Below are 144179 nucleotides of genomic sequence, written 5' to 3' on the forward strand. Positions count from 1 at the left end.
TTTTTGAATGACTAAATATGAATGGCAATAAACAGATAATTCTGAGAATGAAGTAGGCCTAGGCTACAACGTAGACTACACATCTGAGTGCGTCTCTTGATTATAACAATGAAACAATGTCGCTTTCTTCGGTTTAACAGTAAAGGAAGACACACACCAAACAATAACCCCAGGTCGTGCACAGCAGCGCTTTATATTCACACACAATTAAATGTCCCAAACAATCCCAAGCGTTGCAATTCCCCCTTTCATTCAGTCCCGAAAATAAACCTACAAGTCCAAACTAAACGAAAGATGTCCTGTATTTAGCCAGGACCGCGCACAAGAGTCAATAATCCAATCCAGGAAAACTAAAGGGCCGCTGCCGACAAAACGTCCCGCAGCAATCAAAAAATATAATGCTCAGAAAAAAGGGAAAATGCGATTTCTGTCTCTCTGCTAGACCAAGCAATATGAAAACACAGAAAAGCAATCGATCTCACCAAATCTGGTGAATGCACCAGCAGTCCCCGAAGGCTTTTTCTCTTCGTGCGTCCTCTGTTTGGTAACGCAACGGTCCAAACTGCGCACAGCGTTTAACTAATGTGAAAGTACGTTTCCTTGGTATTGTTGTTAGTTTCAAACTCGAAGGAAAACATTTACAAACACTCGTTGCCGCAGCACTGAGTAGGCTAGGCCTACTGGCGCCACAGATTCAAAATCTCACACGCACTTGCTACCCTCTTCAGACCGCCCCCATCATAGCGCATTCGGGTAAGGTGCGCGGGTGCGCGTGCATATAAAAAAAATACATAGAAATAAGTAGGCTACATATACATACAATGATATTACATGAGAACAGAGTTATTATATGCAATTAAACAATGTAATATTTAAGAAATGGCACATAAACCAATGTGGCAGTGTATTGTGCGACATTTTGGGAAGCCAGGACTATGCACAAATTAAAACGAGTTTCTGGAGTGAAACTTTGAATTTAGTCAGACCTGTGTGATAGAAGAATATGGCAAGGCTCTATTTCTAGCTCATATCGAGAAGAACGCACGATGGAAATAACTGTGGACTAACTGTGGATAACTTGTAGCCTATAGAACATAAAGGTAAGAGTTCATTGTCCTATACGTTTAGCTATGTTGGAATGTAGGCTAATTTGTGGTTTTGTCGTATGAAAGTTTATACGACTGAAACACGTTTGCTTCGATGTTCGTTTGCAAAAATATAAAACACATCTCATGCTAGATGAAGTTCATCGCGGGATGTGAGCCTGGGTCACCTGCATGACAGTCACATTGTCCCTGCTATTGAAATCATACTACAAATAGCGTCACATCACTCTAACTGTAAACAGTGGTAGACGGAGTTTTTAGGAAATAGACCAAAGTCTGGATTTGTTAATGTATTGTATGGTCGGACTAATGAGATGTCGGACCAATGGGCTTCTTTTTTTCGGACCAATGGGATGTCGGACTAATGGGATCTCTGGTCAATGGTTCATTTTCGGACTAATGAGATGTCGGACTTATGGGATGTCGGACCAATGATACGGAACCATTGAACAAATCGCACAGTGTAGCCTATGCCCAGCTTAAGAGGTTCATAAAAATCAAACCAACACCTTCTTCAGCCAAGACAATTGTTAATTTTTTCTAACTTCAGACATGTGCTGTGGGGATATTAAAATGGACAGGTCAGATCTACCATTCACATGATCTACAAAGTGGCATGCTATTGCAGGAAAAAGGATATTTTGGATTTGCATTTCATCTTGTCCGTGGAAAAAGGCAATAAAAGTGGCATTTTTAGGAAAAAACTTCATTTTGGCCAACTTTGAAGGCTCATAGCCTCGAAATACGAAAACTTACGATCTACATTTTTTTCAACATGTTCTCTTACTCATGGACTATATATATGTAGAGTTTTAAAAATGTGAGTGCTAGCCATTCATGACCATAAGAGAACAAAAACAGTTTTTTTTTCCATTGCTTTAAAAGAAAAATATGGGTTTGTTTCGATGAATAAGTCTCCAATGGTGGGAAGGACTGTAATTCCTGTGTGATTTTGGACAACAACACAGGGTACTGCCCAAGTGTTAGAAAATAATATGATAGCCTTAAGAGAGGAGAGGGTTTTTTTTAAAAAAGTGGTGCTCATTAAATACAGGAATTTTCAGCCTTTTTTTAGGACACGTCTGTCCACATTTGAAGAGCCATATCTCAGAAACTAAACAAGATACCAAGCTAAAATGTTGGTTTTCTTCTAATGAGACAAGGAGGAACCGTTGGACCAAAAATCAGGAAAAACTGAGGACCTGTGGGGTGTCCTACGAAGCTCGATTAGTGGCTTAGCGAGGTATGTTGCGCTCAAAACCAGGGTATGCTGTCATACGAAAGTGGATTTGTTTTAGCGTCGCTGTATTACCATGGTATCTTATGCTCGCAACCAAACCTGCTCGGGAGCGGGTTATGTGCTTAGTTATAGCAGAGCTATTTAGGGAGAGCCGGTCCACTTCCTATTAACTCCACTGTACCGGATTGTTCCTGCAATCTGTTGAAATTCCGCTAGGGGCGTTGCCGAGCAAGTGATAAATGAATTGTGGTCTATGGGGCTAAGCGGCTAGAACTCGTTTTTTTCACAGTTGACAACTTCATTTCTTAATGTACATTGTCGTAGTAGCTACCTGAGTATGGGTTTTCCACTGGAAATGAAATAAAAAGTCACTCATGTCCTTTCTGCTTTTCATAGGATGGGCCGTTTTCCCTGTAACATGCTAGCATTTAGCCAGCATTTAGCTCATCGATGCTCGCGACAATCGCGACCGATTACGACCGTCGTGAAGCTGAACCTTCTTTTAGGTCTATGGCCGTAAAGTGGTTCGCTTGTGTCACGTGACATGAAAACTTTGAAAGGGTTTTTAGGAATAACAACACATATAGAAAATTGCATTGGTCAGCTAATTGTCAAGTCAAGTTATCCTGCATCGCATGCATTAATGCAATTTCAGGAGAAAAAATTATATAAAGACAAATGTGGTACTGGGGGGTTCAGCTCCATTGCCACCCATTCATTCATCACTTGCTCGCGATCGCCCTCTAGTTGCAGTACCATGCGGAAGTATTTCGCTAGTGGTCCTTCTCCCCTTATTAGACATTCTCTGGTTATAGCTCAAATCGTGAAATATCACCGCCCTCTGACCAATTCTAACCAATCCATTATCTTGAACAACGAAGTTCTCTCACATGTGCTAATCTGTCATACTTTGAACAGGTTCGGCCCCGCCTCTGCAAACATTTGGAATCTCGAAGGCGCTTTTAAGTATGTTGTGCGTGCAAATATATCACTACTATGGACATGCATGCCATACAATATCTGATGACCATCGACTTTTTGATGTTATAGGTTAGACACTAAAAAAGACCACCCTAGATTTCGCTACCGCTCATAAATGCGGAAGTAATCGTTTTTAAACCTAGGCTGTCTTGTGCATCTCCACGTTTCCCGATTGGTCAAAATCACCCCAACCACGAGAACGCACAGATCTGAGCTGAAAGCCTAGTTTGACAAATTTATCACATACCTGCTGTCGTAGGATCACTTAACTTAATATCCGAGTTAAGGCTTTGTGCAGCCTCGATATGTCTAGATAACCTAGATTTGTCTAACTTGCTTCGTAGGACACCCCACAGGGGCCTATTGCACAAAACTAGGATAAGGGATTAACCCGGGATATCTTGGTTATCCTGGCTCAATTTATCCGTGGTCCAGTTGCACAAAAGCGGGATAGGGGGCAGCAGGATATGTTATGGTATAAGTTACCATGGCGATTTATTCTGTGGAGCTAGCCTGCTCCTGACCAGGCTCACAGCCAAGATAAGTTGATTCTAATGGTAATTACATAATCTGATTGGTTCAGCTAGCTGTCATTCAAATGAAACCTCCACATGATTTTTTTTAAAGAGCTGTAGATTCCATTTATATATTATTTGCAACATGCATTTACTCGCAAAACACAGCAGAATGTCTGCCTAATACCATATGGATGTCATTTAAATTATGGTGGCCTTATAATTAATAACATAGCCTACTCGTTGTTTGCTTCTTTTTTGACAGATGTTTGATGCTGCTGTAGTAGTTGATTGGAAGTGGAGGGGACATTTTTCGAAGGTGTTTTGAACTAATTCGGCTTTTAAGACAAATTAAGTCAAGTCAAGGCTATCACTTTTCATAGCCTTGACTTGGTTTCTTCTGTGAAACCAAGTCAAGGCTATGTTCATCCAGGATAACCCAGTAAGCCTGTCTAAATCCCCTATCTTGGTTTTGTGAAATACCCCCCTGATATGGAATTGCCCTACTATCAATCAGTATGTATTAATGTATTAAAGGTTGGGTACGGAATTAGCAAAACGGACGGCAGAGTTTGAACATATACAACCTCAAGTCCCGCCCTCCATGCACGAGCGACAATTCAAATGCGCAGCGCGAGAGCGAGCCAGGCTAAATGAAATGCCATCCTGGCGTCTACAGCACTATGAGCTCTAGTCTCCATACAATCACTCACATCAACTTCCCCAATTACATTAGGCTATTCACCTCCAAAGGGTTGTAGTACATATGGTTCAGTAGCCATAGGTGTGTATATTTGAACAGAATCTGGTTTGTTCTTACCAGGGCGATTATCTCCTGAAATATCCGAGTTTAGTGCTGCCCCGTTGGTTCGCCTATTCCACCGTAGCTCCAAGCTGTTAAGTTTCGATTTCATGTTTACAGCACTCTTCGTGTCATGGTAAAATGTAATTTTTGCTACATAGCTTATTTATTGCGTGGGTGATTGAGTTTCCGTAGGTATCCGCTGCCTTAGTTAGTTTGTATAGAAATGAAGTGACACAACAAGAGGGGAACATGGACGTGCAGCAGGAGGCAGTTGGTTTCGTTTCAGCACTGACTCGCGGTCACCAGCTTTCGAAAGGGTCGCGCGCGGTGGGGAGGGGGAGTAGGAAGAGGAGTAAGACGTTAGATTGACGATCGAGCTGTGAAATGATGGTATGGGGTGAGGAATTCTATTGGCTGGAGTTTTTCGAGCCCTGCCCGTTCCGCAGATGATTGACGTGTTTAATTTCCATTTCAGTGCTTCCAACTTAGTGGCTATAAGTGGGTTAGGAATAGGATTTCAAGTGATTTTGCAAAAATGGCCAAAAAAGCTCATTCCATACCCTACCTTTAATGAATAAATAAATAAATGTATGTCTGTCTACTCTCAATACATGCCATGTAACACTGTCATGAATTACATGAATATTTCCAGTAAGCCTAAGCCTAATCAATTTAATTAGAATGATTTGATCAAATCGGGTTATCACAGCATGAATTAATTTTGTAAACTGAAATAGTTTTCATTCATGTGCAATGCAGACAATAAAATCAAATAAATCCAGCCATTTATATAATTATACAATATATTGTTTTGCTTCACATCCTCATCCACAAGTAATCAGTCTCTGGCCAAGAAATTGTGAAAATATCACCTGGGGAACCCTGAACTGATCCCACCTCGAGGGGCAGGTTGACATGTGGTTCGTGGTCATACATTTTCCATTGCCAGGACAAAAGGAGTTCCCTTAAAGGGACTTTGTGTGTGTGTGTGTGTGTGTGTGTGTGTGTGTGTGTGTGTGTGTGTGTGCGTGTGTGTGTGTGTCAGAGAGAGGACATTTTGTCGACACCCAAGCACAGTCACAGTTAGGCGAAAGTGAAGAGAAGAGAATTTACCTTGAAATGCCAAACAATGGTCACTCAAGGCCCTTTTCCACCGACAGAGAACCGTCTCCGTTCCCGTTCGCGAACTAACATTTGAACCGTTTGTTGCGTTTCCACCAAACAAAAGCCGGTTCGGAACGTGGCACCTTGGTTCGGAAGTCGAACCAAAAAATACTTGTTTTTTCCTGCGAACCGGAGTGGGCGTGTCATTGCGCCATTCAGAGAGGAGATGGCTAAAAGCATGACTTTTCCGTCCATATCAACTGTTGAGTAAACAAAGCGATCCAACTAGCATTGCACTGTAGACGTTGAATAGCATTTTAAACAGCTAGTATCTGCCGTTTTTATGGGACAACTGGTCATATCATTCTCCCGTTTATGCATCTCATTAACTTTTGCTTTTGCATGCACCACCCATTGTTGATGACGCATCTTTGGTTCGGTTCAGAACTGGTGTAGGCTAAATGCGGGCTGGTTCACTTGAGCACTACGGTTCAAAGAATTCTAAACGGCACTAGTTCACATCAGGTTCGTTTTCGGTGGAAAGAGAGTCATCATTGTCCATGGTGTTTTGTAATTGGTTTGCACATTTGTTGAGAGTCCACTTCCTTTTTTTCCTGCTGCTTAAGCAACACACTGCCACACCAGAGTGTATGTTCAGGGTCAAAGTGTCACTGGGGGCACAGGCACGCTGCAAAACACATAGCACGTTCAGTTCGGAAGAATTGCATAAAAAAGATGACAGTTTGCTTCATCTGTATCCTACCTCATTCTGAAAACAGAGAGATGTCTGTTTTCTGTCCACTGTAAGATATAAATTCATGTTTACTACAACTCTATAAAACCTACATGAAAAAACATATTTTCCAGAAACTAAACAACACCTTTACCCTAAAGCAGGGTTCGAATTACGTGCACTGTAAAATCTAATAGCTTTCTTTACTTAAATGTTTACTAAGTATAATTTAGTTTTTGTGTTTTGTTGATTTTGTTTATTGTGCCTAAAATGAGTGTAATTTAATGTTGAGGTGGAAAGGTACAAATTATCATTTAAATGAATGATACTAAAATTGCTAAAGTTTTGCTACACTGTGAAGTAAGAGTGGAATTACACTTGCTGCAGACAACGCGTTCGTGTGCGCATCATGGCTGCCTCGCGTATTTTGCGGTCGTTTGGTGCGTCGGTCGTGCACGTCGCCGCAAGCGAACATGACTGAACAGACAGAAATTTCACATGCATGTTCGTCTATTAATTCACAGGACATTCAATCTTTTTACTAACACAACTGTTATGTATCTGAGTCATACCAAAACCATGCATATTACCATCCTACTTCACTTCCAATACCCTTCAAGAGGTGATAACTGGGGAGTCCTGAAGCACAGCATAACATAAATTCCAAATGCAATCTTTTTTGCTAAACACTGGAAGCAAACTTGATGTCCATTTTGGTCTAATATACTTAATGATGGCCTATAATGCGTATTGAAAGAGGAACAAAACATGTACAGTACATGTGTTACATGTGTTGTCACATACACCTATTCCTGTTAAAAGATCAAACCCAAAGTCCTTATAGGTGGTATGTTAAGCGTTGATCTCTCATTGATGCTTGTTATAAGGATCCATATCATTCCACCATCAAGGAACTACTATGGATGATTTATGTATGTAGGCTATGTGTGTGTGCATGTGTTTGGTGCTCTAACTATGATGATACGATAAGTAGAAACAGTGGTTCTATAAATCTACAAGATCATGACACAAAGCTCTAGACAGCAGCAGCTGCTATAGATCACTTTGTGTCTAGTGTGAGAATGACTTGACAGTTATGTGATATGTCTGTCACTTAATCTGTTGCTAAGCACCAATGCCAAGTAAGTAATTTGGAATTCTGGACAAGGGGACACTATTCTCAAAACTGTTCAATCGCCACAAACTCCAGTAGTCCACAGACCTTTGTCAGCTCTGTCTGTAATCTGTGCCCTTTGTCTCCCTCTGGTGGTAGGACGTGGCCACCACCCAATGCATATACCACAAGTGCAAGCTGAGAATTTTGCCGCGATTTTCATCAAAACAATACAGTATGTACAAAATACCGTACATTTGTTGACTTTGATGAAGTACGCAAACTTTCTGTATAATCTGGAGTATCATGACAAAAGTCTGGAAATGGTCCACCCAAAGCCCGCTCAGGTGAAAAAAAGAGCATGAATAAAACAACTTGTTTTAAAATAGCCATTTTTTTATTTAAATAAATAGGCCTAGTCAGAATTTACATTTTGATGAAGCACTAAAATGTATTTTAACATTACCAGACACATAGACTGAAAGACAAAGACGTCAACAAGTGCAAAAATACATATAAACATCATATAAAATATTTAAAAATGTATTCACATTGACCGTATACAGTACTGCAGTTTGCATAATCATCTCATAATCTAATAACAATGAAAAAAGACATTCTATTGATTAAAAAGTGTATTGCTTCTATTTAAAGTAGGGCTGTGAAGCACTTTTAAAAAACATTTAATTAATTGCCAGCTTGATTAATTATTTGGAATGTTATCATGAGACAATCATATAGCATGTGTATTAGTCACATGATGTGACACATAGCCTATCCGACAACCAAAACTATTCAACAATTTGGCTTGCAATGAATTAATCAGTTGAAATTTAATTTTTGTTAATTGTACTCTCCTAATCTACAGCTATATTTACCAAATAAAATTGTCAATAACATTTCTGATTAAACATTAAAAAAAACATTCATATGTTGAAATTGGTATACAGAGACAGTTAAGTACCCCTGAAAAAAAATGAAAAAAAACATTGTGCAAAATATAACTTCTTCCATTAATAACTTCCACATTCCGACTTTTGATTCTCATCTGAATACAGAAATAGTGCTTCATCATCTGTATCCCAGCACCTCTCTCTGCACCCAGTTATCACTGGCTGACCATCAGAGACCTCAATGCCAAGAGTCTGACTTGGACTGAGCAGCATGCGTCCTTCTCCTTCCCAGGTTTCTTCCTCCACGTCGCTGTGATGGTCATCAGTTGTCTGCAGTCGTGGTCTCCGGGGTACTAGTGGTGCTGATGTTGGCAGCTGACCTCGGCTGGATGCTGCAAACATGAGAAGGGACATGAGGGGCGAAGAGAGGAAGGTTAGGGGATTAAGGGACGTACAGTAGGTGCTCTAACTATTCTTGATGTGTGTAATCTTCATGAACGGGTGTTGTATCGCATACTTTTAATCTTTAAAAGATATAAGTGTAGTGATCAAGTGATGAGCCTTGATCAGCTGAGTGAACTAAATGAGGTGACACATAGCTGGGCAGACATTTTTTTAAGTGCTTACCTTCTTTCCAGTTTTTCCAGTGATTTTGCTGCAGGATCAACACACAGCGTTTTTCCTTTTTGGAAATGAATGCTGTGAAATGAACAAAAAAAGATAAGTTACCGCCACAGGAAAATATATACAACTTTTTCAGAGATTGATTTCAATAAGAACAGTAAATTCATCATGTTTAGTATGAAAGTATGTTCTAGCGGTTTACTATGAGTAACAGTGAGCAATAGGCTAATCACTCATGTAAGCTACCTGTGTAAACATTTAGGCCTGTCACGTAAACTATATGCCCCAAAGGACCATGGCATCAGTTACTTTTTACAGGTGGTCATTTATTTTTAGAGCTCTTTTTATGTTCACTATTTGAATTTGTATTTGAATGCTTCTGACATTGCAAAGAAATGCAAAACTATAGAAGAATTAATATTTTGGGACATATGCCTACCATAAGACATTACTATAGGACCACACACACAGACACTCACACTCTCATTCTCTCTCTCACACACTCTCTCTCTCTCTCACACACACACACTCTCTCTCTCTCTCTCTCTCTCTCTCTCTCTCTCTCTCTCTCTCTCTCTCTCTCTCTCTCTCTCTCTCTCTCTCTCTCTCTCTCTCTCACTCTCTCTCACACACACACACACACACACACACACACACACACACACACACACACACACACACACACATGGTTAGAATATAATAGAGGTATTACAGAACATCACAGAAGTATTTCACCATACAACTGCTTTAAAGTTTTTTTTTTTCCATAAGAGTTACTCTACAGGCTTTTACAGTAGGCCTACATGGGCTATTGCATCTTTGAAGAGATAACTGCGACATAAGAGCAAAAGGCTCTTAAACTCACATGACTTCTTCTTTCTTGCAGAAGGGTCCAGCTGGGAAACGCTCAATCCTCTTGACCATCTTTGCCTTAATCTTAGCGCATGTATCCTCTGGCGCATTTTGAATACATCGGCAACGGGGTTTTATGGTAGCTGAAACGACACACAAAAGACAAAAATGATGTCTCTGGTGGACCTTAAATGACATGTTATATTTCTAAAGAAAAAATACTCTTTTTTTGCATTTCAGCCTGCTTCAAGACAGTCAATAATAGTAGCCTACCAACCACACGATACACAGCATTGCGTTATACTGCTACCTCTATCCAGCCTACTGCAGACTACAATTCATCGACCAACATTGATTGATTTTGAATTTATGTGACCCACATAACCTGTAGGCTATAGGATGAATTGGATGTAGCCTACTCACCGGATTCTATTCCCAGGACCGCTAAGGCGACAAGGAGAAAAAATGACAATGTCGCATTCATGATTCGTCCGTCAAACGGTAAGAGCTAACGACTTTAAATTCGTAGGCTACTGTTTTCTTTCTCTCCCGAATCCCGATTGTAGGAGTTTGAGTCTACCGCCGTGAAATAGAGACAACCCATTTAAAGGCTAAGGATGCGTGGGCGGCTCGACTATTCCAGCGAATTTCGTCGTGCATAGACTTCCTGTCAGATCAGTCATCTGCAAGTCTGGTCAGGCAAATTATTTAGAATATTATCATAATTCGTGTTGGCAAAAAAGCAAGCATTTATTATGCTATGCTGAGTTTTATTTCGGTTGCATGTTAGTTTTGGCATAGTGTTCGCCAAATAACCCCCCTTAATTTCACCCTTTAGGCTAAATGCCTAGTTTTGACCTTAAACCCCTTTCATAATTAAGCAGGCTATTTTTACAGTTTTTTCCAGTCGCTAACACTAACAAGCGTTTGTCCAAACAGTTGTCACATTTTCATAATGCACACATCACAACACCAAGCAGTTTGAATAGCATTGTGTAATCCTACTGTCGTCTACCTTACAGCATCGGAACCTACAGATATCTTTGCATTTATAGCCTATACGCAGGGATGATGCCAAAAACCTTTCTTAGTACCGGTGGATACAGCATATTGTCAAACGCCTCATTGAGCTATCCACCAGAACACTCATTGTCATGCAAGTGACAATGCAAATGACAAAATTCATATTTCAACTATCTTGGTCATACAAGTTATGTTTATGATGTTAATTTGTGCTAACTAATGTCATTTCTTACAGTTTTTTACGATTGTTTACACACTAAAATATTTTTTCTCACACAATTAGCAAGATTTTACTCCAAGGAGCAAAACACCTCCACAGATTTGCACAACATTACACACAATGTCTGCTTCACCCTTTTTGCAAAACATTACACACAGTGATTTGTAAAACTCTACACACATTTCCACACCTTAGACACAGATAAGGATTGTGAGGTTACTTCCTTGTCATTACAAAGCCCTGGATCGCCAATGACTACACTAATGAACGAATCGGATAATCACATCCACCAGGTGTGTAAGCACACATGTGCAAAATTGAAAACGCAGCACTCAGGTGTGCTATACAGCCTGGTTGCTTTTGCAGTAGTTGCTCTTCAGAGTCAAAGTGTATGTACTTTATGCAGTAGTTTTTGTTTGTCTACAGATTTTATTTGTTCAATTGATTTCATTTTTGGTTGATTACTGTAACTGATTATGGTTAGAAATACTGTAAGTATTGCAAGAAATACTTGAAATATTCAGTCTACAGCAGTCTTCAGTGTTGTACAGTGCAAGTGCAAGTTTATAGACCTATTTATGTACACTTTCCCTATGTCGAACTAATCATGAAGAATGTTGTGGGTTTATCACTATTTTTTGAACATCTAAATGATCCCTTACATAACAATGTCTGGGCAAAAATCTAGCACATGCTATTTCCTAATTTTTCTTTTTACAAATGCGTTTTGCATTTATCACTGCAGTGTGAAACTGGCTGCAATAGTGTCTGATCATTGAGGACTGTGTTTGTTAAATGACAACTAATAGCATTTTTACAAATATGTGTATATGTTTTGACTGAAGGGTGTATGTTTTGACTGAAGTGTGTTTGTTTTGACTGAAGTGTTTCATTTAGCAAAGAATCTAGGAATTATGCAAACTGAGTGTGGCATTTGGATACCTGTGCTTAAATTTTGTTAAAAGAACTCGGTTTGAAAAATTGTGTGTAAGCAATTGAAAAAAACTGTAATACATTTGCCTCTCCAAAATGCCACATTCCTGACCTAGGCCTATATATTTCTTTTTAAAGGATCACATATTAGTCTTTACTGAAATTCGATTTTAAGTTACAACATAACAAAGTGACAGTGACACTAAAGGCTATGTGTGATTTATGTTGATACATCACCCCATCAGGTAGATCCAAAACACACTACTAGTCCGGTACCCTTCACCATAGCTTGAGATTGGCATGGTGTTTTTTCCAGTTGGCCTATTTAGCCTGTTTGGTTTGCATTGAGCTCAATGAGCATCAAACAGGCTAATAGTCCCAAGGACTCTGATGAAGATGTTTATACATTGAAACGTTAGTCAATGAACATGAGTAGATTATTGTTTGAGTTCCTGTTGAGTTATACTGCATGATGGGAAACAATGGGAATCTACTGTAGCTGCAGTCTTAAATAAATAGTGACCTTGTAAGATCCCTAGTCATTGCAAAAATCATAGACCTCTGTGACTTAAAGCTTGACGACTTGTCTAGATGTGAGAGGAACTCACACTGAGACTGTATCTTTCAAAAATCTTTTCCAAATCATTGCAAAGTCTTCTGGTGTAAGGATGGCATAAGGGTGTTTTCACACCTGGTCCTTTTCAGCATTCTAAACAAACTCAGACGACTGCATTTTCAGTGCATAAATAAATCAAACTAACTAACTCTGACCCCTATAAAGGGAACCGTGCCAAGACCCCCTCGGGAGGTAGTCGAGAGTGAGGAGGGAATTGGGGGAAAAAAGATATAAATTAGATAGACAGATAGATATAGCCTACTTTACTGATCCCCAAGGGGAAATTCAAGAACACTTTCTTAGGAAATTTCACAATCTCTTGCATCACCCCTGCTTTACAACACCTCAGAGAGAGTCAGAGAGAGAGACCGTGATAGGGAATGTGTGGCATGCTTATTACTCACTACAAATCGACCCCACCGGCTTGCCAAGAGTAACTTCCTCTACTGTGGGCGTTGTGGTAGTTCGGCGAAAAGATAGATAAGCAGAAGAGAAATGAACACTTCAGGATGTCAGGATATGCACATCTGTATAGGCAAATCTCACAAACTCATTTTGTCAACTTGGGGTGTGATGTCGTGTGTCACATACTGTAGCACAAGTCCTCTTTTATATTTTTTTTATTTTAGATTTTTGTCTTTAAAGGTGGATTTTTTTAATTTTTTTTTTACAAAATGTGATCACTTTGTAATGCCAAGATGTACGCTGGATTTACTTGATTTTATCAAGTGCAGCCGTTAGCACATGAATGAAATGTGTAGGTTTACAAAGTTGATTCATGCTGTGATAACCCAATTTGATCAAGACAACGTTTTAAGCTTTAAGTTAAGTTTATATGAAGTATTTAAATACTTTCAACGCCACTGTGTTATTTAGACAGCAAGTATGGCATTTAGATGTACTTGCAACATCAATGTTAAACGTGTTTGATGCTTTTGCTTAAGTTTCGAGAAAGAGTTCAGAACATACTTCCCCAGCTGCCTTCCCAAAGTGGCCACTACCTCCTGTGCTGGCTTAGAGGTGAGACTAAATGAATGAAGGGATTTGTCAATTAATAGCTTGAGCTACAATAGTCTTAAGGTTTTTTGTGTCTTCATTCTTTTTTAAAAAGAAAATGATTACAGTAATGACCGTTCCTGCTTTCCCACAGATCTGAGATTTCTCCTGATAGACCAAGCACACTAACCTGAAACCCTTTACAGGTGTGTATTTTGACCACAATTAAAGGGAAACTATGCAAGTTTGGCGATTTCATCGAGAGAACTCTGGATTTCCAGGGTACAGGAAGGAGGGGGTGCTCACCAAATAGGAAGACAGGCTATCCTGAAGAGAAGGATGTTAGGACCACACAACCCACACAGGTGAACAGTACTGGAAGCACACACAGTGAACCCACACATGCACTACAAACTGGAGAGTCCCACCAACACCAGGTGACCAGCCTCACCTGCAACAACCCCTAGCCCTGTTGATGCATCTACTCCTGCAAAACAAAGGACAACAAAAAGTAAAAACAAGAACAGGAATCACACCAGTAGGCTCGGATGATCCACATGCTGACCCTAATAGGCCCGATTGACTTTCCCGTTACCACAATGAATGCAAAAACATACAAGATATTCACACACTAAGGGAGTGGATGGCCATCCAAACGAGTAGGCCTAGGTACACAGTGGACAGGCCTAACTATGCCTGCGTAATGTGTGCGTACTTCAAGCATGAGAAAACCACAATGGCAATAGACGTGCAAATTGATAAGAAAACACAGACAGAGGCAAAACAGCAGCAAGCAAAGCATGGCGACCTTGGTGATCAGCACCGTACAACCACAGTGAAAGGTTAGGGACCACTGGAGGACGATCACCAAACAATAAACTTTCATATGGAGGGAATATATTTCTTGGCGGAAGAATGATTGTCTATGAATACATTGTTACATTTTTTGTTGCTGTGCCTTTGTTTCATGAAATCTTGCTAGATCGAAGTAGTAGCCTAACTCCACTTTGCGTCGTGCGAACAACGCCCCTTGCTCTAATGTTCTGTATAAACCACGGCCTCTTGGGGCTTATTGCTTAAATAAATTACACTATTGCATTATATACCATATTGCATATAAATACTATTGCACTATAAAGTTCCAAGTGTGCTGTGACAGTTCCCTTTTGTTGAATTGAACTTATTCCGTCAGTGAGCACCTCACAAGTGTGTGTTCACATTCTATTCAACCTGCTTTGAGAAGAGCCATTCTTTGTTCCCACCCATGAGTGCATTAGGTATTGAGCACGCACAAAGTATCAGTTGTTTCAATGGCCTATGTTGTCTCATTCATTGAATGTGAATCTTGAAGTCCTTATCATCTTTCTTTAACATTGATTTTGCAATGCTAAGTACATCTGAATGCCTGATGTTGTCACTCTCAGCACATGCATCCACTTGTATAATACTGGACTAATTCTAACCATTTCATTCATGTGCAACCGATGTACACAATAAAATCAAGTAAATCCAATATGGCTTTTTTCAATGGTGTGTGTGTGTGTGTGTGTGTGTGTGTGTGTGTGTGTGTGTGTGTGTGTGTGTGTGTGTGTGTGTGTGTGTGTGTGTGTGTGTGTGTGTGTGTGAGAGTGAGTGTGTGTGTGTGTGTGAGTGTGTGCGCGTGTGTGTGGGAGTGTGCGTGTGTGTGCGTGTGTATATGTGTTTCTGTGTGTCCGTGTGCGTCTGCGTGTTTCTCTGTGTGCGTCTGCGTGTGTGGAAATGCCTGTGTGTGTGTGTGTGTGTGTGTGCCTATGTGTCTGTGCATGTGTGAGTGCGCATATACTCCCCAAAGGCACACTTCCAAGTCTCTTCCAGACTTTTTTTTTTTCCCTTTCCCGGGGTCTTGGCCAAGAAAGATAAACTCTGATGATTAACGTCCTTTGTGCACTTTTCCTGTGTATTTCATTTATATGTCATTTACACTGAATAAAAATAATCCCTGCAATTATTTGATTTCATCATGTACATCAGTTGCACATGAATCAAATGTCTAGGTTTACAAAATTGATTCATGCTGTGATAAAGCAATTTGATCAAGTAATTTCAGTGAAATTGATTAAGTTGTTAGCAGTGTCCTCCCAAATTCATTCAAGGAGTAGGGTAGCGGAGAAGGTAGCAGGCTATGAATCTGAGATCGGTTGAATCCCAGCAGAAGTGATGTCTTTTTTTTTTTGCATGCGGAAATAAAATGTTGTGAAAGCATGTGCGAACAACTCTCTTTTCTTTGATGACGTTGCCTACAACTGGTAAATACACATATTGACAGGGTACATGGGTGTTAATAGTAGCCTAATGTTGATTAGACACCGGGTGTAAATAGTGTTATTGATTATAGACACTATTTACACCTGGGTGTAAATGTAAATAGTAATGTTGATTATTTACACCCGGGTGTAAATAGCCACATTTTACTCCCGGGTGTAAATATTGTAACGTTCCGTGTCAATGACGAGACAGTTTATCACAAACCGGTACTTTTGATAATGGCTGTTGTCGGCCACAGCCACGCCACAAGAACTCTTGACATATACAGAATGCAGGAGCCCAACGTCACACACGTCTCCTCATAATCTCCACACTGATTCCCCCCAAAACACACACATCACACCCCGGAAGGGGGTGGCACCCCAACCATTGGCCCAGGTAACAGAGCCTATCAGAACATCTAACACATTAACTGTGCCCACATACTTTTTAAGAACTTAGACACGCTACAATATCATCACTTCATAATGTCTGCCTTTTTAAAATTCCCTAAGGAAACTCCCCATAGGACTTTTCCAAAGGCCAGACTTTTGCATTCCTTTGAAGCAGATATCTCAGTGTTCTTGCAAATGTTGATGGGAACACAATAAAATGGTGACACCAAGGCTATACCCACTTGCCTTACTGGTTCAGTACTCACTGTAGGTGCTTCACATTGATCTAACATGATTCTGTTGGATGAATTCATTACTGTGGCAAAATATGGCAGTTCAACGTAATAACATCGTGTTTGAAAGAAAAACATGAGTTTGTTTGAATTGCATCTACACGTTTCTTCTATTGGGAATAGCTGTCTTCCTGCTCTTGGCGAATGGGACAGCTTAGCTTTCTTACCTAATATGAAACAGATTGTTCCAGGATTATGTTTCAGGCAGCCCAAGTTGCTTGGGAGTTGTCTTTTGTTAGGTTCGTATTGATAGTGGCTTCCAGTCGCAAAATATACAATGCTCAGTATCTGGGGGGAGCAAGCGAGGGGGGGGCGAATGGGCTGATGATAGAGGATAGTTTCCAGAAACAGGAGGGCTACCTCTTAAAAATGAATTGGGATGTCTGACGTTTTGAGTATGTGCATAAATGCTCAGCATACCTTTACATGTAAAGGCTATACAATATTTCTGGAGGGAGAGCTGAAAGCTATAATGGCTATGATACAGTATATGTCTATGGGAGTGTCCTGGTGACTGACATGTTGCTGTGTGGGCAACCTCTGACCCTCTGTGCTAGTCGCATCTCTGAAGACCTGCAGTCAGCCATGTGGTTGAGCCAAACATAATAGTGAGTGCAATTACCTGGCTCTGCATACATTGGCTTGTGTGTGTGTGTGTGTGTGTGTGCGTGTGTGTGTGTGTGTGTGTGCGTGTGCGTGTGCGTGTGCGTGCGCACACACATTTGTGAGAATGCTTGCTTGTGCATGTGTTAATAGTGTGTATGTGTCTGTGTTTGACTGTGTATTTGCGTGTAAGTGTGTATGTGTATCTGTTCATGTGTGTGTGTGTGTGTGTGTGTGTGTGTGTGTGTGTGTGTTTGTTGCGGTATGCTGCTTAGTTGAACCTGGGCCAAAACAGGTAAATTCCAGAGAGCACTTCAGCAGACATTTGAATCGTAATGTAAGACCAGATTTTCACATTCCTTTGAAGCAGATTAGAATTGAATGCCTTTTGGTGTTAATGTACATCTATGCGAGACTTGATAGCTCGCTATTGTTTCAGCTGGCTGTGGCCGGCACCCCACCAAGCAGCCATCACCACTTCCTCCATCTATACAGTCAAATTGACAACTTCTGAAATACTTGTAAATTGTATGTTGGGAATGTAATACATCCATGTTTGGTCTTCAATTAATACTTGTAATGTGGGCAACTGCCTGATCATGGTTTCATTGCAATCTAATGTTTTTATACATAGTTGTAAAATAATAACTACACGGGAGAACTTTAGGTGATTGACACACCCACACCACACCCACTCTCAGGTAAAGACTCGGGGGTGGTGGGATGAATGAAAAGAGAAGCTCTTCAATTCATTCGCTCTCTTTTTCTTCTGATTCTCTTGGCTATACTTTCTTCTTCTTTGCTCTGCTCTTGGCAAGAGGTCACGCTGACCTCTCGGCCTTTCTCTCTCTCTCTCCCCCATTCCTCTCTCCCTTCTCTCTCTCTCTCTCCCTCCCTTTCTCTCTCTATCTTTTGGTTTCTTTATGGTTTGTTATTTTCATTATTCGATACATTGTTTTATCTGGTGTATGTAGCATTGTAACTTGGTAACTTGTTAAGGTTTAAGTCCAAGTTTATTGTTTTGAGGTTAAGTTTACTTTCTCCTTTGTTCCTTTGTTTAAGGATAATTACTGATATTACTTTACTTTTACATTCAAAGCCTCAATGCCTAATAAATGGTTAATTTTCCTCGCGCAGTTTGCATATCTCTAAAGTCTAGTGTGCCATGCCATTCTCTGCCATAGTTGAACAAACTAGTTATTTAGTAATTTATTAGAGGTACAATATTCTTATCTTATGGAGTCAGATAAATCGTGTTTTTTCTCCTAATAACATTGCCATTTAACTCCACATGACTACTGATCCATTGTTCTTCACGCATGTAAAGGGAAAACGTCCAATGTGTTTGTGTAGCGCGTTTGGGACCTGTTTTTTTCACCTTTTACAGTAACAATTAATCATAATCATTTATGTGTAACCAGGTGGTGAAAAGAAGGGGTTGTGTTTTGCTCAAAGCTACACTGATCCAGGGGCGCTGTGGCGCAGCAGGCTACAGCCCGTACCATGTATGGGTCCGAGTGCCCATGGGGACCCAGGTTAGAATCCGGCCTGCGGTCATATCCCAATCCCACCCCATCTCTCTCACCCAATTCTTTACTGTCAACCTCTTCACTGTCCTTTAGAAACTAATAAAGGCAAAAAGGCCAAAACATTTTTTAAAAAATTAATAAATAAAAATAAAAAAAGCTACATTGATTTATGTAATTGTAAGAATATAGTCTGATAAAATGGACAACTGTGACTTTTCCTTTTTTACAGAGTACACTAAATTATACACAGTATATATTTTAAAATGTTACCGTAAAACTGAAGTGTGGACCATTACACTGAATGACTGCCAGTAGCGTAGACACCGGGACACCGAAACACCAGGGGCCTCATTTATAAAACTTTTTTACGCACAGATTTGATCTAAGACCGTGCGTACGCTCAAATCCATGCCAACGCTCAGATTTATAAAGACCGTCTTTGACGTGGAAAAGTGCTTATCTCCACGTCAGGTTCCAACCTGACGTACGACCATTTCCTTGTGGTAGTGCCAGGGTACTGCAAGTAATCTGAGGTCCAAATGCGATGAATTCTCAAAATTCCAAGAAGACCAACGATCTCATGTAGTTCTCTACCATATGCATGATCAATATCAGCAGAAGTTGTAAGTAGTAAGTATAGAAGTTAAAGTTTTAACTAATTCTTAAAGGTTGGAAAAGGAAAGTGAAACAATCCTATAATATTGTAGTGGAGGCTAAAAGTGGAGGCTAAAAGTAAGTAAACGCAGTTTATTCACCCCAGGCATTTCAAAAATAGAGTTTATCAACCTCTCCAAAGACGTATTCACCTATTTCAACTTTTAACATTGAAAAAGCACACTGTATTATCTGCATTCACAATATGAACACTCATCAACACTCTAAGAACCATTTAATCCACCAATCTTGAATTTCCCCTTGGGGATGAATAAAGTATCTATCTATCTATCTATCTATCTATCTACCTATCTAGCCTATCTATCTATCTATCTATCTATCTATTTTATAAACACTTGATAATATCCTCTACGATAATCAAACATATTCTGAATGCGTTATGAAACGGCGCATTACCGTGATCACAGAATTCATGGGTTACCCACTTCTTATTTTACTACTACACCCGTGCCATGCCTAGGCTATATCTTACTGTATCTATTTCATAGCATTCAAAAAAGCAGGCAGGCCATAGAGTCATCTATATGTAATGTTCCCATCGATATTGACCATAAAGTGTCCATTTACGCTTGTTTAGAAGAGGGAAATACGACTTGCGTTCGTGATATTCCAAGCTCCACAACAGAAAGATAATATTATAATGTAGGCTATACATGGACAGGTATTTCTCAGCACCTATACATCGCAAATAGACATAATCTATAGATAGATAGATAGATTATATCTATCTATAGATTATGTCTATTTGCGATGTATAGGTAGATAGATAGATAGATAGATAGATAGATAGATATTTTATTGATCCCCAAGGGAAATTCAAGAATTTGGTGTTAACATTCCATTCTCACGGTATTTGCATTGTTGCCTTTATCAAACGCTAAACGCACGCACAGGCGCATTACCGTGATCACAGAATTCATGGGTTACCCACTTTATATAAAAATATATAAAGGTAAATAGACATAATCTATCCTCTGAAAAGCAGAGTTTTGCATCTTCATAATTGCGGCCGAGTTGCAAGGAGTTATAGCACGCGTCTGATTGCATAGCCTGTGTCTGATGGCAGTGCCCAAGACCAGATGGCAATACGTGGATAATAACAATTAGGATAATGCAGGCTAAAATATAAAAATATATAAAGGTAGGCCTAAAGGTCACTGGACATTCTTGAAAGTAAACAGTCGCTGACATCGATATTGCTTGAATCCCGACGCGCAGAATGAATGAAGAATGACCGGTGAACTACTTATACTATTCGCTATACAGTAAAAACATAGCCTATCCATAAACGTTCGGTCTACATGACATACAGTATCTCACTTATAATGTAATTCGCCGTAGGCTACATGGGCAGTATCTAACCCTGGGTTATATTGGAAACGCCATACTGTACCATAACGTATAGGCCTAAATTAGTATGATGTACTGTAGGTATTTCCGTCACAAGGAAGCCTACTATGTTCTATTACCAAAGTAAACCTACTACATTTGCCACACATTGCCTACTACATTACTGCAAGCAGAAGGAATAAAAGCAAGCAGAGGACAATGGACATGGATGCATATTTCTTTCCAGAAAGCGCTGCTTGGAAAATGATAATTAGTTATTCGAACTAACAGCGCATAAACATAGGTTAACATCAGATGGCATAGGCTAGGCCTTTACAGTTTTCAATATATGTATTTTAGGTACAACTCAGCCATTGATTGCATTAAAGCCTATGCTAATGATATTGATGAGGGGGCGTGTACAAGGCGGAGACCTAAAATCACCCGGCTGCGCACAAATTCACGTTCATTTGCGATTTATAATGGCCACATCTGCAAGAGTGGCGTACGCACGTTTTTTTGTGCGTACGTTCGTTTCTCTGAATCACACGTACGATCATATCAGAAATGATCTAAGATCAAATGAACGATGGTTTCTACGCGATACTTTTATAAATGAGGCCCCAGGACACATGATTTGGCAGGTAGCCTACAGTATGTAGCCCCATAGACTTTTGTGAAAACATTTTGTTTGGTCCCGGGCAATTTAACACTGAATCAACTGAATCCACACGTTTTAAACACACAACAATCATGTTCATCTTATAGCGTGCTAAATGACTGATATAACAGATATAGGGAGTACAGAGATGAGACGACCTGCATTCAGAAAATTGCCAACCGCCAATACAATATCATCACTTGTATGATAGTCAGGAATACCATAGAAGGATGCAAAATGGATTGCACAAGAATTTGTTCTAGGCCATGGGAAATTTCTCCTTGCCAGAACACTCACCTCCAAAAAAATTGGTTTTGGGTTAGTGTTGGCCTTCTTTTGATTTTGGCATGCCACATTTGGGCCATTTAATGGTCCGTACATCCACCCTAAATGTGAGCCATGATGATGTTGTTATCTGGGGTATACCTCCAATATCCTAGGGTGTTTGTTGGAGTCCAGTGCCTCTTACAATAGCACCAGCGCTCAATAAATCTCGGTAAAGACAGCTGTCATGTCTCATTAGCTTTTGTGGTTTTAGTAGCAGTGGAATACAGCGGTGCACCATGCAATGAGTGAACATGATGGCCAGATGTCTTCAGAGACATGGTTGTTGTGACTAGCACTACCACCCATGTGTTTCAGCCTCTTGTTACAACTTGCGCATGCTTCCCATGTCCAAGGCTGTGTGGCTTTGAGTGCCATTTGGGAGTGGAATGGAATGAGAAAAAAGATCATGTTGCTCTTTTCTTGAAAATGCGGTGACAATGTTGGAGAATCCCCTTATAATGAAGTTGGACTCATTGAAGAGTGTAATTATTCACTGTTTGTGAGTTATTACTATTTAAATTTTCAACTCCATTGATCTGAGGCAATTGATCATTGCTGGGCGTGGTGTTACATGCAGTATCAAATGTTGTGCAAATTCACTTTGTAGCATAAATGCATGCTCATCAGAAAAATCTTAAGCAATATCAGGCAGAAACATAGATGCTGAGCTAAACGGGAAAAAAAAACAAAAAAGAAAACAATACACACAGTTGCATAAGTCACCAAAGCCTTTATAGGTTCAGGCCCAAAGCACGTGCAGGAAGCTACGTAAACAGCCATTGCATGCGTGTGCTTCAGTATACAAGCATTGGTTTGACCCCAAACTTCTCATGAACTTGGCTAAAACATGTTCGTATTTTGATTTAATTTTTATTGTTATTTTATTTTGTTTTCAGGATTACTCTGTACTGATTACTTAATCTGTTAACTTTCCCTACTGATATGCAGTAAAAATTACTATTCACAAAAATATGCGTGTGATGTGTATACACAGCAAATATGTACACGTGTAAATGCACAGACACAGCCACTCACACACATGCTGGGATGCACGCACACTCACACGCACACACGTGCGCACGCACACACACACACACACACACACACACACACACACACACACACATACGGTCAAGTAGTTCATCTGAAGCTTTTAGTCATGCTGTTTGACATCTACACCCACTATCACAGTTAGGGCTGCTCGATTATGGCAAAAAACACATTAGTCACTATTGAGATCAGGATTATTGCAAAAAGTGCAAAACACACACACAAACACAAACACACACACACACACACACACACACACACACACACACACACACACACACACACACACACACACACACACACACACACACACACACACACACACACACACACACACACACACTTCATTTTTATGTTTTGTGTGCAGCAGGCTTGGGGGACTCAACCAGCAGAGTCCAGATTTTGTTTCCCACACACACAGACACACACACACACACACACACACACACACACACACACACACCCTTTTCACTCTCTCTGCTTGAGTGCTTGAGATACACTGCAAGATTACTCACAATACATTTATCAAAATGACAAGGTAAAAGAAGAAAAGAAAAAACGCACACACACACACACACACACACACACACACACACACACACACACACACACACAAACACACACACACACATACACACGTGTCTGCACGCACACACACACAAACATTAATACCATGCCATGTAAAACTTTTTAGTCAAGAGTATATCTGGTTAAAAACCAAGAACAGTTCCACAGAAGGAAAACAGCTGTGCTGCATGTGAAAAAGTAATAGAGGTCCTTATGGGGAGTCCCAGCTAATGCACTTGAGCCAGAGTATCCAATCCCTTGCCATAAACATGGAGGCGATATGCCCGTAACAGTGTTTGGTCCCATGCCAAATCGGTGTCGAGAAGCCACTGGTTGTAAACGTCATGACCTCAGTTCCGTGGAAGACGCAATGAGCCTATTTCACAAGATGTCGCCACTGTGTAAACTATAACTTCCTCTGGAACAGCTCAGTCTATAGGAAAGACAGAAACAGGAAGATGTTTTACCCTGCCAATTAAGGCATCATTAACATCAACTAGGCCAGGCACCTGGGGCCTCATTTATAAAGACTGCTACGCACAAAAAATTTGCGTGAACGGGGCTGAAATGTGCGTACGCACCTTTCACCGTCAACGTCGGGATTTATAAAGAAAATCTATGCGTGAAAAGATGCGCAATTCTACGCATCCTTTGGACCGTCCGTAAAGCTTACGCAAAGTTTTTCATGCATGAAAATAAGCGACATCTAATGGTGACATCACAAAATAAAGCTCAGAGGGCATTAAAAAGTATCTCAACACTTCAATATTTCATTATGTTACTACCTTCGTGATCACTATCATTTATTCATATCACAGGCTATGAGATTTGTAGCCAAGACAGCCAACAAATAGGCCCAAGTTAACACTAAACTGCAAACGTTTTCACGTTTTCAGTAAGTCACGTTTAATATTGATATTGATGTTCCTTAATAATAGTAATATAGCCTAAATGCCTCTCCCGACAGTGCGAGGCTACTTGCGCTGCTAGTCTAGACTAGAAAAGTACTCCGAGAGCGCCGATATCTTGCCAACAAACAGCCAAGCATAACAAACCGAAAACATAACCTCCTTGGCCGAGGTAACAGTTCATGTTCATAGTGTCCCTAACGCGAAATTCATTCGAATTAATGCAAATTGGTTTCTGTTGACTTCGGCTGACATTGACACCCACGGATGTGTACGGAGATATTGCTTTCGTGAACCAAATATAAGCGCCTATAGTAGGCCTAATAAGAGGCCATAAAACCTTTTCCATAATTGTCTCTTAGGTTGTATTCTATTAACGCCTACCGTTCAAGCATATACACTCACCTTACGTCTTTTCTCTCATTTGGGCCACAAATTACTAGGCTGCAAGATATTCCGAGACAACCAGAAACTCATCTGACATAAAATAATGTCCCACGCATTATTATTAGCCATACGAGTATTTGTTTATTAATACTTGCACTTTATGCTATGGTGCACAGTAGCCTATGATGAGCCCAGGATACGGTTATTAATTTATTTTGAAACAGAATTATATCACTCGGTAAACCTATACTTATTTCACAGTAGGCTACACTTGTCAAACGTGATATTGCTGTCAGCCAACTTTCACGTCCTTCTTCAGATTGATGTGACGTCTCTATCATGTCAACGATAGCCAATAAAATGATCGGTATAAATGCTAGAATATTCATGAATCGTTTTGCATGAACCTTTTATGGGATATTGTGGGACGACAATGGGAGGAGTGTGGTGCTCGTGCACGCACGCACAATTCAACTCAGGTTGGTATTTATAAACAGCCGCCTGCGTAAACTTGTGCGCCGCACGGTTTTATAAATCAGAATATTTTTTTTGCGTACGCAAATTGCTAGGTTTGTGCGTACGCAATGTTTTAGGGTGGAATCTACGCACACTTTTATAAATGAGGCCCCTGGACACTGCTCAGTTCCGTGGAAGACGCAATGAGCCTATTTCACAAGATGTCGCCACGGTGTAAACTAACTTCCTCTGGAACAGCTCAGTCTATAGGAAAGAAAGAAACAGGAAGATGTTTTACTCATTAACATCAACTAGGCCAGGCACCTGGACACTGTGAAATTGGCTCATAGTTCATCGGATGTGACATGCTTGTAATAATGATTTTGGCACATTTATTTAAAGAAAATCCTCTTGGTCATTGGTTTTCCAAAATCATATACGTCCAAGGAAAAACACCACTACACCACAACCAATATAGATAGACATCAGATAGTTTATTGGTGGTTTATTACGCATAATAAAAGCTGTTTGCACATGTATGTTATTTGCAAATCTACTTCCTTTTGATTTGGTTTTCAACAGAGCTAGGCTTACATGGTGGTGTTTTGGGAGTTATTAGTTCAAACACCTCCATCTAATGGTCAAATGGTAATACAACAACCGTTGTTGCCTGTGGGTGATTTTTCCATCTTGACTGTCTGACCTCCTAAAGTTGCATCTGTAAGACGGGGGAGACGACCTCACAGCTGGATGCTCTTTTGTGGTCAGGTTACCTGTTTGCATTTTTACTGTCTCCATTCATTGTCTCGAGATCACCATATGGCCAAGGCTCCCAGCCCCATGCCAGGCACACCTCCACTCCCCCCTCTCCACGCCTCTGATGAACTAATGTTGGAGACTAAAATGTATCTGTTTCATGACAAATGATAATGTATCTATGTTTGGTATCATTTTCAATGTCTTAGTGCGAGAAGTAAGAGGGTCTCAGTTGTACAATTGTAAAATAAATATGTTTTCTGGTGATCTAGGCGAAAATGGCCTGATGACAAACTTTCCATTTTGAAGTTTTGAACCCCACACATACAGTATGTTCTACCTAACACATGGAAATCTAACAGGAAGTAACATGATTTTGTTTTTCAAACAAAAGCTATCAAAATGCCACAATTATTCACCACATATTTACTCTCAGTCCCTAATGTACAAACACTCACAGAGTGTGACACCATCCGTCTCATATAGGCCTGAATAAATATACTCTATATAGGTATAGGCCCTTTCAATCGGATGTCCAGAACTGATGCAGATACTTTGAAATGAAAAGGAAAAGGACTTCAGCAAAAGTCTACAAAAAGTCTGACTTGTCTTTGGTCCCCAAATTACTAACTCAATGTTGTTTTCTGTGCCTCCAGAAATGCCTTACACCGTGTCCTAATTGTAAGCGACTGCGCGACTGTCGGATAGTTTGTGTCCACATTGTATCCGTTAACAGTCTTTAATGAACCTTTGTTACGTTGTGAAGAAGTTAATGTCAAGGTGACGCGACACGACTAAAATAGAAACGGACAGCGCGACAAAACAGGGTTGAAGAAGTCGCGTTCGGTCGCATCGCATTCAGTCAGGACATTCCAATTGAAAATACAGGGATGGAACTGATTTTGTCGCACACATTCGGTCGCGTCGCTTGCAGTTAGGACACGGTGTTAGGACCACACATGTTTGTTGCTGCAGTTGAAATGGTCTATAGGCCTATGGATATACACGCACAAATGCCCCCCAACCCACACGCATACAGATACACAGACACACACACACATGGTTTCAATATTGCTTACATATTTACTATTCTACTTCTCTCTGAAGATGACTTTCACTCTTGTATGGAAATATAGAAGCCAATGAAAGACAGAAGAGCTTCAGGTTTTAACAGTGTGTATGATGTATCCAAAATGCCATATGATCAATTAAGTCTTTATAATGTGACGTGAATGTTTGCCTCATGTGTTTATGATATTATGAATGCTGTGTGTCATTTTGCTGGAGTTTAGATCCGGTGGAGCTATTTATTCATTTCTGATTGGGCGAGAGGCATTCCATGAGTCATCACAAGTGGGGGTGTCCCGGCACAACCCCACTTCAGCGTATTTACTGCTAGTGATCACAAATAAAAGCTCAAACTCTCTATTTTGTTTCAACGTTAACAGAAGGGACGTTACCCAGCATCACTTAAGGCCCTTTTCCACCGACAGAGAACTGGCTCCGTTCCCGTTTGCGAACCAAAATTTTAACCGTTCGTTGCGTTTCCACCAAACAAAAGCTGGTTCGGAACGTGGCACCTTGGTTCGGAAGTCGAAAAAAAAAATACTTGTTTTTTCCTGCGAACCGGAGTGGGCGTGTCATTGCGCCATTCAGAGAGGAGAAGGCTAAAAGCATGAGTTTTCCGTCCATATCAATTGTTGCCATGAGTAAAGAAAGCGATCCAACTAGCATTGCACTGTAGACGTTGAATAGCATTTTAAACAGCTAGTTTCTGCCGGTTTTATGGGACAACTGGTCATATCATTCTCCCGTTTATGCATCTCATTAACTTTTTCTTTTGCATGCACCACCCATTGTTGATGACGCATCTTTGGTTCGGTTCAGAACTGGTGTAAATGCGGGCTGGTTCACTTGATAGCACCAAGGTTCAAAGAATTCTGAATGGCACCAGTTCAACACCAGGTTCGTTTTGGGTGGAGCAGTTCCATTGAACTCTTGGACCCATGCAGCAATAGCTCCACTGAACGCTTGGATAGGGTGACTAGACGTCCCTGGTTTCAGGGGACAGTTCCCGTTTTTGGTTGCCTGCCCCCGGGGAAATACAGAGAATCTCCCTTCCCTGTTTTTTGAAGATAAAACTTGTGTGTCTTTCAATCAGATTGACACTGAAAACTGAAAGTCCCGGGGTTTTTTTGGGATTATGTCTCCAGTTTTGGTCTCGGACATCTGGTCACAAAACTCTTGGGCCCATGCAGCGACAGCTCCACTGAGCCCTGAGACCCACGCGACAATGGCTCCGCTGAACCTCTGAGACCCATACAGCGACAGCTCCACTGAGCTCCTACGAGCTCTGGCTGCCACAATGATGGAATCACATCACATACTCAGCCGGCAGCACATGTACGGATGCAGACACAGGAACGTGCCCCTACTTGCTCTGATCCCTCACAGCCTGCTCATGATCCGGAATGCAGAACTTCTACCTTAAAGTTATGCAGCAGACACACATTTACAGTAATCAGTGACAGATTCCATTCCAGGCTCACTAATTCAGGTCATTGGTATTTGCCCATTGATATACTGTATTGCCAAAAGTATTGGGTCACCTGCCTTGACCCCCATATGAACTTCAGTCACATCCTATTCTTAAATGACGAGACTGGCTCTTAGTCTGTGCTCTAATTCATCAGGACTCTGTGTAGGCCAGTTAAGTTCGTCCACACCAAACTCTGCCATCCATGTCTTTATGGACCTTACGTTGTGCACTGGTGCGCAGTCATGTTGGAACAGGAAGGGGGCATCCCCAAGCTGGGCTTGGTCTCTTAATTCCAGTGAAAGGAACTCTGAATGCTTCAGCATAACCAAGAGATTTTGGACAATTCCATGCTCCCAACTTTGTGGGAACCGTTTGGGGATGGCCCTTCCTGTTCCAACATGATTGTGCACCAGTGTAGGATAGGATTTTACTTCTATAATTTTGTCAGTTAGAAAGAGCTCCTCAAGAGCTTTCAGGTGATATATGTAACTCAATTTTGACCAAAATGTCACTTACGCCCCTTTGCTTCTCAGCCCTCGATACATGGTCTCATCAAACAAATTGTCCAAATCAGTGATGCTAACTTGAATTATTAATTGGGCCTCTCCTCCACTCTTCTAAGTCATCTTCCTGTTGATTTCCCCGATGTCTAAACAATACTTACCATACCGTTTTCAGGACCAAAAATGCCCAACCAATAGAGTCCGATATACACCCCCCCCCCCCCCCCCCCCCCCCCCCCCCCCGTAGAGTAATTAACATCCAAATAGTTAACACACACACTTTAAAAAAAAATCCTTTAAGTCAATCACAAAGCAGCACAAAGTCACATCCAGGATGATGTGACACATACAGTACTGTGCGTTTCAGGGCAAAAAACAAGGGCAACTCCAAGTTACTGACTCAGAGAAAACTTGTCTGTGCTGTAGCATTTGAGAAGGCCAAATTACTGTGATGCTTTCAGATCCATTAAAAAGCCTTGAGATTATTTAATAGATACACTGACTTTCCTTGCATTTCAGCCGTAATTCTGTAAATCATTATATTTCTACTTTCTAGAATTCAATACTTATTTATGCAATTGAGAATTATAAGTGAAACTGATTAAACTTATCTGTGAGACCACATATCTGGTTTCCAGCAGAGCAGTGGTGCTTTAAGTGCTATACCCAAGAAAAAAAAGAGGAATGTGTTTGAGGAATTCATCTCATTTTACTACACGTTCTACAGGTTTCTCTTACAGGTTTTACAAAGGCAAAGATATGTTTCCTTGTTCCTTGAACATGTTCTTGTAAGTGACGCCGTGGTTCAGAATTGGTAATAGACCTGCATACTTCAAAATAGCAGCACCCACAAACACTGACAGCTGTCACTTGCGCCACAGTTTCCAAGGAGAAAAAAAATTAGATCTCTACAAAATAACATATCTTTGCCATAGATTTGCATGTCTCAGAGAGACAGGTGACACCGCTTGTGCTTCTGAGAGATGTATGCATCCACAACAGCAAAAGGAGTACAGTTTGGAAACACCAATACAACAGTATGGCATTGCTGTATTCACACAAATATAGGCTACTCAAGTCTTTAAGGTGATGAAACATGCGGCAACTTTTAGAGTTGCACCTTGCATCATCACCTTTAACCCTCATGTTGTCCTAAAATCTTACGACGTTCGTTGTCCTTGGGGTCAATTTGACCCCAGCTACAAAAAACTCTCAAAAATGATTAAAATTATTTTTTTACCCAATTTTTTTTTGTGGTAGGTACTTAACAAGAGTGTAATAACCACTATCAAAAGCCCTACAAAACAATCCCACCCCCCCACACCCCTTTATGAACCCTGGAACCCTGACTGGCAATATGGCCAATCCAGTGTCAACAGCCCAAAGGCTGACTTTTTGGACTTTTTCAGACCTGCCAAAATAACTTATATGTAATATGTACTTGTATATGAAATAATGATAATAGCTACATGTTCTCATACTATTACAATAATAATATCCATAATTTGTCAAATATTCATTTTCATCATGTTTCATAAAAATGGGGTCAAATTGACCCCAATACCACCAACGTAACTATTTTTTTTACAGGACATTGGAAACATATTTTTGTGCAAATTTCATGTTTACTCTGTTGTACCCTTCAAATAAGGAAAAGTCATGAAACTTGAAGCAAAACAAAAAAAGTGAACCATATATTTTATGATGTTAAACACTGCTTGGGGTCAAATTGACCCCAAGGACAACATAAGGGTTAAGGCCCATTCACACCAAGAACGATAACGATAACGATGACTATAAACAAATATCGTTCTTGTTAGTATATGAATGACAACGTTCACACATAAACTATAACGATAACGACATGAAGAATGAAGAATCATTGTTGATCACTTTCAGAGCGATTTTGAGAAAGATAAAAAGCTATAAGCCAATCAGAACCCATAACATTCTAGCCATCACATTCATTAACCCTTTCATGCACGCATTATGAAAAAAAGTGTCTAGATTTTTTTAGTATTGATTTTAGTACTCTATATGAGCCCAATATTGAAAATCAGTTGGAATTTTTTAAAAATATGCTTTTATATAGAAGTTATGTTATTGTCCACGTATGTGGACAGTGCGCAACAAAGGGGTAAAAAAGGATAAAATGTAATGACAGACAATGTGGAAACTATGGCCCTCTACTTCCTCCATACTACCCACCCAGCCCTCTACTACCCCCATACTACCCACCCACCTCTCTACTACCTCCATACTACCCGCCCAACCCCTCTACTACCCCCATTATTGCTCACCGACCCTCACCCACCCCTCTACTACCCCCATATTACCCACCTCTACTACCACCACTACCCAACCACCCCTCTACTACATCCATACTACCCACCCCTCTACTACTAATCCACCCACACCTCTAGTACTCTCATACCCACCCCTCTACTACCCACCCAACCCTCTATTACCCCCATATTACCATACCACCTTGGCATTACCACATGTAATTAGGTCATTACTTATAAATATGTTTACCAAATGTTTGTTTCTTTGTAATTTAAAGCAATTAAAATCATATTTGAAAAAAAAAAAAAAAAAAAAAAGTCCTAGTTACAAAATCTAATTTTTGGCCATTTAACTCCTCTGTTGCGCAACGTCCACATACGTGGACAGTTGCTTTTTAGGGTCTACAAACTCCATTTTACATCCGATTTAATTTCTGAAAACATAGAGTTGTTCAACACACTCTCCTGTACAGCATAATATTTTTTTTTACATGATTTTGCCTTCTTGAGTACTAGCTTTTTACAGATATGCCTGGAGCATTCAGCATATGGCCATTACTGTCACTCATGTTGAATTGATGATGTCATCAAGCAGTCAATATTCCAAATATAAGATGATACATATTGTTAATATATTGCCAAGGACCTACTAAAACTGCCCTGAAGTGGATTGGTGTATATCAACATGATAAATAAGTAGAAAACAGAGTTAAAGTTACTGTCCATGCATGTGGACGTTGCGCATGAAAGGGTTAACATGAGGAGAGACTTTTCTTATCATTGGCCAGTGTGGACGCTTTTATCGTTATGGTTATAGTTATCGTTATCGTTCTTGGTGTGAATTGCCCTTTACAGTGGGTATGCAAAACTTTAGCAATAGGCATTAAAAGGGCACTCAGTGAGTGTTTGCATTCGCCAATGGTAACATTGCTCTGGTTAATGCTAGGCTACGTATGCTATGCTAGTGTAGTTCGTAAAATCTGCTAAAATTGTGCGTCTTTGAACTTCGGACTATCCTCTTGTAAGACACACACACACACACACACACACACACACACACACACACACACACACACACACACACACACACACACACACACACACACACACACACACACACACACACACCTCCCTTTTTGAGCCAAAGGCAAACAAGCTATACAGTCAACATCACTTATGCCCTGTTCCACGAATCTCTTTGGCGTCTTGGTGCAGGTCATTAACAGGTCATGGCTGACCATCATAACTGAAAAAACGTGTGCCCAGGAGCAGCAAACACATAACAACATCAAGCATGTATTCTCTTATAAACATATTTGACATTACTTAAAAACATGACAGTCACTTATGGATGGGTTCCTGGTCCATCTTGGCCATGATCTTGCTCAGTTTGCTTTGGGTGAGGGTGTGGACAGGCTTCATCTTACTTGCACTGAGGGTCTCATATGGCTTTGACTTCATTTGGGCCAAGGCTTCAAGGACACTAGGTTTGATATGAGCTGTTAGGGAAGAATAGCACCAAAAGTCATTTCAAACATTCACTTGTAATATTATTAACACCACTGTGCAACATCACTGTACATAATATGAATATGTCTGGGGTAGAGTCCAGATTTGTTCATTTGCTTCCTAAGTAGTGTGTTTTAGATGACAGTATCGCAATTATTGGTGATTTCTCTGTTATTCTGGGTTTCCACTACCATAGGCATACAAGGTTTCACATTGTAGTGGATAGTAGAACAGTACAGTACAACAATGCAATACAGTACAATACATTTCAACAGTTTGAGTAACACTATAACCATAAGGTTTTATTTCATTGAGACATAGTTAATCAAGGGGGAAAATGTGTTTAACTTGTTTACTATTATTTTCTGCAATTTCAGCTCAGTTATAACTTGAAGGGGATTTCTTCTTGATCTTGATTCTTCTAGTCATAATATTTTGTTTTTACTTAAAGCGTAAGTTTGGCGGAAAATGAAAATAAAGCTATTTTCTGAATGAAAATACATCAACTAAGCCGTGGAGGAAGTAATTTTCGCTCATCACGCAGTACAGAGCTAGCACTGGCAGGACCTACAGCCCAAAATCGCAAACAGTGGGTCAGCATTGGGCTTTCAGCCATGCGCTTTCAAAATCGCATTTTTAAACCAGTAACATTGCTCAAAACAGCGGCAAACCTCGTCAGTAGCTTGCTCTAGGTGTCTACACATAAAACGAAGCACCAATCAGTCTGTAAACTTTGGAATAGTCTGTATACACGTGGAATCAATTCGAGACCGCAACACCGTCTGAATCACAGAAATGTCTCGCGAGATCTCACACGAGAGCTTGTGGACTTTCCTTCGTGAGGAACTGGAAGGTGTTAGTGTTCATAACAGTCTTCTTTTATAAACGTCGGGTTCGTGAGCCAAGTTGTTGGTGGTTCGTTTTATGTGTAGACACCTAGAGCAAGCTTCTGACGAGGTTTGGCGCTGTTTTGAGCAATGTTAGTGGTTTAAAAATGCGATTTTGACTACCCGTAGGAATAGCTCCCGTGCTTCCGTGTGAGATCTCGCGAGACATTTCTGTGATTCAGACGGTGTTGCGGTCTCGAATTGATTCCACGTGTATACAGACTATTCCAACGTTTACAGACTGATTGGTGCTTCGTTTTATGTGTAGACACCTAGAGCAAGCTACTGACGAGGTTTGCCGCTGTTTTGAGCAATGTTACTGGTTTAAAAATGCGATTTTGAAAGCGCATGGCTGAAAGCCCAATGCTGACCCACTGTTTGCGATTTTGGGCTGTAGGTCCTGTCAGTGCTAGCTCTGTAGGCCTACTGCGTGATGAGCGAAAATTACTTCCTCCACGGCTTAGTTGATGTATTTTCATTCAGAAAATAGCTTTATTTTCATTTTCCGCCAAACTTACGCTTTAAGTGAGGGTCTTAAAGGTTGTCGTTTTACCTGCACTGACGGTTTCATAGGGTTTTGGTTTCGCTAGGGTGATGCTCTGATACACGACATTCTTGTCTTGCTCTTGCTCGGGTAAGCTTGCATCATGGCTGGCCACTTGTGCACCCCTCTCTGCTCTTCCCAGGCCTGCCCTTAAGTAGACCATGGCGGCGTTGTTGGCCTCCTCAGTGGTCTTCAGCTCCTCCAGTGACTGGACTTTCTCCGAGTTTCCGGCTTCCTTCAGGTTGTCGATCAGGAAGTCCAAATGGAGCAGTGTGGAGAGGGAGTCACTCTTGAGGGCGATCCTCTCCAGGGTGAGGATGCTCTGGTAGGCCTCCTCCATCAGCTGCACCTTCTCCTCTTGCAGGGCTTCCAACTCGCCCTCGACTTGGTTCTTCAGCTCCACCTTCTCCTGATATTCCTCCTCATATTTTGTTTTGAGCTCCTCATTGACTTTAATCACCTTCCTTGTCTTCTGGACGTACATCTTAGCCTCCTTTGTGTGCTTAGTGTAGTGGCATTTGCCAGTACACACAGTGCAATACTTCTTCTTCATGGCTTTGCACCATTTTAATTTTTCTGAACAATTTGGGAAGTGGCAATTCTCCTGACACGTATCGCATGAGGTTACTTTTTTGGATTTTTTCGGATTTGGCCCAGTGTTGACCTTCTCTCTGTACGGCTCATCGACTTCAAATTGTAACTTCTCGCATGATTCCAGATCTTGACGGTTTTGTTCCATGGCTGCATTGATTTGTGCGATTTCACCTTCCTTAAGGTTAATAGCATTGATCCGTTCTTCCAGGTTGCCGATGCAAATCTCTAGTTGCTTCCGCTCTCTCAGAACACCCCTTGTGGACCGCAAATTTTTCTTGTCAGTTGTCTTCAAAAAGTTGAAGAATTTTTCAACACTCTGCATGCCCATGTTCCAGGCTGATTTGTGAAGGCTTTCAAAATCCTTGTTCAAATCAGGTTGGCAGTTATCAAACAAGAAGTGGATAGGCTGGTTGTATTCGCTTTTGGCACAAAGAATATTCCCTTCAGAAATGGCAGCCAGTACATTTTTGGGGGACTTCCCATCTGCATGTGTGACAAAAAGCACTATGTTTTTCTCCAAGTCTTTCCCAAACAGTGACAGAATTGCGTCGAAGATGTAGCGCTGAGAGGCTGTGAGTCGGTTCTGAGTGGATCGCACCACAAGCCCAATGGCGTCGATGCCGCGGACCTCATCCTCAGATCTGAACAGCTTGTTCAGATTCTCAGCTATCAGTAGGTCATATTCCATCCCTCTTGTATAAGCATACCCAGGGGTATCAATGATGGTGAGGCAGATTGGGTTCTCCTCCACAAAGACCTCATAAACAGTGATGTTGGTTGTTTTGGTTTCAGACAGTTTCACCTCTACCTCCTCTGTGATATCGAACCAGACTTTATCCTCCCACTTAATGCCCAGGAGGTAGTTGACCAAAGTGTTGATGATGCTGGTTTTCCCTGTACCAGTCTCCCCCACCAGCAGAATGGTTTTGTTCATTTTCCTCGGGTCTCTCTCGCCAAATGTCCATCTTCGGATCATTGGATTCTCATTCACGTATCTCTTCTCTGTTGGCAGTCGGTAGGCAATTGGGGGTCCAAGTCTGATCTGAATTTTCTTTTGCACCAAAAACCGCAATGGGGATGAAGTACCACTTGTTCTGTAAAACAGTTCACACAGTGGCTGCTAATAATGTAGGGACAATAGCATGTCCGGTTTAAAAGGTTAAATGGCACAAAAATGTTTATCCGGGCAAGTTATATAATGTAACAATATAATTTATGGAACAGAATACTCACACATAGGCCATGTTGATGCCTTCTCTTTGTTAGATGACAGTATGTGGTGTTGCCAATATCCTGTTAGAATGATAAGAAAATTATTGAATGATGCATTCAGGATCACTCTTCAAGTGTAAATCACTTTAATTACAGAGTGCCTCGTGTATTCTTAAGATTGTTTCATTGAGGGCTTGCATCACGGTTTACTATTAACTCTTTCCTCTTTGCTTCAGGCAGTTTTTCTTACAGAAAGGCATGTTGAAATGAAGTTTTGCATAGAATGGGCAAGTATAGCTCACAATAAAAACTCTTTTAAAGAGTTTGGTAAAACATTTTTTTTTTCAGAAATCAGTCACAGGTACAACTTTGGTCCACACTAAAATCTAGTATAATTTTGGACAGAGAGTGAGAGGGGATATAATTAGAGGAGGGGAGGAGGATGGTGAGATGAAGAAGTAAGACCATACCAGGAGATGCCTGTACAACACAACATTGTGATGTGGATGAAATCTTCTGGCCAGACATAGAATAAAGGCGAGATGTACTGTAGCATATTTATTTGTATCAATGTGTACAGTAGCTGGTGCTTTGTGTGCTTATTCACACGATGATTGTGTTAACCAAAGATTCTAGAGCTTCGCAATACAATCTATAAACTGTTTTGACACAAAAACAAGATTTTTAAAAGAGTTTAAGGAGTTTTTCAAATCATTTTAAATGTTTTGCTGATTTGTTGCAAGGTTTTGGGAATAGAGAGTAGGGTTTGAGACCTATAGGTAATTATTTAATTTAAAAAACACTAAATAATAAGGTTCATATAGACAATATGCCTACAGTGTTGCTAAGAGTGAGTTAAAGTCAGAAATTGAAATAAGAAATTCTAAAAAAGTTCATAACTAGTTGGTTTTGATGAACCAGAAGATTTGAATTAAGATAAAATACAACAACAACGACAGTGTAACATCCTTACACTAACCGAAACTGCAGTGCCATTTTAAAAAGGTAAAATAAACATTTTGAACTCACTTGTAGTTGGTGTTCGACACTGAATCTCAGCTTGAAAATGGAAACCAGGTCAAAGCACAGCCTTATATACTTGGGGGAAATATAACACACACATGCTTCCTTGTTGTAAAAGGTTATAATTAGGTCATCTAACAACAATGCCGTCTAAGCCGTGGCCTTGATCTACTGAAAGGTATGACAAACTCTCAGACACCTATAGCTTCTGGCATTTTTTCCCCTGCTGCTATATTACAGTATGTCTGTCATATGCATTTCCCATGCAAGGACTCACCCATATTGTATTATTGGGGCCACAAAAACAAACAAAAAAACATGATATGCCCTCCAAAAAGGAGATATTTAGTGTAATTACCATCCAACAGCACACATAATCAGTTGCTTGTATTGCCTATTACTTTGTAATGTGATCACTTACAGAGGTGTAAAAGTTCAGCTTCAGAAAGTAAGTCATGCCACATTTTTATTCCAACCATTCATTTAAATAATCTGATTCTAATTAGCACATTTTTTTAAGCCAGGTAGATTAGTTAATTAGTGAAATCACCTGTGTTAAGCACACAGAATCAACACCTGGCAGGACTTGCACTTTCTGAAGTTGGACTTTTACATCTCTGCTTGTTTACTGTAAACAAAAGAACTTAAATATTTTGTTCTTCTTCTTATCTTTCTTTCTTTACTCTTCTACCTCTTTTATGACTCCACGTAAGCGCTTAATGCTCTTGATAGTGACATGCACCATTCCAAAGAGGACACCTCTGTCCTGATCTTGTGTTGTGCAGGTGTACAAATATTTGCAATAAATCAGGCTTCCCTTCTGTTTTCATTTATTCATCCTTCCTTCCTTACTGTAGATTGAACATCCCTCTCGTTGCAGGCTAAACACAACATTTGTGGCATGGGATGCAACTGTGCAGAAAGGTAGTGGGAGTGCTATTGTGTGCACCTGTGCAGGGTTCGGCCATTGGATAGTTCAGTTCACAACAAAAGATTATACATTAGATCAGTCACATAATCAAACTTAAGAAAGCACTACCACTCTGACCAGACACCCAGCTGCAAACACTCTTCAATGAAGGACCCCCATCCGCCTCCACTACTGTCCATTTCTGCCTGGCGAACGAGACAGTACATTATGTTAAGTCTCAAACTATTAGACAAACCTGAGTAAGCTAACTCACAGTAAGTAGTAAACCTCCGAATAGAAGAGATGTATGGCTTCGACCTCTTCACATAACAATGTCATAGGGCTCTTGTTGTAGGAGGATTACCACTTACTCTGAGTTCACGCACCCAGGTTTGTCACTGAACCACATACTTGGAATAACCCCCTGGCCACACTCCTAAAGTGTTTGTTGAATCCTGAATAACAATCCAGTCCAAATCTTCCTGGTACTGAAACACGTTTTCCCTGCCTGTGTTGCGCTGTGCAGGTCATGGCAGGATAAGTCCACTCCACACTTTACTCCTCACAGTGATTTTTGGTTCTTGGCCGACAGACAAGAAAACCTGTCACTACTTCTGTCTACAGTACATTCTTACCACCTGGCAGTGAAGTCACTCACCAGCAACAACTTGAAAGCTCTTGGTCTTGGTTGCCTTTTGTGGAGTTTGGTCTTTTCCTCTGTTTTTTTCCTGTGCAATCTTTGGAGCAATCTTTGGACAATTTTGTATTTATAATAACTGACTTCATTTCCTTGATACATATCCAAAATGAAACAATTTGCTAAAATGTTCAGCTATATGAAGTGAAACCCATTGTCTGCACTGCTTTTACTCGGATTTACTCTGATACTGATTGTCCCTCTAAGCAACAACAACAACAAACAACTTTGACAATCACTGCTACGCTAGCCACAGTGGCGGTCATAATAAATTAATCACTCTCACACAGAGGTTAAGTTCACTCGTGTTCACTGAAGAAATAGATCCTTTTTTAAAACACTTGTGTCACAGTCTGTATCCATCACACTCTCTGTGTTCAAACTTGCCTGTTTTATTAGTGGTAATTTCAATGTCTGAGAATTGCATCTGAGGGTAGTCTGGCTATCACCATACTAAGCTCAATTTTTAAAGATTGAACGTTATATGGGGAGGCTCTGCTTTGTTTCTACTGCACAAGAGGTGTGATAAATGGATATCGTTTAAATGACTCTGTATGCTTGGATAGTCCTTCAACCAATCAGACCAACGATCCGGTGCGTCTTTTGGATAAGCTCGTTTCTGATTGGAGCCAAAGGTTCTGGCAGGGAACAGAGGAGATAGATGTGCAAGTTTTCAGCCTGAGCTGCTGGGCGAAATCCAAAAAAAGTTAGAAAGTTCAGGCAGGGTTCACCCAGCCTAATCTGAAGTGATTCTGGTTCACTGATATCATTTGCTGAAGCATGAAATAACCAAATGCAAATCCTTCCTTCAACCTAATGTAACAAATAAGGGTTTAAGCAGTGTGATTAAGCCCCGTACACACGTAGCCGGGTATTTGCTAAAAAGAAGATATTTTTCTATTTGGATTGGTCATCCACAAGAAAATGCATCATAAACGAATACTTAAAAAAACTCTGAGTAAAGTGAAGATTTGTGAATACTCCGTTTATGCATTTGCGTGTAGACAGAGATAACTGGAGTCCTGCGTTTTCGAACATCAGAATATGCGCCAAAACAACAACAAATCTGCTCTGACGTCAAACGTTCGACCTTTGTTCAGTGCAGAAGCATGGATCTGAGTACCTTCAAAACTTAGATGTTCGGTTATGTGTGGAAGATTGTTTTTTAGAAAACGAGGTAATGTGGATAGAAAATGTTATAAACGGAGGGGGGGAATATTCGGTTTTAAAAATACCCAGCTACTTGTGTACACAGCTTGAGACTTTCATACTCTTTTCATAATCCACATAAATGAAATGAATGTCTATGTGCACTTCATCCACATTAAATTATGGCTGTGTTTAATAGAAATGATCCGTTATACAGTCCATACTCCATTTATTAGTCTATTCTGTGTAAATTATCATGGTACAGTACATCAGTGTCTGTGTCATTGGAAGAATGCGAAGAATGTCATAGATAAGCAAACTTCAAGTAGAACTAGCTGTTTCAAAACATTAGGACAACATTAAGAAAATGGAAAACAAAACAGCTGTTCATGACCACTCTCTGTGACTCAGGGTTCGCACTTGTATGCCTATGTACATTGTACAATATATAATTGCAAACAGTTTCCATTGAATTGCATTGTCATTTTTCTTTTACTTTTGTTTTTGGTCCATCCTTGCAATAATCTTGTTGAGTTTGGTTTGGGTGAGGGCAGGCACGGCACTCGTTAAACGTTTTTTTCTTTTTACTTTTCTTAAAACAAGGTCAACAGACTTAAGTCGCGTGCAAACACTGCTGGCACTAATGTATAGGCCCTGGAAAGCAAAACAGTTTCTGACGGACAGACCGTCCAACGGACTGACATAGCGGCGTATAGAGTCGCTGCACGTGACTAATAAATAGAATATTTCCAGAGAAAATGCCAAAGTGTGCTTGCTTCGATGCACCACGAAAGTGCCCCGTCAGGAGACACGACCGCAGCCCTCACATCAAGGCGTGAGTCGACATGCCAAAGATTGGCCAAGGTACAAGGTTGCTTCCCATTTGCCAGCGTTGCCTTTGATTGCTGAATTCTACACTGACATGAATGACTGCCCAGGTTCATCATTGGTATGTCCCAGAGCATCACCAACGTAAAAATGTAGACGTAATTTCAAACATATAAAGAGCTGAGCCAAAACTGAGTTTACTTTGGATGGTGTCTAAAGTCATCCCATTAAATATATGGTCTTGATACATCAAAGCGTTTCTGGAACTTCCTGTTAGGCGGCTTTGCAATAGAATTTGATTAGCTGCCACGGGCGAACGCTTTGACGTGTGGAAACCAAATGTACACCCTTGACAGGTCATGGTCTGTAGACCCTGTGTGCCAAGTTTCGTGACAATCGGACAAAATATGCAGTCAGGGTCAATTTACTTTCACTTTTGACATAATTCGAAATGGCGAGAAAACCATCATGGCGGAGAGTGACGTCATATTGTGCGTTGAAATAGACCTCTGAAGTTCGCCTACAAAAAGGATCCAAAGCTGCCATCTTTGCCCATATAAGGAGATCCGGGAGTTAATTGAAGCTAACTGCCTATGGCAAGTTGCATTGTAAGTTAGCTCTGGGGTAGCGAAGATCAAAGTGTGCCATCTTCATCTACAGAAGATCAAAGTATGCACTTGAAGGCAGAGGACAAAACATCTGCATTTCCAATTTCTTCATCCCCGTGAGAGTTTAACAGGTGTGATGATTCAAAATCCCCATGATATTTTCCCATAGAAAAAATCTTGAGATACCGGATCTCCTTATTTGGGCAAAGATGGTGGCTTTTTTGTAGGCGAACTTCAGAGGTCTACTGTCAGCCTCCAACAATTTCAGCAGTATAAGCTTTATCAAAATCGGCGATACAGATCAAAAGTTACAGGTGTGAACGTAGTTCCAACTTTGACAAGTTGTTGGCGTTTGAGCGTGAGAGATGCCAGCATGAAACTTGGTGCACTCAATCACGGTATTACCCTCTATCATCGTACCAAATTTCATGCTGCACGCGACTAAAAAACAACAACTTTTTACTGTATTTCAATTTTGTCGAGAATGATCAAAAATAGTAGCCTAGAAATCTAGACGCCCCTAGCAGCAGCAAATGTAATTTGGCTGGCGGGGCAGTCTAGGCACGATCCATAGAGCCAGGGAGCTGAGAACCCGAAGCACCAGTGGGCCAATCACAGCGTGTATAGAGTCGGTGGGTGGGCTTAACATAATGGTGACTGACATGCGACCAGAAGTTGCGACGGTAACACATCCTGTTATTTGAAAACAAGAAGAGGATTCGTTTAGCGTTATCCTATAGTGGGGAGGGAATTTGAAAGACAACTGTTTACCCCACCCCTCCGATTTAGCCCTGTCTACGGTGAGTGTCCAGACCCTACATCTTGATGTGGGTCTGGCTCGTCAGGCTACAAAAATAGGCAAACAATTAAATCTCATAATGTGTGCTACAATAGTCGAAATGTCTAGTTTTCAAAACAATTTTTATTAAACAATTTGTTATGCTTATTTTGATTTTTTTCTGCACAAGTTCAGCAGACAGTCCCAAACACATGAGATTCTGGATTTCTGCATTTCCAGTAAAGGACCATGTTGCAACAATCTTTGTTTAGGTACTTTAAACGTGTAATCGCTGCAACCAAGAGATGAAGGAGAGCTGAGATCCACAACAAAACAAATCTATGGCTTAATAATGGCTTCTGACTTTGTCTGACAATTGCTATGCTTGATCTGATTTGTGTTAAAGGGCTGTTAATCTTCGGTTTATGACTGTGGAGCCTATTATCTCGTAGTAGGCTACATTTTAATACAGTATTCTCTGTAATAAGTCAAGCTCAGTGTGTTGTTACTGAAATCAAAATAAATCAATGTATGAAATATGAAACCTGATCTACCTGATTCTGATCCTGCATTCAAACTTTGAGAAGAGATGGACCTATTTATCAAACATACACTCCTCTCACTCTCCTTTACGCAGCAGATCTAACTTCAACGTTACTTTACCATAAAACATAATTTGGAATTTAGGCTACTTAGAGTGCGCTCGAGAGAGATTAGGCATGTCAGTGCATATCCTATTTGAAAGTTACAAGGAAATCATAGAGGCAACAAAGGAGGTGGTGGAGGTGCATACTCTATGCTAGGTGGCTATAGGCTATATAGTTTGTCTCTAATAGCAAAAGGAAATGTCAAGCTCCAACAGGTCCAATTGTCAAAATATTATTGTCCGTAATATTCAATCAATGTGGCACAAATGAGGCTTGAGTCAGTGGATTAATTTGTGAAAAGAGAGCAGCAAGGGTAGGAAAAATGGGAATTATGATGACCGTTAAGACTCTATGGGCTAAGCCCCAAATGTTTTCAACTACTAGTGACGCCCCTGCGTATTGATTGAAACTTTTGGGCAGTGTTGTTGATTAAACAGAATTGTAAAATATTTAACCTCATGTTATACGAGCAGAATTAAACTATGTTTTGGGGAAGTGTTGAATTCCTGACCACTTGTACAGTCTAAAGGACGTAAGTCTGGTAGAAAGATTCGCTAAAGCACAGCCAGGTATATGTTGCGTATTGGAGATTCCAAAGCGCTTTTATTCCCGTCAGAACCAAGGAAAGCGATCGCGAGTAGGTCCGTCTTATGCACCGAAACATTTTACAAAGCACCATCATATTTAAACAGCATCAAGCTATTCATTATCTCTACTGGGCTTATGCAATAATATAAGTCAGTATATTAGTCAGTCAGTTTTTATTAGGTTAAACAGTGATTTGTTAACTATTTTAATTCAAGGCCCTCCCATAATTGGTCTTGTCCATTTAAAACTGGAATCCTGGCACCGTGCTTGGGTGAGGGTCCCAAAGGCTTTCATTTTACCTGCTGTTAAGGTCTCAAAAGGTTTTGCCTTCATTTGGGTCAGTGCATCATAAATGGCACTGTGGTCTTGCTTTTGATGTTTTGTCTCTGGGGCGTTCGTATCATGGTTGGCCGCCTGGTTGGTGACTTGGCTACTTCTCTCTGCTCTTCCCAGGCCTGCCCTTAAGTAGACCATGGCACCATTGTTGGCTTCCTCGTTGTTCTTCATCTCCTGTAGCGACTGGACTTTCTCAGAGTTTCCGGCTTCCTTCAGGTTGTCGATCAGGAAATCCAAATGGAGCAGTGTGGAGAGGGAGTCGTTCTTCAGGGCGATCTTCTCCAGGGTGAGGATGCTCTGGTAGGCCTCCTCCATCAGCTGCACCTTCTCCTCTTGCAGCGCATCAAGCTCGCTTTTGGCTTGGTTCTTCAGCTCCACCTTCTCCTGATGTTCTTCCTCATATTTTGATTTGAGCTCCTCGTTGATTTTCATCACCTTCCTTGTCTTCTGGACGTACATCTTAGCCTCCTTTGTGTGCTTAGTGTAGTGACACTTGCCAGTGCACACAGTGCAGTACTTCTTCTTTATGGCTTTGCATGATTTTAGCTTTTCTGAACAACCTGGGAAGTGGCAATTCTCCTGACACGTATCGCATGAGGTTACTTTCTTGGATTTTTTGGGATTTGGCCCAGTGTCGACCTTCTCTTTGTATGGCTCATCGACTTCAAATTGTAACTTCTCGCATGATTCTAGATCTTTACGGTTTTGTTCCATGGCTGCGTCGATTTGTGCCATTTCACCTTCCTTAAGGTTAATAGCATTGATCCGTTCTTCCAGGTTGCCGATGCAAATCTCTAGCTGCTTGCGCTCTCTGAGAACACCCCTTGTGGACCGCAAATGTCTCTTGTCAGTTGTCTTCAAAAAGTTGAAGAACTTCTCAACACTCTGCATGCCCATGTTCTAGGCTGATTTGTGAAGGCTTTCAAAATCTTTGTCCAAATCAGGTTGGCAGTTGTCAAACAAGAAGTGGATAGGTTGGTTGTGTTCGTTTTTGACACAAAGAATATTCCCTTCAGAAATTGCAGCCAGTACATTTTTGGGGGACTTCCCATCTGAATGTGTAACAAAAAGCACTATGTTTTTCTCCAAGTCTTTCCCGAATAGTGACAGAATTGCGTCGAAGATGTAGCGCTGAGAGGCTGTGAGTCGGTTCTGAGTGGATCGCACCACAAGTCCAATGGCATCGATGCCACGGACCTCATCCTCAGATCTGAACAGCTTGTTTAGATTCTCAGCTATCAGTAGGTCATACTCCATCCCTCTCGTATAACCATACCCAGGGGTATCAATGATGGTGAGGCAGATGGGGTTTTCCTCCACAAAGACCTCATAAACAGTGATGTTGGTTGTTTTAGTTTCAGACAGTTTCACCTCTACTTCCTCTGTGATATCAAACCAGACTTTATCCTCCCACTTAATGCCCAGGAGGTAGTTGACCAAAGTGTTGATGATGCTGGTTTTCCCTGTACCAGTCTCCCCCACTAACAGAATGGTTTTGTTCATTTTCCTCAGGTCTCTCTCGCCAAATGTCCATCTTTGGACCATTAGACTCTCATCCAGGTATTTCTTCTCTGTTGGTAGGCGGTAGGCAATTGGGGGTCCTAATCTGATCTGAATTTTCTTTTGCACCAAGAACCGCAATGGGGATGATGTACCACTTGTTCTGTAAAACAGTTCACACAGGCGCTGCTGATTTAAACATACAGGCAATAACATATTACACTTGAAGTTAAGGACATTTTAATGTCATTCAATTTAGAATTCATAAATGCTAAATCAGAACAAATGATAATTTCTTAAACATGATATACATATTGATGGGAAGTTGAGAATGTTGAATGAAATCTGGAGCCAAGGCAGTGCAATGATGGAATTTCAACTAATAAAATTGTTCTAAACAGCTTTGACATCAATTTGGCTTATTTCTAGTGAAAACAGTCCATGTCATGTCAATGAGCCTGCTATCTTATGTTTTTTATGCCTTTTCAATTATGGATATGCTTTAGAAAATGACAGTGAATGCCAGTAAAATATAGTTGTTTGAGAGGAGAGGGATATTTGACAGTATGGTAGACATGCAGGATTATTGAAGGGTCCCATTTTGTAAGCAGTGGTGCCCCCATGGGGCTGCGACCACCTCAATATGAACCCTGGACGTCCCAGTGTACACTCCTACTGGATAACAAAAGTTCATGACACAGAAATGAAACGCAGCACCTGCTACCGCACCATCAAAATATTGTAGATAAAAGTATCTATCTACAATCTTTGGTGCCACTGCTGTCACCATCATGTACAGTATTTCCTTCCCGCCGCCAGATGCTGATCACAATCACGTATTCCCCCTCCCCCCACCTGTTGCTGACTGCACAGTGCAAGAAGCAGCTGAGCGATGATCAGTTTTCCAGTTTTGGTGAGGGACTACTATTACTGTAATGGGTACGTATGTACACTATGAGGTGAGAGTTTGGCAGTGATGTGTCTCTGACAAATAGAGGATGCATATTGGTTTATTCAAATTCAATACACCAGTCAGTGAATCACTTGCATTGTGTTACTGCATGCCAGTGGGTTGTCTGGCATTCGGTGGTGTGTACTATGGTGTACAGTATACCTAAAAGCGTGTCTGTCCCATATTGTACAGTCCTCACAACTGAATTTGGACATGGCTGTTAACCTTGTTGATTCACTTATGGACACATTGAACATATCAAAGGAATTTGGGATGATACAATGACTCACTCAGAGCAATGCAATGATAGTGTTGTGTCTTCGGGTCGTCAGGTCACACCAAGTTCTAGGCTTTAAGGGTATTTCCACCAATAGCTCAGAGACAGGTCAAAAGGGAAGGCTCATTCATTCAAATTATTGATGTACTTCTCTCCAAGATTAAGAGAAGGTTTTTTCTTAACAATTTCATAATGGAGCGAAATACAGTTTTTTTCAGTCCGGCCAATCTCACATTTTGAGACTGTCTAGAAAGGGCAAGCTTTAGTGGTGTGGAAACACCATCCAATTTGATAGACCTCAGTCTTCCTTGAGCCATATAAGGAGGTTTTCCATGTGTTGTTTAATGTTTGCAATATTGTTCTCACATCTTGCATGTTTGCTCTTGCTTGTAACTGCCTCTTTAGTATTGCCCATGGCAGGTTAAATGATTGCAAAAGACTTGTTGAGGTGAGTTTAACAAGTGTCATTCCATATTATTCAGGAATACAAGATGGCTAGTTGCCAAGGCCACATGAAAATATACCAAAATCTACTTCTTTTATCATCACAATTTCTATCTAGGCCTTCCTTATTTGTACTGACTAGCGACAGTTGACAATCCAAAAAGGTCAAAGATCACCACTTAACTTAACAAGACCTGTTTGACATGGTGGTGAATCTTTCTGGAGAGAGTATAGAGTTGATTATCGTCTAGATTGACAAAAAACAAACTGGTTAATCATGTGTCTCAAAACGGGACCTCATGATATTTGTTGTGGCATGCGTGCACAAACGCCTATCCTCCACATTTCTGACCTCTCTTTCAGTGAGCAAAGTATTTGGTGATATCATCTCATACCATCAAAACCGTTTCGGTGGTGTAATCTGAACAAAAAGTACAGGCCAGAGAAAACACTCAGGGCAGACATTCGCTTACATTAGTAATTAGGAATGTAATGTTGTACATTAATGCATGAATTTAATGTATTAAGTGGGGTATTTCTGCATCCAATTAACTCATGATGTACATAAGCACGTAAGCACATGAGAGAGAGAGAGGAAGAGAATAAATCCCTACAAATCATGTTGCTCTCTAGGCCTGACCACAATGAGTATAAAGGAGGCAATATACATGTATAATCATTCAGACAAAATTGCTCCATATTTACTGCACATATGAGCCCATGATATGCCATAGCCAAAGCGACATGGGAGTCCTCCATAACATAAAATGGATGATGAACTTCCTATTGAGTGCCAAAGCTGCTATGGGTTGGTTTAGGGCATGGGGTGATTTGCAGAATGGAGCAACAGATAAATTCAGCCCCAGAATATGTCAGAGCTTGGAGCGAGTGGCAAACATAGTCTTGGAGAAAGATGAACCAGATGCGGATCACTTCTTCATTGTATCCAATATACAGTATACGGACTTTCATTCAATATTCTCAAGTTCCATTCGATATGATCCATTCAATATTGATACAGTTATACAAGTTCGGGTGTTTTTTGATATATTTAAACATTGATTGAAAATGATCAGGTTTCAGTCAAGATACCCAGGGTTCTATTTGATATTTACACTGATATTAAAATATGTATCTTTTATTCAACTTGGAATGGACAATTGTTACTACATAAATGATTGTGATCATGAGTGATCTTACACAATGTACTTGTAATATCTGTTTTAATGGGCAGTAGGGTGTACACAAAATAATTTTAGCTACATCCAGGTAGGCATCCTCATGCTATGGTCTTCATATCGTATATCATACTGTAGGCTATCATATTATAATCTAGGTAGGAATACTCCAGAGAATGTAACATTCAGGAGTGAATATGGCAAATCTAGTACTCACACGTAGGCCATGTTTGGTGCGTTGTATTTTTCATGTAACTGTCCGTTTGTAGTGGGGCCTCCTGCCAATTGTCCATTTAGACAAAACAAGAATGTTAAATTCATCTCTCTTACTCAGAAGGCAATTTATTCAGTTCCAGTTTGAGCATTTACTTTAATTTTGGGCTGCATTGCGCTTGCTTGTTTCATTTGGTTACCATAGTAACTCTTTACAGTACAGTAATTGAATTCTTCTTTCTGTGTTCATTTGATATTTTAGAAAAGCCCAAATACAATTGGACAATAACAAGTCAAGAAGAACAAGAAGATATAAATGAGTATAGGTTAGCACAAAAAAGTCTAGAACTTACTGTACTTCTGAATGAGTTTGATGTCGCTCACTGAATCTCAGCTTGAAAATGTAGATTGGACCAACACACGTAACCTTACGTAGTAGGCTAGAAGAAAACTACTTCCTCATTATTACACACAGATAAAACATTCCTAAGGGTCATCAGGTAATCCAGCGTACTGTATATCAGTCTCTATCTTGTTGACAGTTTCTCAGAACTCTGTGTCTGCTGCCATTCACTCATTGCTGTGTTGATATTTATCTTTGCCCATGTTAAGGAGGCAGTGACTGTAGAGGCAAGGCAAGGCAAGGCAAGGCAAAGCAGTTTATTTATATAGCACATTTCTTACAGGTGCAATTCAAAGTGCTTCACACAGATATACACAAATATGTAGTCACTCAGTCAATACATAATGGTCATTCAAATTAACATGAGGGAGGACCCATGTCACAGATTTGACTCACAGTTCGATTTAGCATGATAACAAACCTCTATATTCTGATGTTTTGTTTTCATGATAGAATTCATGGAGCTAGCCTAATGGGCTTTTGTTAAGGATTGCACAGACTTGTTTCTGACTGTTGTACACCACTACGGATGATAGAGAATGTGTTTGTAGCTGCTAGGAGTATCAGATAATCCACATTATTTGTGTCCATTCTTTATGTGCCACCTAAACTTATGTGGAAACGTATTTGGAAGTTGGACACAATATTTAGATGTCAGCAATCAGCAATGCATATTTCTGTCTGAACTAGTGAATGAATGGGGATGGTAGGTCGTAGGTCTCAGGGGAGGAGCTAGAGGGGTGGCTCCGGGTGGCACATGCCACTCGTGAGATTCAATTGGCCACCCCAGGCGCCATCCCAAAATCCTAGTCTACGATTCGCCATTAACAGTCGAAGGCTACCTTTCTTGATGCACTGCTGCCTGTTTGAAATGTCAGACTCCAGAAATATATGTAACCTAGCAAACAGGCTTGCAGTTATAGGCTACCTGGCTTATTGTTTTTAGCATGTGAGTTTACAGTAGGCCTACAGGCTACTGCTTGTGCTAACATGCAGATATTTCTACACATCTGCCAGTGCCTATTTATCTAATCACACACACAAACCCAGTATTGCATCTGTGGAATCATGTAGGCTATTTTTTTATATTCTACTTACAGTACCCAGCCAACATTATAGGTCAATAAGTGTTAACTATACATTTCTTAACTGGTGGGTTGGGAATATTGGACCTTTATTTTGATCAGCTTTATTCGTATCCTACAGTATGTTAGTCATTGCAATGGACATAGACAATGTTTATGTGACAGGTCATGTTAGATGTTTATCTTTTTTCTTAAATTATGTAGAGCTTCAATATATCATTTTATAGTTGGCAAGTTGGCTGCAACCCTGAATATTTGAAGTAAGGTAGAATATGGATTCACTTAAATTGAGGACAAGACAATACAGACACCCCAGTGTGTGGGGTGCACATGAGAACATAAAACCATCCAAACTAAAATGCCACATGAAACAAGGCACCCCTGTCAAAGGCAAACCTTACTTTGAAAGGTAACATCAACAGTTTAAGACTTCACAAATGCAATGCCAAACATCTGCATGTTCCAAGCAAGTAGGCCAGGCACTTTGTGTGTCTTACCATAGGCTAACTCACCATATCCGTTGGCTTGAGTGCTAAAATAAAAATACATTCAACTTTATGAACATGTGAAATTGTGGGTTCCAAAACCAGACCAGTGAAGAACCACTGGCTAATGAAACATTAACACGTTCCACTTTTTCTCAAATGGCCTAATTCCTGAACATTTTTTGTTCAGAGCTGAAAATGCAGCTATATTTGTCAGAGGACAGTTAGCTTTCAGTATGGTACGATCTGTTTGTAAATCATGTGTAATTAAAAAGTGTTTAAATCGTCCCGGCTGTCACATATGGTGGTGTCCCATATCCAAGGGGAAAATTCTCACCCCTGTCATGCCACTCTGTTTTGAGGGACAAGGAGTAGGCTAGGGGAAGGGGAAGAATGAGAAATGAGATTGGGCCTTAGGGTCTATAGCATTATGAATGTAATGTTATGCTTCCATAGACTCTACCTTGATAGCTGGCTTAACCAGCAATTTTTAGACATTAAGCAATAGTTTAGATTAAAATTAGTCTTTAATATGTGTTTAGTTCTTCCGCCATGGAGGTTATGTTTTCATTGGGCTTTGTTTGTTTGTCTGTTTGTCTGTTTCTGTTTTTCTGGATGTCACCCTTGAATTTATCAGTGCCCCACTAGGGCCACCCTTGTTCAAAATGTCTAGAATCACCACTGGTCCTTCCTTACTTTCTCCTGTTCTATCGCTGCTTTAATGTGCTCCTCCTAAGATCTGTTTTTTTTAGGCGACACTGGACATGAGAAAGGCAGGTGAATCTTCTCTTTTCAACATGCTCTACCTGTGTGCAATGTTTTATAGCTCTTCATATGATATATGAAAGTAAATAGACATTTATTCAGAGTTGGGCATGTTGAGAAGGGTATTTGGTGGAAAATTAAGCAGAACGTTCTTGTTCTTGTTATTTACAGTTTTTTCCAATTGCTTACACACAATTTTTCAAACCGAGTTCTTTTTAACAAAATTTAAGCACAGGTATCCAAACGCCACACTCATTTTGCATAATTCCTAGATTCTTTGCAAAATGAAACACTTCAGTCAAAACAAACACACTTCAGTCAAAACACACACACTTCAGTCAAAACATATACACATATTTGTAAAAATGCTATTAGTTGTCATTTAACAAACACAGTCCTCAATGATCAGACACTATTGCAGCCAGTTTCACACTGCAGTGATAAATGCAAAACGCATTTGTAAAAAGAAAAATTAGGAAATAGCATGTGCTAGATTTTTGCCCAGACATTGTTATGTAAGGGATCATTTAGATGTCCAAAAAATAGTGACAAACCCACAACATTCTTCATGATTAGTTCGACATAGGGAAAGTGTACATAAATAGGTCTATAAACTTGCACTTGCACTGTACAACACTGAAGACTGCTGTAGACTGAATATTTCAAGTATCTCTTTCAATACTTACAGTATTTCTAACCATAATCAGTTACAGTAATCAACCAACAATGAAATCAATTGAACAAATAAAATCTGTAGACAAACAAAAGCTACTGCATAAAGTACATACACTTTGACTCTGAAGAGCAACTACTGCAAAAGCAACAAGACTGTATAGCACTAGCCTGATTACCATCGACTTTCAAAGGCTCTGCGAGACTTTAGTCTGACCAACAGCCTGTGCTAACACGGTTTCTTGCCAGCGCTGGTTGACCCGCCTCCTTTAAGTGCCTCGATTTGCTACTGGTAGATGTCAGAAAGCGGATTGCCGAGTTTAAACCAATAACAACACTCTTTCCGCTGCTTTGAACACGCCTCTACCCAGAGCCGTTGGAGCTGCTCAAAGTTGATTGGTTCTCGACCAAAGGGGGCAGTTCCGCAGATTTCGGGAACTCAGAAATCCTTCTCAATGAGCAGTTGACCAGACCAGCAGCAAAAGCCTGAAGGCGTTGCGTCACTGGGAGGGCGTGCCAGGCTAGTATAGCACACCTGAGTGCTGCGTTTTCAATTTTGCACATGTGTGCTTACACACCTGGTGGATGTGATTATCCAATTCGTTCATTAGTGCAGTCATTGGCAATCCGGGGCTTTGTAATGACAAGGAAGTAACCTCACAATCCTTATCTGTGTCTAAGGTGTGGAAATGTGTGTAGAGTTTTACAAATCACTGTGTGTAATGTTTTGCAAAAAGGGTGAAGCAGACATTGTGTGTAATGTTGTGCAAATCTGTGGAGGTGTTTTGCTCCTTGGAGTAAAATTTGGCTAATTGTGCGAAAAAAAATATTTTAGTGTGTAAACAATCGTAAAAAACTGTAATATCAGAAAGTGAGACTGTTTTATATATTATGTGCAAACAACGCCCTCTTCTGGACAAAATGATCATCATCACATTTTCTCTATTACAGTTGTCTGTCAGGTCAGCTTTGTGTGACTGATGGCAACATAAAAAACTCAACACTATTTATTGTTGAAGAAAGCAGTCCTCACAGACTCCTCAATCCAAAGAAATATGAAGTGGTATTGGCACTGATATGTGCCACAGAAAGATGTCATCATCCACCATTTAATATTTTCTATACCTTTCATTTACATTTCCCTCAAAGTAATTTTTAGTATAATCAGGTAAACCGGTCAGATTCAAACAATGTATTTTTTGTCATTGCAGTGTTTGAAATAGACTTTTATCAGTGCATCACATACAATTAATCTACATAATACATACGTTAGAAACCACAAACAACTGCTGTCCCATGCTGATGCCCCTGTCCCATGATATGGGCTTACCTATTCAGGACACCACTACATACTCTGGAAAACAAGAAGTGTGTCTTTATTGAATACATATCAAGTGTATTTCAAAGTTGATAAAGAAAACACATGCATACACAGTGCATGACAAACCAGAATTATAATAATATATCAAAATATAAAAATCAAACTTGAATATTTATTTTCATGATAATGTATACATGTAGTCAACCTCTCTGGTCACATAATGGCTACTGCTGTGTATACATTGCACTAAAGGAGTTGTAGTCAAATGTATGAGGAAGCAGAGATATTTCTTAATACTGTCCACAAAATGTTTATGTATGCCATATGGTATAATATGGAAAGCAAAATATTACATATTTACCTCACACAACATGACTTGAAATATGAACAGAGACAAAAAGTATGTATAACATGATATAAAATGTGATAACTGTACAGCAATCATTAATATCACAGTGAACATGATACATCTCTCAAGTCATAACATCCATCATTAAGAGAAAACAACTTGTATGATATTTTAAGAATTTTCAGACTGAATTCATACTTATACATGTAGAAATATGCTGAATTATTATACAGTGGAACTAATTCTGCACCTTCATCACAAAAATAACTTCAGAAAAAGTGACAGCCATATTCCTAATATTCATATTCATATTCTCCATCGTACATCTGACCTCTCTGTTGGGTCACATGATCTACTTTGATGGTGTCGTATACATCTGCAGTTCCTGTAACAAAAAGACCATTTTTAGTAATCAACAATCATACAATACAGAAAGCAAGTGGTAGGTGTAGATGTGTAGGTGTATAATGGCTGTTCTAAGGTGCAAATAAAGCATGAAACAAGCCCTTATGCCTAAAATGGGGAATTCTGGCGTTTTTAGAAAAAATATATCTCTGTTTCTTCAGGTCACTAAGTACTGTCCGTACAAATAAAGAAACCAATTTGTATACCTACAGTTGCTACAGCCCACAGTTAAAGCTGCCAGACGGCTACAGTGGCTGCAGCAACTCAAGCTTCTCTTTTTCACATCAACAGCACTCAGTGACCTCGAGAAGTAGAGATCCATGTAAAAAATCCAGCCTGATCTTGCCAAAAGGTGTAGAATGACATGCCGCTTTCGTAAGTCCTTTGGCGTGTTATTTGATGCATTTCAAGCTTTTGCCAAACAATTTCAACGCTCTTGAGCCTCCATTTACTTCAGCCTGATCTCATCAAAATTGGCGTGCTATTTGAAGCATTTCATGCTGTTGAAAAATTCTCCATCAGTACATCAGCTCCTCAGACTCCTGTCTGAAGCAAGGCCAAGACCCTTTAGACAGAATTCAGGTCCCTGTAAGATGAAACCAACCTCTCTGCAGTGGCATGTACTCAGACTGATCCCCTTCTCTTGTCGTAGATTGAATCTGGTCCTGGGTTGAACTCTGATTGGTGCTTTGCTGTTGCCCACCACTAGAGGGAGAATTACAAACAGTATGCTGAGCAGAGGCATGGTGAAACTATTAGTAGTTAGCCAAAGGTATCAATAATGTTATGTAGTGTAAATTAGGTGAACCATGTACTGTAACATAGGGTGTAGTAGGAAACTCACCGCAAAATCTTGGAGCACTGACCACCTGGAATAGGGAACAGAAATGGTGACAAAAATGAGGACATGTAAATCTTCTGTGGCATACTGATGATTGTATTTTTTAAGAATGCTATGATTCATATTCCATATTTTCTAGGAACAGCTTGGGGTTTCCCAGTCCAATAGTATTTACTGACTTAATTGTCCAATAATGAACTCATTATTTTATATTATAATGTGCATACTATTCATTACCTTTAAGCTTTTTGGATAGACACACCAGTACGAATAGAGTGGAGAGTATAACAACCAGACCCAACCCTACTCCGATGCCTACTGCAACCATCCTAGAGGATCTAGAGGCTTAAAGACATCAAAGTGCAAGATTACGATTCACACTCACTCACTCTCACTCTTTTCTGTTGAGGTTGGGTTAAGCAGATTTGCAGTAAAAAAAACAACAACTGAGGATGCATTTCAGTTACATAAGTGTTTCACTGAGCTCTAAACATTGTATGAACGGACACACGTTTTTTACCTCTGACTGTAATCCAGGTTTTTGGTGACTCTGCTTGATACGACCTCTGACACCAATATGACCCCTCATGTTCCTTTGAGACGGAATGGATGGTAATCTCTCCGTCTGATGTCTTGTTCAGGGGCGAGTCTTTGTAGAAGTCTCCTCTGAAGTGTAAGGGTCTGTGGCGGTGAATGCAGCGCAGGGTCAGAGGGTCTCCCTCCAGCACGGGCTGGGCAGGACTCTCCAGGATCACATCATCATCTGTATGAACCAACCAACAACCTTAAAGGGATATTTTGCCATTTTTGGAAAAACGCTCATTTTCCGCCTCCCCTCGAGCAAAACAATTGATATTTACCTTTTTCCCGTCCATCCAGCCATTCTGTGAGTCTGACGGTACAACTTTTAGCTTCAGCCTAGCATAGATCATTGAAACGGATTAGACCAGTAGCATCTCGCCTGCTAGCATCATGTTTAAAAGTGACTAAGATTTCTGGTAATTTTCCCATTTAAAACGTGTCTCCTCTTAAGTTAGAAAGTGCAATAAGACCAACTGAAAATGAAACCTGGTGTTTTTCTAGGCTAGGCTGAAGCTAAAAGTTGTACCGCCAGACTCACAGAATGGCTGGATAGACGGGAAAAAGGTAAATATCAATTGTTTTGCTCGAGGGGAGGTGGAAAATGAGCTTATTTCCAAAAATGGCGGAATATCCCTTTAACAATTACTACATGAAGCAATCCTGGTATCAGTTTTTCTGAACACCATTAATCATCACAAGAATGACTAAATAGTCTGTGATATGACAAAATAGGATTTGATTGGAAATGCCTACGTTGTACTGTGATGTTGACAGGGTTACTCTTGCTCCCCAACTGATTCTGACACCAGAAAACTCCACTGTCAGATGTATGAAGGGAGTGCCAAGCACAGGTGTTTCTTTTCAAATCAGGACACGTTGATACTGTTCCTGATCTAAACATGACCACGTCCCATCCAGTAGAGTCCTCCTGCATTGTGCAGGTCAGTGTGAGAGACTCAGAGGAGAAGTGTTGATTTCTGTTTGGACTGATAACCAGGGACGCAGGAGGGGACTGACCTGGATCAAGGAAAATAAAGACATAATTGCCCAGTTTCCCTCATGGATGAAGCCTTGTCTAAATTAAGCATTTTTTATTTTATTTTTTTTAATTTAAATTTTCAATAAAGATTTCTTTCAGTCTAAGACATGGTTTAATCCATCTCTAGGAATTGGTACAACTGCATGCTGGATTACAGCAGAGCCATAAAGAGAAAGTTGCGACACTCTTTGATGTTGTCGCCACAAGTGTCGCCACTCTTTGATGTTGTCGCCACAACTTCAAAAAAAATGAAGTTCGCCTACAAAAAAGCTACCATCTTTGCCCATATAAGGAAATACGGTATCTGACGATTTTTCCTATGGGAAATTAACATGGGGATTTGGAATGATCACACCTGTTAAACTCTCGTGTTGATGACAACATCGGAAATTCAGGTGTTTTCCTGAACACACCTTTGTCCTCTGCCTTCGAGAGGATAGGCCTACTGTGATCTCCGGTACGCGATGGCGGCAGACTTTGATTTTTGCTACCCCAGAGCTAACTTGCGATGCAACTTGCCATTCAGTTAGTTAGCCAGTTAGCTCTGGGGTAGCAAAAATTAAAGTGTGTCGACGTCACATACTGGAGACAGTAGGCCTGCGAAAGAAGGCAGAGGACAAAAGTGTGTCCAGGAAAACGTCTGCATTTTCTGCATCAAGACTTTATCGTCACCGCGAGAGTTTAACAGGTGCGATAATTCAATTAATGGATGCTGGAAGGTGTAGGCCTAATCCATTAATTTGGTCTACTGACTAATGACTGGAAATTGGCTGTAAATAATCCCAAAAGTCCCATAACGAGGAAATAGCCTGGAAAAAGCATTTTTTTCTATGGAGGGCTATGGGAGCATCGCCACTCTGTTTTATACCGCGCTGGATTGTGAGTGTTCAACCATCTCTATCACATCATGTAACAAACTTAATCATAGTTGTTATCCAAACTTATGGTTTTAAACTTGACAACATAAAAAAATTGCTTTAAATGCCCTAGTAGCCATACCAAAAAGGCTTTCTAGTATATATCCGAGCAAAGACTGTTCCTTACCAATGACCCAGAGAGGCTGAGGTTGGCTGAACTCTGTGTGATGGGCTGGTTCTCCTCTCTCTGCTCTGCACACATAAACCCCTGTGTGTCTAAGAGCAGCAGGGCTGAGAGTGTAGGAGCCTCCAGCTCCTCTGATGCTGTCTGAAATGACTTCTTCACAGTAAGTGAGGTCCTTACACATGCTAGAGGACACAGTGTGACTGTGGTGGGGAATAATTTTGTACCAGTGGAAAATCCAGCCTGTAGTGGAGCCTCTAACCTCACAACTCAGAGTCACTGAGTCTCCTTCAGTCAGCCAAGACGCCCTGTTGATCTTGAGATCTACTTTAGGTTTCCCTGCTTGGCAGAAGTTGAGAGGTAATGGTACAGTACACTATTCAAACATGCATACAATTCTTTGTACAAATGTGACGTATATTTCATACTCTCAAAATACAAAATAAATTAGTAACATTTGTTTACCTGATACAGCTCTAATGCTGACGGATCCAATGGCATTGAGGAGAGTTTTTCTGTGTGTTCCTTTACAGATGTAGTTAGTTTCCCCAATGCCAGACTCAATGGCAAATGTATACTCCTGTACAGAACTAGACGATGGGCCTTTGAGTCTGTATTTGTACCAGCTGTAGTCCCAGGTGCTATCTCCCCCACATTGGATCTCACATCGAAGAGAAACATTTTCTCCCAAGAAAAACTCTGTCCAGTTTGGTTTAATGATGATTGATATTTTGGGTTTGTCTATTCGAAAGAAAAGGTACACAGATGAATGAATCACCCCCTTGATAACCCAGCAACCATTGATGATAGACACATGAAAACGGAATAGTAATCTTAAAATGTCGTAAATTGTATTTTAAGACTTAGCACACAGCATTTTTTTTTTAATAAAAAATGTCACTTACCTGTGACACTGACCCAGACACCATTGCTGCACTGTGTGTGATAAACTGTATTTCCTTTCCCAGCTCTGCACCAGTACTGTCCTCCATCAGAGACTTTAACAGAGTTGATGCTGTAGGAGTCTCCATCAGTCTGGGCCACAGGAAGAGAAGAATGTGTGTGTCTGTACCAGTAGAACACCAAACCAGAGGAAACACCCAACTCACATCTCAGAGTCACCGAATCTCCTGTGATGAGCTGGTGGGCAGGACTTAATGTGAGTTTGGGCTTTGAAGCTAAATAAAGACAAGATGAATAAACTGTCATGGTTATACATTATAATATAGGTTACTGTATATACTGTAGGTTGATCAACTTCTGTCTCTCGATCTGTCTGTTCACACACTGAAATTGCCTATTGTGTACATCCATTGCACATGAATGAAATATCTAGAATTTGTCTAGCATTTCTATTTTGGTTTGCAAAATTGATTCATGCTGTGATAACCCAGTTTGATCAAGTAATTCCAATTAAATTGATTGGGCTTAGGCCTACATGAAACTTCAGCATAATTGTGTTATAGTGGGGAGGAATTTTCAGGGAAGGTCAGAAATGACCCAAGGAAGAAACAATTACATTTTGGGAGTGATCTGTATCCCAGACCTGGATCCAGAATTTATTTATTTACGATACATTCTTCATTCACAAAGAAAATTGGTGTCCTTAAAGGATGGATTTTTACTATTTTTTTTAATTAAAGCATTAAGAACATTTTCCAAAAGATGATTTATATTCCTCCTTTTAGTCAACTTTAGCATGGGTTCAAATACTTATTCTCCCCACTGTAGGTGGCATTGGGCATACTGATATACAACACTAATCTGAATGGAAAATTACTTTGATATTTAAGACGTCATGTTGAATATGTTGTGCCACCATATACAGATGCTTTCAGTAAAGTTGAAGAGATAAAACAACAACAACAACAACAAAAAAACATTTACAGTTTCTCTGAAATTACCTGGGGAAAAATTTATGAAAATCCATTACAAAGGAGGACACTTTGGAACCAAACCCTTCAAATATATCATTAGGTTATTGAATATGATACTATGGCTAAAACGGAATAACTGATTCATATCTGACTGGACTCACCTTTTATGTGGAGTGTGACACGGCTACTTGGGTTCGTTGATGTGGGTCTGTCTTCTCTCTCCCCCTGGCACCAGTACTGGCCCTTGTGAGACTCAGTGGCTGCAGTGATGTTGAATATGTTGGAGTCAGACTCAAACACTAAATTAGGACTCCAGTCTTTGTACCACTTATAAGTCCAGTCACTGTAAGACTCTATTACACACGTAAGCGTGATTGCCTCTCCAGGTAACATCACACTCTGGGGCTGAATGGACAGTGCAGCTGTAGGTAGAGCTGTGAAAATAAACCATAGAAAAAAAATCAAGATAGTGTAAACTGCCTTTATTAGTTACAGTTGCTTTAGCTTACTTTGTTGGTTTCATCATCCTAGCTTTGGAAAATCACATCAAAAACATCTGAAATCGTTTTTTTTTAATCAAACAAACAAAAAAACTCTTACAACGCGTATGCAGATGAAATGGTTCACTGTGTGATGACATGGAGCTGGATTTCCTTATTCCTACACACTGGTATAAACCACGTTGAAGCCTTGCTTCTTTCAGGGTTAACATGTTATCCTCGAATTCTAACTTCCTTGTATAGGGATGCAATATAGCATGCCTCATGCCTTTGAAACAGCGATAGTGCTCACAGGTGTACCATAGGTATGTCCAGTCATTTTGATGCGCAATCTCGCACTTCAGAGTGATGCTCTCTCCCATGAACACAGGACTCTTCGGCTCCACTGTTATTATAGGTTTGGGTATGTCTGAAAGGGAAAAAAAAATACTGAAATAGATATACATTTTCCCAGAAATCTGTAAAGTCCAACCACTCAAAACCTTTTATTTACAAATATTTTAATTTCCACTTCTTATGAGATCACTCACCAAATGAAGTGATTGACAAGGCATCACTGCGCTGGGACGTCTGCGGACTTCTGATCCGGTGCCCCTCACATCCATACTGGTGTCTATCAGGCTGATAGGGGAGAGTGACAGTGATGGTTCGATTGCTCTCAGAGGGAATAGCTATGCCGTTATTGTACCATGTATACCGAACCCAATCTGTGTATTTTTGTACATGACACCTGAGGGTGACTATGTCTCTAACATAGTATGCAGTCTGAGGAGATACTACTGCCACCGTGGCCTTTGGTAGAACTGTGAAAAAAAGTGAGCTTCATTGTTACATCTTTTAATTTATAAATGAATCTAACTAATTTTAATTTCTTCAAATGTACAAATATTTGTCCGAAAATGTGGCATATAGAATATCAAGATAATTTACCTTCAGTATTCACAGAGTCCATTTGTGTGGTAATTACTACAATGTAAAAAAAAAAAATCTTCAGTGAATTATACGTGACTCCCCACACCAACCTTTCAAACCTCTACAGTAATGTAGAGTAATCTACATTTTCCTTGTCTGAGTTAATACGGAATGACCCAATATATTCATATGTCTTTCTTATAGTGATGTGCTCTGTTCATGATGTTACATGCCTAGATGAGGAAGCATTCATACACGGGTGCATATGCTAGGTGTGCATTCAGTAGGTCTACCACTGCTACTCTCGATATTTCAAAATGAGTTATTTTGATGAAAGCTGAGAATGTGCACGCATACCGAACACACACAAGCCTGGCTTGATCTCTTATCTTGGATTTCTTAATTCTGCTTTAGTAAACACCCCTCAGGTCTTGTTCCCTTTTTCACTGAGAGATGACGGTCGGCAATTGCACCTCTTGGCCACTATCAACAGTGCTGAGACACTTCTCAATTAGACAAGATGAAATAAGATATCTGTAATTTCCAATTCAACACTTAAAGCATATTAACATAGAACATTTTTCCATCATAAGCATCCTTGAGGTACCCTGCACAAGAAAATCTGGGCACCCGTTTTCTGCATGCGTGACATATGCCTTAATTATCATTTTGTAGAAGAAATCACTGACAATCAAGCAGCCAAAAATATGTCAACTACTGCACTGTTCTACATTTGCTCTTCCATGAAGATACTGAACTGTAAGGCTGTTGAATGTTCAAAAACATGTTGTGAAATGAGCAACAAGGAAAAGTTAAACGGCATCCTGAGAAATGCAAAGACAACAGCAGCATGTTTGGAGGCCTATATAACATGATTACTTTATCCTGATTAGTGATTAAGCAATATTAAAATACTTTTACTCACAGAGAAATAAAGAGACAAGAGTGATCTCCATGGTGGTCCTATTTCTGAGTGAGTCAGATTGGTTCTCTGACAGTTAGCTGGTCATTAGGTCACGCCCACTAAGAGTTGTTTTCAGAAAACTGCACTACTGCTTCTCCAGCTATTTCTGTTAGGTTGTTGACCACAGCATTCAGGAAGATACATTTACTATTTAGAAAATACCAGTGAAGTAAATAGAAAGAAAATTATGATATTTTAGACCGGCACCACTTTTGCAAAAGTGAACTTCTGACATACTGTATTGTATATTTAAATAAATGAGGCACCAACTAAATATATAATACACAAGTTCACAAATGTTAAAATGTAATACAGTCAGGTTCAGGACAAAGTTTAATAATTTTATTGACAAATGAGAATGAAATGTGTTTACAAGGGAAATGTTTGATTTGGTTTTTGTATCTAAAATTCTTCATGACATGATTTAGCCAACATCACCAAGAGCTGGATTGGTATTGCCTGCAACATTTGTATATGCTTTTTAGGTATGTGGTTCACTTGTTTTAGACCAAGACACCATTTCTGTAATGATAACACAACACAGTTGATGCTGTGCTAACATACAAGGTAGTCCAACTCTGAGACCACACTTCACAGGAGTCCTCAGCTGCAGTGCAGCTTTTGCAATAATAACCCAGGCTGTTTCACTTCTCTTTTTCACACGCTTGGTGGGCCTGTACGTAGACTCTCTCTGTTTGGCATCTCTCTTTGCTGCTAATGTAAAGGTGAAAATGCTATTTGATATATATATATATATATATATATTAAAATGTTTTAAAATATACTTAACATCATGGTGTCTACATCTATAAATCAGAAGGTCACTCCTTCTTTCTCCTTCACACTTATTTTACTTAGTTCAGCCTGCAGGCATCGGTGTAGGGAATGGCAGAAATGAACCACATATAATATACAGTATACAGCATACTCACCAGCCACTGCAGGCTGCACAGCATTGCTGATATGTGACTGCAGGTAGCCCACATTGCTTTCCCCCTGACACCAGTAGAGGGCGCTGTCCTCTCCAGCTGCCCCCCTTATGGTGAAAACTTTCTCATGTTTGCTGTACCGCCCTGAGGGGCTCGGCTCGACGAACTTCACCAGGCAGGTCAATTTGATAGCCTCACTGGTGAACACAGGATGCTGTGGCTCAACTGTCAGCCTAGCTTGTGGCAGTGGAAGGTAAACATATTCTATAACAGTGCATCATAGCATAGCATAAAACAGCATAAAGCATGACATTAATCACCACATTTAAAAGCTAAAGTCTTTATTTAAAGCCCCCCTAAGTATATACATTTACAAATAACATTTCAAAACACATTGTGATGGCGCTTAAACTCTTCATGGGAGTTATATTTATGCTTTGTTGCAAAAGACAAATACTTAGTTAAATATGACCGCCGCTAGCGTAGCTAGCGAAGCGGTCATATAGTTGTTGTCAAAGTTTTTTCTTTTTTTTTTTTTTATTCTTTTTTCCCGTCATTTTTCGTCAACGATTCCCGGGACACCGTAACACCGGAGCGCATGAAACTTGGTGGGCATGTAGCCCCAGTAGAGTTCTATGGAAAATTTTCGTTTCGTCCCCGGGGGTCACTCCACCCCCGCGCTGCCCCCGCCCGAAGCCCAAAAATGACAGTTTTTCCTACATAACTACCTGAACCGTGGCACCGAGGATGACAAAATGTTTATGGTATGTTGTTCTCTAGAGCTTGCATCAACTTAGCTTATAACCAGTCATTTGTGATTTGCCCCCCCATCGTAAATATTGAAAATGCAATGTAATATTGCTTTAATTGCCCCTATCTTCAGATGAGATGTTATGAACTGCACCAAATTTCATGTGTATGATTAACCTGACACCCTCTGGGAGTATGCCAAGTTTTGTGGAATTTCATCCATGGGGGGCTATAAAATAAATGGATTTATGTGTACATTCAGGACTGTATACCCATCGGCCAGTAGATGGTGGTATTATCTGGAGTCTAAATCCCCCCCTGGGGATTTCAAAAACTGTTCCAAACATCTCAATCTCTGCTAGTTTTTGTCCTAGAAACATATAAGTGACACCATTAGAAACCTTTAATCAACTAGTTTCCAAATATGTTTTAAAAGAGAATGGTTGCTCTGGGTGCAACAAACATGCAGGAACACACACACACACACACACACACACACACACACACACACACACACACACACACACACACACGCATACCTACACACGCACCACTACATACACACATGTGCATAAAACATTATACAAACACATGCACAAACACGCCCACACGCATGCACACATACACCCTTACACACACACACACACACACCTACATACACACACACACACACACACACATGCTCACACACATCTTTGAGTACATTTTGTGAGACCACCGGAGCTGAGAAGTGAGTGTGTGTGTGATGTACTATAGTGTGTGGGTGCGTTTCTGTGTGCCCATCTGTGTGTTTGCATGTGTGTATATGTGTGTATGTGCATGTTCTGTGTGTGTTCTCTTTCTTTCTCTCTCTCTCTCTCTCTCTCTCTGTCTGTGTTATCTGTGTGTATTCTGTGTGTGTTCTCTCTTTCTCTCTCTCTCTCTCTGGGTGTGCCTGTGTGTGTGTGTTTGTGTGTGTGTGTGTGTGTGTGTGTGTGTGTGTGTGTGTGTGTGTGTGTGTGTGTGTGTGTGTGTGTGTGCGAGTGTGTGTGTGTGAGTGTGTGCCTGTGTATGTGTGTTTGTGTGTGTGTGTGTGTGTGTGTGTGCACACGCGCGCATGTGAGTGTGTGTGTGTGTGTTATCTGATATTGGAGTGACAGTGACGGCAGAGAACACAGTGAACATATACTCAGAGACACATTAAACACACACACAAGCAGACACACACTCACACTAGACAGAGAAGCACTCATACACAAAAGCAAGCGCACACATGCACACACTCATTTACATACATAAAAGTTGCAGTAGGGATGGAGTAGGCGATGGAAACACAAGCGTGATTGATATTTGCGGAGAGAATGTGCAGGACTGAGCGGCGGTCATATTGTGTATCGCGGTACATCTAGTTTACTACTGCGCTTCTCAACTGCAGCCACTACACATTAGACGACTGATGCACGATCATGTATTTTTTTGTGTCAGTTTGTCCAACTGCACGACATGCAAACTAGATCAGTTATATTTGGACGTCTAACCATGACCCTATTTGGGCGTCAATAGGACTAGATAGCCTTTTTTGGATGTTATATAGAGATCCTATGGATGTCAATATAGCACAACGCAAAAAAAGATGTCGTCTGCACCTAAAATTGGACATCCAAAATATGTCTCTTTGCACATTGGGTAGGGGGACCCTGAGAGCATATCTTCTTTAGTGCGGCTTTAAGGTATCTTAAAGATCAAATTTAATTCTATGTTTATTTTGTTTATTGTTTATTTATTGGATTTGGACCAGAAGAATAAACCAATCAAAATAGAAAGCATTATTTGCTTCTTTGGTTTGAGTTAGAGGCCGATACCACTTTGGGGAGGGATAGTCTATTTATAGTCAGCATGAGAAACACAATGAAACAATGAGCGTGTGCGCTGTCTGTGGTGTTAAGTTAGCCACTGGGTCTTCATTGGTTTCAATGTTTCACAATGCCTCAATCTCAATCTCAATAGTCTGCCTCAATCGGCCTATTACTCTCCTTTCCACTCCCTGTTTTCATGCCAATATTGCTGTTTGCTTCTTTTCTCTTCATCTATCGTTTACTCACTTGTTTTCTACTATTGCTTTGTGTTTCTACTGTCTGTTGCTGTGCGAAAGGAGGTGAGAGATCGTGGTTGTGGTCTGGTGTCCTCTGTAGGCTGTGAGCTGTGTGTAGGAGGGGCTCATCAATCATTTCCTCTCTAGTTTGTAATGGTAGTGGAAATGTATTGCAAAACACAATTAAATAGGAAATATACATTTAATACATAGTTAATTGATACAGTATGTTAAGCATATTTTTCAAAATTAAGTGTGGTCAAGACTAGATAAACAACGTTTTTTGCCTTATTATAGTTATTATCATTGATGTTCTGCTAATATATGACACTACTTGTACAAAAATAACGAGGAGGTGTTTTTTCAAATAAATAACAAACATTTTTATGAAATGTGTTACCTTTTGAAATGACACTCAAACCATGAGAAATGGCACTTTTGAAGTTCACACATGTGGTTTTTGTCAGCAAATAGAAGCATACAGTAGCAGCGTCTGCTTCCTCATTCGCATAGGCTTGCACTGAATGTACTGCATGCATAAACCACATAGACATGACATTAAGCTCCTACCAGCCCTCTCTACTACTTTGTGGGGGAGGTACAATAAGAGGTGGCTTGTCTTTTGCTGTCTTTCTCATCACGCTCCACCATCTCATCTCAGTCAGTCAGTAACCAGACGAGTCGACACACAGCATGGAGCTCTATATAGGCCTGCTGCTTGGTGAGTTATGCCTGTGTGTGTGTGTGTGTGTGTGTGTGTGTGTTAGTTTCTATCTCTGTGCCTCTCTTTAGGATGAGTGTTGTGTGATTACAAATTATGTAGTTCTCAGACCAATTAACAGCCAGGTAGATCAGACAATTCATGATATCACCTGTGTTAAGTGCACAGGTAGAAAGAATATATGGCAGGACTATTACTTTCTGGAACTGGGATGTCCACCTCTGACCGTAACATGTTGTACTCTATATCCTTATTGTGCTACAGTATGTAAAGCTTTCACATAAACGACAACAGAAACCCTATTTATCCATCACGTCAACTCATGACATCCCATGACAACTATTATATATGGTGGTCAATGCGCATGAAGTAATCTATTGCTTGAGGTCTGGCAATTGCACTTGAATTCACTAGGTTAGGGCTGAGAGGGCTCACCAGTGCCACTTTTGTAACGAGCCATTTTTTGGTGTGCCTGTTTTGTGCAGCATCAGCAGCATTTCTGTTATATCGGTAACACTTTATGGTAAGAGTACATGAAGTCATGCATGAATTAATTTATGATGTATGCATTTCTTCATTCTGTTATATCTTATGAAACATCAGGAATTGACATGAGTTCATATAGTCTCTCGTTCATGACCTCATACTGTACATTAACAACACATCAACTAAAACATTAGGTATGGTGGGTACAACATTATGAAGTATGACTTCTTAAGTGTTACCATTATCTAATATTGAATTATTATTATTTCCAAGGGTAAGTACAATGAGAGCTATAGCCTACTTTTGACTGTGAAAGGAAGTAGGCTATATATTTGTGTGCATAATATGCTCTAAGTGATGATCATAACAATATTATATTCTATACATATTATTGAAGAATCTTAATGAGGACTGTGATCTGTGTGTCTTTGTGTTCCAGTGCTGATCTTGTGTTCCTTCTCTGGACATGCAGCAGGTGAGGTTCATTTGATCTTATGTGCCCTCAAGTTCTTTCACCATTGTTTAGACAAAGTTGATCTAGAATGACACACATTAAAACAAGAAAAGCACTCAGAGAGCGTAGACCTGCGCCTGTATTGTTCTTCCTAGGTGGTCATTTGAACCAAAACTATTCAGATTGCCACCACGTGGCTATACCATGCCATTACACCACTAATTGAAAAACATAAACATGCTGACGGTGATACTGATCACTCCCAAAATGTAATTGTTTCTTCCTTGGGTTATTTCTGACCTTCCCTGAAAATTTCATCGAAATCCATCCATTACTTTTTGAGTTATCTTGCTATCAAACAGACAGACAGACAGCCAGACAAAACAGACAAACGCGGGTCCCCTTAGCGGAGGTAATAATTGTGCCATTGCATGATAGATTTTGGCAACAGCTGCAAAAAAACACTGTGTACTAGAACTCCTTTACTTTACAGAATCACATTTTTCTAATGTGTTATCCCTTTCCCCCCAACTATCATAACAGACTTGGTTATTTCAGCTTTCACCCAGACAGTTTGCAGTCCATACGTCTACATGTGCAGTTTGCCTCACATCTCCATGTCATGCCTGTCTTGTGTTTCAATGTTTTATACAGAGACACCCAACACTGTTCTGGTGCTGGAACCTGACCAAACACAGTTCTACACTGGAGAGTCTGTCACTCTCAAATGTAACATAGGGGAGCAGGACACCTCAGGATGGTGGTACAACTGGCACAGAGAAGAACAGAAGGTTTACCCACCTGGTACCTGGACTGAGAGTAATGAGTACACAATACAGGCTCTGCAGGTGTTCCATAGTGGTAACTACACCTGTACTGCATTATACAACCGCGTTGATTTCAAGAGTGGGACTAAAGCACTAAACATATCAGGTGAGTAAACATCAATACAGTGCATGTGCATTGCTAAACATCACACCATTTTTGAGCACTTTTGATTGTTTCTATTCATTCTGTCACTTGCATTGAAATGGTCATGTTTGAAAGACATAAACCATTTTATTCAATTCTAAGGTCAAACAATATTGAGACAGACGTTTATCCTTTTCTGTGTTCCAGAGCGACCCAAAGCTGTTGTGTCCCTGAGCCCCAGCTGGACTCCAGTGTTCAGTGGAGAGAGCATCACTCTCACCTGCAGCATACAGGGAGAGTCCTCATCAGACTGGAGATACAGATGGTACAGAGGAGACCAGCAGGTTCACCCACAGAGAGGCTGGAGTTACAGTGATGAATACAGACTGCAGTCTGTGCAGGAGAATGACAGTGGGGTCTACAGCTGCCAAGGACAGAGAAAAAAAGATGAGAAGGTTTCTCATATGAGTGATGGTGTTACACTGAATGTTTCAAGTGAGTGTTTTATCTTTTCACGGAATACTTCACCATTTCTCTTCTGGTGTCTTTTTTTCAGAAATCTGAGAGCATGTCTCATATTTCACACTGAGTAACGTCACATGCTGTGTTTTCAGAGAGACCCCACACTGTGTGCCAGTAAAATATGCTCACTCATTTACTCCCACAGCCCCACCTGCAGCTACACTGACTGTGACTCCACAGAGTCCTGTATTCACTGGAGAGTCAGTCACCCTGACCTGTGAGATACAGTCTTACAGTGGCTGGACATATAAGTGCACTGTAAAAAAAAAACTCTTAAAAAAACAGTAAATTTCCGGCAGCTGGGGCGCCAAAAAAATACTGTGCGGTACCAAAAAAACACTGTGAAGTAACAGAAAATTACTTTCTCGTAAAAATACGGTTATTTTTCATAATTAAAATACAGTTTGTAGTTGTAATTTTAAAAATATTTTGCCTCATTTTCATGTTTTTAATGTTTAATTAGAAATATTTTCACATTTTAAAACAATGAAATTACCTACAAATATGGTTAATAAATGTTGTATTACGGATAATAATGCTTACATTTACAGAAATGTGCTGTTATTAGTTGGTTTTCATGGATATTGGTTGTATTATAATTTATATTTGATGTGATATAACAGTATATGACACACAAAATAATGTGATTCATCTTTCAAAACATGTCGCAAAAATGTGGAAAAACATGATATTGGGTTTACTATTGCAATAATTTACTGTTAATTTTAAAATCCCATCAAATACATATTTAGAGGTCCCTCCCCAATAACGCCATATGTTAGAAACCCTTCCACAATAATACTAGCATTATTGTGGGGCCCGGGTTTCTCCAGCAGCGCCTCTGCAGACACATAATGCAAGTAAGCATTGAGTGCCCAACTTTGTGACACTGCCAAGGGGGCAAAAGAATGCTATTGAAAAAGTATTCAATTTTGCATTGCACCCAAGAAGAAATACACATTCTCTCCAAAATGTCCATGTATTTTAATCATGGTCTTCTCTATAGTGGTCATCCTGACAAATCCCTTACACAGTCATTTTCTGTGGAATGTTCAATCAGTTGTTCTATGACATACAGTACACATCCCAAAAAGCCACAATAAAGAGTAATGAGGAAAAATTTAACATTATAAACAAAAAACTAACACTTACCCATAATCCCTAACTGCTGTACTGGGATTCAGCCAATGTGAGCCCTAAGTACTAAGGACTAAAGACTCAGACTTAATTGATCTCAGGTGCTAAGTGTGTGAGGCCTCATAGACCTCTGAAGTTCGCCTACAAAAAAGCCACCATCTTTGCCCAAATAAGGAGATCCGGCATCTTGAGATTTTTTTCTCAAATAACATGGGGATTTTGAATTATCGCAAATGTTAAACTATCACGAGGACGAGTGCAGACGTTTTGCACTACAAAGTTGTGTCCTCTGCCTTAGTGCATACTGTGATCTTCGAAAGGTGAAGATGGCACACTTTGATCTTTGCTATCCCAGAGCTAATTTACAATGCAACTTGCCATAGGCAGTTAGCTTCAATTAACACCCGGAACTCCTTATATGGGCAAATTTGGCAGCATTGGATCCTATTTGTAGGCGAACTTCAGAGGTCTATGGGATCTCAGATAGGTATTTGAGATTGGGACAACACTTCACAAGATCACATGTGTCAGTATAGTTGAAAATCCAATGTTGATTCAACGTTATACAGAGGGGACACTTTCAATATCACTTCAACATCAGGCTTCAACATAGTTTCAATGTGTCAAACCATATGAAATTACGAAAGATTTGTTAACGTTTTTCAATTAGAAATATATGCATTTCTGATGGGGTTTTTTGTAAAAGAACATGAATATAGTGTTTTTCACAGTTACAGTGATTTCTTGCTATTTTAAATTTGACATGTGAAATCACAGTCTATTTTTGTAAAATAAATGGCATTTCCAAAAATAATTTATTCCAGACAAAATCTGTAAAAAAACACAGTAAAATCCTGACATATCACATTTATTTTTTACAGTGTGCACTGTAAAAAATAAATGTGATATGTCAGGATTTTACTGTGTTTTTTTACAGATTTTGTCTGGAATAAATTATTTTTGGAAATGCCATTTATTTTACAAAAATAGACTGTGATTTCACATGTCAAATTTAAAATAGCAAGAAATCACTGTAACTGTGAAAAACACTATATTCATGTTCTTTTACAAAAAACCCCATCAGAAATGCATATATTTCTAATTGAAAAACGTTAACAAATCTTTCGTAATTTCATATGGTTTGACACATTGAAACTATGTTGAAGCCTGATGTTGAAGTGATATTGAAAGTGTCCCCTCTGTATAACGTTGAATCAACATTGGATTTTCAACTATACTGACACATGTGATCTTGTGAAGTGTTGTCCCAATCTCAAATACCTATCTGAGATCCCATAGACCTCTGAAGTTCGCCTACAAATAGGATCCAATGCTGCCAAATTTGCCCATATAAGGAGTTCCGGGTGTTAATTGAAGCTAACTGCCTATGGCAAGTTGCATTGTAAATTAGCTCTGGGATAGCAAAGATCAAAGTGTGCCATCTTCACCTTTCGAAGATCACAGTATGCACTAAGGCAGAGGACACAACTTTGTAGTGCAAAACGTCTGCACTCGTCCTCGTGATAGTTTAACATTTGCGATAATTCAAAATCCCCATGTTATTTGAGAAAAAAAATCTCAAGATGCCGGATCTCCTTATTTGGGCAAAGATGGTGGCTTTTTTGTAGGCGAACTTCAGAGGTCTATGAGGCCTCACACACTTAGCACCTGAGATCAATTAAGTCTGAGTCTTTAGTCCTTAGTACTTAGGGCTCACATTGGCTGAATCCCAGTACAGCAGTTAGGGATTATGGGTAAGTGTTAGTTTTTTGTTTATAATGTTAAATTTTTCCTCATTACTCTTTATTGTGGCTTTTTGGGATGTGTACTGTATGTCATAGAACAACTGATTGAACATTCCACAGAAAATGACTGTGTAAGGGATTTGTCAGGATGACCACTATAGAGAAGACCATGATTAAAATACATGGACATTTTGGAGAGAATGTGTATTTCTTCTTGGGTGCAATGCAAAATTGAATACTTTTTCAATAGCATTCTTTTGCCCCCTTGGCAGTGTCACAAAGTTGGGCACTCAATGCTTACTTGCATTATGTGTCTGCAGAGGCGCTGCTGGAGAAACCCGGGCCCCACAATAATGCTAGTATTATTGTGGAAGGGTTTCTAACATATGGCGTTATTGGGGAGGGACCTCTAAATATGTATTTGATGGGATTTTAAAATTAACAGTAAATTATTGCAATAGTAAACCCAATATCATGTTTTTCCACATTTTTGCGACATGTTTTGAAAGATGAATCACATTATTTTGTGTGTCATATACTGTTATATCACATCAAATATAAATTATAATACAACCAATATCCATGAAAACCAACTAATAACAGCACATTTCTGTAAATGTAAGCATTATTATCCGTAATACAACATTTATTAACCATATTTGTAGGTAATTTCATTGTTTTAAAATGTGAAAATATTTCTAATTAAACATTAAAAACATGAAAATGAGGCAAAATATTTTTAAAATTACAACTACAAACTGTATTTTAATTATGAAAAATAACCGTATTTTTACGAGAAAGTAATTTTCTGTTACTTCACAGTGTTTTTTTGGTACCGCACAGTATTTTTTTGGCGCCCCAGCTGCCGGAAATTTACTGTTTTTTTAAGAGTTTTTTTTTTACAGTGTGGTTTAAAGACACAAGTTACAAAATTGTGTCTACGGGACGCACATTTACTCTAAATAAAGTTAGTGAGTCTCATCATGGCAGATACTGGTGTCAGGGAGAGAGGAGCGAAAGACCAACCTCTTCACATAAAAGCAGCAAAACAACTATTGAAGTCAAAGGTAAATTTACCATTGTTTGTGTGTCTGTGTGTGTGCGCCTGTGTGTGTGCATGTGTGCACGTGTGTTTGTGTACAGTATGTGTGTAATTGAGATGTGTTTAACAATACATCTCTTTCATCCTCTTCAGCATCAAAGCCCAAACTCACATTAAGTCCAGGGCACCAGCTCCTCACAGGAGACTCGGTGACTCTGAGATGTGAGTTGGGTGCTTCCGCTGGTTTGATGTTCCACTGGTACAGAGACACACAGACCTCTGATCCTGTGGCCCAGACTGATGGAGACTCCTACAGCATCAGCTCTGTTAAAGTCTCTGATGGAGGACAGTACTGGTGCAGAGCTGGGAGAGGAGACCCAGTCCACTACACTCAATATAGTGATGCAGCTGAGATAAAGGTTACAGGTTAGCTTGCATGATTACAAAGATAGAGATATTAAAAATCTACTTCAAGGACACTGCAATTTAATACTATATAACACAGTCATTTCCTTATAAATTCAGATTAATTCAGAATGTTATTTGTCTCTGGCAGAAAGGCCGAAAGCCACCATCACCCTGAAATCAAACTGGACAGAGTTCTTCAGAGGAGAGGAAGTCTCTCTCAGATGTGACATAAAGAGTGGAGAGAGCAGTGACTGGGAGTACAGCTGGTTTAGGGATGAAGTGATGGTCTACAATAGGTTTCCTTACCATACAGACCTCAAGCCAGTCCAGAGTGGTCATTATATATGTAAAGGGAAAAGGAAACATGATAGGAAACTATCAGAAAAAAGTGATGCTGTTGGTATTACAATTTATTCTGGTCAGTATGTGTTTCATTTGGTTTTCAGATAATATTTCTCAGAACACACAACATTTTGGTTGAAAGTGAAATTTGACATTTTCAAAGAATATTATCTGCGTTGTCACTACCAAACCCGCCACAAGGAGTGCCAAGAATCAAGTGTTGATATAGTAGTGTGGATATAGTAGTGGGGATTGCTGTGCCAGGCTAGTAATCTCTACTACACAATGAGGCCTAATGGTGGTCACTTTTCTCTGGGTCCCCCCCCTCCCCCCCCCCCCATCACAGTCAGGAGCGATATTGTGGCCCCAGAGAAAAAAGTTTGGTGACCCCTGCTAGTGCAGATGTTCATTAATGCAAATCCCCCCCCCCCCCCCCCCCCCCCCCCATATGAAATCTGATATGTATAATTGTTAAAGCTGTTGTGGTGCCTTTGCCAACTTTCTATTCTCCTTAAACAGAGAAAGCCCGGGCAGTTCTGAGTTCCCTCTCACAGACCTGGCTGACTGAAGGAGACTCAGTGACTCTGAGCTGTGAGGTTAGAGGCTCCAGTACAGGCTGGAGATTCCACTGGTACAAGACTGCCCCCTACAGGTCTGAGTTGACACATATCACTCATGAAAACAGAAGATATTATATAGAGCTGATCTCAGACAGCATCAGAGGAGCTGGAGGCTCCTACACTCTCAGCCCTAGTGCTCTTAGAGACACAGGGGTTTATGTGTGCAGAGCAGAGAGAGGAGAACCAGCCCATCACACAGAGTTCAGCCAACCTCAGCCTCTCTGGGTCACAGGTGAGCTAGACTCATCAGTGTTCATTTGTCATCTAAACAATTGCTTGTGAAGTAGGGTGCCTCTAGTACAGCAATTTTATTTTCTTTCATTTTAATTTTGTGTTGTGCTGTCTGTCTCAGGTGTGTCTCCTCCAGCTTATGTGATCATCCGCTCAAACTGGACCCAGATCTTCAAATATGAACATCTTTTCCTGAGTTGTGGGGTTGAGAGCAACTCTGCTGGATGGAGACTGAGGTGGTTCACAGGCAGAGGAGGACAATCAAAGTGTCCCACTGACTGGAGATCAGAAAGAGGATCCAGCTGCAGCATCAGCTCAGCATCTCCATCAGACAGTGGAGTGTACTGGTGTCAGTCTGAGTCTGGAGAGCAGAGTCCTGTCAACATCACAGTGCACAGTGAGTGTAATCAAACATGATCTGATAGTGTTTTGGAAACCTATTTTTTTGTATTTATAGTATTAAAAGGGTTTCTCTTATTGTTGCTAATTCATTACACAAGCTAGGATTATCTGGATTCTCGGATCAACTGCAGTGATTTAGTTTCACTTTCACTACTGCTGTGCCATATGTGACATTCACATTGGATTTTCCCTCTAGTGATCAAAGCAAGCAAATACATTTCCATACGGAAATCACACCCAAAATATTACCTTTAAAGATTGTGAAATAGTCTGTATGTATTATCATGAATTGATGCACACAACTTATTTTAATCATCTTCTCAATCTGTTTTGCCTTAAATTAATGTACATTGAGTTCGATTTCTCAAGGCCAGAGCTACCTCAGTGGAGGACTCTGCAGGGTCTCTGGGTGCTCCTCTAGTTGTACCTGCATTTCCATGTGGTGGTTTAGCAGACACTCGAAACCACCACACCCGAGTTTGGAAAATGTGATAGCTATTGGTAGGCTCACAACTTAAACAAGCATAACTGGGAAACTGAGTTTCTGTTTGTAGATGGAGATGCGATCTTGGAGAGTCCTGTCCATCCTGTGACTGAGGGAGATCCTCTGACTCTGCGCTGTAGATATCGCTCCAAGCCATCAAACATCAGTGCTGACTTCTATAAAGATGGGACACTCCTGCAGACCTCCACCACAGGAGAGATGACCATCCCTGCAGTCTCAAAGTCACATGAAGGCCTCTATAAGTGCAGATACCCAGAAAGAAGAGGGTCACCAGAGAGCTGGATCACAGTCAGAGGTTGGAAATATCACTATTTATAGATTTGTAATGTAAGGGATTATAGTCCACCGACCTTTATAAGAAAATAAATCCTCACAGGACCATCAGGATTCCAGCATGCAGTGGAATGGTAAATCCTGATTAGTGGATTACTATCAGACTTAATATAGCTAATCTCTCTTGAAAGAGAAAATAAACTTCATATGATATGAAAGAGGTGAATTAGATGCACAGAACCTTTTACAGAACTCAGCGGTCATACTTTTTCTGAAATTATCATTATTTAGAAATGTTGGACCTTGAAATGTTGGGATGGCCCATTCACTTAAGTGACATTTTTTTCTGTAGTATGCTGTAGAACAAGTGTTTGTCAGTAACAACCATGTCCTTGTACCTTTTACTAAGTGATCATTGAGTGTAATATTTCAGATGCTGGGTCCTCTGGATCCTCTAAGATGGTGGTAGCAGTGGGTGTGGTGATTGGACTGCTTGTTGCCTTTGCTCTGGTCATCTTACTGGCTCTGCTGTATCGCTCTCAGAAAGCAAAAGGTTAGAAAACAAGTTTCCATCAGTTTATGAAAATACGAGTGTTTCACTTTATACATTTCATAAGCAAATATGCAGACTTTAAACACAAAAAGATTACATGTTACATTATAATGTTTATTCTAAATGCCCTCTTTTTCATATTCAGGTTCAGTCTCAGTGACACCAAACCAGTAAAGTATTTTCCTCATGATGTTACATTTGAATGAATAGGGAGCCAAAAGTCTTTGAGTTTGTTGAGTTGTGTGTGTGTGTGTGTGTGTGTGTGTGTGTGTGTGTGTGTGTGTGTGTGTGTGTGTGTGTGTGTGTGTGTGTGTGTGTGTGTGTGTGTGTGTGTGTGTGTGTGTGTGTGTGTGTGTGTTGTATGGGTTGTATACTGTAGGTCTTACTATCCATACGGTTTAATACAAACAAGCAATTTCCTCTTTTACTGATGAGGACCTCTGTATCTCTCTAGTGGTCCAATGCAGAGCAACAGTCACAGTTCAACTTCGCAGAAAAGAGTTTTAGGTAAGACATTTCATCCACATAAATGTTAACTGTTTTCAGGCCCCATCTTAACCGTCTGAAAAGCACCATCTGAAGCTGATGATTTAAATACATTTAGGGTGTATCAAGTCAATCGCAATTTCGCAATTTCTTGGTGACGTAATAAGTTCACTATAGGCACCAGGTGCGTTTAAAAGGGTTGTTCCTGTGTTTCTTAATTAGTCATGGGTGTCAGGAAACTCATTGAGTTCAAGTATGGGGTGTGGTTCAAGGCAGTGGTATCTTCCCACGGCTCCCATGTAGAAACCAGAAACTTTAGAAGACACAAAGCAATGTAGCCAAACTACATGATAGAACACATTTGATGTCTGTATTTTCCACTAGGTGGTGCTGTGGCTGGAACTGGCGATGTGGTCTATGCCGAAATTGAGTTGAAGAATTCAGACAAGGAAAAGAAAGAAGGTCTGTAATGCAAAATATATATTTTATGCATCTTCAAGGCATCTGATTAGTATGTACAGTAGTATATGTATCATCTGTTGTGTGACCTGTTTGTTTTTAAACTTGCTCTAGTCAGGAGACGTGCAACCATGTCAGACACTCTGTACTCACTCCTGAGGCCAGTGAAGAGTCCAGGTAAGAATATCTCAGTCATCTCTGTCTTCATCCATAGCTCGCATGCTCTGAATTTAACAACAGCCTTTGTTTTGGTCTCTTGTGGCTCATAATTCGGTCAAAAATGTCTGCTCTACTGTAGATGATCCACTTGTCTGAATGGATCATCTGTATGAAGTGAAAAAGCTAAAATTTAATTAGTTAGCAGAAAACAGACTCAGAGGGGGATTCAGGAGTCAAACCCAGGCCATTTGTATGTTGGTGACATTACCACTACTCCTAGAGTAATTTAATACACACATGCACAGATGAAATGGGGCTATAAAAGGAAACGTCAATGAAACTCTCCATGGGTAAGACCTACTGTAAGACTAGGTCTAGGTTGTTAGTTTAGGACTAGGACTAACTCTCTCTGGTCATGGTGTCTCTGCAGTAGTCTCAGATGGAGGTGGGGACGGGTCCAGTGATATGACATATGCCAACGTTAAATCAAAGAAACACAAGAAACAAGGTGTGGTGGACATCCTAAGTGCCCCCTGACTATAATTCAATATTACAAGATTGAAGCATTTTTTAGAAGTTCAGAATTCTCCATAAAAATATCGACATTTACTTGACGGACTATTCTAAGGAAGCTTGCATGTTTTCTTTTCTAACATAAAGATCCAGCTGGCCCCAGTGATGTCACATATGCTGATGTGCAGATTAAAATGAAACCACTGGGCAGCAGAGGTGAGTCAGATCTCTGTCCTCTAAACTCTAAAGCAACAGTATGCAGGAATGTATGAGTTTATTTTCACTGCATGGTAACTCATGTTGGCCGGTAAACCACATTGTATTCTGATCTGATTCATAATCCCCTCATGATAATAGTGAAATAGAAGAATGAACATTCACGGCGAGAATTTTTTTGTGACAGCAGTGCTTTTATTGAAGATTTAGGTTGAGATAAGAGGTAGTTATTTTAAGCTTGGTTGTTCTAAACCAAATGTCCCTAGTGTTGTGCTAACTTGAAGCTGCAATGTCATTTTGTTTTAAAGCCAAACCAGCAAAACAATCAGAGAAACATCTTTACTCAGCTGTGAAGACTGGTTGTTCATCAAGTAAGAAATAATGTGCCTCAAGTTTTCAACACACTGAAGTTGGAAAGATGGGTTGTAGGGGTGGGACAAAAGTTTTGAGGAAATGGCAAGCAATATGAGGTTTCTTGTGCATTTGCATAAAGATAAGTAAAGAACGTTTATTGAAGTTAACATGGACAACTTCCTTGATGACATTTCAGACTTAATGGCCCAGATTGATAGATAGGGAAATTGTGTCACAGCAGCATCACAATGTGAAATGTAATAACAAAATATGTGTATTTATAATCAAATTGTCATGGATGTCATGGACAAAATGTTTAAGGCCAACTTAATGTTGTTGTTTTTTTTTTTTTTTATCTGAATACAGTAATTGCATTGGAAGTGATTGCAGTGATTATTTGACATTATGTTGTCTTCACATAATCTTATTGTATTCACGTTTTTCAATTGGCCATTACACAGTAAACATTGTATCATGCTGTATTCTACTCTCAAAACACTTGCAGATTCATCATTGATTTACGTAATAACCAAGAGCCACACATAAACATAATCTTATCTGCAGTCATGGGCATTAAGATGTTGTCTTAGAGAGATGCACCATGATTTTATTGCCGGTTTTATCAGCCTACAGGTGCCTTTCTGATGTTGAAGTGTATTTGGTAAATATACTGTATATATAAAAAAAAATAGCCATTGGAAATTTTGTACAACATTTAACGCATTTTGATGTTTTAATAAGCATTCTCCACAAACTATTTTTCACAAAAGAGGTTGGAACACCACTTTCATAACCATCATTAGTTTGTAAAATATCTCCAATCGGCTGTATATTAGAAAGCTAAAGACACAATAGGCCCAGCTTGACTATATGGGCTATCAAACTTTTGTAACAGTGATCCCTGACTGCAGATGGCTGAACTTACTTTCAACTTCAACATCTAGCAAAAGGGAAATGTTTGTAATGTGTAACTATACAGTATATAAGCTTATTTCAAAGCGCAGCTAAAGTCTATAAAACAGATATAGTGTGATATAAGCTCTAATTACTTTTTGAAGAGGCAGCTTGATCTAAATATTTTGCAAATCTTTATCAAAATTGCTGCAATTGTGTTGATGCAGTTTGTTAGTTTTTGGATTGTGGCGTTCAATAACATTTTTACCAATTTGTCTCATGTAAATATTTATATTATAAACATGAAATGAATGTTTATTTTCGGTTGATGTTTATTATGACCGCCGCTAGCGTAGCTAGCGAAGCGGTCATATAGTTGTTGTCAAAGTTTTTTTTTTTATTTTTTTTTTTTTATTCTTTTTTCCCGTCATTTTTCGTCAACGATTCCCGGGACACCGTAACACCGGAGCGCATGAAACTTGGTGGGCATGTAGCCCCAGTAGAGTTCTATGGAAAATTTTCGTTTCGTCCCCGGGGGTCACTCCACCCCCGCGCTGCCCCCGCCCGAAGCCCAAAAATGACAGTTTTTCCTACATAACTACCTGAACCGTGGCACCGAGGATGACAAAATGTTTATGGTATGTTGTTCTCTAGAGCTTGCATCAACTTAGCTTATAACCAGTCATTTGTGATTTGCCCCCCCATCGTAAAAATTGAAAATGCAATGTAATATTGCTTTAATTGCCCATATCTTCAGATGAGATGTTATGAACTGCACCAAATTTCATGTGTATGATTAACCTGACACCCTCTGGGAGTAAGCCAAGTTTTGTGGAATTTCATCCATGGGGGGCTATAAAATAAATGGATTTATGTGTACATTCAGGACTGTATACCCATCGGCCAGTAGATGGTGGTATTATCTGGAGTCTAAATCCCCCCCCTGGGGATTTCAAAAACTGTTCCAAACATCTCAATCTCTGCTAGTTTTTGTCCTAGAAACATATAAGTGACACCATTAGAAACCTTTAATCAACTAGTTTCCAAATATGTTTTAAAAGAGAATGGTTGCTCTGGGTGCAACAAACATGCAGGAACACACACACACACACACACACACACACACACACACACACACACATAAATACACACACACACACACATACCTACACACACACGCACCACTACATACACACATGTACATAAAACATTATACAAACACATGCACAAACACGCCCACACGCATGCACACATACACCCTTACACACACACACACACACCTACACACACACACACACACACATGCACACACACATCTTTGAGTACATTTTGTGAGACCACCGGAGCTGAGAAGTGAGTGTGTGTGTGATGTACTATAGTGTGTGGGTGCGTTTCTGTGTGCCCATCTGTGTGTTTGCATGTGTGTATATGTGTGTATGTGCATGTTCTGTGTGTGTTCTCTTTCTTTCTCTCTCTCTCTCTCTCTCTGTGTCTGTGTTATCTGTGTGTATTCTGTGTGTGTTCTCTCTTTCTCTCTCTCTCTCTCTGGGTGTGCCTGTGTGTGTGTGTTTGTGTGTGTGTGTGTGTGTGTGTGTGTGTGTGTGTGTGTGTGTGCGAGTGTGTGAGTGTGTGCCTGTGTATGTGTGTTTGTGTGTGTGTGTGTGTGTGTGTGTGCACACACGCGCGCATGTGAGTGTGTGTGTGTGTGTGTTATCTGATATTGGAGTGACAGTGACGGCAGAGAACACAGTGAACATATACTCAGAGACACATTAAACACACACACAAGCAGACACACACTCACACTAGACAGAGAAGCACTCATACACAAAAGCAAGCGCACACATGCACACACTCATTTACATACATAAAAGTTGCAGTAGGGATGGAGTAGGCGATGGAAACACAAGCGTGATTGATATTTGCGGAGAGAATGTGCAGGACTGAGCGGCGGTCATATTGTGTATCGCTTTGCGGTACATCTAGTTTACTTTACTTCAATAAAGTGTTCTCATTAAATCACAATATCAACAAACGGAATCCCTCATACTTGAAAACAGTATATGGTCATTCCACGTCATTTCAACCAGAGCACACGCACTTGCGTCTAAAAAAAATCTGAAAAAAATGCCATGCGCACCTATGTTACCAAGGAGACACTCTGTAAAATGTTTTTGTGCTAAGATCAATACTTTTCCAGTATTGATTCACCTTATTGAGAACAGTAGAAATACTCTTAGAAAAAGCAATGAAGATTAAATAAATTCCATCAGGGACTGAACAGAAGATCTCACAAGTTTGAAAAATAATATTGGATCTCATATTCAGAGCACCCTAACACCTTGTGGGAATATACGAAGATTTGTTTTATATTTTCTTCTTAATCTGCATTACCTCTTCTTTTTAAAAACACCAATTTGACTTGTCTTATGCAAATCTTTCTTTTTCATTTTCCACCCTAAATGTTAGGAAAATCTTCCAAGTATTTAAGATTTTAAGAAACAAGAACCACAACAAGTAGTATGTTTTTTTTACTCTGGCCCAGAGGAGAGAGTGCAGACAAGAGGATTCCCCTGCTTGCTAAACAATCTCTGTCCTCTGAAACTCAGGGTAACTTTTTATTGAAAGTGTGGCCTTGTCCTTATTCGTCCTAACTCCCATATCCTGCTTTTGCAGGTACACCTGTTTCCCTTGACGCACACACTGTAAAACGTAACAACCGTCCTTACTCAAAATGTTTAATAAATTGAACTCAGTTTTTGGTTTTTGTTGAGTATACTTGCCTAACCTGAGTGTTGTTAACTTTTTGTGTGAAAAAGTTAATAAACTCAGTTCAATCGAGTAAAGCACACTTAAACTGCTTGAGTTTGCGCTACTAGCTTAAAATACAAGTTAAATTACTCACTCAAATAAAGTCAATTGCACTTAAACTGCTTACTCTGTGCTACAAGCTTTGCCACTGTACCATGAAACCTAAATATTGAGTAAAATGTACTCAAATCCTATTTAGCCTAACCTACTTGAACTTGCCTAATTTATTTGCTAGGCTAGGTTTACTGCTCTCATTCAAATCAATTGGCCAACACATTTTAGGCTTTAGGTTGGTCTAGAATCGATTGGCTATTTGATTTCAAGCTTTGGGCAACTATAGTTAAAATTTGACAATTATATTCAAAACGAGTGAATTAGTATAGCAGTGTGGCAGCGTGTTTTCTTCTAATATTGCAAACGTTATCACTACAAGACCGCTAACCTTAAAGGGATATTCCGCCATTTTTGGAAATACGCTCATTTTCCACCTCCCCTCGAGCAAAACAATCGATATTTACCTTGTTCCCGTTCATCCAGCCATTCTGTGAGTCTGGCGATACAACTTTTAGCTTCAGCCTAGCATAGATCACTGAATCAGATTAGACCATTAGCTTCTCGCCTGCTAGCTTCATGTTTAAAAGTGACTAAGATTTCTGATAATTTTCCCATTTAAAACGTGTCTCCTCTCAAGTTAGAAAGTGCAATAAGACCAACTGAAAATGAAACCTGGCGTTTTTCTAGGCTGATTTGACATGGAACTACACTCTCATCTGGCGTAATAATCAAGGCAACTTGCAAACGTACCATTGGCGCAGTGATATCGTATGCAGCATCTGAAAATAGTCCCCATAGACATCAAGCAGTAGTAGTGCCAGTAGCTGCAAGTTGCCTTGATTATTACGCCAGATGAGAATGTAGTTCCATGTCAAATCAGCCTAGAAAAACGTCAGGGTTCATTTTCAGTTGGTCTTATTGCACTTTCTAACTTGAGAGGACACACGTTTTAAATGGGAAAATTACCAGAAATATTAGTCACTTTTAAACATGAAGCTAGCAGGCGAGAAGCTAATGGTCTAATCCGATTTAATGATCTATGCTAGGCTGAAGCTAAAAGTTGTATCGCCAGACTCACAGAATGGCTGGATGAACGGGAACAAGGTAAATATCGATTGTTTTGCTCGAGTGAAGGTGGAAAATGAGCGTATTTCCACAAATGGCGGAATATCCCTTTAAGTTGCCGTCTTGAGTTATGTAAAAATAGACGTAGCATAGGCTACAACGAGATTCTGTGATGAAGAATTCATTCATTTTGAACAATTTATGGTGTAAACGGTGGAGCGAATTCAGTCAACTTTAACAGAGAACTTCATCAGTATATCAAAGGCTATGTAAATAAAAGATGAATTGCTCCTTAACTGGCATGTGCCATTCTACAAAAGCAATGATGATTGGCATGCTGAAATCTTTCAAAGAAACGTTCTATTCATCTGGAATATTCCTTCCTACAGGGCACAGTTTAACATGCAATGTGAATGAATACTATTTTCACAACATTGTTAGTTAAGCAAAATAATCTGCAAGTAGCTTAGGCTGCAGGTTAAACATTTCAGATCAACTTTACAAATGCAAGCTTAATGTAGGCTAGTTTATAGGTTCTGATTTGTTCCAATAGCCTATCTTGTCATACTTCAGTAGGATATGCTAATAGGTTTCCATAAGGCCTATGACCTCTTCAAAAGCCTGATAATTCAGGCTCAGATATTGTCTTTGTTTTAAGGCCTGAACCATGTTCAAATAATAATAAAAAAAAAGACTTTTGTAGATTGCACACATCCAAATTATATTTTAAGTGAAGAGTAGCCTTTATATGTAGTCTAATTTGTATGATATTCTTTAATTAATATGCACCCCCTCCACCCACCCACCCCCACAGACACAGACACAGACACAGACACAGACACACACACACACACACACACACGCGCACATGTACACATATACTGTATACACATACAGAATGTAAGTTGGAGGATCCGGGGGTCCGAAATTTCGTCATCGTCGTCGGGGGGGGGGGTTAGTACTCATAAAATTCTTTCAAGGTTGGCAGGTCTGTTGTTGTTGTTGTTATTATTATTATTATTATTATGAATAATAATGATAGTAATATCTATCTATTTATTGTCATTTGGCACAGAGTAGTAACAGAGTGGTCAACATTGTCGAGGCTCAGATGCCCAGGTTGTGCAATATGTTGGTATTTTAAAGTGAAAGGTAGGGGAAACTAGTTGTGTGTTTATGTGATTGTATTGTAGCGCCGAAGCTATGTACCCCCTTGTTGGACTATCCCCTGTGGTCCCTTGTGTCCCCTGGTTTCCTGGTCTGTGTGTGTGTCTCCCTCTTCCTCCTGTGTTATAGACTGTGTCAATAAGTTCTGATGGGTTTGTGTTTAATGATTATTTTTGGAAATTGGTTATGTAAGAAGTGACACTTCCAGCGTGTTTTTACCAGACACTGCCTTTGAGGTCTGGGATTCCTGTCATTTTTCTGTGTAACTGTTGCTTTTTCTAAAGCCTTTGCTCATTTGTCTTCTCAGCACATCAACTCTTAAGTGTGTCCCTGGAAGATCTACCATCAACTTCCAGAACTGCAACTGCTAGTACTGTCAGATGGTGAATGCTACTCAGGGTAAAAAAAAAAACTTTACGTAAAACCATTTTCATCTATTATTTCAAGTTCTGCCTCAAACTGTGTTTGAAGCCATTATTCTAAGCTAAAGTAACTGCTGGATGACTTTGAAGAATCTGAATAGTGTACGGTTCACTATGTACTGAATTTTATTATTTCTAAGTGTTGTAGCAAGCAAAGTTGTTTTATTCTAACTTTGCTTTTTTGTCTTTTTTTTTTTGAAACAGCAAACACCATTGTTACACCACTTTGAAGGAGAGCCTGGTCATTTGGTCCCCTCAGCTTCTCCCTTTCTCAGTGATATGTTCATTGTGGCTGGGATAATTGTGGGGCACTCTTTCCTTCATGGAGGACCCTGCTTGTCTGGACTCTGTGATGTGGTTGTCCATACTGCTTCGTGGGAGCCCAGACACGGCTACAGTAAACCTGGAGGACTGTGCAGACCTGGACATTAGAGAAACAATCAGGCTTGTATGTTTACATAGAAAATACTAATGTTTGATGTTATGTTGTGTTTTTATTTTGTTTTGTTGTTGTTTGTGTGTTGCCCCCAAAAGACTGTGGGTCTTTGATTTTATAATGATTTTAGAAAAACTGAGGAGTCAACTGGTGGACCCACTATTATGATTCTATAAACTTTTAACACACTGTCTAACCATTATGTATCTCTTTCATGCTCTCCATCTTCAAGCTGGAGGTGGAATCAAACCTATCAGCTGAAGAAATGGGAAGGGTACAGAACATGGCCTCTTCCTGGGACCTCCCTCCGCTAACCACAACCAACAGGGCCCTTAATGCTGTGAGTGAAATACATTTATATTTGGGGGCCAAGCAGCGAAGCTGCGAAGGCACCCATTGTGTTTCTATGTTTTCTTACTATTATTATTATTATTATAAACTATTATACCTCTGCCATTGGAGTCAATGGCAGCCCATAGAACCGACTGGTGAAAAGTTGTGAAATTTGGCACACTGATTGGGGACAGTCCAATAATTAATTTCACCAAGTTTCATGTCGGCACCTCATATGCTCTAGCGCCACCAACAGGTCAAAATTGGACATGCGTTCACGCACGTAACTTTTGAACCCTTGGGCCAATTTTCAAAAACCAGGTATCTTTGGAATCCTTGGACCAGCCTGAGTTCAACGCACCCTGTGACGTCATTTTCCGCCATGATGGATTTCCCGCCATTTTGGATTTTGTCAAAAACATTTAAAATGTATCAGGGGTCACAAATTTTGTCCGATCGACACCAAACTTGACACAGAGCATCCTCAGACCATGGTCTATTCAGCTCGTGCTTTTTGTCTTCGGAACTTTAACCGTTGGCCTGTGACAGCCAATCAAAATTCACTGCGAAGCCGCCAAACAGGAAGTGGGCTCATATTTCAGCAATCCTTGCACGCATCAAAACCAAACTTGGTGCATGGACTCAGGACCCCATCAGGAGGAGGCTCAAGAAATTTGGTGACCTTTGACCTATAGGGGGTGCTGCAATTAGTAAAAAGACATTTTGGCCTGTAGCTGTTGATTTGTTTGGAATTTAAACTTGCTACTGGTGTCTGGTTATACTGTGGGAGGTCCTTAGACTGACCCAGCTCAATTTGTGACATCAACCTATTTGATTCGGCCGCCATATTGGATTTAATCAAAACCCCCTAAACATTTCCACAGGTCACAAAGTTTATCCGATCTGCATGAAACTTCACACGGATGATCTTCAGCCCAAGCCTAATATAGGCCTTGGTTTTCGTAATGATGTCTTAAACCGTTCTCCCGCAACAGCCAATCGAAAATAGCGGCGAAGCCGCAAAACAGGAAGTGGGCTTGCATCTCGGCCAATCTTGGGTTGTTTGACATCAAAATTCTTGTGACTGCTTAAAACTATATACCTGACTGAACAGCATTGAGTTACCATGGCAACTCTGGCCTTTTGACCTGCCTGCTTGGCCCCCACATTGCTGCTTGCAGCTATATTTCCCTATGCTTTAGTGTGCTATACATTTTCCTTTCCCCCCCGCATTTGGTAATTTAGTCAATCAGCAGACGCTTCTATCCAAAACAACCTAAAACTACACTTTGGAGGTGTGTTTTTTTTATGTCGGTCTGGTTTGACTTGATGTAGCCGTTTTAAGACGACTGCAGACGTGATTATTTCTGAGATTCTGATAAGTTTTCAACCATGACGTATGCACAATAAATTCCAGTTTTGAAAACATATCAGAATCTCAGAAATAATCACGTCGTGACGCCTTCTAAATGCGGCCGCGCTGTCAGCTGTTCATTCACGACAGCGGAAGAGAAAAGTACCTGTTAGCATGCTAAATTCGACATCCAAACGTAACGAGGAGACTCGCGCGAGCTAAACTGCTATTAATTCTGCTTAACATGCTGCGCAAATGTGTTCAAAACGGCTGATGTACGGTCCTAAAATGTACACCGTACTGCTGCATTCAAGTTAACTCTGCTAACGTCTCACAACGTAGCCTACATTAGGGAGACTAAACTAACCCCGCGTACACACTGTCTCCGTCCGTCAACGGATCTCATTCACTTTGCATGGGGCGGACGCGAAATGCATTGTGGGTCCGTCCGTCGCTTCAGCTCCGTTGCCTCCGTCAAGAAAGTTGAGAAATGTTCAACTTTTCAGGCAGCGACGGATCCGTCAGCCAATCAGATCACGTGTATGCAAATACACATAGGCCTACGGCAGATCCAACCTCCGTGATCCGTTGACGGACGGAGACAGTGTGAATGCGGGGTAAGTTATGCATTCGAGCTGTATCTCCAAGCGTTAGAATAGTGTCAACGAAGAGACTCTTGTGTGGGGGCGGATCTGTGGGGGAAATCAATGTGAATTGGAATAGACCTCTGAAGTTTGCCTACAAAAAAGCCACCATCTTTGCCCATATAAGGAGATCCGGTATCTTGAGATTTTTTCTATAGGAAAATAACATGGGGATTTTGAATTTTCGCACCTGTTCAACTCTCATGGGGATGAAGAAATTGGAAATGCAGACGTTTTGCGCTATTAAGTTTTGTCCTCTGCCTTCAAGTGGATACTGTGATCTTCGGTAGGGGAAGATGGCACAGTTTGATCTTTGCTACCCCAGAGCTAACTTACAATGCAACTTGCCATAGGCAGTTAGCTTCAATTAACACCCGGAACTCCTTATATGGGCAAAGATGGCAGCTTTGGATCCTATTTGTAGGCGAACTTCAGAGGTCTATTGTACATTGTAATTGATAACACCTGCGTGTTCAGGGCTGCCCGCGGTGAAGCCAGAGAGGGTTAGGAGACGCTAGCTAAGGCCGGGGATGTAGGAGTGAGGACTGATTGTCGCTTCCGCAGTCAGGGGGTTTTCCTCGTAAGCTGCTGTGGAGGCAGCGTTGGATCGGGTACTTCACCGGCCAGCGGGCCGGTCAGCGGTTGAGACCACACAGTCTCTTCGTTACACTATTCTAACGCTTAGAGATACGGCTCGAATGCATAACTTAGTTTAGTCTCCCTAATGTGGGCTACGTTGTGAGACGTTAGCAAAAGTTCACTTGAATGCCGCCGTTTTGAACACATTTGCGCCGCATGTTAAGCAGAATTAATAGCAGTTTAGCTCGCCGTATGTGGCAACAACAATCCTTCAACAATCGTTAATGTTTTGTTAAATGCACATGCAGAGGCAGTGGTTTCATTCGGGCAAAGAAAAAGCTGCGTGCGCGCAGCTCAATGAAAGTGATTCAATTGATAACATGATTTAAAAATAATTTCAATCGTACAACATAGAACATTATTTCGTGGCGGCCCGCCACAGATTAGCCTACTCAATGTATGGGAAACACTGTTAATGAAAATGTTTCCTGTCATTTCAGCTGCGGTGACAAATGGAGCAACAAGGCTGACCGTGACATCGGGAGAGCTGAGGCAGATCATCTTAAACATGATGCACCTGGACGGTCCGGTGGCGGAGACTTCAAGAATTAAATAAAATTACAATGAAATGGATAACGTTTGTTTGACTGTTTGTTTACGCCTAGCTTGCTATTGTAATGTAGGCCTATTAGATTATGTATTTATCATCTAGATGGTTAAGTTGGTAAATGAAAATGCTTAATGCACATTTTAAAAGCCTATAATAGGATAATATAGGCTTATTTTAACAGCAATAGTATGGGTAATGGTAAAGTTAGTTAGTGCTTAATGCACATTATTTAAAAGCCGATAATAGGATAATATAGGCTTATAAATTAATATATAACAGCAAAATTCTGGTTGAAAATAGGTCCATGGCAGCACCTAAACAAGACGTGGTTTCAACCAAATTTAAACGTTGAAAAGGCGTCTTTCCATAGACGTCTTTTCAACGACCATGAAAAGACGTCATCTAACCTTTCACTTTTAAACCAAACTGGGCCGTTGTTTCGACGACTTGACAAGACGTCTTTTCAACGACTTTTCAACGTGATTTTGCTGGGGGGGATGTCAAACTGCTTTGAATTTTGACTTTATTTAATAAATAGGCTATCCTAAATTCGTTGAGGCTGCTTGATTTTCTAAAGTTTGTGCAAGCCCAAGTCCATTCCATTCTATCATAATAGTGATAGTGTTGGTCATCTAGCTTTCTATTTCGCTGGAATGTAGATTATTTAACTTTTAACAGGCCTAAGACATTTGCTTTGGCATTTCACTACAGTTTTAAAGACTCTAACCGCACAACCTATAACCGTAAGACAGTCAGAGCCCACTCACTCTAAGTAGACTCTTGGTCTTGTAAATTTGTGTAAACATGTTCATGGAAATTGGTGGGGTTGACATAAAATGAACAACTTCATACAGCAGCAAACTGAACAGCTGCACGGGATATTTGAATCACTACCAACGGTGACGTCAAGGCTGATTTCGCGCTCGTGCATACTAGCACTGTGACTTGGGCAAGGAGCTTCCCTCCACAATTTCAGTGCATTTCGGCCAATTTTTGGTTTTGGACTTCAAATGGTGTCTTGGATGGTGCAGTAGTCTATCGTTGGTTTGCTGGTAAGTAACACGCTTTTTTAAATAACATACAGTACGTAGCACTGCAATTTTCTATGTTGTTTGCCTTCAAATGCTAACGTGTATTGCTTGATTGTTAGCAGCTAGCAATAAACGCTAGCATTTGAAGGCAAACAACATCAGAAATGCTAAATCAAGACGGTTTGCCTTTGGTTGCGGCTAATGCACATTTGTACTAAACGTATTGTTCAGTTAATATAGTTTTCTATCCACCTACTCCCAGCTACTGTCTATGGCAGCTAAATGCTGTATACGTGCAATGCACCGTGCAATGTCACTTCAGTGTTAAACCGTAGGGAGGTAAAATCGCTTACATTATCATAATAACGTTATGTGATGTATTCAAATTTGAACAGTTAGCCAAATCTAGCTTAGCTATTCTCAAACTTGTTCAACTTCCCAGAGGGGGGGAAAAGATACAACAGTGACTCAGTGAGTCACCTCAAGATAAGTTGTCATTTGTATTTTTGGTCGAGTTCAGTCAATTGCTTGTGGATTTTACTTGCTTGTAGCCTATAATTACTGTGCTTAAATGGTCATATGAAGCCACATTGCCACGTTGTGTAGAAATAAGGCTGGGATTATACTTGCCGTTAGACCAAGCGTAAGCGTATGCGCCCGTGTGCGACCTGCTGTGTCCTGTGTACAGACTCGCTGCAGCATTACGCACCTTACTGGAGGTCTTCACCAGGGGGAGACTATTAGCCTAATATCAGATGTGGATGTGGCCATGTGCCATTGTTTACTCTCATGATTGCCCCCAGCTTTGATGTCGATAATGCATCTTGCAGTCACTTTCTTTTGGTAATGATCGCCCCCTACTTTCTTGTCAGTATTGCATCTCGCGGACGCGTCGTGTTCGCTTGCGACGACGTGCACGACCGACGCACCAAATGACCGCAAAATACGCGAGGCAGCCATGATGCGTACACGAACGCGTTGTCTACAGCAAGTCTAAACGTGCCTTAACCCCTTCAGACCCGCATTTTTTCTGTTGGGCAAAAAAAATTATATTCAGCTGATTCTTACTCCTATCCAATGTAGAAATAAATGTGAAAAAAAAAAAATTGAAAAATTATTTCTTTCTAAGATTTTTTTAATGTCCATTACAGTGGACATCTCGACTAAACGGGTGTAAAATGACGTGAGAACTTAGGGGAAAAACACTATGTTTTTAACATAGTAGTCTTGAAACAAATACTCCCACATGACTTATGCATTTAGAACTGAATGTTTTCATGTGTCTAAATGTTTTTATATGTCTGAGAGCAGGTCAAAACATGCACATTAAGTAAAATAATGTATGATTGTGTTTAAACTCTTATGCAAATGCCCCATTTTTTGCCCGGCATTGCACATCATCTACTTAGGAGGGCATTGCTCCTACATACTTTGGCCCATCAAATGACCTCTTTGGAAAGCCGAGACCCTGTAGATTCTTAGGAAACAATCAGGATAGCTGTGTGATCAAGTATGTGTGTTTCTGTGTGTGTGTGTGTGTGTGTGTGTGTGTGTGTGTGTGTGTGTGTGTGTGTGTGTGTGTGTGTGTGTGTGTGTGTGTGTGTGCCTGCCTGTGTGCCTGTGTGTGTGTGTGTGTGTGTGTGTGTGTGTGTGTTTATGTGTGGTTCTGTATCTGTGTGTGTGTGTGTGTGTGTGTGTGTGTGTGTGTGTGTGTGTGCCTACATGTGTGTGCATGTATCTTTATATGTGTGTGTGTGTGCGTGTGTGTGTAATGTACAGTCGCTACATGCACACTACATGGTCCCCCGTGAACCAAATTGCACCAAACTTGGCATACATTCAGAGGGTCTCATAATGATCCTACACTTAAAATTTCATGCTGTTTGGAACCTGTCAACCAAAGATACCTGCGATTACAATGCCTCGCTTTACTTTCTCAATTTTGACTAGGTGGCGCTATACATGAAATTAGTTGTTATGGGATGGGTTGACATGGCCCCTAGGCCCTATGGCTTTGGAGATATTCACAGAAAACTGTGTCTGACCATATACAGGCCAGTTGGTGTACAGTCACTAAATGTACACATAAATTCATTTATTATATGGCCCCCCATGAACGGAGTTCCATGAACCTTGGCATGCATTCAGATTCAACATCTCAATTTTGCTTCATCATTTTTAATTAGGTTGCCCTATACATGAAATGAGTGGTTATGGGATGGTTTGACATGACCTCTTAAGACCAAAATGTAAAAAAATATGGTCCTCCTACATCCTACGGGGCTCAAGATATTCGCAGAAAACCATGTCCGCCCTACCCTCCTTTTGGGGGGTCCAGTCCGGCAGGGGGGTCACGCATCAAAACAAAAAACTATGGTTCCATGCTATCCTTGTGGGCCTACATGCCCACCAAGTTTAGTGCACCCTGGTCTTTCAGTGTCCCAGGAATCCTTGACAGAAAATTACCCATACGAAAACAACTAGGTAACTAGGTGTTGGCTAACATCTCCGAGTACCTGATGGCCATTGCAATGGACATTCAACTTTAAAAAAATCCTGTACTACACTGTTATGAAATATTTTCAAATTTACTTCATATATCATCACTTAACATGGTTAAAAGTATAATGAGTCCAAAATTATTAGGCTAGCATACACATAAATTCATAATTATGAGGGTTAAAACACGCTTACCCCTCCTCCTGTCAAGCTTCAGTGCCATGCTTGTCTTATCTGATGTCTGAAGTGCTCTCAGATCAAGTTACAGGTCAAAACTGCATTCTGATTGGATCATCAGTATCCAATCAGTAACACATAATTTTTCAAATGGTGAAATGACAGATTTTTATTGGTTTAGACCCAATTAAACATCATGTCCATTACAATGGACGTGGGGTCCGAAGGGGTTAAGCTGTTACTATTCATGGGTTTCATCAGGTCCCTTTCCACAGGCGTATACAATCAAGCTACTTGATTATCAATGCACTGTGGTGCTTGATTAATACACCTGTGGAAAGGGACCTGATGAAACCCATGAATAGCTATGTTATAGCTTATATTTGGGCTAGTTCCATTATTAGTGTAATCACTAATTAGTGTTGTAATGAGCCTTTCTCTTTTTTTCTTTTGTCGCAGAATCAGATTAGAAGAAAGGTATGCATTGGCCTTGTAAGTCCTGCACATTATCTCTTCTCACCAGATCTTCCCTTAAGTGTTACAGTTTTTTTCAATCGCTAACAAGCGTTTGTCCATTCAGTTGACACATTTTCAAAACTCTAAACACAGTTAGCACAGCATCGCTCTTTCATGGCCATACCATTCACACATTTCATGTTGTTTTCACACAGTAAGCAGTCAGTGAATACATTTTCACAATGCTTGCATTTTCTTAACAGACAAACTATACCTCCCAACAAAACAATGGATCGTTTTTGTATTATTTTCGAATGTTAACACACAACATCCCACAATAGTTAAAACAATATTCCAAACCTTAGATACAGTATAAAAACGTCTGCTTCTGCAATGTTATCAATTCAAAAGCAATATATCTCAGCTGATAATAAACAAACAATCGAATAATTGACACACAGATGATTTATGTTGAGTAAATTGGGCCAACCACAGCTGATTTCAGTCTGTCTTAGACTCAGTGGCAGGGGTCTCTATTACATTGACACTTACACAGTAAAAAGAGGAGGTGATGGTTTTGGAAGCAGAAACAGAAAAAGACAAATACTGTAATGTCTGGACGAGAAAGAGTAAGAGTAACAGGCCCAGGGAGAAGAGCAGGCCCAGTGAGAGATGCAGTGAGAGGTGCAGGAGCACTGAGAGGAGCAGGTGCAGAGATTAGACACAGTAATATTGTGCTTTTTTTTTTGGTCACCCCCTTTTTATCTGGGCTTTTTGCTGTTGTTTTTTGTTCAGAATGCTCTTGTGTATCATGGATATTTTGTTCACTGCAATGCTGTAAAACTTTTTCTGTTCTATCATAGTCTACTGTAAACAGTATTTATACTGCACCTCCTGTAGGCCTAGTGAACAGTAAAAAAAAAAAAAAAAAAAAAAAGATTTGCTTTTTACTGGAATGCATTTGAATGTGAACATTACATCTGGACATACAGTTCCCAACCAAGAAATTTAGTGTAAAAATGCTGGATTGCATGTTTTGCATGCAAATACCTTAAAAAACTGAAACATAAAAGTCTATGCAGTTTTTGTAATGTGAACAGTAGCCAGTATTTTGAAACCTAGTGTACTCTGATTGACTGCATGTATCTTGTGAAGTGAAAACAAGCTTCATTCTTTGACAAAATAACTTCATTTTGAGTCAGGTTTCCAGTGTTTTGGTAAAGTTAGTGTGTGCAGAGAAATGACGAGTTAGTGTATATGTAACAAAATGTGGTGTAAGAACATGGGATGTGCTTTTGAGAGGAAAATGATCCATTTGGCCAATTGTGTTTTGCAGGTGAGAGGCTGTGTTTAGAGTTTTGAAAATGTGTCAAATGAATGGACAAACGCTTGTTAGCGATTGAAAAAAACTGTAAATGTTGCATTGCCAACCTCATTATATTTGTAATGTAAATATGTCACAATGTAAATATTCTGTTTTACAGGATTATGGAAGACAAATGGCATGTTAGAGTAATTGTGACTAATGAAGATATCAGAAAGGTCACCTTAGATGGAAAACCAAGCAATGTTCAAACATTGCTCTCTGATCTGAAATCTAAATTGGGCCTACTGTATTATTTCACTTTGCAATATGAAGATCCTCTGTTTGGTAATGCCCTGTGCAACCTGACTGATATGTCAGACTTACCAGAACGATCTACAATCAAGATCATTAGTCATCTGGCCCATTCTCCAGCCCGCAACCAATCACCTTTGTTGAGCACATGCAGCACAGAAATCCTGAGCCCAAGAAACAAAGATACCGACCACAGACATGATCCTTGGCCTTCTGAATTTGAGATCCCAGAATTCTCTGTGGACATCAATGACAGGCTAAGACAAGGTGACCTTGTCTACATGAGAGATGGCACTCTGTTACAAATGTCTCGGGACATGAAACATGCAATCCTAGAAAAACTTGCAGAGGCCATGTATAAGTATATGGCGTACCCCCGAGATTATCACTTTGATGAAGTTGCAGCTGGTCTTGTCAAGAAACACCCCTGTTTGGTGGAGCCTGAATACTATAGGGGATATTGTGGATGGAAAAATTGGTTGAAGTTTAAGATGGGAAACTACCGCACCAAATTAAGGAGATCTGGAATGGCTGATGTCACTTTGAACGGCTGCAGAAGGAGGAGGGATTTCCCAGACGACGATCCGCCAAGCCGCAACATCATGAAGGCTAAAAGGAATGAGACTAACTTTTTGCCCAATTTCCCTGATGGTGAGGATGAAGTTTCTCTTGAGGCAATAAGGCGTGAGCTGGAAATGGAAGCTAAGAAAAGCCTACCTGATGTGATTGGCATTAGGAAGAAGATGGATCAGACATTCGCACTTAGACGAAAGGAAATTGTGGAGAAGCAACCACCTGTGACCAGAATGGTGGTGCGCTGGCCAGCGCTATTCACGGAAACTCAAGTAAGAGACTGTGCATAAATTATTGTAAGTGAAGTTTATACCAACCTTAGTCATACCCTTAAAATGTTGTTGCTTAAAGTTGTTTGTGTATGTTTTACAGATTTATGATGAGTTCTCAAGAGTTGCCGGCAAGAACCTTCGTCAACAGTTCTATGAAACATTGGACCGTCACACGCCCAGCCTGATTCAAATGCTGAAGGCTAAAAGAGAAGTGGGCCAATCTCTTGAAGGCTTTCTCCACCAGATTGATACCAAGGTGATGGTCATTTCCCATCCTGTAGACGGTATCAATACAATCAATTGACAAAATGTTCTACTGCTCAGCTTCTCTAAAAGGCTTCGCAAATGTTCTTTTTGAATTCAATTTGTCCTTTTTGTGATAATGCATTTGAAGCAAATGTTATCTGTAAAGAAATATACTAATTTCCCCCTGGAATTGTCTAGAACATCACTGCGACACGGACCATTGTGCTGAGATGTCTCCCAGTGTTTCTTGGAGATGATGACAGTGACTTCTGCAGGACATGTTTTGTAAGTATTTTTTAACATATTCTTCACAAACACTACCTTAGAACTGATATACCTGATTTATGAAGAAGAATACGAAAAGGTTTGATAGAGAATTGACTATAGAATGCCTCCAATGCTTTGTAGGTGTGCAAATACACTATATTGCCAAAAGTATTGGGTCACTTGCCTTGACCCCCATATGAACTTCAGTCACATCCTATTCTTAATCCATAGGGCTTAATATGACATTGGTCTATCCTTTGCAGCTATAAGAGCTTCAACTCCTCTGGGAAGGCGTTCCACAAGGTTTAGGAGTGTGTTTAGGGGCCTTTTTGACCATTCTTTCAGAAGCACATTTGTGAAGTCACACACTAATGTTTGATGAGGAGACTGGCTCTCAGTCTCCCCTTTAATTCATCCCAACGGTGTTCTATTGGGTTGAGGTCAGGACTCTGTGCAGGCCAGTCAAGTTCTTCCATACCAAACTCTGTCATCCATGTCTGTTTGGACCTTGCTTGGTGCACTGGTACACAGTCATGGTGGAACAGGAAGTGGCCATCCACAAACTTTTCCCACAAGGTTGGGAGCATGGAATTGTCCAAAATCTCGTGGTTAATGCTGAAGCATTAAGAGTGCCTTTCACTGGAACTAAGAGGCCAAGCCCAGCTCGGGGATGGCCCCTTCCTGTTTCAACATGACTGTGCACCAGTGCACAAAGCAAGGTCCATAAAGACATGGGTGACCAGGTTTGGTGTGGATGAACTTGACTGGCCTGCAGAGAGTCCTGACCTCAACCCAACAGAACACCTTTGAGATGAATTAGAGTGCAGACTGAGAGCCAGTCCCCTCGTCCAACATCAGTGTGTGACCTCACAAATGCACTTCTGGAAGAATGGTCAAAAATCCCCATTAACACACTCGTAAACCTTGTGGAAAGCCTTTCTAGAAGAGTTGAAGCTGTTATAGCTACATAGAGTGGACCAACGTCATATTAAGCCCTATGGATTAAGAATAGGATGTGACTGAAGTTCATATGGGGGTCAAGGCAGGTGACTCAATATGTTTTGGCAATAGTGTATAATAGACCTTGTTTTCACCTTATTCACTTCTTTTTAACACGCTGCTATTTTTGTGAAGACAGCTGGACATCTTAGGATCACAGTTACTACATAGCTAACAATTACTCACATTTGCTTACTGATGGATTTCTCTCTCTCTCTCTCTGACTTGCACACACATGCTTACTCATCATCTCATGCATGTTTTCACTAATTCATTTATTCTGTCCTCGACTATTGGCTCACACAGTATTGTTTTGAATTCTACACAGGGCTCGGACACCGGAGAGGACTTCGCCCAGGTCCCAGTGGGCATACTTAACGTCGTCCCAGAGCCAGATGCTGCTACTCTGCACTTGCACCCTGCCAGCTTTGCGGTAATTCTTGAGGGTGACCTAGTCTTGGATGACTTGTCTTCATATCCAGAGGCGTTTTGTCTTTTGTTTGGACTTATTTATGCATTGCACCTTGACTACCCCACATCAATGAAGTATTCATTTGAGTTCATTCAGAAAATCCTTTTGGATATTGGGCAAAACAAGCTCAGTCCAAAAATGCAAACCTTAAAAAATGCTCTCATGAGCTCATAAGCACAGGGCATGTAAGCAGAAGTTGTCACGTCAACCATTTCTCCAACAAAAGTTGATTTATGTTTCCATGTGCCATGCTACTTTTACAATCTTTTTGAAATTCCACAAGATTTGTTCATCCCATTCCAGGCAGGGAATTTTCTAGGTTTTTTTTCTTCTTTTCTTTTTTTTTTTAGAAAATATAGTAAACATTTGAGTGAGACCATGGCGTCTTTGGATTGGTCTGATAAACATTATTACAGTATGTTGTTTAAAAACTTGGTTTTGATATAATAGTAATATCTGATCAGACCAATCAATTTAATGCAGAAAGATTGTAAAATGATTATCTAAACCAAAGCATGGCACATGGTGTTTCACATGACTTATCAGACCAATCCGAAAACATAATGGACTTTTGTCTTAGATTATAAACTAAACCAAAGCATGGCACAAAAAAAACATGCTTTGGTTTATTCAACCATTTCTCCGACAAAAGTTCATTATGTTTTCGGATTGGTCTGATAAAAGTCATGGGAAAAAACATGTGCCATGATTTGGTTTAGTTTATAATCTTGAGTTTTCAAAGTCATGCAATTTATTTCAGATTTTTTAAAAGAATATTTTTGTTGCTACATATTGGGTATGTTTTACCCTTGATTGTGTTTTCCACAAGCCTTAATGTAACATCCTTAGTCAATAGTGATGTTGTTGTATTTGTGTGCCTGCAGTATTCAACGTGCACTTAACTTTGTTGTTGTATTTGTGTGCCTGCTGTTCATTGCTCACTGCTCACAAGTTCAATAAACTTAAGTATTTCCAGGTAATCGGTTTCCTCATTTTATCCAAGTTCACACAACTTACAATTACAGGTAATGTGAGTTCACTCTACTCTGAACAATGTAGTATTGCTGATTGCTTTCTACTCATGTACTTGAGTTATGAGAACTTAGTTTAGTTTGGTAAGCGCCTTTATTTGAGCTAAGTTCACTTTACTTCAGTGTTCAAAGTACACTTAACTTAGTTTTTTTTTATTTTCACAACTGAAGTGAACTGAGTATTGCCTACTCACTGTTTGCTAGTTTATTTTAATTTAACAAGTAACTTATTGTAACTTAAATAGATAAGTTCCTTTACTTAATTTTTTCCAGGTAATCGGTTTCCACAATTTTTTCAAGTAAAGTTAACTTATTATGTTTTACAGTGCATAAGGACAAGGTTGACGCACATAAGGACAATGTTGGCAAAAATAAATCTTTGCAAAAGCAGTGCACGTATATTTGAAATATTGCAAAATAACTGTGAGGCAGTGCACGTATACATGAATAGTTGGCAAGATAACTGTGAGACGTGAGACACACCTAAATGTCCTTAACAATGATAATAACATAATCATTTCTTTAACATTTCCCTCCTGTTTATCATTGGTAACTTCACAATCATTTGATCCATTGATACATCTCCTTCACAGGTTTTCTGTAACAACTTCATTGCTGATCATGAGGTTAAACAATTTAACCATTACATTTCACTAAGATCTTCAGCGAGCAGTTTAGTTACTTCGTCTTGCAAAAGCATAACATTCACACTGGAATGTACTGTCTTGGCTATTAGACAGTGAAAGCAAGGAATCACACATGTAGCGAATACACAAAACAGGAGTAATACAGCAATTATAGGAGTACATATTTTCAAAATGATTTGTAGCCAGGTACAGTACCAGACCTGAACCACTTGAAAAGGTCCCATTCTCCACATTTACTGTGTCTGCGATCATTGCTCCTTGTACATTTCTCATTTGGTGTAATGCTTCAGTAATATCATGACTATTCATGGAATATACTGTACAGCATGTATCATTCAACATTGCACAAACACCTCCTTTTGCAGCAGCCATGAGATCAAGCACCAATCTGTTCTGTATTACCATCAATCGCATACTGTAGCAGATATTTCAGAACTTTGTTTTTCAAATATTTTGATAGATGCATTGTAAAACAACCCAATTCTATATTCTTGTGTTTCCATTCTTAACAGTAATTTACCAACCCCTGTCCATGGGAACAGACTTAATGCTATCTTGTAACTAGTAGTCCACAATTTATGCTCATCAGGAACATCAGTTCCCCAAAAAGGATCGTGTGGCTTAACATCTACTATATCTCTACGGCTACGACGGTGTTGGTCAGTCTGAGTTATGATGTAAGTGTGATCAGTCAGACGCACCGGAGCACAAATTCCTCCCCAATCTAATGGAGGACTCAAATAGATTCTGTGGCCACACATCCAATAGATACCTTCTAATGCGGCTGTGCCATTACAATTAGGTATGGTACTGTCCCCCCAACACCGACACATAGTTCTATTTCTAGGGTTGGGCCATGGGCAGTTATCACCTCCTTGTTCAACAGTTCTAGACCTCTTCTGACCTTGAAGCACACACATTTCCATGGGAACAACTGTCTGATTGCACCGGTAGAGAGGCAAACTCCCTACTGGCACAGAGCCATTTCTGTAGAAACACAGTGGAAATCTTGTTCTTGGTTTTACAGTGGCAAAAGGAGTTAGTGCTAAATTAGTCTTTATAAACTTCAATGGGCGTGTTTCTGCACAGGGTCCATAGGTTGTGTTAGTGCCATCTTTATGCATTGTCATATGAGCATTAACATAAGAGACATTTTCACCAGACGTTCCTTGACCTATACATGAACTCTGTGCATAAGGAAGTTTTATGGCTGTCAAACGGGGGTGAGAAGCAGGCATCAAAGAACACACATAGCAATCAGACACATTATTCAAATCAGAAGTTATACAACATGTATGCTGTTGTAGGTATGCAGATCCTCTGACAAAATCCATCTCTTGTTTCGGCTTCCTTTGTCTTTCAAGAAAAAAGTTTTTGTTCAGTCCTTGTAACAAGTGTCAGCAAGGTGAGAGTGATAAGCCCAACGCCCACCAGAAACGGCGTTCAGCGGTGTTCGGCGGTCTGGGCTTGCCGCGCAGGATTTTAGAATAGTTTTCTATCTCTGTGCGGCTGCTGCGCGGCAGCCGTTTCCAGTGGGCGTTGCTCCATTGAAAACAATGGAATTCTATTTTTTTTCGTGGCGCGGCGCGCCGCGTACGCTTCTGGTTGGCGTTGGGCTATAGCCGCTCCAAGGGCCAGCCTCAACACTAAAAGTGCTAAAAGAGACTGAGGGGTTTAGGGGACTTTGACACCTCATTTAAGATGTTGACCCTCTCATAATGTGCGTGTGTGTGTGTGTGTGTGTGTGTGTGTGTGTGTGTGTGTGTGTGTGTGTGTGTGTGTGTGTGTGTGTGTGTGTGTGTGTGTGTGTGTGTGTGTGTGCGCGCGTGTGCGTGTGTGCGTGCGTGCGCGCGCAATATGCTGGACCATGCATAAGTAAAATTATCCCTGTCACTCCAATTGGCATAAATACAGCAGTGGTCAATAGTGCTGACAAAACATACCTACAGTATATTTATTTCTTATTTACAGAGCTTGGAGACATAAGCACTAAAGGCATCCTGGTGAGCATGAGAAACATTCCCATGTGCATGTGAAACATGCCAGCGTGCACCAGAATCAAAAATGTTTTGTCCAGGTCTGAGTTTCTGCTTCATGCCAATCTTTACAGTGTACTGTACGCCAAAACTTTTTTTTTTCTTTTTTTCATCTGGGGCCCAGTACATTGTTATTTGTCATGCAGTGTATATAGTTCAGCTTCCCATCCCAAAGCTTAAAATAGTCTCAATACAACTACAAAACAATGGTAAACAAACACCACTAATATCAAACATGCTAACTTTGTAACCCTAGTTGTTACATATGTTAGCATCATGTTTCTGTTAAGACTAGTAAGCACAATGGTTAACTGCTACTGAGACTAGCATTTGCTTCCGCTTCTATTGTTCTCCCTTCCCCTCTCCCCTGATATCAAAGTAGAACATATTTTCACACAGTGAACACTGAGGAAGTCACAGAAGAGCCCACACCATGGAACTCACTCTTATATGGCTTCTGATTGGTGAGTAGCCTACAGACTTGATTAACTTGGAGTTTTGTTTGTTTATAAGACTTTTCTACTTTCTGTGTTGGGATGCAAAGGCCCTAAACACCCTAAACTTTACACTGTGTAAGAAATTGGTAGACAGTAGACAGAACTTGAAATAAATCAACAGCAATTAAACAGACATGGGGATTCTGACATGCATGCCTCAAATAAGACCATGCTCAATTGGTCCTGTTTGTGACGGTAAATGCTGTTAGTCTGTAAACATGATTGTGAATGTGGTTGACTTACTTTTGGGTGAGAGGAAGAGAGAGGAAGAAAGAGAAAGAGAGCATTCATGTTTTTGCGATCCTTTCATGTACAGTAGTACTGTATGTAGAGGAAACGTTGATAAATGTAACAGTAATATTTATGACAATATTTATCTCTAAATCACATGCATGACCCATTTGTTGGCTTTGTATAAAAGTCAACAGTTTTTGTGTCCATGAGTAAGCAAGAATAGAGATTTGCATTGGATGTTGTCATGGCTACTGTACAGTCAGCTCTTTATCTGTTGTTAAAATATTATATAATACATTTATAATATATAATTTTACTTATACTGACTGAATTTCAGTGAAATTGATTGCACTTTGTGTGTGGCTGTAATTGAATGTAGAATGCTATTCTTTATAGTAATAGACCTATGCAATGGAAAGTCCAGTGCTAATAATAGAAGTGTAGCACAAAGACAGGAAGAATGATTTGTTAACAAAAATCACGTCATAAAACGCTGTGGTTCCTTTTAGCTGTTGAGTGTATCTCTGAAACAGAAACACTGCTCGGTTTATTGCTGTAGTGTCTGTGCAACACTAGAGACAGGCTTGTATTTTTTTGTACATAAAATAAAAACAATGACTACAGTGACAGCTGGAACTGCTACAGCCAGAGGGCTACAGCTTTAACAGTTTAAACAATAATGAACAGCTTGACTGGATTGTGTCTATCTATGTGCCACCCTGATGAGCTGTGGGAGTTCTTTTACTCTGTCCCTGGTGAAAGTGACTAGCTCTAGTTCAGAACTGTTTTAGTGAAACAGCACCTCCTAGTGGTGAGAAAGAATTCATGGTTATCTGCTGAGTGGACAGTGAGGCTCAACAGCTGGACTTGCTTTACTAATTGCCTGTGATGTTTTGGTTTTGATTTGTCTCTGGTTCTCAGCATTGCTAAAACTACACACATACTCCTTTTCACTAAACATGAACATTTGGCATGCCAGATGTGATGTTGAAACACTGACAGCACTGCATATTTATCACCTAGTGTACACTTGCCTTTATCTTGCAATGGGACACCTGTGTGCTCTATCTATGTCTTGTGTTGAAAGTGCAGTGGATTTGAAATGGTACCTGTGCCTTCAGTTTGAAGAATAACGGTCTCTCTGTGCCTGTGTTCTAGTGTTGAGCTTGTGTTCCCACTCTGGAGTCGCTGCAGGTGAGATTAATTTAACCACAATTGGTACTGTATGTCATCATGTAGCAGTGGAGATCTTAGAGATAAATCATCCAAAATAACATAGTATATTATTTTTACTATGCTTAAATCCAGATAACTGACCTATATTATTGGTAATAACAAGGGAACATTTATGCTTCCACTCCAGGAAAGGTTTAGTGGTGCATGGTAGTGTTGATATAAAGATGGTGTGTTCAGTATTATCTATCCTTGTACTATACCTCATCTAAAACTCTTCTCTCAGATGAAAAATTGAAACCTGTCTTGACATAATGTGAATTGTCTCCAAAGATCTGCCTACAGCTACAGTAACTGTAGTCTCCTGGGAGTTTATGCTACTGCACCCTGGAAATAACGTGACACTAAAGTGTGATAATAGTAGCAGAGTACACTGGGTTCAGTATTGCTGGTACAGAGGCCATGATGTGATTGTCAAGGAGTCATACAGTCAGATCACCATCTCTCTCTCTCTCTCTCTCTCTCTCTCTCTCTCTCTCTACTAAAACTAATACGAATGAGTTCACTTGTAGAGGATATAGAAGAAATTGCCCACTGAATTCCCAATCTATAGCGTCCAACTCCCTGTTAAAGGTGGTGAATATAGACTGATTTAGGTGCTGGAGCATTGAAATGGAGTTATATCTGCTGATTCTAATAGTACAACTCCTCAGACAGAGATAGGATAGCCAGTATAATCATCTGTGTTGTGCAGGTATTTTATGGTAGGATTTGTATATGATGCTTGACAATTCTGATATGCTCCATCTGTATACGGTAATGTTTACAGTTTTCATTTCGGAATTATTTAACATGTTAAATTTCATATATAAGTCGCACCTGACTATAAGTCGCAGGGCAAGCCAAAGAATGAAAAAACATATAGTCCGGAAAATACGGTACACTGATTTTGTCATTGGCTGTTTTTTTATATTCTGGGCTGTTTACTGTTTATTTAAAGATATATCAATAGTAAAATTGCCAAATGACTACATGTAGAGTTTCCCATTTCTGCATGTCCACTTTTTTCCAGAGCGACCCACGGCTGTTGTGTCCCTGAGCCCTAAGTGGAGTCCAGTGTTCAGTGGAGAGAGCATCACTCTCACCTGCAGCATACAGGGAGAGTCCTCATCAGACTGGAGATACCGCTGGTACAGAGGAGACCAGCAGCTTCACCCACAGAGAGGCTGGAGTGACAGTGATAGATACAGACTGCAGTCTGTGCAGGAGGACCACAGCGGGGACTACAGCTGCCAAGGAAGCAGACAAGAAGATGCAAAGGAGTCATATATGAGTGAGGGTGTTACCCTGACTGTTTTAAGTGAGTATTTTGTTAAAATATGTAAAATATGTAAAAATATATGAACCTCAGAAGCCTCTCAACATTTTGCAACATTAGTAACTTCTGCTCTACCTATTCCAAGCTCATTCTCATCACTTGAGGTTAATGATGCTACAGACACTCTTTGCTCTACACTGGCATCCTGTCTGAATGCAGCATGTCCTCTTTCCACAAGACCCACTCGTTCTAAACCTCGCCATCCATGGCTGACAAACAGTATACGCTCAGTACGCAAGGAACTTAGAGCTGCTGAAAGGAAATGGCGTAAATCTGGAGATAGAAATGATCTTAGTAAATACCAGTCTATGCTATCATCTTTTTCATCCACTGTCACACTTGCAAAAAGAACATATTATCAGAGTAAGATTGAGAACGCCACTGACAGCAGAAAACTTTTTGCTATGTTCAAGTCTCTTCTCAATCCTCCACCACCGCCATCAGCTACTTCACTGTCAGCAGATGACTTTGCAACATTTTTCACTGAGAAAGTTGCTAAGATAAGTGCTCAGTTTGATGACCCTATAAGAAGGACTCTGCCTGGTGTTAGCATGATGCCATCATTGGACTTTTTCTCTCCTCTTGATGAGGAAGCGGTCTCTCAACTGCTTCAGCGAAGCCGTCCAACAACATGCCCTTTGGATCCTGTCCCGTCTACTCTCCTGCAGTCTATAGCACCCGCTATTATACCGGCAGTCACACATGTATTTAATACTTCACTCAGTTCTGGAATAGTTCCTTCTTCTTTTAAACAGGCAAGAATTACGCCTTTGCTGAAGAAAAGTACACTTAATTCAACTGATGTGAAGAACTACAGACCTGTCTCCCTTCTTCCTTTCTTGTCAAAGGTTTTGGAGAAAGTGGTCTTCAAGCAAATGTGTGACTTCCTCTATCAGAATAACCTAGACCCTATGCAGTCTGGTTTCAAGAGTGGTCATTCTACTGAAACTGCTCTTCTATCTGTGACTGAAGCATTGAGAGTAGCTAAGTCCTCTGCTCAGTCATCAGTGTTAATTCTGTTAGATTTATCTGCAGCCTTTGACACGGTTAACCATGACATTCTCCTTTCTACACTATATGAACTAGGAATTTCTGGGAAAGCTCTTGACTGGTTCAAGTCTTACCTTAAAGGGCGTTCTTTTAGCGTGTCTTGGCAGGGACAGATATCAAAGTCTCATGACCTCACTACAGGAGTCCCCCAAGGATCAGTATTAGGGCCCCTCCTTTTCTCTATTTACACCACTTCTTTAGGTGGGATTATTCGCTCTCATGGATTTGAATATCATTGCTATGCGGACGACACTCAACTTTTCCTATCCTTCCCACCTGAGGACTCTAGTGTTTCCCATCGGATCTCTGCATGCCTGAAGGACATTTCAATCTGGATGAAGGATCAGCACCTTCAGCTTAATCTTTCCAAAACTGAGCTCTTGGTGTTTCCAGCAAAAACAGCTATTCCCCAACAGATCAATATCCAGCTTGATTCATCCTCACTGACTCCAACCAGATCGGCACGTAACTTGGGTGTCATAATTGATGACCAACTTACTTTCTCTGAGCATGTTGCCTCAATTGCAAAGTCATGTCGGTATACCCTGTACAACATTGGGAAGATCAGACCTTATCTGACACAAGATTCCACTCAGCTTCTTGTACAGGCAATGGTTATCTCCAAGCTGGACTACTGTAATTCTCTGTTAGCTGGCCTACCTGCTTGTGTATTAAGACCACTACAGTTGATTCAGAATGCTTCAGCACGACTGGTCTTCAATCAGCCAAAGAGGACACATGTAACCCCTCTCCTAGTTACTCTCCACTGGCTCCCTATAGTAGCCAGAATTAAATTTAAATCTCTCACTCTGGCCTATAGGACACTGACTGGATCTGCTCCCAGCTACTTCAGTTCTTTAATCACGATGTACATTCCCAACCGCCCATTGCGATCTTCTGAGGAGCGTCTGTTATGTCGACCAACCATACATGCTAGGTCAAATTGTAGATCCTATTCTTCAGTGGTTCCATGTTGGTGGAATGAGTTGCCCAGTGCTCTCCGTTCCAGCAACAGCTTTGGATCTTTTAAGAGGGGTCTTAAGGCATATTTATTTAATATGCACTTAGTCCTTTGAGTTTGTGATGTGTTATGGTTTGTATTATAGTATTGTTTTGTTATAATTTGTCTATTGATAGAATTTGAAATTTATTTTGCTATTGTCCTTAAATTTAGCCATACCATGCTTTAGTTATTATTATCATATATAATTAACTGAGTGACTTATTTGATTGCTATTCTCATTTCACTGTTTTATTTCTCATTAGGTTAGTGCTTAAAATTATTGTTCTACTGATAATATTACTATTCTCCCTAGTTTGTAATTGTTCACTGTTAATTTAATTTGTATTGTTATTTATTTGTATGTCGCTTTGGACAAAGGCGTCTGCTAAATAACCATAGCCATAGCCATAGCCATAGCCATAGCCATAGCCATAGCCATAAATATGTGTGTGTGTGTGTGTGTGAGAGAGAGAGAGAGAGAGAGAGAGAGAGAGAGGGAGAGAGAGAGAGAGAGAGAGAGAGAGAGAGATGTTTCTGACAATAAATCTCTTTGATCCTCATTAGCATCAAAGCCCAAACTCACATTAAGTCCACCAGGTTACCAGCTCATCACAGGAGACTCAGTGACTCTGAGATGTGAGTTGGGTGTTTCGTCTGGTTTGGTGTTCTACTGGTACAGAGACACACAGACCTCTGACCCTGTGGCCCAGACTGATGGAGACTCCTACAGCATCAGCTCTGTTAAAGTCTCCAAAGATCTGCCTACAGCTACAGTAACTGTAGTCTCCTGGGAGTTTATACTACTGCACCCTGGAAATAAAGTGACACTAAAGTGTGCATATACAGTATAGCAGAGTACACTGGGTTCAGTATATTACTGGTACAGAGGCCATGATGTGATTGTCAAGGAGTCATACAGTCAGATCACCATCTCTCTCTCTCTATCTCTCTCTACCAAAACTAATACGAATGAGTTCACTTGTAGAGGATGTAGAAGAAATTGCCCACTGAATTCCCAATCCAGCGTCCAACTCCCGGTCAGTGTTAAAGGTGATGAATATAGACTGATTTAGGTGCTGGAGCACTGAAATATATTGAGTTATATCTGCTGATTCTATAGCCTACAACTCTAACCTGACTCTCGCCAGATCCTTAGTTCGCTGAGCAGCATGGCGGAACTACAAGGGTCTGGCGAGAGTCAGGCTACAACTCCTCAGTCAGAGATAGGATAGCCAGTATAATCATCTGTGTTGTGCTCTGATGCTTGACTTTTACCATTCTAATATGCTCCATACCATAGCCTTGTGGGATGTTTCACTTTAATTACTTTTTTTTTATCTCTTTACCTCCATAGCCCTGCCCACTGCTACACTGACCATAGAGCCAGAGAGTCCTGTGTATGTTGGAGAGGAAGTCACTCTGAAGTGTAAGATACAGTCTGAGGGTGACTGGGCGTATAAGTTGTTTAAAGGGTCCAGCAGTGATCATCTCTCTCAGTCTGACACCAACACACTGACCATCACAGCAGCAGCCAAGTCTGATGAGAGTCATTACTGGTGTCAGGGAGAGATGAGGGGCAGAGCTGTGTCTTCACTGATGAGTGGAAGTGTTTATCTTACTGTTAAAGGTGAGTAACATCATATGCATGCAATCATAACTTAATCTTTTGAAATCTCAACCGATATATTAAAAATAATTGCTAATACAGGTTGTACCTCACTTGACATTTTCCTGTCTAATTTGGATTCTGTGTCTGAATGCGTTTCATGCTAGCCTAGAAATCTAGACGCCCCTAGCGGCAGCAAATGTAATTTGGCTGGCGGGGCAGTCTAGGCACGATCCATTGAGCCAGGGAGCTGAGAACCCCCAGCACCAGCGGGCCAATCACAGGGCTTAACATAATGGTGACTGACATGCGACCAGAAGTTGCGACGGTAACGCATCGTGTTATTTGAAAACAAGAAGATGATTCGTTTAGCGTTATCCTATTGCGTAGAGAGGGAAGGTTACGCATCCTGCTACTTGAAAACAAGAAGATGATTCGTTTAGCGTTATCCTATTGCGGGGAGGGAATTTGAAAGACAACTGTTTATCCCACCCCTCCGATTGAGCCCTGTCTATGGTCTATGGGTCTGGCTTGTCAGGCTAGTTTCATGCCATTTTCCTCCTTAGATCTGCCGGAAGCTACAGTAACTATAGAGTCTCCTCGGCCTCCCTTCTATCCTGAAGAGAGAGTAACTCTGAAGTGTGACATAGCAGAGCACACAGACTGGGTTCAGTATTACTGGTATGAAGACAGTACTGAGATCTCCAGGCAGAAGAGGAAAACCCTCAGCATCTCTCCACATCATTATGGTCAGCATCAGTATGTGCAGGACATAGAGACGGTCAGCCAAGGAATTCTCAGCAAAGTGCCCCTTTATCTATCAGTGTCACAGGTGAACAGCCAGCTGATGAGTGATGATAAACTCTGTATCAGGTTAATTATCTCCATTACCGTATCATGATTTTGCAGTTAATGAATGTTGTGTGTATCCCCACAGCCCTGCCTACACCTACACTGAGTGTGCAGCCAGAGACTCACGTGTTCACTGGAGAGGACGTCACTCTGAAGTGTGAGATTGAGTCTGAGGGTGTCTGGAAGTACAAGTGGTATAAAGAATGGGACAGAAATGTACTTACTCTGGGGGACACCAACACCTTCACCATCAGAGGAGCTGCTGAGTCTCATAAAGGCCAGTACTGGTGCCAGGGGGAGAGGAGAGACAGACCCACAGCATCACAACCAAGCAGGAGAATAACTCTTGACGTCAAAGGTTACTATTGCGTGCATGAGTGTGTGTATGGATAGGAGCAGGTTTTGAGGAATTGATTTGATCTTTTTGTGCTTTTTGAGTAGTGGGAATTTGAGCAGAGACAGGCATTCATGGAAGGCCATGAAATACTGTATGTCATATGGCTCCTCTTATGGCTCTTTATACATTTAATACATGTACTGTACATTTAATACATTTCAAGTTTATGTTTAATATATATTTATTATTTCTTGACTCACACAATCTACATCAGTCAGTAAATTAGTCTGTGGCGGTTAATGTTTCCCTCCACAGCTCTGCCAACAGCTATAGTAACTGTAGACCCTCCTGAGGGTCCATACTACCCTGGAGATGAGATCACTCTGAGGTGTGATATAGCAGGGCACACAGACTTTCAGTATAACTGGTACAGAGGTAGTGATTCCATTCACTATCAGAATAGTCAATCCATCACCATTTCCCTCCCTGATCGAGCTGGAAAGTACCAGTACACATGTGATGGTAGAGGAAACGGGCCAAAGACTTCCCAGCGTAGTACACCTGTCTCTGTCAGTGTAACAGGTGAATATCACTACACTAATTATATTTTAAATGATAATTATATGGATTGACTTGAGAGCTTGTGTTCATAAACATGGTTACAATTTGTTTGTTATAACACAGATTTTCCAGTGCCTACTCTGACAGTACAACCCAGCCATGTGTTCACTGGAGAAGCAGTCACTCTGACATGTATACAGCCTTCAACTGGCTGGACATATGCATGGGATACACCCCCATCATCCAGAGCCTTTGAGACAAACAGCAACATCTACACCATCAGCAGAGCCTCTGTGTCTGACCAGGGGGAGTATAAGTGCTACGGAGTGAGAGAGAGAAGCAGGAAACCATCACGTTCCAGCAACACTGTTCAGCTTATAGTAAAAGGTACGTTTTAAACAAAAAACAACGAATGGAAGGTGATATTTCCAATATTTTCATTTGAGTGTTCTTTCTAATTATATACAAATACATGTATGTTGTGTCTGAATCATATGCTGATATATGCTTAAGATGAAATATTACATGCATGCCCATTATATTGTTACCAAGGTCCAGCTACCTTCTAAACAGCTAGTACATCTAGTACAGTTCACTTCCTTGTCTCCTCATTCTCTCCCTGTGTTCCTCTGCAGCGCTGCCTTTGGCTACACTGACTGTAGAGCCCCAGAGTCCTGTGTTCACTGGAGAGACGGTCACTCTGAAGTGTGTGATAGAGTCTCTCAGTGGCTGGACATATAAGTGGTATAAGGAGTCCAGCAGAACCCCAGTGTCTGAGGGAAACATCTTCACCATCAGAGGAGCTGCTGAGTCTCATAAGGGCCAGTACTGGTGTCAGGGGGAGAGGAGAGACAGATCCATATTATCACAACCAAGCAGGAGAATAACTCTTGACGTCAAAGGTAACTAGAATGTGTGTGTGTGTGTGTGTGTGTGTGTGTGTGTGTGTGTGTGTGTGTGTGTGTGTGTGTGTCTGTCTCACAGTGTTCAGATGTGTTTGCCAGTGACTATTTATTCTTCTTCAGCTTCAAAGCCAAAACTCACATTAAGTCCTGCTCACCAGCTCCTCACAGGAGACTCAGTGACTCTGAGATGTGAGTTGGGTGTTTCCTCTGGTTTGGTGTTCTACTGGTACAGAGACACACAGACCTCTGATCCTGTGGCCCAGACTGATGGAGACTCCTACAGTATCAGCTCTGTTAAAGTTTCTGATGGAGGACAGTACTGGTGCAGAGCTGGGAGAAGAGACCCAGTCTACAATACTCAATATAGTGATGAAGTAGTAGCTGAAATAAAGTTTACAGGTTAGAAGTTTCATTACAACATGAATATGTGTGTTTGCTATTGTCAATTTAAATGATTTTACTGCATTTGATAATATTCAAACTTGTGAACAGTGTAATATTAAAGTGGTAATTTGTATATTTAAAATTCCAAATTTATATTCTGATTTGTGTCTGTCTCAGGTGTGTCTCTGGCTTCTGTGATGATCCCTTCAAACTGGACCCAGATCTTCACATCTGAGCCTCTCTCCCTGAGCTGTGGGGTTCAGGGCAACTCTACTGGATGGAGACTGAGATGGTTCACAGGCAGAGGAGGAGAATCAGAGTGTCCCAATGACTGGAGATCAGAAACAGGATCCAGCTGCAGCATCAGCTCAGCAGCTCCATCAGACAGTGGAGTGTACTGGTGTCAGTCTGAGTCTGGAGAGCAGAGTAACCCTGTCAACATCACAGTGCACAGTGAGTGTAATCAGACATGATTTGATAGTGTACATGGAAACCTGAAGTATTTTGTTTTTTACATATAGTATTAAAAGGTTTTCTGTTATTGTTGACTAATTCATTACCCCCGCCAGGTGGGGTGTGTTTTGTCCATCTGTCTGTGTGCAGGATTATCTGGACTCTCATACCAACCGCAGTGATTCAGTTTCTCTTTCACTACTGCTGTGCCATATGTGGCATTCACATTGGATTTTCCCTCTAGTGATCAAAGCAAGCAAATACATTTCCTTGCGTAAATCACACCCAAAATGTTACCTTTGAAGTCTGTGAAATAGTCTATAGGTGTTCTCATGAATGAATGTACACAACGTATTTTTATTATCTTGTCAATCTGTTTGCCTTGAATTGATGCATGATTTTGACTTCTCAAGGCCAGAGCTACCTCAGTGGAGAACTCTGCAGGGTCTCTGGGTGCGCCTCTAGTTGTACCTGCATTTCCATGTGGTGCTTTAGACACTCGAAACCACCACACCCGAGTTTGGAAAATGTGATAGCTGTTAGTAGGCTCACAAGCTCTAAACTGGTTGGAAAGCTCTAAACTGAGTTTCTGTGTGTAGATGGAGATGTGATCCTGGAGAGTCCTGTCCATCCTGTGACTGAGGGAGATTCTCTGACTCTGCGCTGTAGATATCGCTACCAGATATCTAACATCAGAGCTGACTTCTATAAAGATGGGACACTCCTGCAGACCTCCACCACAGGAGAGATGACCATCCCTACAGTCTCCAAGTCACATGAAGGCCTCTATAAGTGCAGCAACTCAGAGAGAGGAGAGTCACCAGAGAGCTGGATCACAGTCAGAGGTTGGAAAGATCAGTATTATAGATTTGTAATGTAAGGGATGATAGTCCACTGAACTTTATAAGAAAATTAATCCTCACAGGACCATCAGGATTCCAGCATGCAGTGGAATTTATATACTGACAAGTGGACTACAACATTATCCTACTTAATATATAATTAACTACTCTCCCTTAAGAGCGAAAATAAACTTCATATGATATGAAAGAGGTCAGAAGCACAGAACCTGCATGTTTCTGAGGTCAGTGAGTCATGATTTGTGTGAAGTTATCATTATTTCGAAATATTGGACCTTCGAATGTTGGGATGGCCCACCCTTATCAAAAAATCCTACAGGATTTATAGGTTTCTTAAATCCTGTAGGATTGTTGCTATTGGTATCCTAAAGGATTTTGATAAGGACTTTGAGTGCAGTGACATGTGTTCTGCGGTATTCTGTGGAACAAGTGATTGTCAGTAACTACCATGTCCTTGTACAGTACCTTTGCTAAGTGATCACTGAGTGTAATATTTTCAGATGCTAGGTCCTCTGGGTCCTCTAAGTTTGTGGTAGCAGTGGGTGTGGTGATCGGACTGCTTTTTGCCTTGGCTCTGGTCATTTTACTAGTCCTGCTGCTGTACCGCTCCCAGAAAGCAAAAGGTGAGAAAACCAGTTCATCAAAATAAGAGAGTTTCACCTGACACATTTCAGAAGTAAATATTCCGACTTTCAACAGAAAGAGAAAAGATTACATGTTACATCATGATGTTTATTTTAAAACCTCTCTTTTTGAAATTCAGGGTCATTTTCAGTGACACCAAACCCGTAAGTATTTTTCCTCATAATGTTACATTTTAATTAATGGGGAGCCAAGACTCTTTGAATATGTTTCTTATCAACTATACAGAGTCACAAATAAAGTATGTGTGTGTGTGTGTGTGTGTGTGTGTGTGTGTGTGTGTGTGTGCGTGTGCGTGTGCGTGTGCGTGTGCGTGTGCGTGTGTGTGTGTGTGTGCGTGTGTGTTTTGTATGGGTCTTGCTATTCATACATTACACACCAGTGTATCATGCACAAACAAACAATTTCCTATTTTTCTGATGAGAGGATCTCTGTCTTTCTTTAGTGGTCCTGGTTCACAGCAAAGGGAAAAAAACAGTGGTCACAGTTCAACCTCACAGAAAAGAGTTTAAGGTAAGAGGTTTCATTCATGTTTACTCATATCAGTCCCTATCTTAATGGTCTGAAACTCACCACCTGAAGCTGATGGTTGAAACGCATATAGCGCATTTCCAGTCCAAAATCACTATCTTGGTGGCGTAATAAAGTTCGCTGCACACCAGGTGCATTGTTCTAAAGGGTTGTTCTTATGTTCCTTAATTAGTCATGGGTGTGTTTTGGGAGTAACATCCTTTAAACCGATGAGAGTATTAGGGTATTTTGACAACATATCAGTCAGCGTATCTGAAGGAATATACTTGCGAGACTATGTATGCAACACCGCGATTGCACTATACCTTACTTCATTAAAATATGTGTGTGTGACAAAGTATAGCCTACATGCATCTGCACCTATGCACTTGCATATTATTTTAACTCATAGGAAAACCGAAACCTACCGTTGTCTCATAGGCAACGACAAAACAGTTTTACACATTCACTGATACGCCTTTCGCTTTAATCCAGGTTTTTCTTCCAGTGACATTATAATTTTTAGTGGCTTTAAGTTAGTATAGTAGAGTGCATGACAAAAAATCTCTGCCTTGGTTGTTAAATAGTGTAGCGATCACACCCGGGGTCTATGATCACTATCGGCCAAGCCGGCCATTTATTGTAATGAACAGCCAAGCATAGACAACTTACATAGGGCAACACATGGATAGTCTCAGCCGCTCATGTAACACACGATAAGGGTTCACCACACACATCCACACGGGGATAAACACACCAAGTGCAGCCTGAGACAAGTACACTGTAGGCCTAATACACAACATGGTAACCGTAAATACAGCTACAATAACCGGCATTACACATCATAACACTCACTAGCATTGCATTATGGGAGACACTCATACCACATAGACATTTACAGCCACCGACGCTACATAGCCCCCTTCCGAGCCATTGCCGTCCCCGGCAATGATCAGCTCAGCTCGCCGCTTGCAGCAGCGTCGGTGTCAGTCCCAGTCGCAAGTCGTGGTGTCGCTTGGGCTCTCCGTTCCCCGCAGTGCAGCTGCGCCACTTGAACCAACAAATAACCAGTCCCATCGCAGCCGGACCCCCGGACACGCTGGAACCCCTGGACGTTCGGTAGCCCCTTCTGGCTACTGTGACAGCTTGTGGCCGTTGCCACCTGCCCCCAGTGTGCCGAGCTCCAGGCGGTCAGTAGTCCACGTCGAGATCCCTCCTCGCGCTGCCTTCTCGTAGGCCTAGCTCTTGTTGGCTGTCTCTATGCACAACGATGCCCCACTGTGGCGGGGAATGGTGACCCGACCCTCCCAGCAGGCTTGGGACACACACCGGAACTCACACAAAACGTGAAAAACATTGCGCCGAATTGTCAACCGGAACGTGCGCACTTAAAATCTCGAACAGTCCACAAAATGGTAGCTCTCAAGGCTCCACAAATCGACGCTGCCCTCTTGTCCACCAGCTAGAGCCCCACAGGCCCCCGAAATGGCTGTAAAACCCGTCAAACTCTTCACCGGCAGCTGACGCTCTGGAAGTTCTTCCGTAGCTGGCAGAAGGAATCCGGCCGCTGCAGTCGTCTTCGAGGCCCCCCAAGCATTCGCGCTCTCCGGGGGTGGTATCCTCAAGCGACGGCAGCATCGACATCAGCGTCGAGCCGGAAACTTCTTGCTGGCCGCAGACATCTCCACCGCCGCAATCCTCTCTCGTCGGCGGGGTAGCACACACGCCGCTGGACATTCGTGCCGGTCGGCTACCTGGGAGGCTGATCTTCCATCTCCCGCTGTTATCCATTCGGCAAGCTCGCTAGTCCTTAAAAGGACTTCTGGAATATTCGCTGAGTTCCGCCGCCAAGTTGATGCGATCCCTCGGTCCTTCTTCGCTCTTCGTCTAGATGCATGGATCTTCTTGCCCTAGGTGTGGCCCATCCCACTTCTGACACCAATGTAGCGATCACACCCGGAGTCAATGATCACTATCGGCCAAGCCGGCCATTTATTATAATAAACAGCCAAACACAGATAACTTACATAGGACAACACATGGATAGTCTCAGCCGCTCATGTAACACACGATAAGGGTTCACCACACACATCCACACGGGGATAAACACACGAAGTGCAGCCTGAGACAAGTACACTGTAGGCCTAATACACAACATGGTAACCGTAAATACAGCTACAATAACCGGCATTACACATCATAACACTCACTAGCATTGCATTATGGGAGACACTCATACCACATAGACATTTACAGCCACCGACGCTACATAAGGAACAAGACTTATGTCACACAGGTAGGGCCTCTCATATTGAGTCATCTTCATTTATAATTTTCTTATTCATCTCTTCCTGCGCCAGGATACTCATTGAGTTCAAGTATGGAGTGTTTCAAGTGGGAAACATGTAATGATATGATTTCATTGTACAATGAAGGCAGTGGTACTTTCCCATAGAAACCAGTAGCAATTTTAGAAGACACAAAGCATTTTAGCAAAACTGCATGAAACCATTTGTAGTGGTCTGTATTTTCCACTAGGTGGTGCTGTGGCTGGAACCTGTGATGGTCATTGGCGAGACTTGAAGAATACAGACAAGGAAAAGAAAGACGGACTGTAATGTAGAATGCACATGTTATGCATTTTCAAGACATCTTATTAGTATGTTGAATGCAGAGTATGTATTATTAAATAATCTGTTGTGTGACTGTGACCTGTTTGTTTTTACACTTGTTCCAGCCAAGAGTATAGGCTACAACTGTATGTCAGACAGACACTCCTCTAACACTCTAAACAGGCAAACTTTGTTGTGATTGTGTGTGTTAATTGTGATCATTGTGTATCCTCGTGTGTCATTTCAATAAATACACTCTCAGTCTCACTCTTGAGGCCAGTGAAGAGTCCAGGTAAGAATATCGGAGCCATCCCTGTCTTCATCAATAGCTCACATGCTCTGAATTTAATAACAGCCTTTGTTTTGGTCTCTTGTGGCTCATCATTCTGTAAAAACACCTGCTCTAGATGATCCATTTGTCTTCACTTTTAAATGTAAAGGTAAAATTGAAGTATTCAGCAGAACGCAGCCAATTGAATGTTAGGTGGTAACATTACCACTACTCCACCACACCCAGAGTTATTTAGAACGCACATTCACTGATGAAATGGGGGTATAAAAGGAAACGTCAATGAAACTCTCCATGGGTAAGACCTAAGACTAAGATTAGCTTGTTAGTCGAGGACTATGACTAACTCTCTCTGGTCATAGTGTCTCTGCAGTAGTCTAAGATGGAGGTGGGGATGGATCCAGTGATGCTACATCTGCCAAAGTTGAACCAAAGAAACACAACTCACTGAGCAAAAACAGTGTCCAGGGTCCAAAATATGTCCAGAAGATGAGGTCGCCGAACTCCAGAAGACGTCCTCCGAGTAGCCAGAATGAAAGTTTTTAAGACGTATATCCTGGACGTTGAATAGATGTGTTGTTTTGGGTGTGATATACGGGCGTCATTTGAAGACGTCTTTATCGAACATCCAGAAGACGTCCTCAGAGCCAGAATGAAAGTTTCTAAGACATATTTCCTGGACGTTGAATAGATGTGTTGTTCTGGGTGTGATATAGGCGTCGCTTGAAGACGTCTGAAAGACTTAATTTTTTCAACATCCAGAAGACGTCCTCAGAGTAGCCAGAATGGCAGAACGTCTATTTGCAACTAATTTTGGCCGTCTATAGACGTCCCAAATGGGGTCAGGCTGGGCTATTGTCCCAATGTCATTTATTAACTGATTCTGGCTGTCAAATAGACGTCCAGATTATAATCTCGCAGAACGTCTAAATATTGCAACTAATGTTGGTTGTCTATAGACGTCCTGAACCAGGTCAGGCTGGACTATTGTCCCAGTGTCATTTATCAACTCATTTAGACTGTAAAATAGACGTCCACATCACAGCCTGGACAGACCACTGAGATATCAAATTGTTTTGGACGTCCATAGACGTTGCTTGCTCAGTGGGTTATGCGGGAGAGAGCTGACTCTGGCAAGATGGCCGCCAGATGTGGACGTCGACCTCTAATGGCCAGCAGTGTGGACATAGGGTGCCTCTCAACATGCCTCCTCGATCCTCGATGCTCGATCCTCGAGGGGGGTTCCCACTGACTAACACCGGATAGACTATCCCATTGTTTCCCCCCCATCATTCTTTATGTAGATCAGTGAGGATCGAGGCCCGAGGAGCGAGGGAGGACGTATAAACGCTGCATGAGAGGCACCTATAGCCTTTATTATACTGTATATCTGATGTTAGCTATAGTTTCAATGCATCTGTGTCATCGGGGTCAGAGTTCACATGCATGCTAATACAATGTGGAAGGCTTGCACATACAGGTAGTGACAGGCAAAGTGAGGTTTCATAAAACACTGAAACTGGTAGACCACAGTGACTGCAACTGGTTTCCACACCAGTTTTCTTCTTCTTAAAGGGAGAGTTTTCACTTCCCTGTTAGTCCTGCTTCATGTTGACTTTGCCACAAGTCTTGTCATCTTCACAGTGTTTCTAATCTTTTATTGGCCATAGGATACAATTCAGAATCATCATGAGACTTGAGTGTAATGCAGTTTTGAAACTCTATCTCACTCCCTCACACAGGTTTTATTCATCATTCATTCACTATATTTTCCTTCACTTGCTTTCTGTGTTCTGTCCTTTCTGTCTATTGTGTGTTGTTGGTGGGAGGTTATAATGTGCAGAATGAGAGGAGGGGATAGACTGTGGTTTTGGTTTGGTTTCCTCTGTAGGCTGTGAGCTGTATGTGGTAGGGGCTCATCAACTATTTCCTCTGTAGAGTATGTAGGCAGAGATGTTACTATTGCTGTGGAGACGCACTGTGCAATACAATAATAGTTTATGGTAACAAACATATCAAGTAGATATAATTAATAGCCTGACGAGCCAGACACCCACATCAAGATGTACAGTAGGGTCTGGGAACTCACCATAGCAGGGCTCAATCGGAGGGGTGGGATAAACGGTTGTCTTTCAAATTCTCTCTCCATTGCAGTTCGATAGCGCTAAACGAAACATCTTCTTGTTTTCAAGTAGCAGGATGCTTAGCGGTCGCAACTTCTGGTTGCAGGTCAGTCGTCTTATGTTAAGCCTGCCTACCAACAAAGTGATTAGTTCGGCCGTCGTTGAGATTCGCCAGCTCCCAAGTCAATGGAGAGTTGCTACTGTACTACGCCGGCAGCAAATTAGATTTGCTGCTGCGAGGGGCATCAAGATATCTAGGCTATATATTTAATACATTACATTAAAATTGATATCAAACTTTAATAAATACATACAGTAATTGAATTAAACCACAAACACTACCTGAGGCCTTGTTTACTATCTACAGTTTTTATTGAAATATAAAATATACCTGCGCTCAAAACATAATGCCTTCAGATCATTCACACAGCAGTGCAAATTAAAACACTACTCAGCAATCATTACACATTACATTGAAAAATGAAAAACACAGTGTGTATGGCTGGGGTGGGAAAAAAGGGTGGACGATTTTCAAAAACGTGTTTTAGCAATTGTGAAACACAGTAGTGAAAATGAGAAGTTACAGTCTACAAATTACAGTCTACAACCTAAAATACACTCAAATGCCCCAAAGATTCTGTCCAACCTAGCTCTGTTCAGCAACCTATTTGTACTTTGAGCTGAACTTGCTTATATTGGTTTCTGTTACATCATTAGAAATAAGTGTGTTTCACCTGAGTTGTGTTTAATGAAGCTTATGACATTTGTGTTTACCTTGTAGTTTGTTACATTGTGTTCTGCAACTTTTGATTACCACTATGCATCACAAGTGCAGTGCAAAATGTGTTTTATATTAAAACTCGTCATGACGAAGGAGTCGTGTGTTTAGACAACTGAGCATTTGGCTCAGAAAATAGTTTCAAGTTCTACATAATGAGGAGGTACAGTACTGTATTATTTGCAGTGTATTTATCTTACATTTGTAAGCTGAGTCACTGAAATAACAAAACCCAAAGCACCACGCAAAGACAATTTAGTTCATACCAGTGCAGTACAAGTTCATACCTGTGTCTACACCTATTTTAAGGACCTTGTGGCTTGTTTTTGGCTGTACATTGCAGCACAGCAGCAAAAGGTCTTTTGCTTCTACTTCCTCATTCACACTCACAGATGCGGGCAAAGCTACAATCAGCACCACATCGGATTGCAATTGCTTTCTTTATTTCATTTTCGTTCTTACTATGGCAAATATATGGATGTAATACACCACTGGGGAAGAAATGGATTTGCAAAAAACATGTCAAAACAACAACAGAAGGCCAATAATGTGAAACCAATTTGCACCTTAGTATGTATCTTCAGGCTTTCCTCTTTTTGACCCCTGCCACAAAGGGCACACACTTTCATTTCAGCAGGGCTGAAGTGTGATTCTGTCCACTGTTAGAAACACAAGGACAGTGAAGTCCTCGTTGGTACCATCTTTTGATCGTCTGTATATAAATCTTTTGACCCTCTTGGGACCCTTGTGTAACCTTCACTAATAACTCAAGTCATTTGTCTATTTTTCACATTCACAGGCGTTTGTCCCTCTGTTGTCAGTATTGCCTTGTTCTGACGAAATAGGTCTTTTTTTTAACACATTTTAGAGGCTGAAAAAAGGTGGTCCAATATGTATTGCTTGTACACCAACATTTCCCAACTATTCCTCATTCCTCAGCTATGAGGTTAATACAAGGGGGCAGTTAATTTGTTTTTGTTTTTTTAACTTGCATAAAACAATGTCTTGTGACTTATACACAATGCATCTAATACACAGGAAATGACTGTAATGTCTAACTAATTGATCTGTCAGTGAATTGATGAATGTTTCTCTCTGATTCTGCCATACTCGCACTCACATTCACTCTCACGCTTCTTCAAATGCAATGCATCTCTCTCTCTTCCACTTTTTTTGAATGTCCCCTCCCCTTATGTACTCTGTGGGGGAGGAAGGAGATGGTTTGACTTTTGTGAGTCACTTTCTCTCTCATCACACTCTACCATCTCTGTCAATCAGTAACCGGACAGCACACAGCATGGAGCTCTCCCCTCTGGGCCTGCTGCTCGGTGAGTTATGTCTGTGTGTGTGTGTGTGTGTGTGTGTGTGTGTGTGTGTGTGTGATAGATATACAGTGAGGAGCACATGTATTTGATACCATGCTAAAACAGGAATATAAAATCATCATTTGACAATTGATCTTAATGCCTTAATTAAAAAAATGAGTAAAAATCAAACCGCCAAGGACACCAATTTTCTTTGTGATTGAAGAATGTATCGTACATAGATAAATGTTTTCGTAAAATGCTAGGGGAAGGAAGTATTTGACCCCCTATGTAACCCTATGGGAATTTAACACATAGGGTTAACATAGGGGCAGGCAGATTTTTATTTTTAAAGGCCAGCTATTTCATGGATCTAGGATATTATGCATCCCGATAAATTTCCCTTGGCCTTTGGAATTAAAATAGCCCCACATCATCACATACCCTTGACCATAGCTAGAGATTGACATGGTGCTTTTTCCAGTAGGCCTATTAGGCTGTTTGATTTGCATTGAGCTCAATGAGCATCAAACAGGCTAATAGGCCTACTGGAAAAAGCACCATGCCAATCTCTAGCTATGGTGAAAGGTATGTAATGATGTGGGGCTATTTTAATTCCAACTGCCAAGGGAACTTTATCAGGATGCATAATATCCTGAATCCATGAAATAGCTGGCCTTAAAAAATAAAAATCTGCCTGCCCCTATGTTAACCCTATGTGTTAAATTCCCATAGGGTTACATTGGGGGTCAAATACTTCCTTCCCCCTAGCATTTAGGAGGAACATTTATTTATTTACGAAACATTCTTCAATCACAAAGAAAATTGGGGAGCTTAGTGGTTTTATTTTTACTCAATTTTTGAATTAAGACATTAAGATCAATTGTGAAATGATGATTTTATATTCCTCTTTTTAGGCAACTTTAGCATGGTATCAAATACATTTTCTCCTCACTGTATATTGCATTGTTTTTTTGTTTTTTTTTCAAGAAAGATAAAAACTGGTTTAAATGTAAAGATTTTTCATTATCATTTGAAGTGATTTTTTGTCTTCATGAAATAAAACATCTTGGAAACTCTCAGAGTACCACAACAGAGAGTCTGCGTACCACCAGTGGTACCCGTATTACAGTTTAAGACCCACTGTTCTTGGTAGACATAATTTGTGTTCTCAGAAGGCCCTGTTCACACTAGTCATTGGATTGCGTCTTGGGCAAATCTGATTGCAAGTGATCAGCCAAGACGCATTTCGTTCACACCAGTCTCAGCTGATCCCTTGCATTCAGATTTACCTGTAGAATGAATGTACCTTTAGAATTTAGAATGTTTATATAATGTTTATCTCACGTCATGGTCGAAGATGCATAGGACAGATTGAGCGTTCACACTACAGAACATATGTGGATACATGCGTCTTAAACCACCTCCACATGTGGTTAAGAACAATCAGATTCCAAACCGTTTTGGTCATTGTTCACACCAGTCTTTAGAACGAGACACTTGCAATCACATTTGCCCAAGACGCATTCTAATGACTAATGTGAACAGGGAGAGTTGTTTGGTGCATTCAGGGTGTTGCTGCTCCCAAACGTATTCTTCTGGTCAGATTACAATTTGTGCTTCAAATTATGTTAATTTGTTGTGAAACACCATCAAACACTATTAAGAAACCTGAAATAAAATAAAAATGTATTCTCACATAAGTATATTTTTCATAGATATACCATAAGAAGCTATTAATATTCAATAGCCATTTAGCATACTTATCAAACTACCAGGCGTTATTGTTCTTAGGAAACTTCTGTATATTATAGACACAAAAATATTATAAACATGAATTGCACAGCAAAATAAAAGCATACTGTATGCACCTTCCGACCAGAAACGTAGGAGTATATGCTCTCTGTCTAGGTATTCTCTGCCCACCATCATTTACTGCATAGCTCAAAACGGACAGTGTTCACATTTTCACTTCTGCTTTTGCTTGTGAGAGAATTTTACTATTTTGTATGCATGTTTGTATGAGGAGTGATGATTAAATGCTGATGTGAAATACTGTAGCAGTGGCTCAGGTGATCGTCATGGTGAGTGGAGATGATGATGAAGTACATTTTATTTTATACTTTCACTTATAAAAAAATCGGTAACACTTTGCGGTAAGGGTACATGAATTAGCATTAATTCATGCATGAATTAATGCATGAATCATGCATTAATTCATCCATGAATATATCATGAATCATTATGACTTAACATGAATTCACTGATTGTCATTAATGAATTCATGCATAAACAACTCATCATCTTAAGCATTAAGTACGGTTGGCACATCATCATGAATCATGATTGATCAAGCATGATCATGATGACTTTTTGTCGGACAAAATCGTGGACATCACGGTCATGGAGAAAAAAGAAAAGTAATAGCACATGAATTCATGTTAACTAAATGTTATGAATTATCATGAGTTAATTCATTAACTCATGCATTAATTATACATGAAAACATCATTAATTAACATGAATTCATTGTCTGTCATTAATGACATCAGGTATGGACAACAAATCATATTGAGCATTAGGTACAGTGGGTAAATCATTAACAATAATGATCAATTACACATGATCATGTTGATTTCTTGGTTTTTGAAATGTATTCCAAGGGGTAAGTAAACTATACATTAACTCATCATGAACTAATTAAGATCATTTTCAGAGAATATCGAATAATCCACATTGTTTAAATTAAGGCATGTCCTCATTAGCTAAGCATTACATTTTCATTAGTTAATCATGTCTGTGGCCCCTCAGGTAAAGTGATGAACAGGTTGTGCTTTAAAATGTGAGAATAAAGTTTGTAGTAATGCATGAATAGTCCATTTACATTAATTAATGGCGAATTGCTCATGAGTTAATCATGTTTGTGGCCCCTCAACTAAAGTGGTGAATAGGTGGTTCTTTGTTTGATGTGGCATTAAAGATGGCAGCACTGATTTTGAATTATTTATTTTATTGAATGAATACTGTAAACACATACAGTTAACAATACCATGTTCCTTTATATACTATTTCAAGTGGTTTGACTCTATGTTTTAACACTGTGTCTTTAACTTCACATAAAGATCCTGTCTAAAGGCAAAAACATTCTACAAACAACTCATAAAATTACACAACAAGAAAAAAACCCAAAATACTTTTGTAGATATCGAGCAAGGGTTCCCTCATCCTTCTTTTTAATGATCGCTGTAGCAGTGGGCTCCTGCTCGCAGAAGCTCCTGCAGTTCTCTGCAAATCGCTTTAGAATATCCTTTCTCTTAAAGCTAGCTCTGAGTGTTTTAAATACATCAGGGTTAGCTGCTGCTAGTTCAGCTATTGGGGCCTGGTAAACTATGGTGTTTCTATATACCGTTTCACATATGCTTCAGATTTGCTGATCCCCTACTTTTTGACCTTCATAAGTACCAGGTTGTAGCGGTGGATGGAGTGATCTGGTGTTTTCACTATAAGACAAGACAAAATACAAATTACTGGATGATTCAACTTAAACTGAACTCAGACGCACTGATTGACCGCTAACAGGTGTGTCTGGGTTCACCAAGGTTAAAATTATGGCAAAGCAAATTAATTTTGAACTTAATATCCAAAGAGAGTTTTTGCATGGCCGATTGCATACCTCTTGGTGTTTTGCCTCTTTTCTTGGCCTTTATGCGCTGATACGCTCTTCTTGCCCTTCTTGATCCCAGAGGAGTCCGAATCAGGCTCAGATGAGGATGAACTATCAGTGTCGTCTTCCTGCCTGCAGTTTCCTCTTTCCTAGGGCCTTTTCTAGAGGTGCGACATTGATGACCATCTCTCCTCCCTTCTGACTTCTTTGTGCTAGAGCTGTGGAAAAAAAAAGAATCAGTTGACAACGACAACCAATATAGCCTTTTTTTACATTGAAAGTCCTAAAATTGGCTTAACCATCTTTCAGTCTCTCACGGAGAAAACTCCGGTCCTCCGTTAGCATGTCAACCCAGTCTTTCAAGGTAGCAACCTCTTTCTGTAGGCCTTCAATTAGTTGATTAGCCTCCTGTAAAGCTATCTGCAGATTGGGGGCTTCTACAATAAATGAACGCCTCAAAAAAAAATACTGTATTTTCATTACATTTTACATTACATAATATAAATACTGTATTTCATTATTGGCTATCAACGCTTTTCATCTGAACAGAGATTAAACAGCATGTGATGAAAGAATGAAAGCACTCAAAAAAACGATTCAAAAACGATTCAAAGCTTTGTTAAATTTATTTGACTATAACACATGCTTACCATTTTCTTTAGCCTTTGTTCCTGCTGAGGTTTCTGGATGGTCCAACAGAAGTGGAAGCATTTCTATTCCTAGATTGAGCAAAAAGAAAGAACAACAGAATGAAGCCTTGACTCTTATTTAAACACAATGCCTAAGTGGCACTGGCTCCCCAGTTCTGCACTCTCTTTAAACTACAGTACTTCATAAATTATGATAGAGCCCCCTTTTTGGCAAGAAACATCTTCACTGCCCTGAATCCAAATATACCGAAGGTGAAGTATTAAAGTGATACTATTTACTATAATACAAAAAAGAAGCGCACTGACAAATATTCAGTAAACCTACCTTATTCCGGTCACATTGGCTTGAACAGATGTCTCTGGTAGGTCTTGAGGAGACTGCAGCTCAGGCTGGTCTGGATTGAGGATGAGTCAAGATTAAGATAACAATTTAAATATTTGTAAATATATATATATATATTTTTTTAAATAACTGTTCAACCTTGCTATCTATTCGAAGTAATTTTGCAAAATATTAATTTGTATCATTCTGAGATGGAAATCTAATCTATTTTGACTTTTACTTTAGCACACTGGATATGAATGAAGCTTATTTGGTTCAAATTCACAGACTAGATTGCAATGACATAGCTGTACTGGGCATAGGGCCAATAAGTAGGTCATATCAGGAGACTTCTTCTATTTTGATAATACTGAGAGGGGATGTTAACCTCACACTTTCAGATTTACCTGCTTAACATTACTTCAAGTTTAAAATTAACTTTAAGGCTACAGACCAATAGCACACTGCTACGGTTAACCAGCCCAGGTAATGCAATGTTAGCCTGAATGAACCTCAAACTACGGAACAGACAATGATGAAATCACTGTTTGTTTTACCCAATTTGAATCCCTCATAACTAATGTTGCGAGCCATAAAGTAAAAGCTGAAAAATTAGTACACAGCTTACTATACACATTAGAATGAAATAGTCAGCTTTCCTTTCCTTTCCTTTCCTTCCAACGTTACATTCACGTTAATGTGAGCTAGTTCTTACAAGCTAGCTCTAACGTTACTGCCTATGGATTGTAAAAAAACAAATAGACTTAGCAACTTGATACAACTAAACAAATCTGCGGATGTCAGTTTGCTCACCATTGTCATTCCTCCAGTGTGGTTGTAGGGGCTTTCTTTTGCCTCGTGTATCCATGTGTTAGTTCAAAGCAGGTTCAAAGCAAAGCCATCGATATCGATGGCTTTGGTTCAAAGCTCCAGAAAGTTGTACGTATGTTCAAAAACATGCGCATGCGTGGACAGGCGACTTCCTCAATGTAAACACGCATGTGCGCAAAAAGAGCGCTCTTCTTCCAGATGAAAAGAAACGACAGTAAAAGAAGAAACCTGGACTGCAGTTGCATTGCTACCCAAATTACTTTAGAAATAAACATATCAAGACAGGGAAGGCCAACCAAGAGGAGGACAGCTAAGTTGATGAAATGGCTACAGAAAAAAAATCTGTTCAAAAAAAGAAATAGCCTAGGCTACAACGCAAGTTGTGGCAAAATGAGATGACATTTAAGAAGAAATGAAAGCCTATAAGCTTCAACAGACCTCTACAGCCTACGTTATATGCAGTTGTTGCTTGACGGAAACAAACAAAAAAACCCTGCACATTTCATGGATCACTTTCGCACAGTAAGTGTCTACTTTCTGGCAGTTAAGTTTCGTTTTCTGCTTTGTAGCTCCATTGTACATTATAGGCTATTTTATAGGCTACTGCCATCTACTGCTCTAGAAATGCAACAACATATGAAAATGCGTAACTAAAAAGACTACATCTTTACATCTTTGGTGGGACAAAAAGGCAAATTGTGGGGGCATATAGTCTCTCTCTCTCTCTCTCTCTCTCTCTCTCTCTCTCTCTCTCTCTCTCTCTCTCTCTCTCAAGAAAACAAAATAAATATATATATAAATAGATATATAGATAGATAGATAGCCTACATACATACATGCATTATACATAGATAGCATGCATATGCATTATGTTATATGTTATAATAATATTATAAAGTATTATGAATACAGCTATTTATTAATTCTCCATGTATGTATTTATTTATTTATTTAGGGCATGCAGACATAAGAGCCGCTGAGGGAAGAGAACCACCAAGACTGTCAGATCAGGATCAATCTTTGAGAACTCAAGATGCAGTTTCATAGATTACATTTTGATCTCGGAAATTTGGGCTGTAGACATCTCACTGTGAATCAGTCAAGGTGGTTTGTTGATCCTGTAAGTGGAACTCATACTCAGCACTTGGAGAGAGCATGGTTAACACACAACTCAACAATTTGGCGATTGAGGGGGAACCAAAGTGCCAAGCTTTTGAAAGAGCATCTTGCAGTTATTGATTGGACTTATTGGCTTGGAAACAGGCATAAGAAAGGAACTCTTGGCCGTTTGCTGACGGATACTCGGGCCCAGTTTCCCGGCTAGCTCACATATCAGAAGTTCTCATGTATCTTACTTCATTCTCATGTACTGTATCTTAACTTCATTTAATTATTTTTGAGGTGAAAATAATTGACTATTTATTATATTTATTTGTATGACTGTTCGGCATAATTTTAATGAATTTTAAGATTTATCAGTCTGTAAATCATAGAATGTTTGAAATCCAACTTTAACAACTGCTTTTTGTCTGGTAGAGGGCCTTTCAAGTGATACAGATTGTTATTAAAGTATGTACACCTACAGTATTCATATCCTGTGGTGACTGATGGAACATACATACAACTTGTAAAAGTTCTCTAAATGCATGTCATTATTCACCACTTTAGTTGAGGGGCCACAAACATGATGAACTCATGAGCAATTCACCGTTAATTAATGTAAATGGACTATTTATGCATGACTATAAACTTCACGCATTTTAAATCACAACCTGTTCATCACTTTACCTGAGGGGCCACAAACATGATTAACTAATGAAAAGATAATGCTTAGCTAATGAGGGCATGCCTATATTTAAACAATGTGGATTCTTCGATATTCTCTGAAAATGATCTTAATTAGTTCATGATGAGTTAATGTATAGTTTACTTATCCCTTGGAACACATTTCAAAAACCAAGAAATCAACATGATCATGTGTAATTGATCATTATTCTTAATGATTCACCCACTACCTAATGCTCAAGATAATTTGTTGTACATACCTGATGTCATTAATGACAGACACTGAATTCATGTTAATTAATGATATTTTCATGTATAATTAATGCATGAGTCAATGAATTAACTCATGATAATTTATAACATTTAGTTAACATGAATTCATGTCCAATTACTTTTCTTTTTTCTCCATGACAGTGACGTCCACGATTTTGTCCGAAAAAAAGTCATCATGATCATGCTTGATCAATCATGATTCATGATGATGTGCCAACCGTACTTAATGCTTAAGATGATGAGTTGTTTATGCATGAATTCATTAATGACAATCAGTGAATTCATGTTAAGTCATAATGATTCATGATATATTCATGGATGAATTAATGCATGATTCATGCATTAATTCATGCATGAATTAATGCTAATTCATGTACCCTTACCGCAAAGTGTTACCAAAAAATCTCATAAAACAAATTATTAGAGAATTGTCTGAATTTTCATGAAAATTGTGTAGAGAACTCTGAGGAACTTGGATCTGTGTTTCTTTGTGTTCTAGTGCTGGTCTTGTGCTCCTACTCTGGACATGCTGCAGGTGAGAATGATTTGAGCTGCTCTGCCACCCAATTCATTCACCATAGTTTAGACAACGTTGGTGCAGAAATTACACACATTAAATGGCAACAGGTATTGCAAAAAAAACAGTGTACTTTCCCACCTGATCTTATTCATATCTGATACCCAGTCAGTAATACATATTTTGCCATGCACTCAACTTCTGTTGCTCAGGGGTGTGCAAATGAATGGCATACTGTATAAAATTGTTATCTTACACCCTCTAAAAATCATTACACCTCTGTCCAAGAAAACCTGGTCTATAATGAAAGGCGCATGTACTGTACTGTAAAGCACAACTGAAGATGCACTGCCACGAGATGTAAGCAGCCCTTAGCAAGCAGTCCCAAACAACTTCCCTGTAGGTTAGTTATGACCGCTGTGAGCGTAGCTAGTGTAGCGGTCATATAGAATTGTCTTTTTATTTTTTTTCCTTCTCTCATCTACTTCCTGAATTTTTGGTCAACGATTCCCGGGACACCGTACACATACTCTTACACAAAAGCAAACTCACAAATGCACACACTCATTTATATACACAGGAGCTGCTAGAGTAGGTGATATAAATTGCACAAATAGAAGATACAGACAAGTTGACAAGCGTGGAGAGAATGTGCAGAACTGAGCGGCGGTAATATTTTGTACAGCTATGTGGTACATCTAATATCTTTAGAATTTTTTTTTCAGTCATTCGAACATTATTTGGGTAAGTGTTGTTTTTTCAGGCTATGCATTCTTGGTAGTAACCCATTGTCAGTCAATAGTGAATGAAATAACTATGTGCAACTGTTTTGGCATTGACTATGAGACCATGGTGAAGTTAATTTATCTTTGTTCAAATAATAAGACTGCAGAATGCATATAGTCACAAACAGGTTTTAGCGTGGTTATGGTTTTGGTTATGCTATTTGGCAGGTGCCTTTGTCCAAAGCAAAGTAAAGCAAGGTTTTGTGTGTTCCATACACACTCTTGTGCTCAAGCATAGCACCTTTCATACAGTATGTAATTTATGATGTGCTGTTTGAAGTTGCACAGCCCTTAAAGGGAATGATGCTTCATATGGCTTAAAGGATGTTACACCCAAAACACACCCATGACTGATTAAGAAACAGAAAAACAACCCTTTTGAACAATGCACTTGATTTTTGATAGCAAAATCACCCCGAATGTGACACACCCCTAAATGTCTCCCATAAATTCTGAACTGAGCGTTATCAAATATTCTCCCTTATGTCACTTTTTCCTCACATCATCCGCATACAGTATCATCACAGACTAGACTCATTGTGGTTTTTACCCATACAGTGTTCAGGCTTTTTAACATCAAAGTTTTCCTCAGTTTTCCTCTCACCTTTATGTCATGTCTGTCCTGCGATTTGAAAAGAGACTCCCAAAGCTGTACTGGTGCTGGATCCTGAACAATCACAGTTCTACGCTGGAGAGTCTGTCACTCTCAGATGCAGCATAAAGGATCAAGACACCTCAGGATGGAGGTTCCTCTGGCATAAAGATTATGGTCAGGTTTACCCACAAGTAGGCTGGAGTGACAGGAATGTGAACACCCTTCAGCCTCTGCATGTGTCCCATAGTGGTCACTACACCTGCCGTGGTCTCAAAAATAACACATACAGCAGAGACAGTGAGGGAATGGAACTGCAAGTATCAGGTGCGTTTTGGTCACTTTAAATGAACCATAATCATCGTCCTTCACTGGATGTGCAAGAAGTAAAATAGTAGAGAGCTGAATTTCCATGTCAGAGACCATGTCTGTCTGTGGCGGTGTTGTTGTTTATTCACATTTTGTTTATTCTCACTCTTTTTACATGTGTACATCTCTCAGTTTAATCGCATATATGCAATCTCTTGATTTCCTATTTGGATGTATCAACCATGTATTTAAAGAATGTGCATGACAACCTGCACACAATATATGTGGTAAAAGAAACATTTACATTTTCATGCAGCAGATGTCTACCTAGATGCATATATCTTTTAACACATTGTATCATGTTAAATGTAAAATATGGGCTTGTGTCTTCAATTTCATGAATTTTGCCTCCATAGACCCCCCTTTAGCTATGGTGGCTGTAGAATCTCCCCATCCTCCCTTCTATGCTGGAGAGACAGTAACTCTGAGGTGTGATATAGCAGAGTACACAGACTGGAATCAGTATGTCTGGTACAAAGACAATCAGATATCCAGACAAAGCAGGAAGACCAACACCATTCCTCTTCCCTATTATGTTGGCCAGCACACATGCAAAGGGTGGAGAAAAGGTCGGCCGAGGAATTCCCAACGCAGTGCACCTTTCTCTGTCAGTGTCACAGGTGAATATACAGAAATGGCAGAAAAACTGAAAATTAGCTCAACTAAAACTCCCCTTTATCATGTGATGTCTGTGTTCTTAATCAGTGTTGTGTGTATCTCCACAGCCCTGCCTACACCTACACTGAGTGTGCAGCCAGAGAGTCCTGTGTTCACTGGAGAGGAAGTCACTCTGAAGTGTGAGATTGAGCCTGAGGGTGTCTGGAAGTACAAGTGGTATAAAGATGAGGGCAGAGATGTACTTACTCTGGGGTACACCGACACATATACCATCACTGCAGCTGCTGAGTCTCATAAGGGCCAGTACTGGTGTCTGGGGGAGAGGAGAGACAGACCCACAGCATCACAGCAAAGCAGGAGAATAACTATTGATGTCAAAGGTAGCTTGTGTGTGTGAGTGCGCGTGTGTGTTAAAGACAAGGTTTTGTATTCCTACTTTTCTCTTTTTGTCATCATATGGCCATTTATGCATTTAATTGACTTACTTAGTCAATCAGTACATTAATCTGTGTGTATGACATTTCCCTCCACAGCTCTGCCCACAGCTACAGTGACTGTAGAGTCTCCTGAGGGTCCATACTACCCTGGAGATGAGGTCACTCTGAGGTGTGATGTAGCAGAGTACGTAGACTGGATTGCATATGACTGGAACATTTCTGGTCATCCTGGTGATCCAGACAACCAAAAGAACAATCAAACCATCACCATCACTCTGCCACATGAAGCTGGCCAGTTCCTGTACACATGTGAAGGATTCAGATATAAAAGACCACAGCATTCGCAGAGCAGTGACCCTCTTACAATCAGTATGCAAGGTGACCGCTACATTGATCATATTTACCACCTTTAAAGATCACATTAATATACATGTTCTTGGGTTAGTTAAAGGTATACTATGCAACGTTTTTCAGTTAATCAATTCGTTCCATACTGTTATATATGATTAAATGAGTCATTACCGGTCGAACAATGTTTTTTTGGCCGCTCTAGTGGTCTGTAGCGGTAGAACCACACTTGCAACTTCAGGAGACCTAGGGCACGCACCCATGCTCTACTCTAGGAAGTGTCATGTAAAGTCTCATGAAAAGGCACGGCAGACTGACCGATTGAGTAGTTTTGTAAAATATACACGCTAAAGCTGTAGGGGAAGCTCTGCAGAGAAATATGCAAGCATAAAACGAGCGAAAATGAAAAGTGAAAGCGAAACTGGCGATGAAATCGCCAATCCTGCATTGTATACCTTTAAGGCAATGTATAAACACAGACATATTCATCATTCTCTCCATGTGTTCCTCTGCAGCGCTGCCTTTGGCTACACTGACTGTAGAGCCCCAGAGTCCTGTGTTCACTGGAGAGACGGTCACTCTGAAGTGTGTGATAGAGTCTCTCAGTGGCTGGACATATAAGTGGTATAAGGGGTCCACCACAACCCCAGTGTCTGAGGGAAACACCTTCACCATCAGAGGAGCTGCTGAGTCTCATAAGGGCCAGTACTGGTGTCAGGGGGAGAGGAGAGACAGACCCACATCATCACAAGAAAGCAGCCACATAACTCTTGATGTCAAAGGTGTGTGTGTGTGTGTGTGTGTGTGTGTGTGTGTGTGTGTGTGTGTTTATGTGTGTGTGTGTGCACAAATTCCCCTTCATGAGATGTCACATTTGACCTGATCTTGACCTTGAGTGAGTGAGTGACCTGACCTGACCTAAGACTTTGTTTGAACATTGAAATACAGTATGAGTAAGTGCATGACCCGATTGATTTCCTATGTTGAGATGTTATACAGCTCATGCTCTGTTCCATCCTCTTCAGATTCAAAGCCCAAACTCACATTAAGTCCATCAGGCCACCAGCTCTTCACAGGAGACTCAGTGACTCTGAGATGTGAGTTGGGTGTTTCCTCTGGTTTGGTGTTCTACTGGTACAGAGACACACAAACCTCTGATCCTGTGGCCCAGACTGACGGAGACTCCTACAGCATCAGCTCTGTTAAAGACTCTGATGGAGGACAGTACTGGTGCAGAGCTGGGAGAGGAGACCCAGTCTACTATACTCAATATAATGATGGTGTTGAGATAACAGTTACAGGTCAGTTTTTCATTAGAATATACAGTTATTGCTTTTTTTTTTATTTTTTATTAAACATGCTCTAGTGTGAATTAATTGGATACACTGTATTGTAATTCCAAAGTAATTTAGGATGGCCCATTCAAATAAGTGGAATTTGAGGACATAGATTGTGAGAGCACTGCAGTTTTATATTATACAGTATCATACTTTAAGATCATATTTAAATTTACAAGCATTAGCGACATTACATTTTAACGAAGGACCAAATGAAACACGCCAAAGAGTATTCCCACAGAACTCAACATCAGTTTCATTTTTGTGGTCAGCCTGCCACCATTTTGTTTGTTTCCAGTTCCTACCTGAAACTAGAAAGTTGCTGGGTCAGTAATTATCTACAGAGGGTCACACAGACAATGGCAGAACTGCTGTTTGTCATGCTATGAGGTTATTGGCCATCACAATGTTTTTTGGAAACATTATGTTAAGGTGAAAAGCTGTTTAGATCAAGAGAGATATATTGATAATTCAGGATCCTTGACTTCTCTCTAACAGAAAGGCCAAAACCGATTATTACCCTGAAATCAAACTGGACAGAGTTCTTCAGTGGAGAGAAGGTCTCTCTCAGATGTGACATAAAGAGTGGGGAGATCAGTGACTGGGAGTACAGCTGGTTTAGGGATGGATTGAGAGACTATGCTGTGGAGGAATATGAAATCACACCATCTGAAAGTGGTAACTACACTTGTAAAGGACAAAGGAAACATGATCAAAAACCATCAGAAGCAAGTGATGCTGTTGGTATTACAATTTATTCTGGTCAGTTTTTGTTTCATTATGTCATAATTTGGTTTTCACATTTCACAGAACACAAAACATTTTGGTTGAAAAATAAATGTAACTCTGTACATGTATTACTGTGTTGAATATGGTTGTTGGAATAGTCTGAATAGGACAGAGGTTTGGACTCAAGTTCATACTCTGCAATGTTAGATCATTCTCAGTTACTTTTCTGTCTTTTGAAAAGATTGAGGTGTACTGACACTGACTATATGGTGGAAATATTAGCTCCTCTGACACAACATTTCCACTTATGTATAGTAATATGTTAGAGAGATAATGGACGTCATGGCATTCCGGTATCAGAAATATAATACAAGTTTGAGTTAGTAATGGAGTCCTGATGTGTTACCTCATGAATTACCGTGTGAAGTTGTTTAAGCGGTCGTGGTTCATCTTCCAACTTCCTATTCTTCCTAAACAGAGAATGCCCAGGCAGTTCTGAGTTCCTTCTCACAGACCTGGCTGACTGAAGGAGACTCAGTGACTCTGAGCTGTGAGGTTAGAGAATCCACTACAGGCTGGAGATTCCACTGGTACACGACTGCCCCCTACAGGCCTGATTCGACACATGTCACATACAAAAACAGAGATCATTATGTAAAACTGCTTTCAGACAGCATCAGAGGAGCTGGGGGCTCCTACACTCTCAGCCCTGCTGCCCTTAGACACACAGGGGTTTATGTGTGCAGAGCAGAGAGAGAAGAACCAGCCCATTACACAGAGTTCAGCCAGCCTCAGCCTCTCTGGGTCACAGGTGAGATATATATACTCATAAGTGTTCAGTTGTCATCAAACCTTTTGTTTGTGTAGCAGGTTGACTATAGTCCAGCAGTTTTTATATAATTGAGAAGTAATTTTGTTTGCCATGCTGTCTATCTCAGGTTTGTCTCCTAAATCTTCTGTGATGATCCATTCAAAATGGACCCAGGTCTTCACATCTGAGCCTCTCTCCCTGAGCTGTGGGGTTGAGGGCAACTCTACTGGATGGAGACTGAGGTGGTTCACAGACAGAGGAGGACAATCAGAGTGTCCCACTGACTGGAGACCAGAAACAGGATCCAGCTGCAGCATCACCTCAACAGCTCCATCAGACAGTGGAGTGTACTGGTGTCAGTCTGAGTCTGGAGAGCAGAGTAACCCTGTCAACATTACAGTGCACAGTGAGTGTAATCAGACATGATTTGAATCTAGTGTATTGGAAATTTACCATTTTTTTCTTTTCATTTCGTATCAGAACGTTCTCTGTGATTGATGCTGGCTAATTCATTATCCCCGCCAGGTGTGGTGTGTTTTCTTTGTTCATCTGTTTGTGTCTGGGATTATCGGGACTCTCAGATCAACTGTAATGATTTGGTTTCACTTTCACTACTGATGTGTCATATAACTTTTACACCTGGATTGCCCTCTAGTGATCAAAAGAAGCAAATGCATGTATGGTCTTGATTAGACTCTAACCCAAAACAGTGGCTTTGAAGGTCATGAAATTGTCTGTAGGTGTGCATGTGAAAATAACATTGACAAATACATGCAACAGTGTTTCATTTTTACGATTTTTGGATTATTATTATTGGATAGTGTTCATGCAGACATATAAAAGCCAGTTTCACAATGACATCTTGAGTTTGACTTCCATAGGCCAGAACTACAAGACCTCAACCTCAGTTATGGTTATGGTATCTGGCAAATGCTTTCGTCCAAACCGACTTACTGTACATATCAATACTCCTGTCTGAGCCCTTCTACTTGTATCTTTATTTCTATGTATTGGTTCAGTACACTTTCATCCTTCTCAAGATCTTTATCAGTCACCTACATTTGGAAAAAGTGACTACTTTGGGTAGACTTACTATAGAACTTACAGCTTAAGTTGCTTTGGTGCATTTTAAAAACAACATCATTAAACTTGGCACAATTGTTAGTGCATTTCTCAAAACAATTCATGCAACTGCACGATGTAGTGGATTACCTGAGGTGCATTCAAATGCGGCAAACATGAACGTGATATCCAATCTATATCCTTGGCCCTCGCTTATGTCAAGATAGTCAAACTGCTTTATATGTTGTCCATGACAGTTTACTCTGCAAGTATTTTTTTTAAAAACAATGTGTAAGGCAGCACTTTTTTTTGATCTGGCATGATAAGGTGATAATGTGATATTAACTTTGAACAAGCAGTTTTGATCATTTAAATTCTTATCTGACAAATGTTCTAAAGTGACTGAACTGTAAGTTTCTGTTTGTAGATGGTAGTGTGATCCTGGAGAGTCCTGTCCATCCTGTGACTGAGGGAGATCCTCTGACTCTGCACTGTAGATATCGCCATCAGCCATCAAACGTCAGTGCTGACTTCTATAAAGATGGGACACTCCTGCAGACCTCCACTACAGGAGAGATGACCATCCCTGCAGTCTCCAAGTCACATGAAGGCCTCTATAAGTGCAGGAACCCAGAGAGAGGAGAGTCACCAGAGAGCTGGATCACAGTCAAAGGTTATACATAATTAAAAATACCGGTACTACAAATATTCATAGATTTGTAATGTAGGGCATGATAATGATGAATGATGGAAAATAGATCTGCACTATTTTGTAAAAGGTATTCTGAGTCATGTCCTTCACTGAGTGATGACTGAGTTTAATATTTCAGATGCTGCATCCTTTAAGTTGATGGTAGCAGTCGGTGGTGTGATGGGACTGCTTGTTGTCTTTGCTCTGGTCATTTCACTGTTTCTGCTGCATCGCTCCCAGAAAGCAAAAGGTAAGATAACAAGTAACTTTATCAAAATAGCAGTGTTTTAATTGCTACAATTCACAAGTAAATAGACTTTGAACAAAAAGAGAACAAAAAGTTTACACGTTATATCATTATTTTTTATTCTAAAGATGCCTTTTTAAAATTTAGGTTCAGATTCAGTGACGGCAAACCTGTAAGTATTTTTCCTCATAAAGTTACATTGTAATGGGAAGCCAAGACTCTTTGAATATGTTTCATATCCGCTAGAGTCATTGATACTGTGTGTGTGTGTGTGTGTATGTGTGTGTGTGTGTGTGAGAGAGAGAGAGACAGTTGTATGGGTATTGCCATCCATACCTGAACACCAGTGATTACACTTGTCTTTTACTCTTTTGCACCACAAAGAAAAAATAGTCATAGTCACTTTAAATGCTGCTGAAATGTGATTTTACACATGAAAGGAGAATTCCAGTAGAATGTGGGATGTGAGTCTGTGAGTGGTTGTATATTCCTTTTTCTTTATACTCATTGTTATCTATTTATTTCAAAGGATTATTTATTTGTATGAATTGTTTTATTATGACCGCCGCTAGCGTAGCTAGCGAAGCGGTCATATAGTTGTTGTCAAAGTTTTTTTTTTTTTTTTTTTTTTTAATTCTTTTTTCCCGTCATTTTTCGTCAACGATTCCCGGGACACCGTAACACCGGAGCGCATGAAACTTGGTGGGCATGTAGCCCCAGTAGAGTTCTATGGAAAATTTTCGTTTCGTCCCCGGGGGTCACTCCACCCCCGCGCTGCCCCCGCCCGAAGCCCAAAAATGACAGTTTTTCCTACATAACTACCTGAACCGTGGCACCGAGGATGACAAAATGTTTATGGTATGTTGTTCTCTAGAGCTTGCATCAACTTAGCTTATAACCAGTCATTTGTGATTTGCCCCCCCATCGTAAAAATTTAAAATGCAATGTAATATTGCTTTAATTGCCCCTATCTTCAGATGAGATGTTATGAACTGCACCAAATTTCATGTGTATGATTAACCTGACACCCTCTGGGAGTATGCCAAGTTTTGTGGAATTTCATCCATGGGGGGCTATAAAATAAATGGATTTATGTGTACATTCAGGACTGTATACCCATCGGCCAGTAGATGGTGGTATTATCTGGAGTCTAAATCCCCCCCTGGGGATTTCAAAAACTGTTCCAAACATCTCAATCTCTGCTAGTTTTTGTCCTAGAAACATATAAGTGACACCATTAGAAACCTTTAATCAACTAGTTTCCAAATATGTTTTAAAAGAGAATGGTTGCTCTGGGTGCAACAAACATGCAGGAACACACACACACACACACACACACACACACACACACACACACACACATAAATACACACACACACACGCATACCTACACACACACGCACCACTACATACACACATGTACATAAAACATTATACAAACACATGCACAAACACGCCCACACGCATGCACACATACACCCTTACACACACACACACACACACCTACACACACACACACACACACACACATGCACACACACATCTTTGAGTACATTTTGTGAGACCACCGGAGCTGAGAAGTGAATGTGTGTGTGATGTACTATAGCCTGTGTGTGTGGGTGCGTTTCTGTGTGCCCATCTGTGTGTTTGCATGTGTGTATATGTGTGTATGTGCATGTTCTGTGTGTGTTCTCTTTCTTTCTCTCTCTCTCTCTCTCTCTCTCTCTCTCTCTGTTATCTGTGTGTATTCTGTGTGTGTTCTCTCTTTCTCTCTCTCTCTGGGTGTGCCTGTGTGTGTGTGTTTGTGTGTGTGTGTGTGTGTGTGTTTGTGTGTGTGTGTGTGTGTGTGTGTGTGTGTGTGTGTGTGTGTGTGTGCGAGTGTGTGTTTGTGTGCGTGTGTGAGTGTGTGCCTGTGTATGTGTGTTTGTGTGTGTGTGTGTGTGCACACGTGCGCATGTGCATGTGTGTGTGTGTGTGTGTTATCTGATATTGGAGTGACAGTGACGGCAGAGAACACAGTGAACATATACTCAGAGACACATTAAACACACACACAAGCAGACACACACTCACACTAGACAGAGAAGCACTCATACACAAAAGCAAGCGCACACATGCACACACTCATTTACATACATAAAAGTTGCAGTAGGGATGGAGTAGGCGATGGAAACACAAGCGTGATTGATATTTGCGGAGAGAATGTGCAGGACTGAGCGGCGGTCATATTGTGTATCGCTTTGCGGTACATCTAGTTTAACTCTCTTTGCGCAGAAAATAGCATGCACTTTCAACTTTTGTTCTACATAATATACAATGACAATAACAATTCTATTCTATTTTAATGAAAGGATATCTATCTCCCTCTAGTGGTCCACAGTGGAGCAACAGTCACAGTTCAACCTCACAGGAAAGAGTTTTAGGTAAGATAAATGTAACGGTAACACTCCATAATAAGGGTCCATAGTAAATAGTATACTAGTCCTTACCTAACCCTTTATTAACATTTGTAAATTGTCACTAAAATATGTATCATTAATTAAATATATGTATCTTCCACTAGATGGTGCTGTGACCGAAACTGGTGAGCCGGACTATGCTGAGATTGAGTGGAAGGATACAGACAACAACAAGGAAGAAGGTCTGTATAATGTGGAATGTATGCTTGACACTTCATCAAGACAAATCTACCTTTGCAACAAATCTACCTTTGGGTACTAATAAAGTAAACTGAACTGAACTGAGACATCTTACGTTAGTATGGTATTAGTATACTGTACAGGCGCAGCCGTGGCTTACTGTTTAGGGCTTCGGCCTTGTAACCAAAGGGTTGCCGGTTTGATCCCTGACCAAAATTTGGTTGGGGGTAAGTCGTTGAGCACTGCTTACCCATGCCCACATCAACGGCTGATGTGCCCTTATTTGAGCACCTACTGTAACCCCTCCATGCTCCCGAGCGCAGCCATAGCAGGCAGCTCACTAATCCGGGTTAGTAGTGCTTCACTTCAGTGTGTGCTGTGTGTCTTTCACTAATTCACCCGATTGTGATAAATGCAGAAACCAAACTTTGGAATTAAAAGAGTATACTTATACAATTGATACAGTAGTTTGGGTAAGTAATTTGTGTGACCTGTTTGCTTTTAAACTTGTTCCAGCCAAAAGAGGTGCAGCGATGTCAGATCCTCTTTACTCACTCTTGAGGCCAGTGCAGAGTTCAAGTAAGAAAATTTCACAACTTTTTTCTGGTGTTAAGATGTTAAGTATGACCCTAAGCTAGAGTCATGGATGTGGGGTGAGCCAATCCAGACCTGAACCATTCTGAACTTAGCCCGCTTTTACTATAAGGAAGAGGGACACCGGTGCAACTGATGTTTTCTTCAGTATGTATTTACTGTAGATAGTGCAAAACATTGAAAATCAATCAAATTGCACCGGCATCCTTCTTCCTCTCACACATTATCTGTCCTGGCCGGTTTGCACCAGATCGTCGCTAAACTGCAGAAGCGCGGAGAACCTTCCTTTGTCTCCCATAGCACTGTTAGTGCTTGCAACCATGTGCAAACCACTTCTTTTAACCCATCTTATCTTGTTCCAGCCAAGAGATGTGCAGCGATGGCAGACCCTCTGTACTCACACCTGAGACCAGTGAAGAGTTCAAGTAAGAGTTTCTGAGAAAATATACTGTGTCTAGCCTATGGATAGCGTGCCTGCAAATAAACAACAGCTTGTTTTTGTCTCTTGTGGCTCTTTTACAATTCTTGATCTAAGCGATAGACTTTTTTTTACTTATTGCATTCATTAATTAAATGAAGAGAAGGACACAAACATCTTATGGGCAGAAAAGTTTAAGACTAGGACCAGGTTGTAAGTCTAGGACTCTTCTGATTCAAACTCTTTCTGATTATGGTATCTGCAGGAGTCTCAGATGGAGGTGGGGATGGAACCAGTGATGTGACGTATGCCAAAGTTAACAAATTTAAACACAAGAAAGAAGGTATAATGGTCACCCCGAGTGCCCCTTGTATAATTCAATATTACAAGGTTTAGGCATTTTTCTTAAAAAATGAGTTAAAATTGTTTATTTAAACAGTAAAACAAATCTACTCCAAGGAATCACGCATGTTTCTTTTCTGACATGAAGATGCAGGTGGACCCGTGGGTGTCACATATGCTGAAGTACAGATTAAGATGAAGCCACTTGGCAGTAGAGGTGAGTCAGATCTCTGTTCTATCTTTACATTACATCTCTAACTTCTCTGACTCCAAGCAGCTCACGGCTGTTTTGTTTTTCAGCCAAGCCTGTACACTCTGAAGAAGAACATGTTTACTCTGATGTCAAGCCTGGTATCAGGTGATGGAAGGTTTTGCTGCAAGCTCTCTAGACAATGAAAAGATCTGTGATTTGTGATGGTGGGACAAATTAAAGGGCCAAGAGGGCAGCGGCAAAGCCAAACACGGGCACCATTGTGTGTGTGAAGACGTGGGGATAGAGCCTTTGCCGCTATGGCAAATTTGACTTGCTTACAAATGTACAGAGAAAAACAGAGTACTGGTGAAGGAAATGCAGCCGAAACATTGACGTGTTTTAGTGAGGCCAAATATAAAGATTTCAAGAGTCTCGCATGAATGAGTATTAACTTGTTGTCTTATAGATGCTCATAATGATTGTATTGCCAGTATAATCCATTCATACTTTACTCCATACTCTATTCCCCACTTTAACTGTTGTTTTAATTAACAGCTTTTGTTAGGTGTTGTAGCAGCTTGATTAAAATATTAATGCAAATCTGTCTGAATTGTGATTGTGTGTGTGTGTGTGTGTATGTGTGTGTGTGTGTGTGTGTGTGTGTGTGTGTGTGTGTGTGTGTGTGTGTGTGTGTGTGTGTGTGTGTGTGTGTGTGTATATATGTTTGGAATAAAGACTATGATAAATGTTTTGTCAACAGATCTTGTAAATCTTGTAGATCTTGTAAATCAATGACATGAATCCATCTATGATCTACTTGAAAAGGTTTTGAAGATAACAGATTTTGGTTTATAGTACTTCAGAGATTAACCCAGATCTGGTTAAAAAGAAGAAAAGAAGCTTCAGGCAAAAACACAGCACCGAAACAGGAAGAGAAAGGTTGAGGTTTTGTAATGTGGCTTTTCTCAGGGGAGAAAAGATCAAACCCACATCCTCTTGGGTTACACCTCAAGAGATCTTGCCAGAAGTCTTCCTGGGCAGGGGAGGCACCCACAGAATACAGAAAAGTATACTAGTAGGATCCGATGAATTCTGTAGCCTACTTTAGCACCCTGCTGCTTCACTCTTACAGGGGAGCGTAACTGAAGCGTTCCGTTCGCGATGCGTTGTTGCAGCCGGTCGCAGCAGTTAATTATCACTGTAGTCAATGGAAGTAGCTACACCAGACGCAACAGTGGCGCGTACATTCGAAAAAAATAGACCCATCTTCTAAAATGGATTTTACGCATCGCGAACGGAACGCTTCAGTTACGCGTCTGGTGTAGCTCCCCTGTTACTGAGAGGGTAATGTGGCCTAAGCAATATAGTGTGAGTGAGTGAGTCTCTTAAGCTCATTTTCCACCTCCCCTCGAGCAAAACAATTGATATTTAGCTTTTTCCCATTCATCCAGCCGTTCTGTGGGTCTGAACTTTTAGCTCCAGCCTAGCATAGATCATTGAATCAGATTAGACCATTAGCATCTCGCCTATAGCATCACGCTTAAATGTGACTAAAGGTGCCTCTCATGTAAAGTTTATACGTCCTCCCTCGCTCCTCGGGCCTCGATCCTCACTGATCTACATAAAGAATGATGGGGCGGCAACAACGATAACCTATCCCTTCGTCTATCTTTCTTTATGTAGATCAATGAGGATCGAGGCCCAAGGAGCGAGGGAGGACGTATAAACTTTACATGAGAGGCACCCTAAGATTTTAAATAAAATTTCCCATTTGAAACTTGTCTCTTCTCGAGTTAGAAAGTGCAATAAGGCAAACTGAAAATTAAACCTGACGATTTTCTAGGCTGATTTGACATGGAACTACACTCTCATTCTGGCGTAATAATTTAGGAAAGTTGCAAATGTACTTTGGGCGCATGCAGTGATATCACTACTGCTGCTTGTTGCCTAAATGGGGACTATTTTCAGGTGCTGCATGATATCACTGCGCCCATACGTTTGCAACTTTCCTTGATTATTACGCTAGAATGAGAGTGCAGTTCCATGTCAAATCAGCCTAGAAAGTGCCAGGTTTCATTTTCAGATTCTGGAATATGGATTAATATCGAGAATTGCCCAAGGGATATCACCGGGAACCCTCTCTAATCTTGTTGGTTATTGGCAACAAGAAACAGAACCTTTAACCGACAAAAACAGGTTCACCTAATTTATGGCATTTGACTTCTGGCACACATTTAACCACTCTGTTGTGTTAATGTCATTCACTTCAGTTATTCAAATCTCAGCAACATTAGAGGAGTAATTTGGTTAATTGTTACAATCTGATTAGAAGATTTAGACCTATCTGTTGTAAAGTTGCAGATTGAGGAACATGGTGAAAGATGTACAAAGACAATAAAGGAAAACTAAATTGAAACTAAACAATACATATGTTAGTGTAAGACAGAGAAATTATGTGTTTGTGTACAGTAAAAAAAAAGAAAAGAAGATTGAACACCAAATAGATGCAGGCCCCTTTTAATCATAATTTCCACTGATGGAAGGCAGGAAGTGTTAGCCAGAGCTCTTAAATATTTAATATTCTGTGAATATGAACACGTTATAACTGTATTGCTATATTGTGGTAGACATTATGCACTGTGCTTTTCACAGCTTATAGTGTTTTGTGCCAGGGTCTGTGAAACGGTGGTTTCCTCCCTCGACTCTGGTCATGAAAGGTGTGAACAGACCTGACCTCTACCCTCCCCTGTGTGGTGAAGTCATTGTCTTATAGAACATGTTCTCACGCAGGGTAGTCATACTGAGGTAGTCACATGAGCCCACACCATGGAACTCACTCCTAAATGGCCTCTATTTGGTGAGTAACCTACTGTACTCAGATTTACTGTACTTTACTTACTGTACTGGGATTTACTGGGGTTCTGACGTATTGATGTAAAAATGTGTACATAAATTAGACAGTGATCTCAGTGCTAATGTGGATGAGCAATTATACTCTGAAGAGTGATCACAAAAACAGACTTGTATGGGAGGATAAGAGAATGTGTGTGTGTTTGCATCTGATGTGTTCATGTCCGTTGCATGCAGATGCAATGGCAGGAAATGTATCATTTTCCATCAGGGCTAAATCCAATGCATGACCAATGTTGCTGGCTTTGTATGAAACCTCACCAGTGTTTGTGTTCATGAGTAAGACTTCAATGGACTTTATGTTTGTTCTGTTATTTGTTTATGTTTGTTCTGTTTTATTTGTTTATGTTTGTTCTTTGTTTTGTATGATATTTGGTGTAAAGTAAATATGTGTAAAGTATGAATTAAGATTGCGTTTCACTAACTCTTAATGTTGAAAGCTGCATTACAAGCCCTAGTGCTAATAATAGAGTTGAAATACAAGGACAGGAAGAATGGTTTTAACCACAAGTCTCACAATCAAATGCTACATGTATTAGCTGTTTAATGCTTCTCAGAAACACTACTGTCCTGTCTACACTGAACTGTAATGACTATATCTATAATACTGTCTCTACAGAGTCCAGCTTATATTATATGTCAATTCAAACAAATAAAATGACTACAGTGACACTTTAGCCAGAACTGCTAGAGCCAGAGAGGTGGAGTGAAAGAAAACACTGTCCTTATTTTCTGTTAGATTTCCCAAATTGTTAGATTTTTTTCAATGTTGATTGACAGTTTAAACTGAACAGTTTGAATGGATTGTGTGTATTCATATACCACATTGATGATGAGCTGTGTAAATACTGTTACTCTGTCCCTGATGAAGGCGACTGGATCTCTTTTGCAGAAGTGTTTTATTACAACAGCACTTCCTAGTGGTTAGAAATAAGGCTGCTGAGTGGACGGTCAGGCCCAGTGGCTGGACGTGCGGGGGAAAATAAATACAACACAAATACTGACTGTTTCTAACAAGTTTGGTTGGCAAGCACTGCAAGGGAAATAATAATGTTAAATTCAAGT

At 40.3% G+C, this 144179-nt stretch overlaps 6 protein-coding genes, 2 long non-coding RNA genes and 1 pseudogene across 8 annotated transcripts in view; 3 read left to right on the forward strand and 6 right to left on the reverse strand.

The window, feature by feature from the left end:
- The window catches only part of LOC134060099 (uncharacterized), a 21405-nt gene extending 15448 nt beyond the window's left edge, over window positions 1–5957 (reverse strand). The window contains exon 1 of the long non-coding RNA XR_009935130.1: window positions 5761–5957. This is a non-coding gene — a long non-coding RNA (uncharacterized LOC134060099). The remainder of the gene's footprint in view (window positions 1–5760) is intronic.
- Window positions 5958–7979: 2022 nt separating this feature from the next.
- Window positions 7980–10536, reverse strand: LOC134060396 (alveolar macrophage chemotactic factor-like). The gene is made up of 4 exons (XM_062517092.1): window positions 10391–10536; window positions 9981–10110; window positions 9119–9190; window positions 7980–8883 (listed from the first exon to the last, which is right to left on the reverse strand). The coding sequence occupies exons 1-4, from the start codon at window positions 10449–10451 to the stop codon at window positions 8814–8816; spliced, it is 333 nt and encodes a 110-aa protein (XP_062373076.1). The 5' UTR covers window positions 10452–10536; the 3' UTR covers window positions 7980–8813.
- A 21021-nt stretch (window positions 10537–31557) lies between these two features.
- LOC134059820 (uncharacterized) lies at window positions 31558–37801 on the reverse strand. Its single transcript, XM_062516328.1, has 3 exons — window positions 36069–37801; window positions 34251–35929; window positions 31558–32800 (listed from the first exon to the last, which is right to left on the reverse strand). The coding sequence occupies exons 1-3, from the start codon at window positions 36077–36079 to the stop codon at window positions 32643–32645; spliced, it is 1848 nt and encodes a 615-aa protein (XP_062372312.1). The 5' UTR covers window positions 36080–37801; the 3' UTR covers window positions 31558–32642.
- Window positions 37802–41166: 3365 nt separating this feature from the next.
- Window positions 41167–48611, reverse strand: LOC134059821 (uncharacterized; annotated as a pseudogene).
- A 5889-nt stretch (window positions 48612–54500) lies between these two features.
- LOC134059538 (low affinity immunoglobulin gamma Fc region receptor II-like) lies at window positions 54501–57589 on the reverse strand. Its single transcript, XM_062515983.1, has 6 exons — window positions 57550–57589; window positions 57167–57502; window positions 55837–56100; window positions 55022–55264; window positions 54739–54846; window positions 54501–54529 (listed from the first exon to the last, which is right to left on the reverse strand). Exons 1-6 carry the CDS (start codon window positions 57587–57589, stop codon window positions 54501–54503), a joined length of 1020 nt encoding a protein of 339 aa, XP_062371967.1.
- Window positions 57590–65859: 8270 nt separating this feature from the next.
- On the forward strand, window positions 65860–88252 carry LOC134059539 (sialoadhesin-like). The gene is made up of 23 exons (XM_062515984.1): window positions 65860–65887; window positions 66813–66848; window positions 67482–67760; window positions 67947–68234; window positions 68407–68461; window positions 71987–72210; window positions 72339–72611; window positions 72742–73011; window positions 73455–73787; window positions 73908–74183; window positions 74743–74988; window positions 75400–75519; window positions 75665–75689; window positions 75974–76026; window positions 76390–76467; window positions 76579–76641; window positions 77054–77131; window positions 77284–77352; window positions 77661–77723; window positions 84005–84096; window positions 84324–84567; window positions 84788–84895; window positions 87966–88252. Exons 1-20 carry the CDS (start codon window positions 65860–65862, stop codon window positions 84082–84084), a joined length of 2937 nt encoding a protein of 978 aa, XP_062371968.1. The 3' UTR covers window positions 84085–84096; window positions 84324–84567; window positions 84788–84895; window positions 87966–88252.
- A 12566-nt stretch (window positions 88253–100818) lies between these two features.
- LOC134059540 (Fc receptor-like protein 5) lies at window positions 100819–115675 on the forward strand. The gene is made up of 15 exons (XM_062515985.1): window positions 100819–100863; window positions 102289–102324; window positions 103376–103663; window positions 107089–107361; window positions 108278–108583; window positions 108845–109111; window positions 109214–109477; window positions 109726–109992; window positions 110116–110394; window positions 110557–110832; window positions 111432–111677; window positions 112193–112315; window positions 112456–112480; window positions 112780–112847; window positions 115383–115675. Exons 1-14 carry the CDS (start codon window positions 100833–100835, stop codon window positions 112844–112846), a joined length of 2748 nt encoding a protein of 915 aa, XP_062371969.1. The 5' UTR covers window positions 100819–100832; the 3' UTR covers window position 112847; window positions 115383–115675.
- Window positions 115676–122953: 7278 nt separating this feature from the next.
- Window positions 122954–124334, reverse strand: LOC134060110 (uncharacterized). The gene is made up of 3 exons (XR_009935133.1): window positions 124265–124334; window positions 123624–123832; window positions 122954–123450 (listed from the first exon to the last, which is right to left on the reverse strand). It is a non-coding gene; the product is annotated as an uncharacterized LOC134060110 (long non-coding RNA).
- A 5774-nt stretch (window positions 124335–130108) lies between these two features.
- On the forward strand, window positions 130109–140777 carry LOC134059541 (Fc receptor-like protein 5). The gene is made up of 18 exons (XM_062515986.1): window positions 130109–130358; window positions 130464–130736; window positions 130890–131171; window positions 131657–131923; window positions 132167–132442; window positions 132977–133240; window positions 133686–134018; window positions 134146–134424; window positions 135508–135753; window positions 135911–136021; window positions 136166–136190; window positions 138389–138441; window positions 138582–138677; window positions 139174–139236; window positions 139614–139676; window positions 139935–140012; window positions 140160–140228; window positions 140312–140777. The coding sequence occupies exons 1-18, from the start codon at window positions 130109–130111 to the stop codon at window positions 140371–140373; spliced, it is 3090 nt and encodes a 1029-aa protein (XP_062371970.1). The 3' UTR covers window positions 140374–140777.
- The last annotated feature ends 3402 nt before the right edge of the window (window positions 140778–144179 follow it).

This window comes from Sardina pilchardus, chromosome 16 (assembly GCF_963854185.1).
Source record: "Sardina pilchardus chromosome 16, fSarPil1.1, whole genome shotgun sequence".
NCBI classification, from domain to species: domain Eukaryota; kingdom Metazoa; phylum Chordata; class Actinopteri; order Clupeiformes; family Clupeidae; genus Sardina; species Sardina pilchardus.

What these genes read in the sequence shown, in the direction of transcription:
- LOC134059540 (XM_062515985.1), top strand. Translation starts at nt 100,833, where the DNA reads ATGGAACTCACTCTTATATGGCTTCTGATTG. An exon ending in TGTTTATCTTACTGTTAAAG is followed by an intron (nt 107,362 to 108,277) that starts GTGAGTAACATC and finishes GTATCCCCACAG; the next exon opens with CCCTGCCTACACCTACACTG. An exon ending in TGTCTCTGTCAGTGTAACAG is followed by an intron (nt 109,112 to 109,213) that starts GTGAATATCACT and finishes GTTATAACACAG; the next exon opens with ATTTTCCAGTGCCTACTCTG.
- LOC134060396 (XM_062517092.1), bottom strand. Translation starts at nt 10,451, where the DNA reads ATGAATGCGACATTGTCATTTTTTCTCCTTGTCGCCTTAGCGGTCCTG. An exon ending in GGTCCTGGGAATAGAATCCG is followed by an intron (nt 10,111 to 10,390) that starts GTGAGTAGGCTA and finishes GTGTCGTTTCAG; the next exon opens with CTACCATAAAACCCCGTTGC. An exon ending in CTGGAAAAACTGGAAAGAAG is followed by an intron (nt 8,884 to 9,118) that starts GTAAGCACTTAA and finishes TCATGTTTGCAG; the next exon opens with CATCCAGCCGAGGTCAGCTG.
- LOC134059541 (XM_062515986.1), top strand. Translation starts at nt 130,109, where the DNA reads ATGGTGGCTGTAGAATCTCCCCATCCTCCCTTCTATGCTGGAGAGACA. An exon ending in TCAGCCTCTCTGGGTCACAG is followed by an intron (nt 134,019 to 134,145) that starts GTGAGATATATA and finishes TGTCTATCTCAG; the next exon opens with GTTTGTCTCCTAAATCTTCT. An exon ending in TCGCTCCCAGAAAGCAAAAG is followed by an intron (nt 136,022 to 136,165) that starts GTAAGATAACAA and finishes TTTAAAATTTAG; the next exon opens with GTTCAGATTCAGTGACGGCA.
- LOC134059820 (XM_062516328.1), bottom strand. An exon ending in CTATGAAACCGTCAGTGCAG is followed by an intron (nt 32,801 to 34,250) that starts GTAAAACGACAA and finishes CTTCCCTAACAG; the next exon opens with CTCATATCAAACCTAGTGTC.
- LOC134059539 (XM_062515984.1), top strand. Translation starts at nt 65,860, where the DNA reads ATGGAGCTCTATATAGGCCTGCTGCTTG. An exon ending in TAAAGCACTAAACATATCAG is followed by an intron (nt 67,761 to 67,946) that starts GTGAGTAAACAT and finishes TCTGTGTTCCAG; the next exon opens with AGCGACCCAAAGCTGTTGTG. An exon ending in AAAGAAACACAAGAAACAAG is followed by an intron (nt 77,132 to 77,283) that starts GTGTGGTGGACA and finishes TCTAACATAAAG; the next exon opens with ATCCAGCTGGCCCCAGTGAT.
- LOC134059538 (XM_062515983.1), bottom strand. Translation starts at nt 57,589, where the DNA reads ATGAAATATACGTCACATTTGTACAAAGAATTGTATGCAT. An exon ending in TCAGCCTCTCTGGGTCATTG is followed by an intron (nt 56,101 to 57,166) that starts GTAAGGAACAGT and finishes TCCTTGATCCAG; the next exon opens with GTCAGTCCCCTCCTGCGTCC. An exon ending in TCTATCCAAAAAGCTTAAAG is followed by an intron (nt 54,530 to 54,738) that starts GTAATGAATAGT and finishes TCCCTATTCCAG; the next exon opens with GTGGTCAGTGCTCCAAGATT.